General features: G+C 46.6%; 2 protein-coding genes across 2 annotated transcripts; one reads left to right on the top strand and one right to left on the bottom strand.

The window, feature by feature from the left end:
* The first annotated feature begins 6259 nt into the window (after positions 1-6259).
* On the top strand, positions 6260-52684 carry ARK2C (arkadia (RNF111) C-terminal like ring finger ubiquitin ligase 2C). The gene is made up of 8 exons (XM_059834262.1): positions 6260-6320; positions 42629-42938; positions 45026-45151; positions 48292-48421; positions 49394-49498; positions 49995-50090; positions 51289-51395; positions 52567-52684. The coding sequence occupies exons 1-8, from the start codon at positions 6260-6262 to the stop codon at positions 52682-52684; spliced, it is 1053 nt and encodes a 350-aa protein (XP_059690245.1).
* Positions 52685-62517: 9833 nt separating this feature from the next.
* On the bottom strand, positions 62518-141187 carry LOXHD1 (lipoxygenase homology PLAT domains 1). Its single transcript, XM_059834123.1, has 25 exons — positions 141173-141187; positions 140647-140839; positions 139661-139821; positions 136207-136507; positions 135517-135671; positions 133497-133630; positions 132443-132591; positions 131027-131131; positions 130171-130299; positions 125176-125357; positions 121115-121231; positions 116775-116937; positions 113831-113985; positions 112767-112976; positions 111221-111344; positions 106349-106557; positions 101246-101431; positions 98364-98491; positions 93821-93938; positions 86843-87020; positions 81160-81345; positions 68418-68588; positions 67161-67299; positions 65561-65722; positions 62518-62998 (listed from the first exon to the last, which is right to left on the bottom strand). Exons 1-25 carry the CDS (start codon positions 141185-141187, stop codon positions 62518-62520), a joined length of 4251 nt encoding a protein of 1416 aa, XP_059690106.1.
* Positions 141188-144179: the final 2992 nt, after the last annotated feature.

Here is a 144179-nt window from a genome sequence, read left to right as displayed (position 1 = left end):
TCTTGGAGCTGTGGAACCATGGGCTCCTTGCACAATCTCTCCTTCCTCCAGCTGCTTGTTAAGAGGAAGAATTAGGGTAATTTTTCAAGCAGTCCCACCTGAGCATGGCTCTAGGCAGGGAGCACACTTTCCAGGAGGCTCTGAGCTCCCTGCCCGCCAAAAAAGTGTTATTATAATGCTTTATACCCCGGTAACCAGCAGCACCCTGTGCTACGGCCAAGTTTTCAGAGGAGTGATGCTGAGCTGCCCCATCCTTCAATGGCCGATGTACGGTCTTGCCCTGGATGGGTGCTCCCAGCTTGCGCGAGGGTATAGCAAAACTCGAAAATGCTCAGAAAAGTTCTCAAAAATGCTTCAAAATTAGCTTTACACCTACTTTCCTCCCTTCCCCATGCACCAGGGAGGAATCCCCTCAATTTCTGGTACTACAGGCTCAGCCCGACTGGCTCCCAGCCCCATGGAAAGGCTGGGGGGACACATGTGGATGGAGGCGAGGGCTCTCAGCAGCACCCAGTCTGCAAAGGAGGTATTTTGGCAAGAAATAGTCAAGGTTTTTAATGCAATTTGGCCACCGACATTTTAGCTCAGAAAGTCTGGGCTGGAAGCAGCCGGTGGGAAGGCACTAGATGGCACCAAAGCCGGAGGATACGGGCTCCGGGCTGCCATCGCACCCTCCGCTGCATCCCCCGGGATGGGGGAAAGTGCCCCCAAACACAGGCAAAAAGGTTTGTGGATGTGAAAAGACCAAATTTTTTTTGTTTTCCTAACCACACTGGACTCAGTCGCCTTGGCTGGACCCTGCCTGGGCAGTCAGCATCCATCCCATGGCAGGGAAACGGGCCCCAAGAAGAGCAAAAGAAATCGAATAATCTGGACGTAATGCTGAAATTGAATTACCCAGCTGTGATTTCAAGGTAATTAATCATCGATGTGTCTGATGGAGGGTCATTTCTCAGGGTTTCCAGCCCGGGATCTGGGAATGCAGACAGGGGTCATTGCCCTTGCCTTATTTCTGGTTAGTGCAAAGCCACCTTGAGAGCCAGGACCAGATTTCACAGATAAAAATATTGCAACGTCCTCGGTTGGCGGCAGAAACCGCAGGGTTTTGCAGCAAGGCTGCTGCCGAGCGTGTTGCCAGGAGAGGGCTTTCCTTTCGCCCCGACTCTCGTACCGGCTGCGGTTGCATCCCAAAGCCACTGGTGGGGTGCTGGGATGGGGAGAGCGTCGGGGGGACCACCAAGGAAAACACACCAAAACCTCCACTCTCCAAAAATATGGGCAGGACGGAGAAGAAAGGATGAATTTGGGGCCATTCTTCTTGAAATAGGGTGATGCGAAATATCCTAAAGCTCAATCCCTGCCCACTCCATAGGGAGGCACAGGGTCAACGTCGAGGATGTCCCGTTAAAAGTAAAATTAGAAGGAAGCATTTAATCAGCCCCAATATCCCGCTCCGAACTCTCTGCAGTGAAAAGTTGCCAGCTTCCATTTTGCAACAACCATCACGTGTCAGAAAAATGACTTTATTTTGTAGGCTGCCATACCCACGCAAAGGGAGAATGAAATTCCTCGATGCAAAATGATTCAATTTTAGCAAAATGATGAGAGATAAATGGGGCCATCACAACCCCTTGTCCCCCTTTGCCACAATAAATTGCGATCCCTCTTAAACGAGCTCGGGAGGGCACTGGGTGGGCACTGGGTCCCTCCGAGCAGCTGTGAGCTCCTGAAAATCGCCGTTCTCAGGGGACGAGGAAAAACCACCTCCTGCTTTGCTCTGGAGTAAGTCCTGGGCTGCGTATTTGAAATCTGCTCTGGCAAAATAGGGGCACGGTGTTTTCTTTCTCATTCCCCAAATGGTTGCGCTTTGGATGTGAGGTTTTCATCAGTTTTCTTTTTTTCTCCCCATAAAACTGGAAAATTGAAATGCTGAAATATTTCATTTTAATTTTAAGCGAATGCATAATGATTTTCTCTACCTCGTCTCTTTTTTTGGAGAAAAGAAAAAAAAGAAAGGGAGTAAAAGGCAGAAGAGAGAAAATTACAGGGAGGCAGAAAATAAAGGAGGCAAATAAGCGTAGAATAAACTTCAGTGTAAATAAATCTCAAATAAAGGCCTTCCATGAACCAGGAGCCCCCCACTTTCTGGCTCCTCACCTGGGTTTGGGTTCCTGTCGCTCCCAGGCACAGTATGATGCTATGGTGTTTGCTGGAGAGATTTCTCCTCCCTTTTGACCCTTTCTCTATCCATTCTTCTTTTTGCCTTTAATTTTTCCACCGTCACTTTTCCCTGTACGTTGTCCTCTTCAGTGCTGGTCTCCCAAGCCCAAGAGGCTTTTTGTCTGCCCCATCTAAGTCTCGAGACCCTCAAAACCCCAGACCTGTTCTCATCAATGGGGTGGGTAAGACCCACCCTCCTTCCCACCACCCTTGCCCTAGAAGCACCATCAAAGATCCAGCCATTGGCACGCCATGGTTGTACCATCGTTGACATCAAGACGTGCTCCCAAGGAAATCATTACCTGAAATGTATCACAGAATCATTAAGGTTGGAAAAGACCTGTAAGGTCGTCAAGTCCAACCATCACCCCAACCCCACCATGCCCACTAAACCATGTCCCACAGTGCCACGTCCACACGTTCCTTGAACACCTCCAGTGATGGTGACTCTACCACCTCCCTGGGCAGTCTGTTCCAATGCTTCACCACTCTCTCAGTGAAGAAATTTTTCCTGATATCCAGCCTGAACCTCCCCTGGTGCAACTTAAGGCCATTTCCTCTCGTCCTATCACTGAAAATCAGAAAATAATCAAAGGCTCAGACCATCGTCTAGCAAAGAGATCACGCTGTCCGTATACTTCATCCCTACCAGGAGTGAGGCATCAGGTCTTTTCATGCCATCAATCCCATTGCTCCCCATCCTGACGTAAAATGGCCTCTGGGGGTGCGAGATGCCCGTCTTGAGCAAACCATGGCTTTGAAAATGCCGGAAAAAGTCCTTCACCGGGGTTTTTCTGCTGACCTGCCAGAGGTCGGCCAAAAAACCCCCAAGTTTGAAGGGTGCTGGCTCATCAATTTTTATAACGGTTGATCCCATCCCGGCTTCCCAAAGGATTTTACCCAGCTTGGTTTTGCAGAGAAGGTGAAAAATCCCGTATCGCATCGAAGTTACCAAGGGCTTTGAGGTGGGCGGAGGGGGAGCGCCAGGTCTGGAAATGAGCTGAGTGTTACGGTCACCCCCAGACCTGCCCGAGGATGGTGGCTGTTGTGCCATATGTGCCCCAGAACTTCTCAACTGCTCTGTGTCACGTTTATACTTCTTGAATATCCTCCGTGCGTGCCTGGCTAAGGGGAGAAACCTTCCCTGTGGGAGTGAGGGGTGAGACATCCCCGGAGCCCCGAACCAGCAGTATCTTCAAAACATCTACCCCATAGGTACGCCGGTGGCACGTGTGACATCCATGAGGCTGCAGAACATCGCATTGAAGAAGAATTTCATGGCGTTAATTTTTAAAGAGGGGCAAAAGTGGGGAAACGCCCCAAACTGGGGGTGCTGGGACCCCAAAAGCTGCATTGGGGGACACCAACAGGCACCGGCCCTGTGGGCGGGAGGAAGCCAAGGGCTAATTTTAACCTCAACCTGTGCCTGCGGCATCTGCGTGACATGCAAACCCCAGCGACGGATCCGGTGTCCCGGGGCGGGGGGGAAGTGTGCGCGGATGGAAAGGAACAGCAGCGAGGGCTCAGCCCCGCGAAATACTCGCGACAACTGCCGTGGCGGGGCCAGGGGCCGCGGGAGCAGCTGCCCAAGGCAACCGGAGCCAGCGGCGGGGCTGCAGCCCCCGGCCCGGGGCCGGCAGCAGTCTTGGGGTACCACGGAGGAGACATCGTGGTGCTTTGCAGGGTCCATGCGCGTCCTGGGAGCCCCTCGGGGCCCGTCCTGCAGCCGTCGTGGTGGGGACAGGCAAGAGGAGAGGAGGTGGAAATCTCTCCTTGGTTGATTCACGCGTGGGTTTGGCTGCGTTACCCCCTCCAGGCTTTTCAGAGCTTGGAGACGTGTCCCTTTGTAGGGTGTGCTCAACACAGCGCGATCAAGCACAGAATCACGGAATCACTAAGGTCAGAAAAGACCTGTAAGATCATCAAGTCCAACCATCACCCCAACCCCACCATGCCCACTAAACCATGTCCCGCAGTGCCACGTCCACACGTTCCTTAAGCAGATCGCACCTTGCTGCTGGAAGTGATTTCTTGCCACTGGCAGCAATGGGTGGAAAGCGGTAATTTTTCCATTTTTCCACAAACAGGAAGTGTTTTGTTATGGCATAAGCATGGAAAAACACCCCAAGTTTGCTCCTTCTTTGGAAATATTCGTGCTGGTGTGGACGACGCGTGGTACCTGCAAATACAGAGCGTTGCAGACCGGGGGCATCGCTCAGAGCAGCGTGGTGACAGCAGGGGACAAGATCCAGCCTTCCCACATGGAAAACCCTCCTGGGGTCGGTGCAGCCTCCCGGGAGACACCAAGGCGGGGCGAGGCAGGAGGGAAAATCCAAACTGGGACGTGATCGGGTGGGCACTGGGAGGCACTGGGCACCCGGGACTTTTCCTGCTCCCATTTGAGGGGAGCTCTGCACAGCAGCGGTGGGAAGCCTTCCCAAAAAGAGCCCTTTTGGGCGGACGTCGCAGCTCTGAAGAAGGCAGGGAGGGTGCGCGGGGGCCCGCCGGGGCTGGGAGGGAAAGGGTTAAACAGAGCCAGCTTGCCAAGTCCCGGTTTTAATTCCCATCGGGAAAAAAAATAAAAGAAAACCCATAAAATAAACCCAACGACCAACCCAACGCAATAATCCCGGCGAACAAATCCATCGCACATCCACGTGAGGTGGCTGCCGAGTGCTTAAACCTGCCAGACGCAGGGGGTGGATAACGCGGAGCGGGGATTAAGGGGGGTCCCCACCCGGTGACAACAACAACCCCCGGCCTGGCCAGGGTGCAAAGGGCGCCCAAAAATCGGTTTCCAGCACAGTAAAATGCTTCCCGGGACCCTGCGCCCCGACAGAAACTCGTCCTTCGCTACGGGGGTCTTACCCCGCTGCTTTAAAACGGTTTTAAATAACCAGGGATGAGCGTCTGGTGGGTTTTTTGGGGGGTTGCCCTCCTTTAAGCCATGGGGGGGGTCTTTGCCCCATGGAGAGGGCAGTCGGTGCCCTGTGGGGTTTCCGCACGCTCTCCGCATCCCTCTGGGCTCGGCCGGAGCCATTTTAGGTCAGCGCTGCCCCAACGAGCGAGTTCTGTCCGTAACTGCGGCGTCAGCACAATAGGCCACTGTGTCGCCTGCGGGGACGGGGACAGGGATGGGAATGGGGACGGGAACGGGGACGGGAACGGGGACGGGGACGATCCCCTCCGTGCTCCTGCAGCCGGTGAGATCCTCTGCTTCGGGCCCGACACGCCGCGTGTTTCCCATACGTGCATGTGCTGCGGCGCAGAGGGATGTACGGAGAGGAGAGCAGGGCTGCAGCCCGCGGTGCCACGCGTGCCGGCCGCCGGCCTCGAGGGGTGCGCGCCCACGTTTTGTGCGTCGACACGCGTGGCTGCACGCCCGTTCGCACGGAGGCACGCGTGCGTGCGTGCCTCCGCGCCTCTGCAGCTGCACGTGTGCATGGGACCGCGCCGCCGCAACGGCGCGTGCACGCGTCTGTGCCTGCGTGCGCCCGGGTACGCCTGTGCATGCGTTTGCGCGCCTGCGCCGCTGCCCGCGTACACCTGCGCCTGCATATGTACCTGCGCACATATATACATCTGCACGCGTGCACGTGCGTGTGTCCGCTTGTGCACGGGCGTGCATACGCACGCAGGCGAGCGCCCGGGCCCCTGCACGCGCGTGCACACACCTCTCCAGGCCCGTCTGCGCGTGTGCGGGCACACGGGTGCACACGCACGCGCCCGCGTGCGCGGCCGCGCGCCTGCGGCGGTGCGGGCCGCGGGCAGGCGTGCGCGTGCCCGCGGGCGCGGCCGCGCGCCCGCCGCGGGTTCGCGCCCGCCCCGCCCTCCGCCCTCCCGTCGTCTCCCGTTGGCCGCTGCGTCGGCCGGGGGGGCGTGGCGTGGCGGCGGGAGGGCGTGGCGGCCGGCGGTCGGCGCGCTGCCATTGGCGGCGGGCGCCTTTGTGTGCCGGCGGAGCGGGCGGCCGCCACTCGCCGCCGCGTCGGAGGGGCCGGCGGGACCGGGCCGGGCCGCGCCGCGCCACAAAGGCCGCAGCATGGTCCTGGTGCACGTCGGCTACCTGGTGCTGCCCGTCTTCGGCTCCGTGCGCAACAGAGGTACCGCGCCGTCCGCGGGGACCGCGGGTTCGCGTCCCGGGGCCGCTCCGCGCGCGGGGTTGGGCGGGGGGGGGGGTGTGGGCGGGCAGGGGCTGCAGCCGCGGCCGGGCGCGTATGGCTGCGCACCGTCCCGCCCGCCCGGCGGGCTCGGCCCGGGCTCCCCGGGCAGGAGGAGGGGTGCCGCTCCTCCCCCCCACCCCCCCCCACCCCCTCAAGCCGTCAGCTCGGCGGTTGGGGCGAGCCCGGTCGCTCCGCGGGCGCGCAGGGCTCCGCGCCCCCCTCAGCAGTGCCCGTTGTGGGGGTGCCCCCCCCCCACCCCTCCACCCCCGGGGCCGCCCCGGCGCCCGCCGCTTGCCCAGCTCCCGCCTGCACCTCCAGTCTGTGCTTGGGTAGATCCATTTTCCTTCTTTTTTTTTTTTTTATTTTTAAAATTTTATTTTCTTTTTTAATTTTAACCCCCCCACACTTCCCCCCCCCTCCCCGTCTCGCCGTGTAGCGTAGCCACCAGCCCATTTCAGCGTAGCTGTAGACGATAACAGCCATTTTTGTACCTTCATCCTGTTTAGCTGAGTACATTGCACTGTAAATTCCTGTTAAGTGGATTCATTTTGCTGCGGTCGTTGGGCGCAGAGTCTCCTGGGGGGGCTCTGGGGGGACCAAACACCCCCAAACTGCGCCCAGACCCCCCCCAAATTAAACTGGGGAGGGGAAATCTGGCACGGAAACGCAATTGGCCTTAATTCCGAAACATCAAATTGGAAAAGAGTTGGGGAGAGTAAGATCTGTGATTAAACGGGGGCTAAAATACCCCCCAAAAGCTGTTAGCTGGCCAGAGTCGCCCGCGAAGGGGTGCAGCGTCCCTGTCCCCGGCGGCGATGACACCGCAGCCGTCTCCCATGGGTGCCCACCCAGCCGCTCGCCCGGCCGGCCCCGCGCCCCATCCCGCCGGCCCCATCAGCCACAAGTGTCCCGTCCCATTCGTGCGCCTCCGACACGGCCAACGCGCTCCCCCCCCAAAAAAAAAATCTGGTTGTGAAAAGAGACGACTGGCAAAATGGTTTTCCATTAAACAGGGATAACATTTTTTTCTGCTGTGCTAAATTACTTCCTGTTCTTATTTTGTGGGTAATTTTCTGTATCGAATATCCTTTGGTTGTGTATCTTCACCTTTTTCTTGTACTAAAACTAAAGCATGGTCTGTATTTTTTTACATTACCTAGTTTCTGATGTAAATCTCTCTGTAGAGACATACCCTGCTGAAATGTAATGTGCTGTAGCCTATACATCTGCTCAGTGTACGCTGCTTTTGTTCTGTTGCCCTTCCATAGCATGGTGGGCCTTGCCTTTTTGTATTGTGTGCATGATGACATTGTTACACACGATTCCACTAATACTAATATACGATCTCTCAATAAAGAAACTAGTTTTCCTATATTAACCTAGTGTGCTTTTTCTATTGCTGTTTTCCCATTTATTGTCGTATCCTGCTGTTTAGATTTTTTCCTTGCTTTCCCCCATCGTCAGGTTTGAGTGAGTGGATTTTTTTTCCCCGTAGCGCAGATATGGGGGCTTCTTAATACATATATATTTTTTTTTTTCCTTCCTATCCCATATCTACCCTCAGCATTAGTCTGTGTGTACATACTCCCTAGACGCACAGTCCGTATTACCGTTGTGCCGATGCAGAATTCTGTTTTACCGCAGAATAGCCAAAAGAAAGGCGTATAAATCCAAGCCCTCATTATTAATCAAAAGACGATAGATATCTGATGAAGGGTCTGCCGCTTATTCCATTCTAGTTACAACATTACACCTTCCTTACCAGACTGGTACCCAAACGAGAGGGATGACCTCTGGATGGATGGGGGGAGTAATTTTTTTAACTCTGATTAACAAGAGGTAAAAGAACCTGGAAAAAAAAAAATAAATCCTTCTAATCTATTAGCTGTATATTTAAACATATATACATATAAGCGAGTGCCCTGCCCACCATCTGCTAGGCGAGAAGTTGCCGTGCCTCGGTCCCGCGGCGACTGGCACGCTATAAATATCTTCAGGAGCCCCCTGCAAGGCAGGGCTCGTAAAACCGTCCCAGCTGCTAATGTTGGAACTACATTTTCCTGCTCCAAGCCTCCAGGCCCCCCCCCATCTTCTGAATAACCCCATTTGGTCAAAAGAGCAAACTATGGGCTTGGGAGAAAGTCGCTGGGAAACCTTAAAATCTTGGAAGCAGGGAGGGATGGACAACCAAACTGCGGTCAGCGAGCAATTTTGCTGCAGCTGCAAAGCGATAATAAGAGTGGGTTTCCCCCTCCTTGTTCCTGCGCCAGACCTCCTTTCCCAGGTCTGCAAAATGGTCCTGTAAAACCTCCCAATTTTTGGCTTGGATGCCAGCAGAAACTGAGGGAAGGCAGGGCTCCTGACAGCAGGAGCCGGGGCTGGGGCTGGGGGGGCGGTGGGGGGGGAAGAATCTTGTCTTAAATGCGTTTCCACAGCAGCTGGGGAGACACAGGACTGGTTATTTGTCTTTAAGGAGAGGAAGACAAATTCAGCAGGTCAGTGGTGTCCCCACCGCTAAAATTCCAAGAGGAGCCGCTAGCAAAGGAAACAAAAGCAAGTGGCTCCCGCAGCCCGCCCTGCCTTACCCCGGCATCCCTCGAAGAGACGCATCATTTTGCAAGGCCGTGCCTTTCCACCTCCCCTCTAGCTTTACCCTGAGTTTGGTTGGCTTTTTTTTTTTAAAAAAAAAAATCCATTTATTTATTATTTCCTTCTCCATATTTCCTTTTCCGTCTATCTCGATGACTGTTTGGCCATCCTGTCCCCCCCTTTCCCTGTATGAGCACCAGCGGGTTGCCCCCCGCTCCCCCCCATCCCTGGATGTAGTGTATGCTGTGGCCCTTTGTTCTCGCTCCATCCTCGCCCCGGGCCAGCGCTGAGCTCCGTCCGTGCCTGACACACGTCCCCGTACGCATCCCGAGGAGGGAGGCTGTGCTTCTCGCTTGCATGAAGGGAGACATGCATGCCTGTTGGGGCTGATCATTTTCCAATGTGATTTTTTTTTTCCCCCCCTTCTTTTTTTTTTTTTTTGTTTTTCTTTCTTTTTAATTCAACCCCTACGTAAGACAATGAGATTTGGGTTATGGCGTGGAAAAAAATGAATCCCACCCCACCCCGAAACCCCGACACGGATAAACCCACTACCCTCCGAAACGCACCTCGCGCCACAGACACCTGCGGGCAGCTGCCCCTTTGTTAGGAGCGGCGGATTCACCGCAGCCGGCGTAATAACCCCCCCAGATCTTCTGCAAATTAGTGCTAATACAGAGCAAAACTGTTTGGTCAATGTACTCTGAGGATACCTTGGTAATCTAATCATACAGAAAGCTGCTGGGTTAATGGCAACTTGTACGAAGCAATTTATCATCCGCATCATATTTTGACCTGTCTTGTTAGAAACACGCTCTTACGAGAAGAAACATTCCCCCCCCTTCACCCCCCAGCCTTATTAGTCAGTAACCACCCAGCTTGCATAGCTCATAATCCATCAAATGCATCCACAATTTAATGACTTAATTCCTTTGACGCTCCCGAGTCTTGAAAAGCCACCTGGTACAAAGAAAATAATCTTTTTTGATTTTAGCATCGCGGGCTGAGGAAATCCAAGACGAGTCACGTGCTGGTGGTGCTGCTGTGGGTGTGGAGGCACATGCAGTGATTTCTGTACAGCCTGTGCATCTCTCCAGCACCAACCTGTGTTCCTGGGCTGCTTTAAATAACTTTTCAGTAACAGGGAGACGGATAATCCCGAACACGAACAAAACGGGCTCTGAGATTCATTTGTATATGGGTTGTGTAAAGGTCCTATACACATCTGTGTGCATTTAATGATGCCAAATGGGAGCTGGACCCATCGGTCTCTCACACGGGGTTTGGGGTGTTGTCACAATTTCCATCGTTTTTAAGAAAAAGGTAAACAAATAGTGGTCACATTTTGCTCATATTGGGAATTATCAGCAAAGTCTAATGAAAGCTGATCTGGATTTACCTTGCTGTGTGCGGATCCGGCCCCGTGGAAATGTGTTATTTAAGAACCGGTGAGTTGGTGCCCGAGCGAGAAAGCGAACGCAGCTGCGAAGCTGGGAGGGGGGGATTGGGTGGTCTTTGCCACAAAACCTGGGAGCTGCCGTGGCCGGGGGGGGACGAGGCGGGGGGGACACGGTGGGGACACTGTCCAGCATCGCTCGGTGTGACCTGGACAGAGTGTGGGGTGCGAAACCGGGGGGCAAGACCCGTAGGCGCCAGGATGCTGCCATAACCGCCTCCGGCCTCGGTCCTCGCCGCGTCGCCGGTCTCGCGCCGAGTCCTCCTCCGTGAACCTCCTGGAAGGACTGTCCTAGAGTAAGTCTGAGCTTCCTTTTTTTGTTGTTGTTTGTTTTAAACCCTGCTTGTAATTTGGGGAACAACCCGTGAGCTGAAAGGGGAGGATGGAGCGCTGCTGGGGCAAGCGCGGGAGCCCCGTCTTCCCAAACCTGTAAGAGAACCGCCCCCTCCAAGTGCCACGGGGAGCACATGTGACATCCAAAACCGGCTCATCCCTCTCCACCGACCAGACAGAGGATGGTCGCAACCGCTGGAGGTGGAAGGAGAGGGGAGGACGGCTCTTCCAGGGGCCCTGCGGGGCACGACGCTGGGTAGCGAGGGCATGGGCATCCCCTCCAGCCTGTTTACACGGTGGTTTAAACCCGAACCGTGCGCTGGGGCCGCCTCGTGTCAAAACTGGAAGGTCCTTGTCTCTAGAGGTGTTCAAAAAGGGAGACGTGCTGCAGCAGGTCAGCAGAGAAGAGCCTTTCCCCTCCCCTTAACCTGGGAACGCTCGTTTTGGGGAGCGTTACATAAACGTGCCAGAAACGCAAGGGGAGACTTTGCAGAAGGTCTTCTCCTACGTCTAGATCATCTTTGATACCCGTAACCTCCAAGGCCAGAGTTGGTTTTGCAATTGAGAGAGGTGTGATGGCACCTTGGGCATCTCACGGTATTTGGGTGTTTCTACATAAACCCCCAGCTCCTGGAATCAGGCGACAGCACACGGCTTTTCGATTACGGGGTAGTATATAAAGTACAGCTTCAAATTGCAGCTTACGGCAAACTTGGTGCTCAAAACCAGGAGTCAGCTACAACACTCGGGAGGTTTTTCAGCCGAGGCGGTGGTTTAGGAAGGAGAAGGGCAACATGTTGGTTTAGTGGGCATGGTGGTGTTGGGTTGATGGTTGGACTTGATCTTAAAGTTCTTTTCCAACCTTGATGATCTTAAAGGTCTTTTCCAACCTTAATGATTCTGTGATTCTACGTGGCTGCGGTGGCCCCAGGGCAGGGACCTGCAGGTGGGCAGCAAGAGTGGGGCGAAGACCCAGTGGAGAAAATGACAATTTTCTCCCTTTTTGGGTTCAATCTGGGGAGACGGAGTGGGTCAGTCGGCAGAGGGGTCGTGGTTTCCCAAGCCGTGCCGTGCCTGCGAGCAGCTCTGCACAGGATCTCATGGGACAACCCCCGACTTAATCCTTGCGTGGTCTTCTCTTACTCCTAATCCTTCTTAGAGAGAAACTCAGGTCTTTTGGGAGTGGCTAAATTCTCCCTCTAAAATGAAAAAAAAAACAACAAATAACTTTTCAGCCAGAGCAGCAGATCCTGGTTGTTGCAGGGACCAGGCTCCCGTGCTGGAGAGCTGAGCTTGGCGGGGCTTGACACAGCGAAAGCAAACTCATGTCTGCTCTGTGCCTCCCCACCACCTTTGCTTAACCCTTCCTGCTCCTCCTCTGCTCAGTTTCGCAGTCTCCCGGGACCTTTCCTCACCCGTTTTCCTGCCTGCTGGTCCTTTACATTTCCCAGCCCCAGCTGGGTTGGGCTGGTTGGCACGTGCTGTGGTGGATCCCCCTTGGTGAGTGTCCTTGACCACTCTTGTCTTCTCTCCCTCCCTTTAAAGGCTGTACAATACGCCTGCAGGAAAGTTGCACGTGTATGGTTTGTAGCTCTTTAATGAAGATTATTGCTTTGGTTTGAGTGAATAAGCCCAGTGGTGTCAGGAGGAAAGGAGATGCTGGAAGCAGTGAAGATGCAGGTTATGGGGAGAGGCAATAAGGGGCAGGTTGGTACCTGTGGGCTGGCACCCTTCGAAGTGAGGACATGTCTGTGGGGAGATGTTCGGATGAGGATTTCGGTAGCTCGGAGAAGGACTTGGATGTCTCCATCTCTTGCCCTGCATCCCTGTGCTCCTGGCCGCTCGCAGCAGCTGCCCTGTCTGGAGGTGACACCCCAAGGTGTGGGTGACCATCGGCTTAGACAGAGCCGCCGGCCGTTGTTGGTTTTTCCTGAGAGCTCAAGTAATGCTGTGGAGCTGTTACCGTGCATCGCTCCTCCACCTCGTTCCTCATATGTTACAAGGAGGAGCTGTTTCCCTAACGGGGAGAAAGCTGGGCCATGGGTATCTTCTGGGACTTCTTGACGGGACCTTGAGCAGGACTCTGATGGAGTTGGACAGCCTGCCAGGTTGGGTGCCCAGGCACCCAACGCCAGGGTTGGGTTAGGAGCTGCTCCAAAAACCTGCTCTCATCTTCTCCAGGCTCAGGGGATCTGTAAAAGACATTCAGAAACACAGTCCCTCGGGTACCCACCATGCTGCGGCCACTCCCCAAGTTGGGCTCCTCCAGTGGAGGGTGGGATTGGGAAACGTCCCCATAGCAAATGTGCCCTCCCCAGCGGTGCTTCGTGTTGTGTCTCTGGGCTTTCTCATTCTCCTGGTGGCAGCTGGCTCTTCCCTCAGTCACGCCGCTGGCTCAAGGTCCTGGTATATCCAAAGGAATCTTGGGTTTTTTGGACGCTGTGGGTGCATGAGGAGGCACCACTCATGAGCACTTGCCCAACCAAGCTGTTTCCATGATACATCTGCTTGAAAATGGGGCATCTACAGGTAAAAGGAAGCTTTCTCCTCTTTTTTTTTTTTTTTTTTGATAGCAGAGGAGGTGCCTGTTCTTACGCAGCCCTGCAGCATTGGGTAGCATCTCCTTTGTCTGCTCCTTGGGGCAGTGGAGGATGTTTGTCTGGTCCATTCAGGGCTGATCATCATCAGCTGGTGGGAGCTGAGGCTTAAATAGACTCTCCTGTGAGCCCCCAAAGCTCAGTGAGGAGCAGCTGGAGGCAGAAGCGAGCTGTGGGTTTGTGATGAAGCTGCCTGGATGTGGGCTCAAACACCAAGCTGGAAAGGTCTGATCTTGTTTATATGTGACTAAATCCAAAATAAGCCCTCAACTTTTAAAAGAGTTGCTTACTGGGATGAGTAAGATAAGAATCTAGTTTGAGGTGGGCTTTTTTTAATTAAAAAAAATAAAAATAATTGACAGCAAGCTGACCACCATCTAAAGGTATTGTCTTTACATGAGGGTTTGGTGACACTGTTATCTTTACAAGACTATCAGCCTGTTTTCAGCCCTGGCATGGTGTTTGCTGGCAAATTTGAGCAGGAGCTTTTTTTAAATCGCAGGCAGTGTCTGAAGGTAATGGGGGTGCTCATGCTTCAGGAGAGGTGTCCATCAAGCCTGGCAGTTTCCACATCCTTCAGGCAGAAAATACCACATCTCTAATTTGCCCGGCAGGAAAGGAGCTGTAAATCTCATGCAGATTACCGTGCTTTTTGTTGTGGTTTGCTAAATCCACATTTCTCTTTCTTGTAGCCTGGCCTTTAATATTAATATCTTTAATTTCATTTATAAATTCACTTATCAGCTTTCATTAGTCATCCCGTTAATGATCCCAGGCAAGAAATTTGTCATTTGACGTCAAAAGGCAGATTAAGGGACTTCTAGAGCCTTGGGAAACAGCTTCATGCTGCACTGGCATTATAGCGGTTGGCATATGAGGCTAATACTATGTATAATTTGCATCTGCTGCTCAGGGGATGAGTGATTATTTTATATATTTAGCAGAAAACAAGAGCATTTCTTAATCATGAATGGTGTTACATTTCCTGCAAACTCTGCAGTATTATGAATCATTGGGCTATAAACATCTTGTTGCCGGCGTGCCTGGCTTTGCATTACCATGATGGTAAGCCCTGGAGGGTCGGATCCTGACAGCTCGCCTCCTTCTCAGGGGGCTTTTACTGCACGAGTGGCTAATTGAAATTAAGATGTTCCCTCGATGCTAGGAGCTGGAAGGGACTGGGAATGGATTAAGCTTTGCTTGGCCAAAATTGAGCATCTTTCGTCTCCGCTCTTCCTGGTGGGAGGTGAGGGTGTTGGTAGGGTTTGGAGATGGGCATCTAAGGTGCGAGAACAGTATGGGGGGGGGAAACAACAACGTTTACTCAAAACATCTGGAAAAGAGCAGGGCTGGACTGAAAATGAATGAGGTGTAGCATCCCCAGGCACTGGTCCATTCAGGCCCGTCACAATGGGGCGTTATAGATGCTAGGAGCAACCAGTGTGTTGGAAGAAGCCTTATCTTGTCCAGCAGTTATTTGTGATATCCCACAAATCTCCAGGGGCTGAGATAAGGAACGAGGAAGCTTTCTGCACAGAGATAGCATGACGTGAGTGGGCTTGGGGTTACGAGGCTTTTTTTTTTTTTTCTTAATAGTGAATGTCGCAGTTGCATGCAACCCTATAAAAAAGGATCCTGTCCCATGCTGGCCACCTGCAAAGCCCGTCAGCAGCCCCAGACTCCCTCCTCTGGGCAGGGTTTCCTTTGAGACCGATGGGCTGCAGGCAGCTCTCCGTGAGGCTGAACGGAGAAAATTTTATCCATCGCATACCAAAAGCACTTACTGAGCTGGTTTTGCTCAACTCTCGTTGGCCTGAGTGGGGAATGTCTATATGAACCTGAGGTAGTGGTTGTATCGTGTGTCAAGTGCAGCTCTGGGAGAGTCTGGAGGTAAGCAACAAACCTGGCCGGGGGCTGCAGACTGACCTATGCTGTCTGGCGTTTTTATTACTGGTGCGTGAATCTGGTCTGGGTGGGAAATGATGGTGTGGGTGAATCTGGGTGGGCAGGAGGCAGCCAGAGGCTGTGGAGAAGTGGAGCCCCTCAACCCTCCCATGTGAAGGGTGACCCACAGCCCAGGGAGTGAAATACCATCTTGCTCTTACCAAACCAGCAGCAAAACCCATCGTCCATCCTTAATCTGTTGCTCAGCTCTCTGCCTGACTCCTTCCTGCGTTAAATTAACGAGTGGTGGCCGGACTCTTGTCTCCAAGGTCGCTCCTTGAAGCTGTCAGCTGAAAAAAATGGCAACTCATTTGCGACGTGGAGGAATATTGCACAGGATTTGGGCCCCAGAGCAAGGGATGTTGTGTCCCGGGAGATGCAAGGGTGAGCAACGGGTGGTGGACCAGCAGCTCAGCTGATGGCACTGCTATTGATCCAAGTTGCCGGCGACTAGAGCTACGTGAGAACAGAGATATCTGGTTTTGATGATGATGATTATTTTCCAGTTCACTGGCTGAAAATTTATTTTCCTAGTTTTATATTGTCTTTGAGTTTTTCAGCAAAATGAGGTGGTGGGGGGAGGCTTTTAAATGGCTCATTTGAAGTGAGATTAAATATGCCACAACCCCAGAGGTGAAATGCTCTCTTATGGCAGAAAATGAAAGAGCATCAACTGGATGCAGGGAATAAAACTAATTCATCATGATATTTCAGTTGGGTTTTTCGTACAGAAATGTTTCATCTAGATGTTTTCATATCTGAGAGACGGATTCAGTGTTTTGTACTCGCTTGGAAAGCATGCAATGGTCAGGAATAGACTGCCCCACTCCTCCACATTCTTATACTGTGAAACCGTGTTGTGACTTTAGCGTGTGCAGGAATCAGATTTATTTAATCAACGGAAAGTGCTTTAATGCCTGAAATGAGTCTTGGAGAAGCAAAAGCTGCATTCCCGGTGCAGGAGGTCTCAAAATGTAGTTGGCCCCTTACAAAACAAGGAATATCATGTCAGCCCCTGCCTCTCCTTCCTTCTCACCTCTATGGGCAACGAGGGTGGCTTTCCAGGCTTGTGAGGACTGGAGGTGGTTTCCAAAATGAAAATGAAAGCTGAGGTCTAGAAGGGGATGTGCAACCACTGCTTTGTTCCTCAGTGGGCTCATCCACCTGAGTTTCTTCAGCCTGCAGGGACAAATAATACCTTCTCCATGGCCTTGTTTGATTTGAGTAGGAAAATCTCTCTGGCACATGTCATTAAAAACTTGCCAGTGGAAATCCTGGTTGTTTTGCCAAAGGAGACCAAAGTACCCTGGAGATGAGGATGTATCATCTCGCCCTGGGTCATCTGCAAGGAGAGTCCTGTCTTGCCACATCCAGATGGCACGTGATGCCATCCAGGTGCTGCTTCTGTAGGGTGCAGGGGTGTCCTGGGGAAGGAAAATGTTACCAGGAGACAGTTACAAGCTTAGAAAAATAGGACCTGGACCAAGTGGAAGGGAGGCAAGGTAAATCCCCCCTCCATCCCTTGGACAGAAAGCAGTTCCTCCTGGGAGGAGTTGGGGTGCTGTTAGGGAAGCCAAAGTATGTTTGTTAGGTGTCCGGTGTGACTCTGTTCTTCCTGTAACAAGCAATTTTGAGCCTCATTAACAAAATCAAGGGCCAGACCTCAACAACATCCAGGAAGCTCATAGCAGTTTTGGGGATACGTTACACTGGCTCGTGCATTCGTCCAGACCATGTGGGACTGGCTGTGCTGAACCCCTGTCCTTGTCCTAGGATTCCTTATCCACAGACCAGCATCTCTCATCGGACCTTCTTCTATTAGAAACTAAGCAATGAGAGGAGGTCTTTTCAGCCTGGGCTGGCCTTGATGCTGGCAGACCCAGGCTTAGACCCATCCTCTGGCTCTCTACAGAGGCACAATGTTTGCTGGTCTTCAGCAAATACATTTTGAGGTTGGTTATATGCCAGATGAGAAGCTGGCTAGCACTGCTGTTAGTATTACCTTCACATGATTTCTTCACCCTTACCTCTCTCTTTTCCCACCATGCTTTTAAATATCTGCCATGTTTTCCCCCCTGGATGTGATGGGTTTTCTGAATTGCTCCTTCCTCACACTCATTCCCTGGGCACCAAAGTCTTCCTCAGGGCTGGTGCTGGCTCCAGGGCTCAAACCTGCTGGAAACACTTGAGATGCTCAAGCGTGCTGGTCCGGTGTGTGTTGGTGGAGGGGAGGGTAAGGCACTGCTGTCCATGGGGTAGTGTCTCCAGAAGATGGAGAACCTCCTTGGGAGCTCTCTATGGGCTGAAGGTATGAGGGGGCTGAAGAGCAAGTGCTGTCCTCTCTCCGCTGCATCAGGAGATGGCTGTGATTGATGCTGTAATAACTGGTGTTGGGAACGCAGTGTTGGGGAGGTCTATCTCATAACCGGAGTACTAGCTTTAAAGCGTGGTCACATTGGTCATTTGGCTGGGGGAAAGGAGCATCATGGTGTGGTGCCAAGTGGGCTCTAGGTACACATCCCTCATCCGGCTTCACTTCTACAAAATATTGCTTTTAGAGGCAGGGGGTGGTTTTGATGGATGCTTTGCAGAAAATACCTGTGCAAAAGTGCTGCTGCTTTTTCATCACATTGAGCAGGGAGCGCTGGTGCCTCTCCTCTCCCCCACCTCCTTTTTTTTTTTTTTGGTGCACCAGCACAACTGGTCACAGTTTTCTGGCCCCGTGATGGGAATGGGGAAGCAGCAAGGGCCCCTTCCCAATACACTGCAATTCAAATGGGAAACAGGGGGATGGACATGCTTTGCAGAAACCCAACTCACTGGCAGCATCCTTTGGGAGGAGGTGATATCCAGGCCAGCGTCACTGGCAGCATCCTTTGGGAGGAGGTGGCATCCAGGCCAGCGCAAGAGCATCAAAGAGGTGCTGGGACCCTCCTGCGAGCCAGGGCTGGGCAGGCAGATGGTGCAAGGGAAGAGGGATGTACCAGGGCACCTAACAACTAACCCCACTTGGAGCTGCCACCTCTGCAGAGGACTTTGGGGAGTCCTCTTTGAAAGCAGCTTGTTGGAGGTTAAGTGTAACATTGCAAGTGGGTGTGCAGAGTTGGCACCCTGCCCCCTGAGCCAAAACACTCCTCTCCAGCCCATGAATAGACCCAGCTCCTCATTGCTTTTCTTTTTTCAGCATAAAGAACAAGTCCGTTTCTAGTGATGCCGTGACGCACGCACTTCTGCATCACGCCAGGGAGCTGGAGCTTTGAGAAAGCTGACAAATATAATGAGACTTTGTGATTTAAAAAAAAAAAAATAGAAAAAAGGGATAAAAGCCCAGAATACAACAGTAACATGAAAATGCAAAGTGTTTGCCAAGGTTCAGACACCAAAACACCAGTGAAAATGTTCTTTGTTCTGATCGACGTCTGCCATGAGGGGGTCTGCTCCCCGTGTCTCCTGGGGTTTGGCATTGGCTGTGGTGCAGTCCTTAAGCTGTAGGAGTTGCTTTCTATGTGTGTCCACGTGCATACCACCTTCCATGGTGAGAAAGGTGCCTTCCACCTCTGGTGTCCTGCTCTCTCCAAAGAGCAGTGCTTAAAACTCCCGGCAAATTTGCATCTGTGGGAGAGGTTTTAGCTGAGCTCTGGTGTGGAAGTGCTGGGTGATGGTGGAGGAGGGAGGGCAACACACAGCGGGAAGCCTGGGAGGCTCTTGGGGCAGCGGGTGATGGACCAGAAAGTCAAGGAAAAGCAGTAACACACAGAGATCCCACACAGTGGGCTGGGGATGTTCGTCAGTGCGACTCGGTAATGGTGAGGGGAACTGTGGGTCTCCACCGCATCCAAGCTGGGCAGGGGTTGGGGGTGGCCATTGACTGGTTTCCACAACATTAAGAGAAAGGGAGACCTTTGTCAAGCAAGCTGAGCTGCTCTGAAGGGCTGGAAGGGTTGAATGATCCACCCCTTGTCATTGAGAAAATGGGGCATTTGGGAGTGTGGCAACTCTGTCCAAGCTGCTCCTGTAATACCAGGGCATCCCTGCATTTAAAACTACAAGCAGGATAATGCTAGTGCAGCTTTACGCTGCTGTGCTGCTACCCTGAAAAAACAGAGAGCAGAAATCCATATACTCCATTAGAGCAGAAGAGTAAATTACCTGAACGCAGGGGTTCCAGGAGGAAGTTTGCCATCCATACAGCTTTCCTTGTTTCTCTAAAAAATAAGAATGATCCAACTGTAAAATGTCAGAAATCAAGACTCACCCATCCAGCTTTCTGTGTGAGGGTATTCAGGGTTTGGGGTCTGCCTGCAGACATCTCTTTGGGGCCAGATGTTCGCAGATCTGCCAAATCTTGGACAACTTCTGAGCCAGCCCGCAGCTCCTAATGGGGCTCGGTTTGATTTGCTTGGTCAAAAATGCTTCTTCCGAATGGAGGAACAGGATTAGATGCGTTGTAGTCTATGCTTCTCAAAAACACGAGAGAAATTTTAGAAAAGCAGCGTGCAGCTCGGCTGGTGTTCTAGAGGCACCAGACCTTAATTAACATCACTGAGAATTTCAGATCCCAACTTTAATTCCTTTTTGTTTGTAACTGGGAGCTCTGAGGAGTCAACAGATTTTGTGGCTTGAACAGATGTTATTTTTTTTCCCCAGAGCTGGGTTCAATCTGAAATACACCTATATAATTGCTGCTTTTATCTCTTTTACTTGATATCTGCCAGAATCACTGACCAATGGACATTACATGGGTTAGTGTTATTCATGTTGTATTATTCCAGCTCAGGCAGAAGTCTTCTCCTGGATTCAGCAGTTAGCGCTGTAAAAATCCTGTAATCTTCTGCTTTCTCTAAAGGTTCAGTTATGCTGTGGAAATGAAAAATGCACGTCTAGGATCATTTTCATTCCAGTCTTTGTGCAAAGCCTGCGCTTCTCATGATGCAGAAGTGCTGTGCACTGCACCACTCTGTGCACGTGTGTGCTTATACAAGCACACCCCTTGCAAGCGTAGAGGAGACTTTTCCATGTTGTTGGTGCTTTCAGAGCTGTAATGTGGAGGTGCATACTCAGATGCCCCAGAAGATGCTCTTTTTCTTTTTTTAAGAGCATCTTCCACTGGCTGATAGTGTTACAGAATAATTCAGCTGGGGAGGGACATCTGGAGGTCTCCAGCCAAGCCCCCTGCTCAGGGCAGGGCTACCTTCAGAGTTATTGAGTGTCTCAGGGTCTTGCCCAGCCACTCTTGGTTATATTCAAGGATGAAGATGACCGCACTTTGGAGGTGCCTGTTCTCTGGTCAGCAGTCCCTCGGGAGTACACCTGCTCCCAGGGCTGGATGGGCAGTCAGATGGCGTGGGCAGGGGTGCAGATGTGCTCTCCCTTGCCATAAAATTCAATGTTGGACACTTTCTGTCCATTCTGCACTGGGGTCATCCCCTCCAAACAAGGGGACTTCCCATGGGCAGGGAGATCCACTTCCATGGCCACATCTGCATGGGGAAGACCCCAAACTGCCATGGGTCTGGTCCAAGGCCGAGCAGCTGGGCTACGTCCAATACCCGGAGCAGAAACTGGCTCTCCCCAAAGTGCTGGACATTTTGCAGGTTGCCCAAATTGCACATGTGGGTCCAGGTGGGCAGCAGGCACAACAGGCTGACCCCCAGCTCCACAGATCCCTTCTTGGACCCTCTGACCTTCCCTAAGGTTGAGTAAGTGCTTTTGGTCTCCCACCTTGATTTCTCCATCTGTACAATGCACCACAGAATCACAGAATCACTACGGTTGGAAAAGACCTGTAAGATCATCAAGTCCAACCTGGAAAAAAAAAAAAAAAAGAAAAAAAAAAAGAAAAAAAAAAAGCCAACCACCACACAACAACAACAAGCCACAACACACCAAAAACCAACCCACCCAACACCACAGAGCACCATGTCCATCAAGCTACATGCCACAATGCCACATCCACACGCACCAGTGCCCATCTTGCACGCCACTGGGTATAAAATCCAGGGAACAAGGAAAATGTAGATGATTCTGCTCCTTTGTAGGTAAAAATCCTGGGAAAATGTAAATGTGGGTGGGGAAAAATGGATTTCTGGTTTTCATCCTACTTTCTGTGGTCACTATTGAGGAAATGTGTTACAGGAGATGTCTGAAGAATTGTATTTAGCCATAAAAACTTGGTCAGATGTCTCTGCTTTCTTCAGGAAATAGATTTAGAAATTAAACAGAAAGCTGACGATGAAAAATAAAAACCTCAATTCTTTCTTAGTGTCATATATATATATTTAAGAATGGTTTTAACATTATTTTGTTTTAATCCAGGAGAGGCATTTTCCCAAGGTCACCCACTGCAGTAGTGGGAAGAGTGACTCAGGCCCCATCTCATCTATGAAATCTGCTTAAAAATAATGATCTGGGGGAAAACCTGGCTGCTGATACTAACCGTACGACTTCCTTATCTAGCTGCTCTGATCAATAGGTTTGCTTTCCACATGTAGCTAATAGATCTTGACTTTGAGTTCAACAGCAACTTCTGGCAATGCCGGCTGATACAGGGCCAGGGGGACCTGTGGCCACTTCTCAATAGCAGGGGGTTTATTGAAGTAAATCAGGTCTGGAGTCACTGAGAGGGAATTAATGTGAAATGCCTTGATGTTAGTTTTACAGTCGCTTTAATAGGCATAACTACACTATTAAACTGATCTGCCTGTATTTAACTCCTATTTGTGCTGGAGTGAAATAAATGTTTTCCTTTAGGAAGGATGAATTTTACAGAGTAAAAGAGCTATTCTAAAACTCCCAAATGCCTCAGCAATAACGATGTGACAGCTTGTAGCCTGAAACCCAGACTCCTTATACTGTGGTAGTGCCCTTCCCCACCTCCTCTTCTCCCTCACCCCAATTACACTTCCAAAATGTCTCTGAAACGATGGTGTTGGGCACACAGCTGGTCAGACCTCGGGTAGTCACACACAACTAAAATTGTCATCTTGCTTCAGCAGAGCAACTCCTGACTTCAACCCAAGTCAGCTTCTTCTCCACGTTGTTGTGTTACGTGGTGGGGAACATCCTCACCTTGATGCCCAAATGGGACTTTGACAAAATAAGGCTCTATAAGAAGTTGGAGATTGTACTGATCTGGTATAGACATGAGCTGGCTGCACCCTTGGATTTGGGTTAATTGTGCTAAAGAGTAGGAAAAGTGTTTTCTGATGTTTTTTAGTGGTAGGTCCTCCTTTACCCATGAGTAGCTATACCGCTTTGTTGTAGAAGCAGGGAGAGAAGCCGCAGGTGAAGTGGGCCACCAGCCGTGGAGCCTCGCCAGGAGGGTATGGGCAGATGATGGGGTGGGCACATGCGTTGCTCATTTCCCTGCTGTGTTGACCACCAGCTCCTCAAAGCTGCTTCCCAGCTGGACACAGAGACCAAGGGGGGGGGCCAGCGTTGGTGGCTGTTGGGCTGTGAAAAGCTGAAGGAGGGATAGACCCAACAGGCTGGGCTGAGCTTATCCAGCTCCAACGTCCATGAGGCCAGCGACAAGGAGGCTCTTGTAACATCTTTAAACCCTCCGTACCCTCTTTGTGGCAGGCAGCGGGGTGAAAAACCTTTAATCTTGCTCATAAAGTGAGGGGGACAAATTCATGGCTGGGGGTGAGGGCTGGAAGCTGAGACAGAACAACCCTGCTGAAATCTGTTTCTTGCTTTTGGGGTTTTTGTGGATTTTTTTCTTCCCCCCCGCCCCCTTCTTGGCTCTATCTTTCAACTGAAGCTCGTGCAGATTTGTCACAGGTCAGAAAAACTTAAGCCATGATTTGTAGAAGATGAATGGACTTTTAAAATCAATTTTGTGGTCCCCGGTGTCAGGGGGGTGCCAATCACTCTGTGCTGGTTCTGCCCGGTTCCTCTGCAGGTATCATTAGGAGGCGCAGGCAGTATTCATTACAGGGAGGTTGAGTCTTGCTGCCTGTTAATGGAATTGAGCTGCCTGACCTTAATGCGTGACTGATATTTAATTTGAATTTTCTCTGGACACCAGCAGGCTGTAACGGAAACAATACAGGCCCAGCGATGCAAAGTCTTAGCCCTGAGAAGAGAGCAAAATAAATTAAATTTAGTAATTAGTAAAAATCCTTGGGGCTTAGAGGTCACATGTGGAACTAAAAAAAATGTATTTTTTTTTTCCACTTTGCAACTCCACGGGTTCCTGGTAGTGTCTTGTGTGCCGTGGGGAGGAGCGTGGTACTTGCCCTGGACTGGTGGGAAATTCTGAGATGCTCCTGACCCCGCTCCCATGGGTTCATCTCCAGCCCCATAGCCATCACCATCACCCTCCTGGTCTCCTTTGCTTCGCTGAGATGCACAGGTCCTGTACCCCTGAGACCCTCATCTGTGGGGTGTCTCCTGATGCACCCATTGCCCCATGGGGTCCCTCCTTGCAGGTGTGTTACCTGCAGCAATTGGGGTCCCTACGGTCCCCATCTGGCCTCGGGGATGTTCACCTGCTAAAAATCTGGCTGGGTGCCCGGAGTGGACGTGGTCACCCCCCATCCCTGGTGCTGGGTTGCAGTCCTTGCTCTGGTGGGAAGTGCAGGCAGCTGGGTCACAAGCTGGATTGGGGGGGGGGGGGGGGCTGTTTTCCTCCCATCCCACAGGAATTTCGGGACTGTGGGAAGAAGTACAAACCTCTTCCTGCGGCTCAGGGCTTTGGGCTCTGCCGGGGACCCAGCACTGGCCAGTTTCTGCCCTGCAAGTACCAAAAATAAAAGGTACAAGTAGGTGTCTGGGCTGGGACCATCAACCAGTTTATTGTCCGTTCCCTTCTCCCCGCGAGCCGCCCGCCCCTTGGTGCAGCAGGGCAGGCAGGCGAGGTGCAGGCAAGGGGTTCCCAGCATGGGGCTCTTGCAGGAAAAAGTAAAATTGGAGAATGGGCCCACTATCCCAGCTGTTTGGCAGGGAAAAGCGTGATCCCGCCTCAGTCTGGAGCAGATGAAGCCATCTCTCCGGAGCCAGGAGGAAGCTCTGGGCCGTCATGGTGCCAGATAAAAGATGGAATTACAATTTTCCTAAATGCCTCCTGAAGGTCTAGGGCCATGACGTTGTAAACAGCGCTCTGTCATCCTCTGAGGAGGAAAGGTCTCCACTCCCTAAGATTCAGGAGTGATATACGTAGACAAAGCTGAGCTATCTTACGGTCTGTAAATCTGCTGCCCACCTCCCTGGGGCTGACCCAGTGCCCTCCAGGATGAGTCTGCCTGCTCCTGGTTGTGTGTGTCCATGGCTTGCAGGGCAGAAAACTTCCTGCTGCTGGGAAAAATGGTTTGTGTAAGGCAAAAAAGGGGTATCTAGGCTGCTACCGATGGAAAGTCAACCCTGTTGTTCTTTGGTTTATCTTACTAGCAATGGTAACGTAGTGACCGGCGTGGGAGCCCGAGGTGGGGTGGTACCTGTAAATGCCCTGCAAGCGTGGGGTGATGTAGGAGACCATGGCTGGTCATAGGGGAAAAGGTGGCTTCAGTCCCTGAAGCATCACCAAGAGGCAGTGGGGAAGGGAACGGCATGGCAGTGACCTGCGGTTGTACAAACACCTTTGCATGGGAGATTACGCAGAGGAGAGGGTCTGGTCCTGGGTCCAGCATCCACCACTTCTGCTGCCCAGGACAGCTTTTTCTTCTGCCCAGCTCCCATCTCCTCCGCTGTAAAACAGGGTGCGTTAACCAGCCTGGTGTCCTTCCGTGCCATTTAAGTACAGAAAGAGCTAATTTGTGTATGCCATGATTCACCACAGCACGAAAAATCTGCTTGAAGGCCCTGCAGAAAAACCGAATCAAACAAATTTCAGATGGTCTTACAAACGAAGCTGAAAGTTCATAACAATATCAAGCAGGAGGTCGTGTGCAGCACTGCAAGCCTCTGCTAAATATCAGCCAAAGATTAGTCCACCCTCTCCGAAAGGCCAAGGGCTATAAAGGCTCCGAGTTCCTTCTGCCGCACGTTCAAACTCCCAGTGTCTAAAAATGGCACAAGCCCCCTGTGAAAGAGAGATGTAACTTCAGGAACAGCAAATTCAAGGGAAAATGTCAGGCCGGTGAGGTACGCGAAAATGAATTTGGAAAATTCTTAGATTTTTTTTTTTTTAAAGCCAAAAGGGACTTGTAGATCGTGTGGCTAGCGCTAATTAATCTGGCGTTTTGACAAGCATCATCATCCCAGTTTAATCAGCAGCTGTGAAACAGAGCGTTGTCCGTCTGCCAGCCTCCTGTCCTGGCTTCTGGGGCTGGCCTCAATGGATGGACCACTGCTTTGAAAGATGAGTTTCTGGGGGTGGAGGAAAGCTTGAGCCAGTCTGAGATTGATTAACTGCTTGTTTAGGCCCCCAACAAGGTGGGAACGGTCAGTCCTGTCAGGCTATGGTCTGCTGTGTGGTTGCGTCTGCTTGGCCATTTCTGGATGTCCATTAGGCACATCCCCACGTCCTGTATTTATTTGAAAATCTGGCCTTTTAAAGCCTTCATCTGACATAAAATTTGCCCGTGCAGGAACTGTACTGGAGATTAATTTCATCTGGAAAAAGCAGAGTCAAAGCATCAGTTTAACCAAGGGGTTAGACTCTTGTGGACAGAGCTCAATAAGGCTGCAGGCTTCTCCCCAAGGCCACCAACCTTCTAATAGTATTGTGCTAATTAACTGGCAAATTCCTCAGCTCTTGTGCTGGCGGGGATGGCTGGTCTAACTGGGTTCAGTAATTCTCCCTAGACCAATTTCTGATGTCTGACACTGGGTCTCCCAGAACCTCCAGAGGTCCAAGAGCAGGAGTTTGAGGAGCAGGTGAACCTCACACCCATTAAAACCACTAAAAGATATCCTGAGAACATGAAATAACCCATCTGCATGAGAGAAATCTCACCTTATATGTGGCGGGCAGCGACTGAACCTGAAAACCTCTGGGTGGATGCATCAGTTACATTAAAAAGTGCCCGGTATGCAGAAAGCCCTGGGGCCACATGCTTTCCCTGCCACAGCATCCCCCTTTCCTCCCTGCAGCTGACAGCTTACCTGACTCCAGTCATTGCCACTATTTGTATTTATGGGGCACTTAACCAGCCCTATAAACAACAATTTATAGGTTATTCTGCAACCTGTAACTGAAAACCTCTTTATTTTGTTGTCTCTGTTAAGAGCAGCACCCACAGAATCATTAAGGTTGGAAAAGACCTGTAAGATCATCAAGTCCAACCACCACCCCAACCCCACCATGCCCACTAAACCATGTCCCACAATGCCACGTCCACATGTTCCTTGAACACCTCCAGTGATGGTGACTCCACCACCTCCCTGGGCAGTCTCTGCCAGTGCTTCACCACTCTCTCAGTGAAGACATTTTTCCTAATATCCAGCCTGAACCTCCCCTGGCACAACTTGAGGCCCTTTTCTCTTGTCCTATCACTAGTCACTTGGGAGAAGAGACCAACACCCACCTCCCCACAACCCCCTTTCAGGGAGTTGTAGAGAGCGATGAGGTCTCCCCTCAGCCTCCTCTTCTCCAGACTGAACAACCCCAGCTCCCTCAGCCGCTCCTCATCAGACTTGTGCTCCAGACCCCTCACCAGCTTCGTCGCCCTTCTCTGGACACGCTCCAGCACCTCAATGTCTTTCTTGTAGTGAGAGCCCACAGCACTGGGAGCTGAATTCCCTCTGAATGCCAGTTTTGTTTCTCAGCAGCAGGGCTGGCTTTGGAAAGTAAGATAACGGTGGCAACCTGGTTCTGCTAATGGGCTTCTCCAAGGAGGTTTGCTGGTCCAGCGGGGCTGAGGGCTGCGTAGCCTCCCTGTACCTCCTGTGCTTGCTGGTTGTGCTGAATGGCAGCATGTAGGTTTCCAAGGTAGATGTAATAAAAACAACATCCGCGTGAGAGAGGAGAAATATTTCTATTTGAGCGGGCTAGGCAAAACTGCTGTCAGGAATGGTAAAAATCATGATGGGAGGTCAGCTCAGGTCCCAGCCGGGCGGTTTGCTCCTGCGTGTGATGGGAGGAGGCAAGTCTTTGAAAGAAAATGGTGAAGGGAGATAAACCCGACTGCCACTGCCTTGGTAACACTCCCTTCAGGTGTCTTAAGGCCGCCTGGATTGGCTTGTCCCCTGCACTTTCTTCTCCCAGCGGCTCCCCCAGGTCCCTGATGCTCTCCATCCCACGAGGTCCCCATCATATCCAACCAAGAGGTCCATGCGATGTGAGGACTCTGGACCTAGCCCAGTTTCCCACCCTGCAATGCTCAGTTTAGCTCTGTCTGAACTGATTTGATGGGGAGCAGACTGCTGGAGGTTGCGTTTTGCTCGAAGGCGAGAGCAGATTTTGCTGCTGGGGTCCCTCTCCCCTTCCCCTGCATCCTCCTCACCTGCTCGAGCCCCTCGTTCCTCCCGCGGCAGTAGGAGAAGACATGAAAGCAAGGGTTGCAGGTTTGCATATGGGCCTCTCTCATCACCTGGCTTGGTTAATTTTGGGATTTGTTGGTAGTTTCTGGGTCTTTAATATTCACATGGATTGGCTCTGCAACAGCTTTTCTGTTTAGGTAGCTGGGTTTGCTTCTTTAAACTAGTTTAATTACTGGCACCCTATTGCCTTTAAACCTAAAGGGAAAAAAAAAAAAGCCATTCATTGATGGCAAACACAGGGAGCGCAGACCCACCACTGCCATCTTTCCTGCAGACAGACTGAAACCAGCGTGCGTGGGTTTGCAGCAGACACAGCTGGCACCGGCCTGATGTTAAGCAAATGCTTCCCGACCGTGGACCATGCCTGGTGTTTTCTCCAGAAGCCCAGCTGCAGGAGCTGGGTTACGGCTTATGTGAATGAGAGGTGGGAAGACCTTGCTGTAGTTGGAGGTAGCTCTGGACTCAGTGTTGCAATTTATCCACTGAAAAATTCCTGCAATGGCCTCATTGCAGCAGGAGGATGCTTCATCCTTGGATGCAATTGCTATGCCACGTCAGAGTGGTTTCACATGAGTGACTTCTTGCTGTGACGTCTCCTACGTGCTTTATAATGCGGCTTGTCTTGCTCAAGGACAGATGGCCCAAAGTGTACCTATATATTTGGGCGTTTTTCTTCCGATTCACCACTCCCTCATTCAGTGAGTCACCTGGATCCTGTGCAAATCCATACCATATGTGGGCTATCCCATTCTTCCTGGAGAATACATGTACACAGGGCTGTCGGCAGGCTGGGACCTTCTGGGACAAGGGGTGAGCTGTGCAGCACGAGCCGCCTGCCTTGCTTCCAGCCAGCAAATTCCCCATACCTCTCTTGCAAGTAATTCTTCACTGGGTCTGCTGGGATCTGGGGAGGCTGAGATGTGGGACAAGCGCGCAGAGAGGCTCTGTGCATGCTGTTGGGTTGCAAGCCCGACGTTGAGATGGAGAACTTGGTGGGAGGCTGTTTTGGGGGAAAATTTCCAAACTTGTAGGTTCGCCTTCCATCCTCTGTCCCAGTGAATGGGGATATGCCTCAGATGGGATGACAGATGGATCCCCACCCCAAGAAAAGGACGTTTTCCTAAAGTAACATCTGCATAGTTGTCCTCAGGCCACATTGCACGACCTTGACCCAACATCAGCCCATCTCCCCACACCAGTGCAACCTTCCCATGCCTGGCAGCCCCCTCCCAACTGCCTCCTGCAAAAACTCCCAGCCCTGCAGATAATGAAGCATTCAGATAACAGCACCAGCTGGACAGTAGCCCAGCGTCCCACTGGGGACCCTCCGATGTCTGGAGCTGACCGCATGAGCAAAATCACTGCTATTTCTCTCTGCTCCAGCTGAGGTGGACTTTTGAAGGGCAGCCAAGCCCTCAGGCTCGAGGCTTGGGGCATCTCCTTGGCTTTTGGCCACTGAAAAGCAGCTGGCCTCGATAGAGCAAACTCTGTGTTTGGGGTAAATCAGAAAGTGCTAAATCCCAAGGGATAGCTGACAAAAACCAATGCTCACCCAGGGGCTGGTCAGATAGTGCTGGGCTGCAATAACTGCCTGAACTCTAGAGAAGTGGGATGTCACAGGGATGCAATTAAAACAGCAATCCATCCTCAAAACATTACCGACATTGATTAAAGGGCTTGGGGAATTTTGCTGTGTTTTAGCTCTTCCTGAACATCAGGCTTAATGTGCCAAAGATCAAATAATCCAGGGTTGCAAGTCACCCCCGGAAATCTTGGGCTGCAATGCTGGTGCTGCGCTGGGTAAAGGACATTGATCCTGTTAAAGAACGGATATTAAAAAGGCAAGATATTTGACAAACAGCATTATGGACTGTGCGTATCTGAAAAAAAACCCTGCCATTACTCAGTATAAACTGCTTTTCCAAAATTATCGGAAGGTAGGAAAAAAAATCCCACAAATTTTTCTTTTCCCTTTTTACATGTTTAAGCCAAAAAAAAAAAAGGCTTATGAGATTTAAGCTATTTATTACCAAATAAAACTGCATCTGGGCCGTGTGCTTCTGTGCCAAGTTTTGGCCTCACGAGAGCACAAACGTTGAGAGTTACGAGCCCCTTGAAAGTGAGGTTGATGACGGAAACATTGACTTAGTCTTAACTCTCTCAGGGATGCCAGATGCTTGTTGAGCTATTTCAGAAGCTGGTTGCAGGGAAATGAGATGCTGCCTGTGATGTGGAGCAGTACCTGCAGCATCCTACCTGGTTGCTGCCGGGCCACCTGCAGCCCTGCGGGATATTCTTGCTGGAATAAGCAGGAACCTGATTTCCTATTCCTATTGCAGTGGAAAAGCACGTCCCTGCAATCAGCCTCCTTTGACTTCAGCGGGAGGGGAGGATACCAGTGAGCGGGTGGATTTTCATGCCGGAAGGGACAGCTGTTGTCACCTTCTCCATCCCACATCCCAAAATTATTTCTTGCCCAAGTGAGGGCACATCCTTTAGGAAACCATCCAGCCTGGGCTTTATCAGCCCTGGCGCTGAGGACGGCATTTTGGCTGTGGGTACACTGTGCCCGGTGTTTCAGCCTGTGTTGGCTGCAGGTCAGTCTCGGCCGATGGGTTTTGTCAGGCTCATCTCCAGGCTGATGAGCCTCATCCTGCCCAACCAGTGCGAGGTACCATTTTAGGCTGTGCTCAAGCACTGTTTCATCTTTGCTCTTTCTGACGTGGAGGCACAGGTCTCCTGCAGTGCCTCCCTCCAGGGTGCATGCATGGCACCCTCAGGCTCCTCTCCAAGCCTCTTTCCTGGCTTTGGCATCAATATAAGGAGCTTATTGCTCCCAAGTGACCCCACCCCCTGCTTTTTATATAGCAAACACTTGTGCCTTCAGATGCTGCTGGGGCTCTGGAAGCTCATGATTTGCTGATTACCAAAAATCACTTTCTCTCGGATAGCCTGCCACCTGCAAATAGGACCTGTACGGTTTTTCTTAGCTGGATGACTTTACATTTAGTCCTATAATATACCTATTTCTTGCTGTCTGAGGAGAGTTTTCCCTTATATGTTATTACAGCAGGGCTTAGCAGCACTAACTCATGCCAGGACCTCATGCAGAAATGTAACGTAAGAGCTATTTCCGCATCGAGAAAGTGATGTTTTACTTGTACTTTAAACACAGCTCTCTCTCTCCTGGAGTGACACATACCTATAAAGTTCGGGATATTAAGTTTAATAGGAAACAGGCTTCCAGGATCTTTGATGTTTAGCTGCAGATTTCTTATTCATGGAGCATAAAATAGGAATTGCCAGGCAGCGGCACATCAGGACTCGCGGTAGCTGGGGTTTTCCCAGACCTGAGTTCAAGTCGGTTCAGCGTGAAGCGCCGCTGAGCTGCCCTAACCCGTGCCAGCTCACTGCTGGCACCCACCACATCTCACGCGGCTTCTCTTCAGCCTTGGTCCTTGGGATGGACCATGGCCCCGGCTGCTGCCGCGGTGCCGGGAGTGCAAACGGGTCCCTGCAAGGCACCTCCAACCAGTGCATGGCACCTCCAACCAGTGCACAGCGATGGTCTAACCTCCGAAGTCCTTTAGGTTAATTAAATAAAGAGGTCCAGCGGGGACTGGGAACTTGCAGGAGCTCCACAGGTGCAAGCCCCCATGCTGAGGGCTGCTCCTGGACCAGGTGGTGAGCTCGTGGGTTTAGGATAGGACCTTGTAGTGCTGCACGGGGGACTTGCTAACCTTGTTGCATTCACTGCGTCCCATGGACCCATCTACCAGGAGTGTTTCTTCTCTCTCTTAAGAGATAATCTTCTTTTTTTGTACCCTCGCATTTGTAAGATGTTCCTGTCTTCTGCGTATTGTCACTTGGAAGAAGTGCGAGCTGCTGAACAGCTCCTGCCTTCTGCCTTGTGTGGTGAGGAGGGACGTTTTTTGGTATGGTTTTTGAGAAGTCTCTAAAAAAATCGAGAGGGACTGTACAGTATATTGGCTTTCCGGGGTGGCAGGTACTGCACATGCTGCAATGTTGCCCTCCTGGCCTCGCTGAGGGTTTCATGCAGCCTGGTAAATGTTATGCACAGCGCCTGGTGTGTCTTTGCAAGGTTTAGGATGAAATCCAGAAGGTGACCTGCAACATGGGATCAACCGATCCCTTTGCAAACGGATGTCCCATGTCCTGACTCTCATCCTGACTCTCATCCTTGCCTCTCACCGCTACAAACTCTATTAGCCCTCAGCATTAATAGTGGCACTAACGACACACCCAGCACTTGCCACCTCCCTTTCTTTAATAGCCGGCCTGACTTCTTGCGGCTCCCCAGGGCTGCACACTCTCTGGGAGGTTTTTGGTGGCACGTCTCTGCAGATGCTAGCAGAAACAAAACTTGGAGCTGTGCTTCGCCGTCAAAAAGTTCTGGTTTTTGGGCCGATTTGCCAGAAAGCCAGCAAGGAAGAAAGGCTGGACTGTTTATTGTTGGTCTTGATGATCTTAAAGGTCTTTTCCAACCCAAATGGTTCTATGATTCTACGACTGCAAAAACGTCCCCCATCTAACCTGGTGTGCTGTTCCCAGAAACAGCGAAACACTCCACCTATTTCCCAAGCCTGCTCCCCAAATCACTGCCACTTGCTCTGGAGCTGTGCAGACGTGTTGGGTGGGATCTCCCACCTCCGGGCTTAAGCTGCGGGTAAATAAATCAAGCAGGAAAAGCCAGCTGGTGATTACAGCCCCATTTGAAATGGGTTGGGGAGAAAATCAATACACGCAAAATGGAGACGGATGGGATTCATGCAAGTAACTCCCTGCAAAACAGCCTTCTCCATGTTTTTAGGACAGGTTTCAAATGCTGCTCTGATGTCTCCCTAGCAGGGAGGTTTAAAGCAGGTCGGGCAAACCGTGCCCCAAAAAGCACCTCTCCTCTCTTTAATGATAAGGGGAGAGCAGGATGGGAATCTTTGCTGGAAATACCTGGGGAGGGGAGACAAGGTATGCGGAGAGGAGAGGGCTGGCACCAACGCCGCTGGTCTTCATCCAGAAGCTGCTGAGGAGGGAGGGGATATTGGGGCCGGCACAGGACTGGGGTGCTGTTGCTGTGTCCCCACAGCCTTGCGGGACAGAGCAGTCCCATCCCCTGGGCTGCACCAGGACTGTGGGAAAGCCCTGGTCCCTGTGTGCCCACGGTGTTCGGGCGTGCTGAAGGACTTGGCTCCTGTCTGAGCTGCTTTGGCGTTGCGTGGGTTGATGTTGAGCAGATCCAGGTTTGACACCAGATGGGATCACGAAGCCTTTTGCTCAAACATGGACAAGAGACAGCTGAGAACGTAGGATCTTCCCATTAATGCCTTCTCCAGAGAAGGGTTAAAGTTGCATTTGGATTTCAGACCCACCAGGTCTGGCAGCATTTGGGTGGAGGGTTTTACTTTAGGCTGTCACAGAATTAAAAGGCTCTGTGAGCGATGCAGCGCCACACTCAATATCCTTCCAGGTCCTTGCAACATCTAGCTGGGGTTTTTCCCCCATGGTTTTGGCTTTTTGCCTGTTTCTGGATGTTCTGCATATCATTACTGCTAGGAGGGAGCTGCCGCAAACCCCCCGGCCGGTCATTAGGAGCAGTTAAGAGTGTTTTAAGGCAGGTGTTGAGCATTTCCAAATGTCTGGGGAGGGTTTTGGACACTGTGAAAGCAAGGAAACATTGGAAACCCAAGTATTGAATTTCCCTTTCCAAACAACTGGCTGCAGCGTATCGCTGCCCATCAAAGTCAAAGGCTCCTGCGTGCACAAGTCAGCACGTTTTTACATTCCCAAGAGCAGGGATAGGGCTTGCTCCAAGTGCTTCCCTATTGCTCTCTGCAGGCAGAGCCAAGTAATAGACTGCTGTCACGTCAGGATTTTTAATTTTTTATTTTTAAATTGAGGATGAATTCCTTTCCCTGGTTAGTTTTCCCATTTCAAGATTGGGGACTAATTCACGTGGATATAACACCCTGCTAGTAATGTAGAACCACAAAAAGATGAGCTCTCTTGCCTCCTTTGACCAAAGGGGCCCCTGGCCCCCCTCAACTTCCGTGTCAACTTTTTTTTTGAGTTGGGCTAACAGTCCAAACCCTGGAGAAGAGCCACTGAGCCCAGGTGCCTGCCATTAAACTGGGAAAATCTTCAACGCTGTTTGTCTTCCCCACCGCACGGCACGTAAAATGGGCTTGGGTTACACACAGGAGCTGGGATGGTGGTGGGGCAGAAGGGAGGGATGAGCACATCGGGGTTGCATGGCTGATGGGCAAAGCCCCAAGAGTGCCATGAAGCTCAGGTACCAGCCAAACCCTCTCTGCCCTTGGCAGAGCCAGGGTTTCACTTGAGCATAAGTCCTGCAAACAGCCAAGCAGCCCAAAAATATCACTGAGACCTGAGATGTGACCCCTGCTTTTAGCATGGGTGTTGAGGGTGAGTGATTCCTGTCAGCCGTTCATCGCCATCCTTTCCGATGCCTTCAGACAAAACAGAAATGAGAAGCATTATTAAAAAGTCGCAGAGGTGTTTTGCAACATCTCCAAAGCCGCATTTCCTCCAGTGCCCTTTCCTGGCAGACGTGTGGAGCTGGGCCCAAAATGGTGAGAAACAGGGCAGTTTGGGGAGGAAGAGCCGGGCTGGGTGGGAAACATCATGCCAGGCTGCCGGGTCCACCCGTCCCTCCAGGCATGCGAGAGCTTGGGAGGGGAGGAGTGAAACTGGGACCATTAAATCCCAGAAAACATTTTCTTTCAGCCCGATTTGGCTTTTTTTTTTTTTGGTGTGACGATCCAAAAATCATAAATACACCCCCGAATGCCGTACATGAGAATAAAGCTATAATTAAAACATAGTGCGAAGTATAAAAGCAAAAAAGACGGATTTAAGCGTAGCAACGCTGCTGAAGTGTTTCTCCTTCCTCCTTGGAAAATATTGCTGAATTCAACACGTTCCTGTGAAACATCATCTTCAACAAAACTCTTTTTTCCCCTGAAGCTAGTGGAAGAGGGTTGCAGGAAAAAACCCTTATCCAGTGCTGTATAAACAGCCATCTCTCTCCTGTTATGGGTCCAGGCTGCCTCGCCGTATCCCACTACTATCTCTTGCTGCTCCCCAACCCCACCACTCAGCATCGCTTCAGCCCTGATGTAAATATGCTGGTAAACGCTAGTCATTGCCAGTTGCAAGTGGGGTTTTTTTTGTTGACTGCTGAGTCTAGCCTCTGGACGAGTCCCACCTTGGCTTTTTTTGGGTGCATCAGGGTTGCTCGTGGCTTCACCCCATGGTGTGAAGGAGAGGAGATGCTCTGCTCAGTGTTAGGGATCACGGGTGTGCGTAGGAGCCTGTGCTCCAGCCACGCCAGCTCATGTCACTCAGCAATTAATGAGAAGATTCGTTAGGGCGAGAGGATGTTGAATGGGGATCGTACAAGCAGGCAGGGGCAATCTGCAGCCTCTAAAGTCTGTGTTTATGTCTTTTTTGGGACGAGTTTTGTGTTTTGTGGTGCCTGCGGAGAGGTCCATAGAGGCGGGACGTGATAAGGGCTGTTGGGTGGCAGAGACCATCAAACCATTAAACAGCAGTGGGGGACCCCATCTCAGCCCCATTCTCCTAAACTCCTTTGCAGCCCTTTTCCATCAAGTGTGCAAGACTCTGAGCGGGAGAATGATAAGCCTCCAAAACCTCATGTTTCCACCCAGAACCCAGCCATGCTCCGCCAACCACCATGGACCAGCCCTTTGCCCACTGCAAGGGCTCCATTCTGACTTGGTCCCTGGTGCTGCACAGCCTGGACAAGCAAATAAGGCAAATGGAAATGCTCCTTATCCATCGCTAACATGTGCCAGGGCTGCTCCTTGCCCAGCCACGGGCTGGTACTGGGCTCTGCTACCCATTGCATGGCACTAGATGTGTGGGACAGCAAGCTGCACCCTGGCCTGGATTTGAGCTGGCTGCCTATTATTTTTGGCACTGTTCTTGCCATTTGCGAAATGAAATGAGAAAGCTGTTGGCGAAGGTGCTGAAAGTGAGACAGATTCCTTCCTGTCTGATAAATTTTTCTCAAATTCTTTCCTCCTCCTCTTCCATCCTCCCTGCCCCAATCTTCTTGCCCTGCAGTTTGGTATCCTATAACGGGAGTGAGACGGCATGATATCTCCCTCTGTGCGATACCTCTAAATTTTTATGCAGCTGAATGTACCGTGGATTTGGTCTGGGGGGTTATTTTTTAAATTTTTTATTTTCCAGGGACATTGTCACCCCTCATTTCCTATTAGTAAGTCAATATAACTCCTTTAATAAAGGTATATTCACAACTAATTTTGCAAAGGGTTAACATGTGGCTGACGGCGCCAGGCAATTAGTAGCTTGTTTGTAAACGCAGTCCTTCTCAGGGTGCCACGTGAAGCTGGAGTTGCTCCCACAATTTTAGCCTTTACTCGCTGTATACCGTTGGGACGGATGCTAACTTCCCACCGTGTTGCTGTCTCCAAGGGGAATTGTAATGCACGTCCAGGGAAACAAGCTGCAAGCGCCTGGGCTATTAAAAGCCTGGTGGGCTCTCTGCAGAGCCCAGCGCTCGGAGAGGGACCGCGGATGGCGCTGGTTTAGGGGTTTATCTGCCTTCCCAGGGCAGGAGGAGGGGTTGTGGTGGCTCTAATCAGGGTGAAATGGCTGAGACGGTCCGGCTCCAGCCCCCAGCTCAGCCGATTGCAACAGGCAGATCTTCCGTGGCTGCAAAATCTGTCAGTGAGTGAAGCCAGGGCTCTCCAGGAGCTGCCATCTCCCTCTCTGCCGCGATGGGATCGAGATGTATAAATAGCCCCAGCCTCCCTTCCCACCCCCTCAGCCCCCACACGCTCGCACGCAGACCGTGAATGCCTCGACAAGCTGGCCAGGTTGCCTTACCCAGGGGAAAAATTCACATGCATCGCAGGCAGCTTAACAGCATAAGACAGATTTTGTTTTCCTTTCGAAGGCGGCTGCGCTCCCTGGGCTGCAGCTGTCTGCTCAAGATACCTATCTCCAGCGCCAGCTCCGGGCCTGATCCTGCGTCCCTTACCAGTAACCCGACTGCATCAAAAATATTGCTGCCACGAGAAAAAGAGGTGGAAATAAAACGTTCTGCTTTCTGGGTTTTTCTTTTCGTAAAGCCTGTAGCATCCCCTGTCTCTCTGCAGGGATTAACCAGGGGCTTTGCATCTCCGAGATGGGTCAGTGTTTAATGAGCACACAGATCCTTTCAGCCTTTCTGGGTGAAATATTGGTGGATGGGTAAATTTGCATGTGCATATGCATAGTCAAATCCTGACTGATGCTAAAGGAGAATCCCCAGTGACAGAAATACCCAGTATCAGACCAGTAAATGTCTGTGACCTGATGTCACGTACCAACCTGCAAAAATATATGAACTTGTCACTTACGGGGTTCACCTGGGGGCACAAAGGAATTGGAAGCATTTCTTTTAATGAAAAAAAGGTCCAGGCTGCTTCAGATCATGTGTAGAAACAATAAATATAACTGTAGAACTGAGAAAAAAAAAAAAAAGCCGTGGAAGTGAGAAAGTGGCGGCAAGGAGGACGTGATGAGTTTCCCCGTGGGTCTCCGCTGTGTTGGGAGCCTGTGTGAGCGAAGGGTGGAAACGGCGTGGCAGCGAGCAGCCGAACAGGTTCAGCTATCCACACGCCTGCATCATCTGTTGGCTTTCTAAAAACGAGTTTATACCTCCTCGGTTTGAGACTGCAGCCTGTAACGCCGCCTTCCAGCTAAGTGTTTTGGGAGCTTTGTAAATAGCTGTCAAGCGATCTTCCCCGTGGGTTTTTTAGTTGAAGATCACCTTCACGGTGCAGGTAGGTAGATGGGGCCGTGGCATCGCCGAGGTGCGTAGCTGTGGGGAATGCAGCAGACCCAGCTCCATGGGGGTCCTCGGCATCAGGGTGCGAAGCCGCAGCGTCCGTCGCAGTAGCGGGGGTGAGCCAGACCGGTTGGGGCAGCTACTGATCTGCACTCATGTTCTGGCAGCAGTAGGAATTAATGAAGTGCCGATTCCCTCACCCCTTGATCCCTAGTGCTGACCTTGGCCTTGGGACATGATGGAAGAAGCCGAGAGGGAGTGGATGCAGTGGCTATCAGAGCATCACACGAGGCAGGGAGGTGTTGCTGGTGCTCACCCAAAGGCACAAGGAGGATGGGGCATCCATGACCACATGGTCCTACACCATCGTGCCATGCCGTAGCCTCTTTTGGGCCAGGCTTGGCCCTGGGCATGTCAGAGGACCACTTATCTCCTCTTTCCCACCCCGCAGGGAGCTTGCTCAAGACCTGTTTCACATCTCCACCGGATTCCATCTTTGTATCCATGTGTTAGGCTTTAGACTTTTGCAGGGCAATTTTTAGAGCTGGATTAGCCAGGCTCAGGCATTAGCTGCTTTTGTGGCTTAGCTGAGGCCAGGGCAGGGTATAAGACAGCAAGGGTTGTCCAAGCTGGGAGCTTGGGTGGGTGGGCAGGCTGAGAAAGACAGAAGACCTTGCAAACACGTATGGTCAACAGAAGAGCTTGAGGAACTAATATGGAGAGGAGAGGAAAGGCAAAGAAGGGGGAAAATACCTCCCCCCCCCGGCTCTGCGCAGAAATAACTCTGTTTGGATGCTTGCATTGAGACAGAGGTCTCTGATCTCAGTGACATCTGGCCTCAACCAGTTATGGGAGACTGCACAAAACTGGAATAAGTTGTCTGCTTTGCTGACACAGATGTGACGCATTGCTCATCTCGCAGCTGCTGATTTGATGTTGTTCTGATGTGTCATCATCTGCCACAGCAACAGTGTTTAAATGAAAGGAAGAAGCAACAGGATAAGGAAAGAAGGATTTATGGCTGGTGGGCAGCCTGACAGTGAGTCCAGAGAAATCAGTCCTCCGCGGCTCCAGGTATGATGGGGGCTCAGATTGGACAGGACTCTGAGCAGCCTGATCTGGTTGAAGATGTCCCTGCTCATTGCGGGGGTGTTAGACTAGATGACCTTTAAAGGTCCCTTCCTACCCAAACCATTCTATGATTCCATGAGCAGCTGGAGCTACTCGTACCACCAAGAGGAGCACGTCAATGAGTTTCACACAGCAGGATGGACCCTCTCCTCCTGACGAGCAGGTTGGACATGGGGACACATGCTGCATTTCCAGGTTGGTCTCGGGTCAAAAGCCGCTCAGAGTTGGTGAGGACTGCATTGCTCCTGCAGCAAGGACACGGGGCTTCCTTTGCCTCTTCAGATGGAGAAGATAAGTGTTTGCAGCAAAGGCCACAGAAGCTGATGAACCTGTTAGGTGCCTTTGGGATAGGCCATAAAAAACCATCCAAGATCTGGCTGACCCCCCGCTTCCTGCAAAATCAAAGTATCCCAATGGAGATGGATAATCCTGCTGTAGGATGAGAACCAAAACTTGAGCTCATTGAGCTGGGAGAAGGTCTCTGCCTCACAGATCCTAGAGCAACATTGCCTTCTCACAGCAACCGCTGGGGCAGGTTGTGGGGAACATGGCTTATGGAGGATGCAATTAGCAGCTCTGGAGCTTTATAGGCACACTTTCCAACCTCATCGTCCTTGCTGGGGAAATGTCCTCAAAGCTTAGCTAATGAAAATGTCAGCCCTGCTCTTTTTCTAGGGAGTAAAACCAAAAGCTAGAGTAGAGTATCTGGACTGGCTTTTAGTCATGGATTGCTCTCTGCTGTGGCAGACATTACTGTCCAGGCAAAAAGCTGATTAAATCCATGAATCAAATTTTCTCAAAGCATTTTACGGGCAATGCTTGTAGGTTCCAATGCAAATGTGATCTAGGACCAAACTGCAGCTTGGGAAGGAGAAGGAAGATGTGCTAGTCGAGTAGTCATTAATAGACACTGCTAACATGAGATCCTCCATTGCGTCGAATAGGGGTGAGCACCTGCGAGCCAGATTCTGGTGCTGGTCATGGTGAGTTACCTGGAGTAAGGCTGCTTAGCTGGTGTCAGCAGGGTGACACTGGATTTACCTTGTTTATGCGAGATCAACATGTGGGCTCGGAAAGCAGTCTCCACCAAGGCCCCTTGCGGCTAGATATGATGAACAGAAGAGGGTAAACTTGAAAATAGGTAACTCAGAGATGAAACGTTCCATTTTGCACTGTTGTTTGTTTGCCAAGGCTTTCTAAGGCCCACCAGTAACATGCTTGGCAAGGACTGGCTCTTTGTTGTGCAGGCTGGTTTGGTTATGCCAGCTATATGATTTGATGACTGCTAATAAGCATAGATTTGCTGAAGTATTCCCCAAAGTCTTTGCTTTGCTGTCAAAATCCTCATCAGCAATTGGATTAGTTGTAGGGAACGAAGAATTACAACACAAGATAGTGAATTATGTTAAGATAAATTGATGGGGTTTATTTAATCATATGGTCTCGGTCACATCTTGATAGTATTTTTCCTACGGACGGAAATTCATCGTTGCACCAGTAGGTACCAGAAAAAATACTAAAAATTGCTTGTTTTAATTAACTAGTGCCCCAAAATAAGGCAAATCAACTCTCAGTACCTAAATAAAATAGGTTAGGCTTTTAGTTTAGGTTAAGTTGGCTTTGCACGGGCCCTGCATGCCTTCCTGCCCAGATATCAGCCAGTTTTGTCTGAAATACAGCTAAACAGCTGCCTGGTGGCACAGTCTGGTGTGTTTGGGTGTGCAGAGGGATTAGCACTTCAACCTGCTCTAGCACCTTGTCTTCGGGTGCCGTGAAGACCTGGAGGTGTAAAATGGCTCACCCATGACCTGCCGTAGCTGTTTTCCATTGGGAGGACCCATGGCCATCAGAGGTTGAGCAATTCACCATGAGTCGCTCTGCAAGTACCCAGCAAACAGAACAGTTAGGAGGCATCTCTCCGCGATTGTGGTGTTGCTCAGCTTGAGCAATGGGCCAGGGCAGCACAGGAACCCCATTTCATTACTCAGCCTTTACCTGTCAGTGGAGTAGGGCGAATTGGGGCCAAGCTGATGGCAGAAAATATAACTTGCAGTACCAGGGGACAGGGTACACCGATGGCTCATGGGTCTGTGTTTGCGGCTCCATTGTTGGAGAACAGTGGGGCTGATCCCTCCTCCTCTGGTTATAATTAATATTGTAGCCGAATCATGCCGTTATCTGACAATATGAGAAATTATCACCTTAAGAAGTTCTGCTGCTGGTGGCACACGCATTTGTTACCCGCTGCCTCTCTCAGAGGAGCGCTACGGAGGGTTAGTTTGTATTTAAGAGATGCTGTGTGTAATTACTTATGCACAGTTTTGCAAACCATTCGTTTCTGTTAGGTCCTCTCTGTTGTTTCTCTTGCTGGCATCTGGCTTTCTTTGTGTATCTCCCATTTCCATACAGACCTGAACAGAAAGAGCTTGGGGCTCCCTGAGCTGCTGTGATGGACTGACCCTGCCTGCCAGCAGAAGGGAGATGCCAGCAGAAGGGAGATGCCAGCAGAAGGGGTCTGGGTGAAGAAGGCATCATGGGCACATCTGGCCTCTGCCTTGGGATGACACTCAGTGTCTCTTAGTGCTGTTGTTCCTGGATAAAAAAAAAAAAAAAAAAAAAAAAAAAAAGATGAGTTTTTAGGAAGATGAGGTGTTCAAAAGACTGCATAAAAGGGTAGGTGTCCTACCCTGGGGCTGATCCTCAGCAAAGAGGCATCTCTAATAGCCTCACTTGTAGTCCCATCCTTCACCTCTCAGCTGCCTCTCTCCTTAGTTTAAGAACCAAAAGTTTTGCCATGTTGCCTGTAAATGCTCCGGGAATGTAGGAATTAACGTGTCGGACTGGGCCAAGGACCCATCCAAGCAAGGATCTTGAGGGAGGTGCAAGCCAGTGCCAGATGTTTTGCAAAAAGCCTCCGCTACGGATATCTTTCACACCTCATTTCTTACTCATTCCCATCAGTTTCATGGCTGATCTCATAGCAGTCCGTGCTGTGTTTACCGCAGCCGCTCTCTCCCTGCATGCAGCTCACGGGCTATTGAAGAGTCTCAGCAAAGATGCACGGTCTTAATCCTGGCTCTCAGAGGTGGAAGGTGTCTCATTCACGTCCTGCAAGAGACAGTTTCTTAGAGCAGAGATTATTTCCTTGCCTATGAGACATTTTTAGACAGGCAAAGAAATACCTTGAATTGCATGGGAAGTCAGCAAGCTTTGAAAACTTCTGTGAGCTCATAACGCATGAAAGTATGTTTTGGAAAACAGATATCTTCTTTTTCCTTTCTTAAAATGTTGAGGCTTTTTCATAGAATCATGAAATGGTTTGGGTGGGAAGGGACCTTTGAAGGCCATCTAGTCCAGCCCCCCCGCAGTGAACAGGGACATCTTCAACCAGATCAGGTTGCTCAGAGCCCCGTCCAACCTGACCTGGAAGGTTTCCAGGGATGGGGCATCTCCCACCTCTCTGGGCAACCTGTGCCAGTGTCTCACCACCCTCGTCGTAAAATATTTCTTCCTTCTATCTAGTCTGAATCTCCCCTCTTTTAGTTTAAAACCATTACCCCTTGTCCTGTTGCTACAGGGCCTGTTAAAAACTTTGTTTTTTTTCTCTTTAAGACAGGCAAACCAAAACAAGCTGAAGCAGTTTTCATCAGTATACACTTCAATCTGGAGCCAAAAAGTCACTTTGAACCCAAACCCATGTTTTGGTTCCAGTCTTTTTTGGAGGAGAAAAACCATTAGTCAAAATCAACATTTTTCCATGTAATCAACGTTAACTGACCTATTCTCTCTTTTTTAACCCTTTTGGCAGACAGGAGACACAGCTGTTTGCCCAATTCTTGCCCTGGATGGGCAACCACCAAGCTGGGGTGCCCCGGCCGCCGCTGGCCCCCATGACAGCCGTGCTCTTCTCTTCCAGGTGCTCCTTTTCAAAGGTCTCAGCATCCCCATGCTACCTCCTGCCGGCACTTCCACCTGGGTCCCCAGCCTCAGCTCTCCACCGACTTCACCCTGCCTCACACGGTGCAGCCCCAGCCGGGGCTGACGCCCCACATGGCCCCCGCGCACCAGCACAGCGGCCCCCTGCACCAGCCCCTGGCACCGGTGCCAGCCCTGCCCTTCCAGGACGTGGCCGGACCCTCCTTCCTACCTCAGGCGCTTCACCAGCAATACCTCCTCCAGCAGCAGCTCCTCGAGGCACAGCACCGCCGGCTCATGCCCCATCCCAGGTAAGGGGATCTTACTCTTCCTGAAGGATGCTGAGAAACTACAGCAGCCTCACTTCAGCAAAGTGGCTTCTGCAAAACCCCAGCGGTACATGCTGGTAACATTTGGTTTTCTTCACAAGTTCATCTGTGTACCCCTAAAATGCATCTACTAGAAGGGAACCTGCAGGACAGGTTGCACCTGCAGGTGTACCTTTCCCATGGGGATCCATACCGTGCTCATCTAATGTGTCCCAAGGTCACCTATTATCATCACTCATAGGAGAATCATGGTGGTAACACCTTGGTGTTGCAGTGAACATGTTCTGCATGGCAGAGAGAGCAACAGGCTGCGTGCACAAGCTACCTACTGGTAGCTGCTGTTTCAAAATCATGTAAGAGATTGTATCGATACCTGTCCCATCAGGTTTAGCACATGAAGAGCTTGCTCCTCTGGGTCTAGGTAGGCTTCCCAGATCTATGAGGGAATGATGCTGTTGACCTGCAGCATATTCAATCACGGAAAGCAGCCTAAATTCAGACTGGGCAGAGGACTGCAGAGAGATTTACTGTAACTCAGCAGAGGTGGAAATGGATGCCTGGCCTTGTCCTGATTGTGTTTCTTGAGAGAGGGGTTTAGATAGCACGTAGGAGAGGAGTGCTTTTTTTGGAAACATATGGAAGCTATTTGTGGGATGTACCCATGGATCAAGAATCAGAGGATGAGTCTTCGTGATAATGCTTCATTTGGAAAGAATGCTACAGACGGAAAACACTTGCTTTCCATACCCTTTCTGTCTGAAAATTGTGTTCTCCTCATCCTTGTTTTGTTTTGCATAAGCTGGATTTTAGGTGGATTTAATGATTAGTTAATAATTGGGTAGCAAATATGTGTGAGGCTGAGGCACTGATGATACAAGCGTTTATCTCTTAGTCATAAGCTGAATCCAAATAAAAGCACAGAGCACAATTCCACCCAGAAGCAGCTTTGGTAAATGCTATCAGTGTTCCATCTGCAAGTGGGTTGTGGCGTGGAAAAGGGCAGGAACCCCTTGCCCGGTCCCACAGCCTGTTTCTGAAAGCACAGCTGCATCAGAGGAGGGTGTCAGAAACCTTACAGATGTGGGGCATGAGGTCCCAGTAATGGGATTCTGGGTTGTGCCTTTAAAAGTGAAGCCTCTGAGCTGTGGCTGCATGAAAAATTCTTTATCTAGCAGTTTATTGCTCCATTTACTCTAGTGTTTTCCCGTAGATTTACTTTGTGATGGCTGCACTGGTCAGCAGGGACTCGTCAGGGAGCAAGAGGTGTGAGGCTGTTTGTAGTGCAAATCCCACTTGTGCATCCACCTTGTCTCTCTCCAAATGTGGACACTCATCAAGCAGCACACACTCTTCCCCTGAGTAGTTCAAATGGGAAATAATCATGAGAAGAGACTCAAGTCTTTAGAAAAACCTTGCTATATTTTCTACTAGTTTCCTTTCCCTGCCTGCAAAGGCAGCAGAGCTGGGGGAGAAGGAGCTGGATCCCAGCCTGGCCTGTCCATCATCCAGAGAAATGTTGGCAAAGGCCAGCGAGAGTAAATTCTGCTTTCAGTTACTCCTGAGTAACCCTGTTATGAATGAGGTTCCCCAGGAGTTTATGGACTGCATGGGGAGACAAGACAACCTGCAGCCTCTTTATGATGATGGATAACGGCTGAACCAGGGACACGTTTTATCTTGTGTGTTGTTTATGGGGCTGACAGTGGAGAAAAAGAAAATAGTGCAAATGGCACAAAACTTCCAAGGAAGAAGTTGTTTGGTTTCCTCTTTTTCTCTCCATGTTGCCACCAAATAGCATCTTTTGTAAACTGAGTGTATGTGGATGCCACAGGGGGTGAGAGAAGAGGTCTGTGCTATGTCCGTGGTGACCACAAGTAAATGACATAGCTCTGGGTTCCTCTTCCCATCATCCTTGACACCTGCCTGGACTCTGTTCTTTTGGGCACATATTCACGAGCCTAACCACTTGGGTTTTCCCCTGGTTTATTGACACGGGCTCAGAGCAGGAGCCATACGTACCAGTGCCTCCTGCATGGCTAACTCGCTTGCTGGTCTCCTCCTCCCCGCAGGCGGGCTCAAGAGCGCATGTCCGTTCAGCCTCACCGGCTACACCCCAGCTTTGACTTCAGCCACCAACTGCAAACTCCACAACCCATGGGGCCCCAGCCCAGGTATTTAGCTGAAGGCACGGACTGGTAAGTCTTCCACATTTCACTTGTGTGTTGAATGAGGTATTTAAAAAGTCCTGGGGAGGCAGCAAGGGTTGGTGAATATCATCACGGATCAATGCTTTCATGAAAGCTGATGGTGCAGCTCAACAGATACAATGTGGGGAGTGTGCAATGTGAAAACTCATCTCTGGGACGGCCATGAGTGCATGCTAAAGCCTTTATGCAAGTATATGATAACATCGAGGCATCAATATTGCCCATAACTCTCCATCCATGAATGTAGAGTGCAGCCAAACATTAATCTTCTTCCAGGGGCTTTTCCTGCTGCAGGACACAGCCAGCATCTTTTTCCTGTGGACCAACATCTCTGCCCTTACTACACCTTCTGCTGTCCACCAGGCACTCAAAAAGCAGCGGCCACAACTTTTTCTGTGGTCTAAATTAGGGAGCATGGTGATCCCCACCCCGTAGCGTGGGGTGAATGAATTAATAGTTGTTAATCTTTCTCCCACTGCAGTGTTCGATACCCTGGAAGAGCCGAGCAGGGACTTGATAATTTTGTTTTCAGAGCAGGTTTTGAGCTCTTGCACAGTTAATAAGGTATGGGGCCCTACTTGGAAGAATAAAAAAATAAAAATGTACTTCTGGGTAGTTGCTTGTTAGCTGAGCAAAGTCCATTCTGTGCACTGAATGGAAAAAATAGCATGTGAGCATGTAATTAGAAACAATCGCTATGTATATGCACAAGGGGACTGAAATAAAATGTCACAAGAAATCTTAATTATGGAATTTCCTAACATCTGAGTGCTTTGTTCTGCAAAAGGAGAGTCCTTTTAACACAGGGAGGTTTTTTTTCCCCTTCTGGGGTAATAACATACAACCTAAAATATGGCCAGATCCTTCTGCCATTTTCTTCTCAGGTGTTCGCATTACTGGCACCCCTGTGAGCTGAATTTGGCCGGGATGACATTGTTCAGATCAGTTTGCAAAGCTCTTCGTGTACCATCTGGATAGAGCCATTCTTTCTGCCTCTCTTTTGGTGCAGAGTGTTTAATTATAATCATTAGAAGGATCTGATAAAGCATCGCTTTGTGTTCCCCTCCTCCTCCCTCCTTTTCCCCCCTCTGTTGCTCCATAGCCTTATAAAACCTAAGGAGTGGGGATGACAGAAATCATACACTGTGTATATATATTTGGGTGACTCACTTCCCCTTGGGGCACATGTACAGCTTCGCCCAGTGACAGATATAAAAACTTCCCTCTAATGTGTTACCACCGCATGAGCAGCAGCGGCACTCGCTCAGAGGCGGTAGGTGGTAGGCACTGTCGCGGGAAACGGGGATAGAAGGAAGATCTGAAGGTGATCAGTCATCTCGGACAGCCCAACCTTGATTAAAATCTTCTGGTGAAGAAGAAGTAAACTCCCATTTGGTTCCTTAAGTCATCTTCTGCACCCGCATTTAGTGATGACCATCCAACTTGTTACCTGGGTCCTTATCTTTCACTTTTTGGTGTTGGCAGCCTGTGTACCATAGGCATCACAGCTCTTGAACCTCGCATCCGAGCACCAAGACGCTGTGCAGTTGTCCGTGTAGCACAGGCTAGAAGGTGGTGGTTGGTTTTGGTTTTCTTCAGCTAATGTGCTCTGCTTAACTCACCTGCAGACCCTGAGAAAACACTGTTCCATGCAGTATTCTGCTTTGGGCCCTTCTGTAGACCCACAGCATTACTTCAGGAGCCTGATTTTAAGGATCTAGATGCGCCGGTGCACAAATAGTTCTGCAGTGCTGTTATTGCAATTGCTTGTGCAAGTTAATAACGGCCGTTCATCTTTGAGAGATCTCTTCAGTCCTTGATCTCAAAGCACTCTGTGGATTATCACATCTCTTTTGTAGACAGGGAATATGGGAAGGCAGAGAGGAAGTGCTCAAGGTCATGCATCGGGCCAGTGACAGGACGCAAAGCCTCCTGATTGCCAGTTGAGCCTTCTCCATCCACCTGGGAACAGTCTTCAGAAATTGGATAAATCTCCAAAATTGTGACACGGGAACTGGAAATGCTCAGTCCTGCGGATTCTCACCCTGGTTGTGTTCCTGCCAGTCACTTGCTGTGTTTTATCCTCTGCCAGTTTTTTCTGTCTAGGACGTGGCCAGCACATGGCCAGCAAAGATAGTCCCTCTCTTTGCTTCACCTTGCTGCGGGGAGACTTACTGGGGAGTACTAAAGCCCCGGAGCTGCTGCCTGGTATACAGGCTGTTCTGGGTAAAGGATTTCTGCATTTACTGTCCCCTCACGTCCATTATCTGCTCTTGGGCGAACGCAGTTTCACAGCTGCTGGAGGACACGTCTGGGTTGCTCCTAACAAGCCGTGGCACTCGCTGCCGCTGTCCTCCGTGGAGGGGAAGAGAAGTTCGAGGATGAAATGGGAAGCCACCCCTGTGCTCTAATTAGCTTAGCTTTGGCAAATGTGAAGACAATGGTTATTAGAGCGCCGGCTTTTGTAATTATGATAAAGTGAATGATGTTCAAAGCACTTGTTTGCTGAGAGAGTCTTTGGCTGGAGAGAGGAGGAATCAGCTAAGTGGATTATAGATGGCGATGCTGCGTTAGGTCTCCTCCCGTCCCCTCCACGCGGCGTGGGGATGGGGCTTGCAGTTTGTCTCTGCATGCTTTGATTGGGCAGAGCTGCGGCATTTGCCGGGAACGTGGTCGTGTCAAGTCCCGGGACTGAGCTGGGTTGTTTTTCTTGGGGGACAAAGAGCCCAAACTCACCAAGCTGAGCCCCAGCCTGGGTGAAGATCCCGCTTTGCGTGCCCAGACCAGGCTGCGTGCAGGCGGGTGAGACCATCGGAGATGTCCTGCTTCACTGGCGTTGGCCTGCTGGTCGTGTGACACCGTTTCCTACAGCAGTCTCATCCAGAAATTTCTTAAAACCTTTATATTTTCTGCACAAACAGCAGTTCTGGGGTTCCCTGAAGCCAGGTTTGGGTGAGGTACAGTCTCCCCTGTCTCCATAGGTCCTTCCATCATCATCCCAGGTTGAGGGACCCACAGCAGCCCAGAGCCCACCAGTGGAAGTTGCCCCGTTAGCACGATCTGACTTGCTGTAGGCCATGCAATAAAACCGTGCAGTCAAAGCTGTATCCTCATCCTCGTGCCCACAGGGACCTCAGTGTCGATGCGGGACTGACTCACGCCCAGTTCCAGGTCCGGCCGGTCCCTCAGCCCTATCAGCATTACTTAGCTACACCTCGGATGCACCACTTCCCCAGAAGCACATCCTCGACACAGATGGTAAGTGAAATGCTTTTACCAAGAAATGTTTTATGCATTGTCTGCCAGAAGGCAGTGAAAATAAAGGCTGCTATCTTTCTATCACCTGTCTTCTGCGAATCCCACTTATCTCCGGCCGTGGGAGGGAATGTCTGAAAGGATAATGCTGCATCATTGCACTCTGGATTAGAGAACGGAAAGAAAAGCTCAGCTGCTCTGGAAAGATTTGGTCCATCGCGTCCAGCACCGCACTCACAAGCTGGTCTGCAAAACCTGGGCAGGATGTGAGAGACTCAGCAGTTATTACTGATACTATTATTAATACTGGAACAAATTATGGGCTCCCAGGGTTTGCTGCATTGGCAGTAGATGACTCCCTTCCCTGGGCTCAGCCCCGAGGACCATCCCTCCTCACATCATTGCTCTCTATGTCTATAAAGGTTTTGCATGACCTGTTGCACAGGTGGAGATGGAGTTTGACAAGAAGATGGGCTGACTGGGGTCATTTGCTGGCCCTTCTCCTAGCAGGGTGCTGCATTTGGAGCTGAGCCATGTCGAGCACCGCTAATCCTTAAAGCATCTTCAGAAATCCCATGAGAGTGTTTTTACCTTTTGCCGGTAGTCAGACCCTGACACCTGCGTACTACAGCGAGGCTTAAAAAAATCAAAGCTTGGATGAAGGAAAATCCACCCATTTAAAAAGAAATAAAATAAAATCTCTTTTTAAGCTAATCCATGTTGAGAGTTATAGATGCAACAGGAACTATTAGTACAGATAGTTTATCCAGAAGAAATGCATGTTCTTAGTTACCATTTATAGGAGACCTATTTAATCAAACCTCATTTTTTGGTTATCAAAAGGCTTCCATTGAGGAAGGTGTCAGTCTGCTCTTTCATTTTGAATTTTTAAAATGCTAAATTTAAATCAGGGTACCCGAGGGATTTCTATGCACAAGTACAGGTTGCTTTATTTTTCTCCCTCACTTCTCACAGGTTGTTCACGAAATCAGAAATTACCCTTATCCGCAGCTTCAGTTACTTGCTCTTCAGGGACTGAACCCCAGCAGGCACACGTCCGCTGTGCGGGAGAGCTATGAAGTACGTATCTTGAGGACTGGAATGATTATTAAATTTTTACGTGCTGGGAGTCTGTGCAAGCTCTGGCATAAACTTGTAAGACTGTTGTGTGGCACGGCAGTTACATTGAGTCTTGCAGAAATTTTAGTAATAACTGGGAGGCGAAGGGGTTGAGTGGGTTTAGTAAAAGACAGTTTACTCCGCGGTGCCTGGCTCTGGCTTGGGTTGACTCTGGCTCACTTCATGTCTGTGAACAAAGTGCTCCAGTTCTGCAGGGCTTTGTTTCCCAGCTTGTCAAACAGACCTCAAATTTCTGAAAATTGGCTATTGAGCCCTTAGTTACTAGCCCAAGAGCTCAGATCCATCATTAAAGCATGGCTGATTTGGATTTAATGGACATTTCCACCAAGGAAAGGGCAGGAGGGAGCCTTGGTCCCCAGCAGGTGGGGTGGCATGGTGGGACCTCGTGCCCCGGGATCAATGCTGATGGTGCTTTGCTGCTGTTCCTGCGCTGCAGGAGCTGCTGCAGCTGGAGGACAGGCTGGGCAGCGTGAGCCGAGGTGCCGTCCAGAACACCATCGAGAGGTTCACCTTCCCCCACAAGTACAAGAAGGTGAGCGCCCCAAAACCGCGTCACGGCTGCCCGCCCCTCTCAGTTGGCCAAGGGTTGTGGGCACGGAGAGGACAGAAGGAAGGACTTTGGCGGGTTGCAATCCTCAGGGTTGGCAAACCAGTGTCATCAATATTCCCCAAAGTGGGGGAGGAATGTAAAATCCAGACTTGGTGCTTTAATATCTTGTGGGGCTCCTGGGCTGAAGCGGTGGTGTAGCTCAGCTGGCTGTTTCTCACTTCTAGGCTAGGAAGCTGCGGGCCAAATTTTCAAAAGGGTCTCAACCTTCTCCCACCCAGCGGGTGCAATTTCCCCCCTGTCCGCACCTGGTAAGAAAGTGCACACACCAAGGGGGCTTCGTGCATGCAAACCCACCCCATTCTGCATGCAAGCAGTGCTGCCCTCGCGCCCTGCCATGAGGGCGCTGGCTCCATGGCGCAGGGGAGCTTGTCCTCCCCTCGTTTTGCAAGAGGTGTCTCCTCTGTTGGAACAGATCTCCTGCCCGTAAGGAAATGGGAGACGTGTTTTTGGGTCGTGCTAAATAGAAAATGGGAAAAGTGCTTGTTTGCACAGTGATTTCACATGTTGGTCTTTCCCGGCTGGGCAGTAACAAGTAGGGACATAGCATTGCCCAAGTTGGAAGTGAGTCAACTCCTGCTGCGCTTATCTCTGACTGCATCTCCAGTGGATCCAGAAAAATGATATTAATAGGAATGGATGTGTGGGGGGAAGAGAAAAGGGGAGAGCTGACAGGCTAAGCACTGCCCCATGGCGCAGTGTGGGGCTGGGCCAGTGGCCAAGCTGGCATGGGGCACAGTGGTTGCCCTTCCTGGCAGTGGTGGCCCCACATGCTTTGGGGTCTCCAGGAAAAGCCTCCAGCAAAGGAGACTATGGGGCCATCCCCACCGCAAGGAGGATGGAGGAGGTGGGGGGGCTGTGTTAGGGCAGCAGAGGACAGGCTGCTCCTTGGGGTGCTACCACCAGCCCCACTGCCACCAGCCCCAGGAGGAGACGTGCCAACCAGCAGCATGCTGGTGGCATCCTCCCCTCACTGGCTGTTTTGGCTGGGCTGGCTTCCCCAAGCTGGAGGATCTGACTGATAGACGAAGCTCTTATTATTTGCCTTCCTGCAACTACTCAGGCTTGGGAGAGCATTAGAAAGTCAAGTCCTAATCAAATTATGTCTTTAACCTTGCTGCAGAGAAGACCGCAGGAGGGCAAAGCTGAGCAAGAGGATGGAGAGGAGTCGGACACCGACGAGAAATGCACAATCTGTCTGTCCATGCTTGAAGACGGAGAAGACGTCAGGTATGATTCTTCCATCTGCTCCTCTGCTTCTCGATGCCATCTGAGTTGTGTTTATTGGGATTAATGCCGCTGTAAGGTGGTGGGGTTGTCCCTGTTCTTGTCCTGACAAACTCACTTGGGCTGTTGCAGGGTCTGGGAAACCAAATGCCAGTTAGAGGGACATTGGTATGGGCTGTAGGTAGGAAGAGCTCTGCAGCAGCAGGAGGGCCAAGTTTTTACAGTATCTCCTGGGTTTGGATCACCTGCTTCAAGGCTGTGCCCATGGGCCAGGTGGCAAGTGTCGGAGAAGGATGGGTCCCAGGTCTCAGACAGCCATCTGGAGCTCAGGGACGTCAACGTCTGAGCTTGACAGATGACCAAAGTACGATAAAAGGGAGTGTGGGTGTGAAGTCCAGGAGAGTTTGGCTTGTGGCCAGGACGGAGCTGCTTTGTTGTAGAATAAGTGAGATTACTCTGCCTGCAGAGTCACAGGGAGCCGTCCTGTGAAAGTCCCAGTTATCCCTCACAGCCGTCCCCAGGCTCTTAGCTGGGTCATATCTCTTCTTGTGATAGAAGAAGGGGACAAGCAGTTGCAAGGGGCTGAGCTACCGTGGCTGAAGGACCTGCAGGTGAGCAGTGCAGCTGCACTACCTGGTCCTGCTCCTCACCCTTTAATTGCCTTAAAACATCAAGAAAAACTCTGATCCTCTTGCTGTGGGTCCTTGTGGTTCAGGATCTCTCTGGCTCGAGAGGGTGGGCGAAGAGATGACAAGGGTGATGTAGGTGAAAGCACCCACATTCCCTCGGGCACGCCAGACACCCACATAGGAGCGGTGGGGACCCACAGGACTGCTAATGAGCCACAACGATGAAGAACCAAGAGGCTTTGGAGTATAACCTAATACTCCTGAAAGATGAAAAAACAGCAGCCAGGGTAATTAATAACTGAAACAACTCAGTTCAGGAGGGTGTGGGGTTTTCTAAAAGGCTTTTAGCCAAGAAGGCCACCATCTCTGACCCGCTGCCCTATGTGAGCTGGCGTGGCTGGGGAAGGCTGTAGGACCTAGGCAGCACTGGTGTCACCCCATCGGTGCTTCCCCATGTTTGAAGCAGCCCTGGCTGCTGCTTTCTGGCTCTTCTTGGTCCCCTGGACCTCCTCCATCCTAACGGGGCGGTACTTCTCTCTCTGCAGGCGGTTGCCCTGTATGCATCTCTTCCACCAAGTGTGCGTGGACCAGTGGCTGGCCACCAGCAAGAAGTGCCCGATCTGCAGGGTGGACATTGAAACACAGCTCGGCTCGGACAGCTGAAAGGACTGGCTGGACACACCATTTTCCTTACCAGGTCATATGGCCATAAACCCTTGCAGCAAAATTTTTGCCTTCTGAGCCATTGGATTGAGAGGAAAAGTCTGCAGGCACGTTAGTGAGGAGGAGGAGGAGGAGCAGGTGGCGGTACAATATCTAGCGGTAGGAGATATTGCACATACGCAGGATACGGGCCCGGTGAAAGGGAGCTGGCATTCCCGGAGCTCAGAGACCCCGTGCTGCAGAAGATTTAGTGTTGAACATGAAGGAACTAGTTGTGGTAGTCTGGCCTGTCAATCCTGCATTTCATGAGGATTGTATATATACCTCTCGAATACGTAGAAACATGTTAGGGGTCCTTTAGCTATTTCTATGGATGGCAGCTGGAGCATGTTAGCTTAAGAAATGTTGTGTTTGATGCCCTACTCATCTTGTGGTGGACATGTTGCTGTTACCTAATTTGCACCAAATATTTTTTCATAGATTCCTTATTTTGGTGCCTGACTAATACATTGCAGAGGGGGAATAAAGAGGTCAAGCTTTCCCACCCTTGGGGGGGAAGAGGCGAAAAAGCAAAATCCTGTTTACAGTCAGAAGGGTTGCGCTCTTTGCCTCAGCCGCGTGTGCTTCCTTTCCTTGCATTTACAGTGTGTTGCAAATTTAGAGAAGCTTAAAAAATAAATATTGGGAATGAAATGAATGAAGCAATAGGGAGAAGCTTCGTTCCTGCTTATCTGCTGGTCCTGGATGCTTTCTGTAGGGGCAAAATATTGGAGTAGATGCTGTTTCTTTGCTTTCCGTATCTTAACGAAGTAGCTTGGCATATCGAAATCCAAGGAAGGGCTGTCTTCATGATTGCCATTGTCCATGATGCTTTCTTCCGTGAGCTGTGAGGCTGGTTGGCTTCAGCAGCCGCTGCTGGCACTGGTCCAAAAAGATGGTTACCGGAGTTGGCACCTACAGCTGTGCTTTGGGGTATAATAATGCCGGAGAGGTGCTGAGAGATGCAGGCTGCTGACTCCTCTCCCATGCAAAAGCATCTCTGATAACAGGATGGGAGAAAACTCGATGCTCACAAGGCACTGCTGAGGCCATGAGCTTTTTGACATGGGAGGGGAAGGCAGGTTGGAAGGGGGGTTTGCTGCTTTCCGGAGGGGCTGGGTTGTAATCCCACCTCAAAGCATGTGCACCTGCACCTGCGTGCGTTTGCATACAGGTTTCAGGCCGTATCCATACGGAGAATGGAGTGGTTGTTCAAATGAAACCTAATTGCGTTAACACTCAAAACAGAATGAGGAAGTAGTCCCCGAAGGAGTGAGCTGTTGCGATCCAAGCTCCCCCTGAAATAAAGACCTCAGCACACCAATTGTAGGGATGGAGCTGAAAACCCTCCAGAGAACTGGCATTCACAAGCAAAACCCTTTTTTTTCTTTTTGTTTTTTAAATACTTTTTTTTTTGTTGTTTTTTTGCATACTAGGGTATGAGAAAAGGAAAGAAAGGTGCCAAGGAGCAAGGGGAATTAGTCAGGAACATTATATATTGAAAATGCTGATGTGGCGGGCATGATTTCTGGCTCCCCTGAGCATCTGTTTCGCTGGAGCCAAGAGATGCTCTCCAAGAAGAAACAATCATAAATTACTGTCAGAGAGATTGTGGGATTCCCATGAGCTGTAATTGGAAACCACCAACCTCAGAGACACCCCAGAGAATTTTTTTTCCCAACTGGAGAGGGGAGGGAAAGAGGGGAGCCCCGCAGGGTGAAAGGATGCAGGAGCCCCTCTCTTGCTGTGCCCATGCAGGCAGGAGGGAGTGGAGGGGGATACATGGTGGCATATAAGGAAGATAGAAGGAAGAAATTATTTATGACAAGGGTGGTGAGAGACCGGGACAGGTTGCCCAGAGAGGTGGTAGATGCCCCATCCCTGGCAATATTCCAGGTCAGGTTGGACGGGGCTCTGAGCAACCTGATCTGGTTGAAGATGCTCATTGCAGGGGGACTAGGTGACCTTTAAAGGTCCCTTCCCACCCAAACCATTCTATGGTTCTATGATATAGTTGCCACCCAGCACAAGCGATGGCTTCTTAGGGGATGCAGTGATCCCAGCCCCGACGGGAGAGCTGAGGACTCCTTGGGTCAAGGAGTGGTCCATCAATACCTATGGAGCTTCCTCCAGCAGCAGCAGATTGAAGCAGCATTAAAAATAATACTAATGTTACTAATAATATGGACAAGCAAAGCAAGGCTTTGCTGGTGAAATACACTGTAAGCCAGTCTGGTCTGTCCAGGCGTGAGCTGGGGGCGAAGCAGGGGGAGGAACGGGGCGATTGGGACCCTGGCCGGGCGGGGAGGGAAGGAGGAGCGCTTCCAAACCGCGCATTTTCTTAAAGCCTATGCGAAAGTATTACTATTTGCCTAATGAACAAGCACAGTTTTTAAAAAAAAAAACAAAAAAAAAACACCTTGGTGAAGAAAAGCACCAAACTCCCATGGTCTCGTGTGAGTGACTGATCCCGAGGTGCGTGCGAATTTACAGCGTCTGGAGTTGCATCGGTGTGTCAGGTTCCTTTGCGTTTAAATAATTTGTACGAGTAGGTTGCGATAATAGGGTGAGTCTAAAAACAAAATGAAACAAACAACAAAAAATCTCTAGGAACAAAACATTGATAGTTTACAGGGTTTTGTGAGTTTAAATGCCTTATATTTAACAATCATAATTTATGACTAACTTGTAGATATTGTGGGTTCTTATTTAATTATTTTTATAGTTGTTTTTTGCATTTTTAATTATAATTTATTTATTTAGAAATTAATACTAATTTTTTTTATTACTCCTATTACCTCATTTTTGCATTGTTTCTGGGAATGGAATGCTTTGCATGCATCGGTACTTTAAAAAAAAAAAATTAAACATGGGATGTGGGGGGTAATGCTTATCTTGTCAAAAAAAAAAGAGAAAAAAATCAGGGTGTGTGATTACAAACTGTATTACTGTGGTGCTGTTACCTTGGATACATTCCATAAAAATGCAAACCTTTGATTCTGTATGCTGTGACATAGTGGAAAACTGCAATATAGTGACTGTGTTTAGCACATATATATGAATATTATTTGCACTCATAATCAAACTCTGGTGATCCTTTCACTTGTGTCCTTGCGCATTGAAGGTGATTAACGGCGCTCTGCAAAACCAAAATGTTTCGGTCGGTTCCTGCTACCGCCCTGTCCCCGATGCCGCTGCCGATGCTACTGCTCTTGCTGCATGTGTTACCCTGCAATAACACCCGACGGCCCCCCGCTACAAGGCTGTGCTTGGGTCAATGCATGCATTTAGTGCAAGAGTCTGCAAATTGCTTTGAAAGCTGAGGAAGGAAGCCCAGGCGTGGTGGCTCTATTCGATTTTTGGTGCCTATCAATGCTTGGTCTGGCTCTTTTCACCCTCCGTGCATGCACCCAGCTGGGCGCTGCAGGGAGGATGAAGGAGGCAATCGATTGAGCCTGAGCTTGGAGGCAACAAAACCAAGGGATTCATTGCAATTTTAAAGGGTTGACCCCTGGTCTAGCTGAGAGGGACTGGGATGAACGTGGGAGCAATTCGGTGACGCCTGGCCACGAGCATCTGCTATCACCCAGCTGTAAAACACGCACGGAGCAGAATCCCTCTTCTTGAAAACCTTCCAGTTGGTTTCGTCCCCCTTGTTGAGGGGGAAACCTTGACTTGAAGGTTTTTAATCCACTGTAGAGCTGGGACCTGCATCAGAGCCCTCCTGTCCCCAAGGAGGGGGTCAGTCCTAAGCTGACATCACGCCAAACATCCCATCCCCATCCCCATCCCCGTCCCCATCCCCATCCCCATCCCTGGCCGCGCTGCTCTCTCAATGCACCGTCCTTTCCCAAAAGGCTCCTGGACATCAAGTGCTCGAGCCTCACAAGAGGGTTAGAGCACCCTTGCTAATATTTTAAGCTTTAAGCCATAACCGCTCTTGGTCAGCGCAGGTGCTTGGCCACGGATGGACAGAAGTGGGGTTCGATGCGTGTGCTCAGCCAGCAGCCGTCCGCCCCAAAAGGTCTTGGATGCAATTCTCATTTGGGTTAGAAAGGCACAAAACGGCTGTATCTTAATATTTTTCTCTCTGTCCCTTCAGGGTGCTGCTCTGCTTTGTTGACTTTGCCTTACCCTGGGTTTAAAACCTGTCTGTGTTTTTTTCCTTGCTGCTCTGTAACACTCCTCCCCTGTAGCCTGGAGCCGCGGTTTTGAGCCGTGCGGGGACAGGGGTCGGTTGTTCCCCCTGCTCCCAAAGACACTGCAAAAGGGATCGGTAAAACAAGGGGTGAGCGAACAAAAATCCTCTCCTTTAATGACCTGGGCTGTTGAAAGGATCACCCACATTTTTGTACTCCTACTGCTGTTCTGTTGTGCTGTGCAACATTTTGCTACATAGACTATTTTATAGAAGAAAGCTAGAAAAATATTTATTATTAATATTAAAGCAATAGTGCATTGAAGAAATGAAAAGACATTAGAAATTGTGTAAATGCTTAGATTCACTTTTGGTGGATTTTTTGTACTTTATTTATAACTAATAAAACAAACTGCATTGCTAACTATAAACCTGTGCCGCGCAGAAGTCACCTGGCAGGGCAATCGCCTGGTCTTTATTTACCGCTCATTTCTTCTTTCTTTGGGTCAGAGTCAATTCTCTTTTCACTGCTTATGCATTTGGACTTTGATGTGCAAAAGAGATGCTGCTGGGGTACGAAATGCTCTGCCCAGCTGGTTTGCAGAGGCTGTTGGTGCTCGAGCTCCATGGCGGAGATGAGGTGAGGCTCTGCACGCCCGGCACACCACCGTGCGTGATGTCCTGTAGCACCGGTTTTATGGTTAGGTATCAAAATCACTTTCTAGTGAAAATTGCCTGTTAAAGAGAGATTTCTTCTCTAAACACGGGCCACGGTGCCTGTAGGATATCTCTAGCGAGTCCTGCAGAGGTACTGACAGGTCCTCCCTCTTCCCAGTGGAGAAGCGTCTCCCTCCTTGTTAATCTTTTGTTTAAAAACTAAGGAAAGAGAAACTTATTAGAAAAAACCAAAAATCCTCCAAACTAATGCAGCTGTAACTGGGAGTGTTTTCAATCCTTTTGTCACCCATTGGAGAATCTAATGGGCCATACACCAACCTGTGCATCCTGCACAGCTCATTTCATAGGTCCTCTTGCACTTTTATTTTTTCCCACGACGAATGGTGCCAGTCTCTCCTCCTACCCACTCTCGATTCAGCTGTTCCTCCTCATGCACTTCATGTAGAATGGCTGAGACCAGTCCCCAGCTTTGACTATGTGATTAGACTAAATTAGCCTTGGAGATAGGCGGCTGCTGATCATGGAGATTTGGTTCCCGTAGCCAAGGGGAATTGCCAGCTCCTCCAGCATCCAGCAAAGGCTGCGTAAGGGATGCACCATATTCAGGCAATACGAAGCTCCCATTATAGGAAGCTTTTACAAATTCAGAAAACAGAAAACAGGTTAAAAATGACCTACGGGTCCAGCTGGAGAAAATCTCAGCTGCTCACTGAGACCTTGCTGATGTCCTTTGAAAGGGTAACGGCACTGAGAGAGTTGCTTGAGATGGCAATCAGTTTTGCTTCAAAGCTGCCGCAGCAAACACGCCGCCGCGATCTGATAACAGCCCCACCGAGCGCTGCGAGCAGTAACCGGTGGCTGTGTTGGGGGGGAGCGAGGGTTGTGCCCATTAAGGTATAATGCAAGGGGCAAGATGCAACATCTTTATTCACTGCGAGCATCCGCTCTCACAGCAGCTGCCCGGGGTCGGGAAGCTTAGCCCTTATTTGTGTTGTGTAGTATCTAAATCCTCAGCTGGCCCACAGGTAGCAGCTCAGAGCTGTACAACCTCAACAGCAAATACCAATTTTTTGTTTTGTTTTGTTTTGTTTTGTTTTTAATGAGGCTTTTTTGTATGTCAAAATGGGCCTCTACACATAACAATGGGGCCTAGGAGATTATAAGACGGATACTTCACAGCCCTCAGTTATTCTGCCTTCATGCACGTAAGGTTGTTGGAGGTATATGATGCTATTAAAAATGTTTCACAACAATTTCCTAGAGATTTTCAAATAATTCTCTGTGTCCTGCAGCAAGAGACAACCAGTCCCTTGTAGCATCCAACACTGCGAAGGACTCCTTGGTGATACTTGTTTTCACTGGCAGCACCCAAGTGCTTTCATAAATGCAGCACTCCATTGGGCTCCTAAGATGATGGGGACCACAGAGATGATGGGACAGTCTGGTTTTGAAGACTTCTGCTGGGTGTTGCCATTCTTGTCCTTTGCTCTTGCTTCTCACCTACATTAACGGTCTTAGCTGAAGGCATGTGCATTAAAACCACGCCAATTAAGAAATGAAGAACAAAAAAAAAAAAAGGTAGAGAGTGGCAGGGTCTGCAAGAGCTGCGCATCTGCCCAAGAGCTTTGGGGAGCTCTGCCCCAGCAGGCAGAGATCGCCTGAGCCCTGCAAAAGGCACAGCCATAGGACAATTTTAGCTTTCCTCCTCTTCAGTTCTCCATTTGGCCAAGAACGTGTTGGTTTTAGCAGCTCAATGCAAATCCAGCCCTTGGAAAAAGTCCACTCTTGCCTTATTGCTTTGGTAGCATTAGTTGTTGTAGCAACAGACCGACTCCCCAGAGCCAGGGTGGAGCTGAGTTTTGCACAAACAAGGAGGATTTCTGAAGTCTTCAGAAGAAAAAAGCAGAATTTTTTTTCATGCTTTGCCAAGGTTGCCTTCCTGGAAGGCAGTGAGGTTGCTGACCTTGTATCAGCAAACTCCCCCTTGGCCCGTTTTAGGGCAACATTGCCTGGAGGTCAGCACAGCTTTTGTCTTGAGCATGCCCGTCCAGGGCTGGCAGCTGGTTTTGATGGCAACTCTGGTATCTGCAATCCCATCTCCCACCTATGCAGTGATTTGGTGACCCCTGAGATGTTCACTCCTGCTTCAGCAGGACCTCAATCCACGGCTGTAGCTACTTGCTACGTGTGATTACCCCTGGATGTGAGCACATCTCATATGCAAGATAAGGATTTCTCTTTCCTCCTTGCCCCATGCAGGGATGGTGTATGGACCAGGAACTGCCTCACTGCTCCCAAGGGCTGGAAGCATAGAGCAGTACAGGTCCCGCGTGCGTCACAGTGAATTTGCTCAGGGGCTGGCAGGGGTTAAACTGCTGCGATACTGTAAAACCAGCATCTCTGGCATCTCCGCATCAAGTGGGTGCTGGCTGGAGCCAACTGGAAATGCTGGGACTACAGCATTTTACTGGGAAAAGCTCCTATTTCACTGCAGCAGACATTTGTCTAAAAATGGGACAAATCTACTGACAGGGAGGGTTTTTCATAGCCCTGGTAGACTGGGATGGGAGGGAAAGCAGAGAGATCAAAAGCCGGATCCTTTTTTTGTTTCGAAACACCCGCTGGGGAACCGCTGCTTTGCAACGACGCTGCACAAGCACAGCAAAAGCAAACGCTCCAGACTCTGCTCGTGGGCCCCCCTGGCTGTCTGGGGAGCACCAGCCCCATCCCAGCAGGGTCCCAGGGATGCAACGGGGCTGCTGACCCCAGCACCCACCTTCAGCCCTCCTGAGGTCTGTCCTGCTCCTCCTGTGAGCTCCCAGCCCCCGGCTCAGTCCTTGCTCAGAGCTTGGTCACACCAGTCTGCAGCGAGGAGGAGGGAGAATACAGCCAGTAAATGCTGCTGTTATTATTACCATCAGTAAGTAGTTGATCATTGATGAAGTTGATTACTGGGCTCATTTAAGCAACTTGCTCTGCTCCAAAACCATCAGTTACCATAAAGGTTTCTAAAATGAATTAGTCTGAACTATTATTTGCGAGCTGGCATAGACAGCCCTGAAAAAGCTCAAGACTCTTTTTGCTGGTGCCTGCTGCAGAAAATAAAGATGCAGTACTTCCCCGGCGGGGCTTTGGTGGGATGCAGCAGCTTTCAAATGTCCAGGAGCAATTGACAGCACCTGCAATATGCCCCTAACTCCTGTCTCAGCATCACCAGCCTTTGCTGGGGTCTCCTTTGCCCATGACCAGGCAGGGATTCAGCAGTGGGACAGTCCTGCCTTGTGGCCAGGCACATCCAGGTCATCTCCCAGTCAAAGCATCTTCCCCAACCCAGAGACTGATGGGGTGGGTGGGCTCAGTGGGCTTAACCCACTCTTGACCCATTTGATCCCTGTTCCCACAAAGTGCTTGTTTAAAACCAGCTTCTGGGAGGGGGAACAACCTCTCCTAGGACACGGCTGGACCAGAAAGAAGGTCTTCTTCTCATGGTGGCTCAGACACCCCCCTTTCTCCTCCAAAAGATGTGTCCTGACGCTTTGCTCCCTGGGGAGGGAGGTGGGCCTCCAGAAGTAATGATTTGTAAACAGCTTTTCTTGTTGGTACCTGTAGAGATGCGAGGAGCTGGGAAGAGCTCATCTACAGGAGCACTGGCCCTTATTGGGGTTGGGAAATCCCTTCTTCACAACAAAAAAAATCAAACCAGCAATCCTTATGAAAAGAAAAAACTTAAAATGAATGGCAGCTGCTCTGAAACAGAGTTGGTATTCAGGCCATATAGGGTAAGATTATCCTGAGACAGCTTTGAATATAGTTAGCACAGCTTCCTTGCAGTGGAATTGATTATCTGGTAGGTCTTTCGCTCTGGCTGCCATAGCCGTAGATCTCAGCTCTGGGCAGACTCGGATGAATCCAGCCCAGGAACTGGGTCTGGCATGGGAGAAAAGCCCATGGGTGGAAAATACACCCAGATAGCACCACTTGAGACCTGGCTGGGTGGATACCAGGTCCTTCCCAACCCTCCCTGCAGAAAGCCCGGCTGTGCCCACTGCTTTCGATGTGGTCCTTTCTGGAGGTGTGCATGTGTGTGTACGGCCACGCAGTGTTCACAGTTGCCAGAAGTGGGGGAAACTGGGATCTCCAAGCTCAATTTTCTTAAATATATTGTCTCAATTCTCTTATTCTCTTTACTCATCTAAAAGGTGACCCCATCAGTGGTGGAGGCCAGTGGACTTTCCCAGACCTGGCAGGGCAAAGCACTGAAAGCAGAAGATGGCACCGCAGCTGTTATAGGATAGTTTATGGCTCTGCTAGTTGTGGGTTTTAGTCATAAATAAGCGAGAAACATATTTATTTCATTCACAATTTTATATGCACTTTAAAAAAAGCAGTATTACCTTTACAAAATGTTAACCCAGGAAGAACATCTTGCTACTAAAAATCTCTCAATATAAAAGGCAGCATTTTAAAAAGTAAAATGCAATATAAAACAGTATAAGCACCTCTCCTATGAAGACAGGCTGAGAGAGTTGGGGTTGTTCAGCCTGGAGAAGAGAAGGCTCCGGGGAGACCTTATAGCAGCCTTCCAGTAACTGAAGAGGGGGGGCTACAAGAAAGCTGGAGAGAGACTTTTTACAAGGGCATGTAGTGATAGGCCAAGGGGTAATGGCTTTAAGCTGGAAGAAGGTAGATTTAGATTAGATATAAGGAAGAAATTTTTCACTATAAGGGTGGTGAGGGACTGGAACAGATTGCCCCAAGAAGTTGTGGATGCCCCAACCCTGGAAGTGTTCAAGGCCAGGCTGGAAGGGGTTTTGAGCAACCTGGTCTAGTGGAAGGTGTCCCTGCCCATGGCAGGGGGTTGGACTAGATGATCTTTAAGGTCCCTTCCAACCCAAACCATTCTAAGATTCTAAAATGATGATAATGAGATAAATGCACGTGCAGAAGGGACTGAAACCCTCCTGCAGCCCTGCCCTCCTCAGTACCTAGGAAAAAGCTCCCTCCAGATTAACCCATCACCCCGGGTTTCATCCAGCCACTTCCCGCAGGGAAATATGGTAGTTACACCAGTCGCCGAGTTGGTGATCTCCACACGCTCCACCAGCCAGCCCGGGGCCAGACCGCTGTTGTCGTGCTCAATCCGGACTTTTTTTAGCTCCCCCATGTCCAGCGTTTCCAAGTAAAACCTGTTGGTTTTGCCCCGCTCAAAAAGGTTCCTGAACTTCTGCTTCAGCGCCCGTTTTCCCGAGTCCCCATTCAACCCGAAGATGGTGATGAACACATTGGCGTCAGTCCCTGCGCCCTTTTCAAAGCCTGTGACCACAATGGTCTCGTATTTGACTGGCACCAAGCTCCGGGCTTTGCTGGCAAAGCTCTCGGTGACCTTGGCACACTCAAAGACTTTGTAGTCCCGTCTCTTGTAACGCAGAGGGATTTTCACATTGCACCTGAAAAAGTATCTGCCAAAGGAAAATTAGCAGCACGTTACGGATGGTACGGATGGCCACTTTATTGGGCAAATGTTATGAACTGGGCATGCTATTAAATTGCATAGTATTAATGCTCTTTCAGTACTTTCCCATATATGTGCTAGCACTAGAGTTTCTCTCTAGAAAGACAGCCGTGATTGAACGTTGCAACTGCAACTGGAAAACCCAACATCTCCCTAAGCAGCCACAGCCACCCCACACATGGGAGGGTTGGTGTGGGGCACTTGTCACCTCTTTTGCCTGTGCAATGGCATGTCCATTTACAGACCCACCGAGGCAGGACGAGCAATCAGCCCCGCAGCTAATGCAGCCCAGCGCTGCCGAGTATAACGGGTCTGAGAGCAGGGAGACCGGCAATTATCCTCACTGATGGTATGGTTAAGGTTGGGCTAGGAACTAGGAAAAAGGGAATGGGAAAGATGGGAGGAGGAGGTTTAAATCCCTCGCTTTCCTCATCTAGATCGCCCAGCCCATCCTTAGCAGGTAAAAAAAGCATCGAGCACAGAAATGATAGGTACCAGATGCCGAAAGCCCTTGGCTCTGCAGTGCTGCCTCTGGTGATGTGCAGGGAGCACATAGCACATCCATAAATTACCGCATACCTGGCACCCGGCCAGAGGCTGGAGCACTCTGCTTTTAATGATGTATTTCATTTCCAATGATGCAGATCATTTCCAAATGAGATTTTCCCTCCTCCCCCGCCTTCACCAAACTGCAGCAGGTCCTCCTGGAGGGACTGTAGCTGGATTGCAGTGCGTGCGCGTAAAATAAACACCTGGAGGAAGGGTTACTGCGGTTCCAGCAGTACTGTGCTTCTTAAGCACTTCCAACCCTTTTGACATTTTCCACAGCCAAAAAGTAAAGCACTCCTTTCTCTGGAAAGAAGCTTTCTAAATGAGAAATTCTGGTGGGAGCAAAATTTTAGGCTCAGGGACAGAAAAACTGCATGAGAGTAGGGTGGAAGGGTTGCCTGATGCTGCAGTTTTATTTCCTGGGCTACATCATATCTCATGGTCTGGAGTTATAATGGAGCATGCCAATCTTCACGAGGGGCAAGAATAAAAAAGATGAGCTTTCCAGCCCTGGGATTTGCAAGAAAAATCTTCTAAATACAGCCCTTTCACATACTAAGATCTACTACTAAAAGGCAAAAATCCCAGTATAATTCAAAACTATTACTGCAGCAATCTCATCACTCTTTTAATTTGGTCTTTGGCTTGACTGGGTGGGTTTTTTTGGATGTTTGTGATTGGGAATACCTGAAGCGAGAGCTTGCTCTCACAGTGCAATCTGCTCCAGTTGAGCGTTTGCAAAGCAAACGCCGCTGTGAAGTGCTGCAGAGCTGGAGCCCTGCTTCAGTGCAATGACAGGCTGCAGGCTTTACCGGTATTTCCTGGCTGCCCTCTTTAATTTAAAACAACCTTAAAAAAACTGCCGCTTTATGAGAAGATCTTTGGCCCCTTCAAAACACAGTGTTTCAGCAGTTTCAGCACGCTCCTGATGAGTTTAGTGCACGGATTTGATTGCACAGCTGGACTTTAAGGGTTCCAGGTTTTTCCCCACCAGGAGAAAAGAACATGTTTTAGTATGTAATTGACTGAGTTTTCATTCAGCAAATATTATTGTGGCTCTTCTGCTGGTTGATTAATTTGCTAGGAGAGACTCTTAGCTCCTTAAAAAAACAACCACTTCAAGGATTTCTTCTTAAACACTCAATTGTCTCAGTTGGAACAAACTCCTTATAGTTAAATTCTTTAGCAGCAATGGATATATCATGGAGAAGAAAAGAAATCCACGATTAACATTGTGGATATTTTCTCTGAAGAGCAGTTTGTTCTGCAAATGGACGATCTTCTCTGGTTCCTGCATAGTCCCTGTGCTATCTGCTCCCTGAGTCGTGAACGTCACTCCTGCCAGAGACAGGGTTCAGACCGAAGGGTATAGGACCTGACGGGCTCAGGGCTCTTCAGACATGCTCATTTTTTTGTCCATGGATGATTTCAGTCATATTCAAATCAGAGTAGCTGAGCTGCATGACTGCAACATCTCCAGTGGGCCTTTTGGACCCTACCAGAAGGATCTCTCATCCAAACTGGTCTGAATCAGAGGTTCAGATTTTGTCTTACTCTCAAGTTTTTTCTAGAAGTTATTTTTACAAGACTCACCTAAAGGCCAGTCTGTGCAGAGCATCCTACAAACCCCTCAAATTTCAGTCAGTCTAAGTATTTCCCTCAAGCTGAGACATTAATTTGTTACAGCTGTGAGATTCACCCAAGCCACCTTGTTTATAAACTTATCCGCACATGCAAATGCCCTCTTTAACAACTCAGAAATTGCACAGGCAAGTCAGGCAGGGATGTTCTGTACCCCACACACCAAACAGCTTGTCTTCAGCTTTCAGAAAGGGATTAAGATTTGGTAACACTTTCCACTATTGCTTAAGTCTGAAATGCTTCAGGAGGATGCATGCAGAGCTGCTCAGCTTCCCCATGCCCTCCTGGAGCGGCTCCTTGCAGATGGGAAGGCACTTACTTGTTGCAAAGCTCCATCTCCGTTATGATAATCTCTTGGACATGCCAGAAGACATCAGCTTTTGCAGATGACTTCTTCCCATCTTTTGGGCAGTGACCAACGCAGATGGCCGCAATATCACCAACGTTCTTTGAGGAAAACTGAAATGTGTCTGTTGCTCCCCTACAGGAAAGAGGGAGCAGCTTCAGTTAGTATCTTGAAGGCTGGCAGTGACTTGTCTCATATGGACATTAAGTAATTTGCATGTGGCTACAGAAGATAGAAGATAAGCCTTCATTTAAAGTCATTTGATTTAACCTACAATCATTCAACACAAAGTATAATTTCCATATTTAAATTTAGTATTATCTCGATTAGGAGTGACACTTCAAATTGTTGCCACTAGGACTTTCCAGGATAAACTTGAGCTGTTCAACATACAAAATCAGTTTGCCTCATTATATATAAAGCTAAAGAATGACTAATTTCCCCTCCGGCACTTACTCATTCATCCTTGACAGATACTGTATCTGTTACACATCTACCCACCATAGCTGTTTTAAATTTGCTAGTTCAGCCACCCTTCCTGAAGCTCAGCTTGAAAACAGTTCAGAGAAACAATAGGTCTCTGTCAAACCCTTGGCTGGCTCCCTGTCATGTCCCCTGCGTGTCTGTTAGATTTCTCTCCTTGGACTGGTCCTTATTCCAACCTGCCTCCAAGGATGGACTGTGACTAATGCTTTGGAGAGTGGTGTCTTTAGCTTCACTGTAGACACCATCAGCTGAAGATCAGGAGGAAGCTCCTCCCGATCTTCCATGTTTCACATGAAATCTCAGCCATTCATACTAGAGTCCACATCATCTGTAATTTCACCTTCCTTTACAGAGCCGCAAGAAAAACCTTTCCTCCCTGCAAAGCAAAAGAACATCAGGAGTGTCCATCACTTCGAAGAGGTTCCCATCTCCTAAGGGCGTGCTCTGTCCTTAAACAACATAGAAAACCCATCTTACATCTGGAGCACTTTGGTTGCACATGGGAGAAGGAATCTGCCCCATGTAACATAGATGTGCCTCCAGCATATCTGCGCACGGAGCCGATATTCAGCTTTCCTCACGCGACAGTGATCTTTCAGCCTTACCCCTCCAGATTCGTCTGGAAAGTCAAATCTGAGCAGCTCTGATGACATGTAGCCTCCAACTATTTTTACTTTCTCTCTGATTCTCACTGCCAGTGAGATGCTGTAAAAGGAACTAAAACCACCTCCAGCGTCCTTCTGCTCCTCCCAGCTCAGAAATGCACAGCCTCCCCGGAGGCTCACCAGAAGCCTGTTTGTATGTACTAATACAAAAGGACACACACACACACGCGCATCATCTACGTTTCCTTTTACCAAACGCCTTTTTCTTATCGTTTTCAAACCTGCTCTGTGTCTGCCCATCAGAAACTGATTTTACATCTTCCTTTTACTCCAGGTGAGAAGCCATTAGGCTTTTTGGAAGGGTGACTCAAAAGAGCATGGCACAAAAGCAACTCTGTAAACCATCCTGGAGAAGAGGTGGCATTTGTGGAAGACGCACTGCTGGTGGGGAGTTCCTCTAGCCCACCACCCTGTCCCACTACCTTTCAAATCTCCTTTTCTTGGAGGAATTTTCCATAAGGAATTCTTTTGAGCGGCCCAGCTTTCCTTCCAAGATGATCCAGATGTTTTCCTTTGTTTCTGCATCCTCTCTGTCGCTTGTTACTGTGACAATCTCATAGGCTTTAAAGCATAATTAACACACACGTTAAACAGAAAAGGAAGAGCAGATGGCCCGAAAGATCTCTTCATTTGGCTGTCACTTTGCTCAAAAACTCTCTTCCTAATATTTAACGCAGCACACAAGAAAGCATTTGCAAAATAAGGATGGAACCACACGGAAATCTGTGGGACTTTTGACTTCTACGTGCTTTCGATTTCATACAGGAATAGGGTACATGAAAAATATGACTACTGCTTGATCAGATAGCAAGAGTAGATGGAGCTGCTCTTGAACAAGCTCTGTCCAGCTCCCTGCTGTGCTAAGCACTCCCTTTTTAACACAGCCCAAACCCTACAGTTTTTGTGCCACCGTTCCTAACAGGGACAGTGGGGGTATCCACGTACCCAACAGGATGTGCTCAGATGCAGTGGTGGCATGTAAGTACCCAAAATGGCGATCACAAGGCTGATTTTTTGCAGGGGCAGAGTGAAATCACACTGAAGTAATGTGATTATTGACTCTCCAGGACTCTCCTGAAGAAGAGCACTGCAGTGCAGGAGTTCTTGAGATGCACTTTGCATATCATCAGCGCAGTTAAATAACTCTTGCTTGCTCGCTCGCTCACCACATTAGACACCAGTGTAATTACCTCAGACTCAGTGGAATTACCCAGAGCAGACCTTGGGCTATGGGGTGTTAAGCTCAGCCATCATGTTCAGCTGGGATACTTGATCTGGCAGCCCAGAACATGTTAAGGAGGAAGCTGGAGCAATGTCACTTACAAAGCTTTAAGGATTGAACTTATTTTCCACCTCAAAGACTCAAGCCCATTATTTCTAATGAGACCATAACCATGTGTCCTCATGGCTTACTGCTGGATTGAATCACTGCAGATGGGCTCTTCTTAGGTTTCAACCCAGAATGAGATCTTTTTCTTCCTCATAAACCTTGATTTGTCTCTTTCTTATCACAGCATTGCACTTTTGAACTAAAGAGTACCTTAAATAATACGACCCTTTCAGCCTGCAAATACAAATGCCAATTGCATAGGAACCCTCAGTGGAGCAGCTTGCAGGAGATGTGGTCCTATGGCCTCTGAGGTCCCTCAGCAAATGCCACAGGTCAACTCTAATCTTACCGGTCCGTTCCTTCAGTTCCAGGATGTCATTATTGGCACAAGCCAGTTCCCTTATGAGCTGCCCATCGTCTTCACCTTTAGCCAGCCAGCGATCACACTGGAAGCGAAATGTCTTGTCCATGGCAGAGTCCTTCACGTCAATATATTCCAAGTGCCAACCTGGTGCGATTCCTAATAAAACAACAAAATAAAAAAAGATTTGGATATTTTCACATAGCTGGGGTAAGGAGGTCAGATACCTCTCCTCAAGAGCACACTGCTGGTACTAGAAATTATCTATATTTGCTTCAAATAATGTCACCAGTGAACATGATGTTGTTCTGATACCAAAAGCAATGACAACCTCCTCGAGACCATAATGTGATCCCCCTTCTAGAGTCAGGCCATGCTTTTGCGAGAGTCGCTGGCTTTTGATCAGATATAAGGGTGTTGGAGCATGGTCCTGGACAAGCTAGGTTTCAAGCTCTCTGGGCAAGGGGCCATATCTTGTCCTTGTCCACGACTTTGCAAGAGATGGGGCTTCTGCAGTACCAGTAGCAGCAGCAGTGAACAGGGAGAGCCAGGGCCGGCGTGCCGCCGTCAACACACCAACACAGGAATCGTCCCAGAAAGAAGAACTACTGTGGCTTAGGGACAACAAACCCTTACAAAGACCCAGGGAAATCAGGGCCCTGCAGAACTCTTTGCCAGAGCCAGAAGCATGAAATCTCCTGGAAAGCAGAGGGTTTGGGGGCAAAAGTTAATGGAGCAGCTTCTGTCACAGAAACTGCTGCTGATTCTTCCTTCCATTTTAAGGAGAATGTGAAGCCTTAAAGCCAAAAGAAAGATATGAGTTCATGTTCCACCTAACCCCCACCCCTCCACCACACGTCTGTAGTTACTAAAAAAGACATAGCAGTGTGTGCATGGTTTGTGGTGGTTCCTTCATGTTTTGGGAGTGCTAGTTGGCCACAAGCTGTAGGGTTTAGTGTCTTTCTCTACAGCCTGCATTACCCCAAACCCTTCATATTTGGATTTGAAGGTCAGAAGGTAAATTACAACTCGCTCCTTTAACCCTGCCAGCTAGCCCATGCAAGGAAATTACCCATGCTATCCTGACTTTGCCAAGCAACCTGGGTGAATTCACTAATGCTGTTACTGGACATGAACACAGGACAGGCTAAAGTGATGGATGCTCCAGCAGGGACCACCAAATCACACCTAACTTTTGCCTTGGGGCCTTCTGAGGAGTCATAGCTCCATTTTAGTTTTCTAATTCCTTTTTTTTCTTTTTCCCCCAGTGGAAAAGCAACTTGAAAATGAAGAAAAGGGCATTTGGGAACATTTTTCTGATTTCTTTGTTGAAATAGAAGAAGCCCTTGTTGAGCTTGGGGGCATGGGAGGTTCTGACAGTTCTACTTACAAGTCCTGTTATTAGTCAGACAAAGAAAGGTTATATTCATGATAAGAGATCTCTGCTGACTTATTATTTACATCCCAGAGACATTAAACAGCTCTTGCTCTTCCAAGAACTCACTGCCATGTGTCTACTTCCTTAGTCTGCAAATATTAATCTTCTTTAGCCCTGGAAAGAAAATGACGGCACCTTTTTGACTTGTTTGTCAACAAGTCACCCTGCTCCTGTGGACGCCGATCTCTCCACACCACGTGTTGGCAGTTCCCTACCAGCCTCACAGCCATTCCTGTTTTGTATTTTGGCTTCCTGAACCGTCTTCAAGCTAGGAAATTGCCCGCTACAAAGCACAGACCTCAACCAAAGCCACCACTTGCCCCTTAAATTTCGGGGGCACAGAACTGCAGAATCATTGTGGCTGGAAGGGACCTCTGGAGAATGTCTAGTCCAACCCCCTGCTTAGAGCAAGCTCAGCTAAAGCAGGGTGCTCAGGGCTGTGTCTGGTCAGGTTTTGAATATCTCCAAGGATAGAGATTCCACAACCTCTCTGGGCAACCCATGCCAGTGGTTGATTACCCATGCAGAGAAAAAAGCTTTTTTCTTATGTTTAAATGGAATTTCCTGTATTTCAATTTGTGCCCGTTGCCTCTTGTCCAGTCAGCGGGCACTGCTGAGAGAAGTCTGGCTCTATCTTCTTTACTCTCCCCATCAGCTACTTGTACACATCAATAAAATCCCTCTGAGCCTTGTCTTCTCCAAGTTGAACATTCCCAGCTCTCTCAGCCTCTCCTCATACAACAGATGCTCCAATTCCTTGTGAGCGGAATTCCAGTGAATGTCACCTCCAGTGAATGGCCACATAGACTCTCTCCAGTACGTCCTTGTCTCTCCTGAACTGGGAGGACAGTGCTATGTGCCAATGACAAGACCCGTGCAAATACCACGGGTGAGGCACCCAGGCAGGGGAATTGGATGCACCACCCAAACATGCAAGACCTCCTCCAGGCTCCAGCAGCAGGACAAAGCTACAACAGGAAAGGAAACAGGTACAACAGGAAAGGAAACGATATTCCATACGGATGTTAGCCCAGAGGCATCAAATCCTCAGCACAAGGTTTTGGGGGTGGGCTGGCACAGTACCTTCACATATCCTCACCAGTTTACTGCCTCCTGGGCAGATCTTACCAAGCTCCCCAGGGCTCTAACTGGAGCAACTTGCCTTTTGGGGCTGTTTTGAAATGTATTCTAAACATGTTAGCAGTGTCAGCCGTTAATCTTTTTGGCAGGCTCATTTCCATTTAAGTTCAATGAACATCGCTGCAGCATATTCAGGAGGCTGCCCTGCTTCTACCAAAACTTTAGTTAAAACAGTCCAGGATGAAAGAAAGAAAACATCCCATCCTTCTCCAGCGAGAGAGATCAATGACTGCAGACTGGGATAGAATAAATTGGTGATCTTAGTCCTGTCGCCAGCAGTGAAGAGCATGATTGGGACAGGATCAGTGCTAAGCAGTGGTATCAGAAAAGAGAATGGATGAGATGCACATACCCCCCTCCCTCTTCTCTAGCGTGGTCCCAGCAGCCGCTCACCAGGAAAGCTGCAAAAAACCCCAGCTCTTTTATCACAGGGAGACATGGGCCAGAGCTCACTTTCCAGCACGTGTTGGAGTTGAGGGCAAAGCATGCACAAAGTGCAGCTTTTACCCATATTTCCCTGCAAAAGATGCATTTATCAGCTCTGGGCTATTTAAAGAGCAAGCTCTGGGCTCTGTCAGGGGGTCGACACTGAAAAGCAAATACCAACAGGGTGTCCCTTACAGCACAAGCATACCTCGAATCAAGGAGCTGGCGGGTCGCTCTTAGAAAAATGGTGCTACTGCCCCAAAGCATCCTCCTGTCTGCTTTAAAGGAAAAATATTTCTCTTCCCTCTCACTAGAATTGGTGTTTCCTTTTTCCTGTTTTCCTTCCTGATGGTTAGCAACTTAAATTAGATTAGGAGACCTGGAAGCTGTAGAAGTATCCTATATTGCTTTTCATTTCTCAAGAGAAATAATTGACCCCAGGTGAATGCTGTACTGGCTATGGCCAGAGCAGCACATCTTCCCACCCTGTCCATGTGCCCTGGTGCCAGGAGCGGTGTCACATCAAGGGTTTCACTGCCACAGCATTAAACCCCGTTTAAAATGGAAGGATTGGTTCAGGGCTGAAGAAACTATTCTGCTTTACCAGACAAGGTATTGTTCTTCTCTCGTTTCAGAGTGAGAAAAGATACATTTAATTTCTTTTTGCATTGATCTGGAAAAAAATGCAAAGTCCAATAATGCACAGAGTCTAAATATGAGACTTTCCCCCTGCTGAGCTGGCTCTGTGCACTGGGAAGCACATCAGTGGAAGGGGAAGAAACCGTGTTTCCAATCCACTTTTCAGGTCATGAAATCCTGGTTTCAGGATATTACCCTGTTTACACCTTCTGTTCCTGTGTGGCTTTTCAGAGCAATGGGCTCAGAGACATTACAGCCCCTAAGAAACAACAGGAAAGGAAACGATATTCCATACGGATGTTAGCCCAGAGGCATCAAATCCTCAGCACAAGGTGGTTTATGGAGTGGGCATCAGTGAAGGAGTGAGGAAGAGGAGCCAGAAAAGTGGTGTGGACGTAGCAGGGTGGAAAGACTTTCCAAGGTCCTGTCCACTGCTCACACAGCCCGGCTGCGCGGGAGAAACTGGAGGATCTCTGCAGCGATGGCTCATCAGCCTTTTCCCTGGATACTGTTGGATGGTGGATCCTGATCCGCCGTGAAAACCACAGCTGCTCCATCACTCAACCTCCGATGCTTGCAGGAGAGGCAGCGCAGATCTGTTTGTATCCCATTGGCACCTCGATCAACAGTACAAGGAGAACAAAGGCTCGGGAACAAATCAGCCACACAAATGCCTTGGAGAGCATCGTGGGCTTTTCTGCAGTGACACCAGCACAAACCAGCACCACTACATTTGTCACCATTACTGCTTTGGCGCAGAAGGGAAGAAATAGCACATATCTGAGCAGTTCCTGCTTGATTATGCAGGTCTCAGCCTTTAAAATAGTTCAGCCACCACTGTGCCTTTGTGGAAGATCCCCCATCACCATAACAAGTGTTCAATGTTTGTAACAAAAGGTACTTCACTCCAGGCCTGTTTTGCTGCCATCGAAATCCCCAGCAGCAAACCTGCCCTAATAAAACCCATGGCTGTGCCATGTAGGCTCCTTAATGGTCCGCAGCTGGAAGTGACATTTTCAATAGCATGCAAAACATTTCAAATGTAATTAGAGGAGAAGAGCTTTGGGGAAAACAGAATCACTTTGCTCGCTTGACTCCGGCAGTTGTATAATTTAATGTCATGTAGGGAAATGTATTCTCTTCCCCTAGTGTCCTTATTCAAAAGAGCAGTTATTTGTCCCTTTTATCCTCCTTTCCAAAAGGGCCCAAGATGACAACTGCGTGATGTTGGGCAAGGATCTTCTGTGAACATCTGCAAGGTCTTCAGAGGACCATCTTGCCTTTTTTCCAGCCGATGCTAAAAGTCTCTGATTTCCTGACGTTGGACAGACAGGTTGGATCGTAAGCTCCTTGTCATGCATTTCTGCAGTGATTAGCGCAATGGGGTTTGACTTTAGAAGGAGTAGATGTAACACAGATAATGAACTTACCGCTTCATTTAACTAAAAACCCAACTTGCAGCACCAGAAATTTCCTTTGCCCCTCTTGGGAACAGCCACCACTTGCCCAGCCTACATTCACCCCTAAAATATTAATCTATTCTGACACATGCAGAAACATGGGAGGATGGGAGAAAAAGAGTGAGAATGAACCAAGTCTGGGTGGGTTCACCACTCACCAGGCACCTGGTCCCTGACCTTGCTTTAATGAAGATTACTATTTCTTGCAAAGAGAGAGCTGGTGGGATTAAATCTGTGATGGCAGAACTACATCCAGGCTCGGGTACACACGTGTCCATGATGTTAAACTGTCTCCACTCTTTGCAGCCATATTCATCAACTTTCCTCTCTACCCCTTGTCTATCTGTAGCAGATCTTCTTTGGTTTGGTTTTGAAGGCAGTTGATGCCCGATCAAGGATAATATTTGTCATTATTGGTGCTTATGTTCCCGTAAGTGTAAAGTAAAAATCCTGCTTGGGACATTGACCGCTCAGGCACCAGTGAAGAATTGCTGTTGCCCAGCCATTCACAACCATCAACCAGCACTGCTCAGCCCCCTAATTGCGTTTTTTTTTTAATTTTCACATTTTCTGAAACATAAAGTCATGACCATTGCAAAGACAGTTCATCAGCCTTGTGTCCTCTGACATTATTTATCCCCTGCCTGGTTAGATGACCATCCATTCCTAAACCCCACCACATAAGACAACACCCAGAAAGTGGTGGAAATTTTGATAGCAGCGTCGGATCGCTAGAAATGGAGCATTAATTGTGAGGTGTTAAAATCATAGCATCTAGCTTTGCATCAGTACATCTCAAAACACTTTAAGAAGGTGAATAATTTTTATCCCTAATTTACATAATTGAAAATGAGGTACAGGGATGTGATTTACGCAAGGTCATTCAGCAAGCCAGTGGCAGAATAAAAATAGATCCCTTTTGTATATCTCTACTTTAGGATCATGTTGGTTCACACCACAACATTTCTCATCAGGGCAGACAGGCAATGTAAAACCTCTCACAACCTTTAACAAAGCAAAAGATTAAGACTTGGGACAGCTTTAGAAAATAGGTCCCCTGCCCCCCTTCTCTGTTGTCTATGCAACTTGTTCAGTCCAGGATCCGACCCCAGTCAAAACCACCCATAAATTACTCTCAGACACTGCCTCCCCCCAATCGTACAGATAAACGACTCCTGTGCAAAAACACTTAACAACTCAGAGTGAAGATATAACAGTTTCTCAGATGATATTCCTGCAATTGAAGTGTGTTTTGTGTTTTATTGAGGGGTACTTGATGCAAAAGCATTTAAGAAGGGTGCAGGATAATTTGTCCCTAAGAGGAGCAAAGGAGGCTTGTAGAAAAGAGAAGCTTTTACAGACTTGATAATTTTACAGCTATATCTGGGCTTTTGGGCTCTTTCCACTCTGTAGTGAAGGGTTCTGCAGTTAGAGGAGATTGGGAAGAAATGAATGACTGTGCAAGGTCAACACTGAAGTCTTCGCCTTCTCTCCAAGTCTGCTGTTTTATTTGCTTACATATTTTTTTTTCTACTTTATGTCAACTCTGGACTGTGAGATCTTTGCAGTGTCTTCTGCTTGCACTGTAATGCCTGTAGCACATCTTTGTGATAGGACTGTTGAGTGTAAGGAAAAAACCTGTCATTGAAGAGAGACAAAGTTGCATGGCATGTGAGGAGGGCTGTGCGGGTCAGTGCTGGGGTCTCCCAAGGGGTTGAAGCCAGGTTTGGGCAATCTGAAGGACTAAGCAGCCACAGCATGGTTGCTGGCAAGCTACACAGGTCTACAGCTTGCATGGCCATTTGTGCCTTGTCTAAGGTGTTGACTTCATCCAGAAAGATGCAGGAGTTGACATTGTCTTCCTCTGTACTGAGCCATCAACAAAACAGGGGGGATGATGGACTCTCCTTTCCCTGGGAAGTTTTACGCATCTATTTCTCTTCTTCTCACTTTTTATTTAAAGCAGAAACTATTCAACAAATCTGCCCCATAGATCAACAGATTTTATGAGGCACCAGTCAAGCACTGAGAAGAGGGCTTAGAAAAGCCCTTCTCAAGTCTGATAGCTGAGCAAATCCTTACAAAGGCCTAAAAAGGCAGATCTTTAGCTTTCTTTTAATAAGTTATGGCCTACAAGTGCCCAAAAGGCTTGGAATCATGTCCATGAATTGCAGAACCATATCCCTGGAAAAACTGTGTGCTGTGAATTGCCTGAGCAATTTAAGATCTGATCCAAGAAACTGCTCCTTAAAAAGGTAGTTCCTTCAGAGAAAGAAAAGGAAAAACAAGGGTATACTAACGTTTTTGACTTGGGTCCAGATCAAGAAAGGGGAATAAGATACTTTCTCGACTGGAAGAGCCACCCAAAAGGAGTCACAGGGGCAGTTAGGCTATTTAAAACTCAATTAGACAATGTTCATAGCAGTTGGTGTAATTGATAAAAGGTCCCTGTTGAAGCAAAAAAGAAGTTGGGCTGCATAACCTTGTTATTTACTTCTGCCTTTGCTCCTATAACAACACAGAGAAGTCTGGTTTATCCATAATTAGACTCTTCCTGGCTCCCCTTGGCTGATGGCAACTGAGATAATCAAGAATCTGAAATTAATGACTTTAGAAAGACTGCTTATCATCTGGGTTCAAATTTACTCAGGCAGATGAGGAAGCTAAATCCAGATTTCATGTATCTCCTTGTTGCAAGGAGAAAAAGGCAACAAAAAAAAAGGGGGAAAAAAGCTTTTTCTAGGTAAATAATTCCATTACTGAAATACTGAGAAACTTTAAGCCATTCTTCCAGAATGGTGATTTAGTCCTTAAACCAGAGGAAAAATTGAGGCCTATATTTAGAAAGCCAGCATTTCTACAGACCTACAGATACTGATCTTGCATAAATGTAGAAGTAAATGAACTGAGATATGAGAAAATACATAGTGCCTATCTGAGATCAGGAGATAGGGAGTCTGGAAATGATTAAATTTGTTCAGGGAGTCTAAATATATTAGGTCGAACATCAATATCTCAAAGTAAACAGGGGCAAGATAAAAAGACATGGAGCAAAACGTAAAACTAAATTTCATTCACAGCAATTCATTGTTACCAGACTTTCGCTGGTGAGCTCTAAACATCTAAAAAATCAGGAACAAGTTCCTTGAAGATGCAGTTGCAAAGTCTCTAAACTGCCTGTTTTGAAATGAGCATCAACTTCCTAATCGATTTTACTGAAGTCATAGGAATTAGACGGGGGTTTCACTCCTCCTTTATATGTCATACAGAGATGCCACTCAGCACTTTTTGTGGAGAAAACAACATTTAAAAACATTAAAGTGAGACCATAAAACTGACGTGCTTTTCCAGAGGAGGCAAACGCAGTGTTTGCAATTTAAAGACCTTCTGACAGTCTTCGCCATTGCAATTACTGTCTCTTCAACTCTGAACACCCCACTGCAGTCAAATTCCAGTGAAAGGATAAACAAAAGCGGGATGTGAACTGGGAGCAAAGCCACTGCAGCAAAACTTTGCTGATGGGGATGGACGCTGAGCTGAACTTCATGGCAAAGTAGCCACCTTAGGCAAGCCATTTAAATGTATTTTATCCTGAAATGGGGGCAGTTTGGTTGACTTCTTGCTGGGACCAGGTGACGTCTGAAAGAAAAAGAAGCCTCGTGATGGTTAGTAGTTCCCTTAACTAGCCTATAGGTGTTAAAGGCACCTACTGTGAGTCAAAACAGGCTGATGCTTTCATTAAGGCTGATTATTAAGAAAATTAGGAAAAGAACATCATCCATGTTCCAAGTATTCAGCATGTAAATCACAGAATCACTAAGGTTGGAAAAGACCTGTAAGATCATCAAGTCCAACCACCAACCCAACCCCACCATGCCCACTAAACCATGTCCCACAATGCCTCGTCCACATGTTCCTTGAACACCTCCAGGGATGGTGACTCCACCACCTCCCTGGGCAGCCTGTTCCAGTGCTTCACCACTCTCTCAGTAAAGAAATTTTTCCTAATATCCAGCCTGAACCTCCCCTGGAGCAACTTGAGGCCATTTCCTCTTGTTCTGTCGCTAGTCACTTGGGAGAAGAGACCAACACCCACCTCTCTGCAACCCCCTTTCAGGTAGCTGTAGAGAGCGATGAGGTCTCCCCTCAGCCTCCTCTTCTCCAGACTGAACAACCCCAGCTCCCTCAGCCGCTGTGAGGAGCAATGAGGTAGGCCAGTGTGAGGCTGAGTCTTTCACAGACCATTGGCAGAGAACCATTTAGTCCAAAAATGAAAAAAAGCTAACGAAAGAATGATCAACATCTGACAGCTCAAAGTGCTGGTAAATACAAGCACATTTTTATTTAATACCCAAAGTCCCCCAAGCATCTGACAAAAAACATACATGACCCTCGACCCCCTGACCCCATTACTCCTTTGCAAAAAACAGAGCCAGGAATTTCTAACCAGTGGCACAGCCAATTTATATAAATTATATAGAGAGATCAGGCATATATGCAAAGGATAGCTACAGCCTGGGATCCCAGCAGTAATAAATACTCTACCTACCCAACAAACTGTCGTGCTGCATTGTGTGCAGTTTTAGATAGGATATGCCTTTCACATGACTAATGCAAGAACAATGAAGACAACATATGTTATGATTTAAACTATAGTTGTCCTTCTTTCTGGAGGAAAAACAAGTACATTTTTGTTGAACAAAACCTAAGCATGTTGTTTGTCCAAGGCTTAGCCCTGCAGTCAGCTAAGACTGGTAAAAGCCCTGTTAACTATTATTTAGAAATGGAAACCAGTGATATGAGGGAAATAAGGAAAGAGAATATGAGGTTGCAATGTGTATTTATATTCATAAATGTGAAGCATTTTTTCAGGTTCTGGACACATGGTATACTATTTTAGCTGACTTGTAGTGACTATCTGGGTACGTGCTCTTAGCCCACAGCAAATTTAAGCTAATTGAGCCTATTTACTGCTTAGCCTAAGGCTAAACTCTGTTACTTCCCTTTGCCACCAACCAAGAGCATGCAAATAGCAATTACCATAGCTCAGCTGCCACGTGGTAACTCCCCAACCTGTATCAACATCATCAGTGGCAGGGAGAAGGGGAACCGTGATCACTTCTGCAAGAAGGAAAAGGCAGCAAAACTGCCTAGATTAACAGCATTTGCTTGTCACGCAAGGGAGAGCAGAGCTGTGGGCCTCATTGCCACGGGATGCCGTGGGTGCTAAATGTCTCCTGGAGAGTCTGGACAAGCACTTGAATGAGAAAATTCACTGAAAGTTACTTAACGGACAAAAATGATATCCAGTTCAGATGTTCTGAGCTACGCATAGTAAGATGCAGAGGATTGGGAAAGGATTACACACGCTTGCTCAGTTCCTCCTCTTCCTCAGGCACCCGGTGATGCTGCTGTTGCAAACAGCTGCTGGGCTCCACAGACCCTCCGTCTGACCCAGTTCTTATCTCCCTACATGCCAGCCTGTTCGCGTGCCTGAGCCCTAAGGATCAGCTCTGACCTGGTGGGTGTATTTCATCCTGTTAACATGACCGATCACTGGGGAGCCACAATGCCTCTTGAGGAAAACGTTCTCTTTGTAGACATTTTAGCTGGTAATATATTTGAAAACGAATTTGCAAGTCCATGTTGCTTTCTTGCTGCTCTCCGAAGGACATCCAAACCACCCTTGCAACTGCAGAGACGCCTGTTTGCTGAGCTAAAACTCCAGTGGGTGTTTTGATAGCCCTTTCCATTTCAGCATCTAAACCGCAGATTCAAGGAATAAGTGTTTTGGCAACTAAAATCAGGTAAAATGGTCTCCCTTACTGCATTCAGCACCAGCTATTGTAATGGTTTCGGCTGGGATGGAGTTAATTTTCTTCCTAGTAGCTGGTGTAGCACTGTGTTTTGGGTTTAGGGATGAGAATAGTGTTGATAACACACTGATGTTCTAGTTGGTGCTGAGCAGTGCTTACACTAAGTCTAGGATTTTTCAGCTTCTCACACTGCCTGCCGGGTGCACAAGAAGCTGGGAGGGGACAGCTGACCCAAACTGGCCAAAGAGATATTCCATACCATACGAAGTCATGCTGAACAAAAATGAGGAGCAGGACCGCTGTTCAGGCACTGGCTGGGCATCGGTCAGCGGGTGGTGAGCAATTGCATTATGCATCACTTGTTCTGTATATTCCTTTATCATTATTATTATTATTATTATTATTATTATTATTATTTTCTTCCTTTTCTGTCCTATTAAACTGTTTTTATCTCAACCCACGAGCTTTACTTTTTCTCCGATTCTTTCCCCCATCCAACTGCGGGGGGAGTGAGTGAGCGGCTGTGTGGTGCTTAATTGCCAGTTGGGTTAAACCACGCCAGCTATATAACATGATGTTATAGAGCTTAAACAACTAAATTGTCCTGTGTTTTGTGAGTGACAAATATGAGCCTGAAGCTTGCAGTGGCTGGGACTAAACAATCATGAAGCCAGATGAGGTGGGTGGTCATATTTCCCATATTTTCCTAACTGATTTATCCTTTTTTTTTTTTTTTTTTTTTGAATAACAGTATGGAGGCAAACTTCCAGTGGGAGACTCTGACCCAGAGGTAGCATCTTTTATTAATATTGCATGACATGCAGCCTTCTCCAGCTGCCACAACTTGGAGAAGTCAAGGAGATGATGGCCAGAACATGTCCATACTGACATATAACCACAGCCCAGCCATAAACCAGCTGCCTCAGTACAACCAGGTAACGACTGGGTAGTCCTGCTGCCATTCCTCCCAAGACTTCAAGAAATACTCCTGCCCAAACAGCCTTGTTAATACTGACCCAGGTGGGTCTATGGGAACCATCAAGCTTCACATTTGGGCTGCAACAAGGGCCTGCCATTAGCGAGTAAGTCATTGTTAATGCAAGATCGTCTCTTTCAGATGAAGATGGGATGGGATGAGACGTCATCACAGCAGTGTGAGTGATGCATTTGTTACAAGATGCTGCTTGGTGCCTGAATAATACAAATGACTACGACAGTGCTGCTCTGCTTTTTTATGAAACCAGTTTGGATGTCCAGCAGCAGGGAAATGTCAGAATCTCTCTCAGCAGGGTACTGCACACTCACCATCTGATGTAGTGATTTTAATAAAGACAGACACAGATCTTTATTTCTGTCTTTTAAAGCTCACTGTGTTATGCCAGGCTGCATTACCCCGTGTGCCGGTGTCAGGCTGATAGCATTAAATGGCTAGGAAAGTGCCATACTGGCCTGTGAAAAAGGTGTTGCATTAATAGAGTCGGTGTGTTGGGATAACAGGCTGGATGGCTTTGCCTTGGAGGAGCTGTCGTTATCGTTGCTGCAGTGGTGGCTGTAAGCTCTGACTGAAGCTGGGGACCTATTAGAGCAGATATTACACCAGCGCCTGGGGAGACGGTCTCCTGCATGAAGGGGGTATGTCTAGACAGGCAAGCTGGGACACAGGATCCAGGTAAAATCCTTGAGATTACCCAGCCTGCAGCAGAGCTGGGGACAGTGCCCTCAGCCTGCCCCATGTCCACGGGAGGGGATGTGCTTCCTCGAGTGAAAATGTTGTCCCGACCTCTCCCACCCCCCCAAGTCACTGCCCTCACCTTTGTTGTCGTGCCAAATCCGCACTTTGCAGAGATCTCCCAGGCTCAGCATGTCCAAGAAGTTGAATTCATCCATCTGGTTCCTCTCAAACTTGTTAGACTTGTTGGACTCCTTCAGAGCCAGGGTCCCGCTGTCCCCGTTCTCCCCAAACAGGATCAAGGACACGTTGGCGTCGGTGCCTGCCCCTGGAAGGAGAGAGCAAGGCACATCGTCACGAGCTAGCCTGCCGCGTAGGGCTGACACTCAGCCTCCGATTGCACCGAAATGGAAGCAGCAAAGGCAGGCTGGAAGAGGCTGCAGTGATGATGAGGTTTCTCTGCGCACAGCCAACAAATTTCAGTGAATCTGTGCAGGATCCTGCAAGGAGGACACCCCACGGTACCTAACAAGCCAGCCCTTCCTGCCTGTCCCCCAAATACAGCTGGAACGCTTCGCCCTTGCATTCAAGCTATGGTGACTGTGATGACAGCGGTACTAAGAGGAAGCAGGAGTATCTGCTCCGGATGGAGCACTGTGCATTGCATCGCTTTGCAGAGGATGTCAGCGTCGTGACTCCCATTTTTCCAAGGTGGCTTGGGAAGCAACATGACTTACCCAGCAACATCCAGCAATCTATGGATGAGCATTAAAGAACATATTTTAACTTTTCTAGCTACAGTCCAAGTATTAGTACACATTGTCCTGGGCTTCCCACTGGGCCACAGTCCCTTTTCCACACCGTGGTTGCCTTCTGCAGAGCCACAGCCTCCTCCAAGCTGTCCTGTGGCACCCAGGACACTTCATCTGGGGTCTGCCTCGTGCTGCTCTCCCTGTGTTGTATGGCACAGGGATTGGAAAGAAAAGTGCAGATCATCAACCAAACCGCTATGGCATCCTGTGGCCCGCTTTCCCCTCCCGTAACTCTTCTTTCTATATTCCTGTTTCTCAAAATGTTGTCCACGCTGCATTAATGGAAAAAGTCCCGATTTCTTATGCAACAGTTTGCCCCACCAGCTCCCACCTCTTCTTATGCATTTGTTAGGAAAAGAATAATTTCTAAGACGACCATCATTACCTGATATTGAATTTCATATGCCCATGACTGCCCATATTTTGCTGCAGAAATTTTCCTGACTTTTGGAGAGTTCAAGGCCAAACCATCACCTGCAGTGACCTTACGAACATTTTAGCTGAAGGTGTTACAACAATTTTACCTGGCATTATTTATAAATTGACCAAAATTATTGCTTTTTATTTTTGATGCCATAACAAAAAAGCAGATTCATAGAAAGAAGTTTGATTCCGTGTGGGCAGACATTCATTGCTGTGTCAGAACCAAAGCCCTTGAATTTTGGAAAATGAAAATGAGATCATCAAACCCAAATCTGTCTTACAAAGAAACTCAGTATCTGCTGCCCTTGGTTAGATAGCCCAGCTTTGAAAATTCTAACCGCCTGCCAAGCCATTTCTGACACAAGAGGATCGTAAATCCACTTTGGACCACACGGACAGTATTTCCCACAGCTCCATTCACAACACAATGCAGAGACAAAGTCAAGGGGACTGAAAACTCTGAAAAAGCTACCACTTCTTCGGGGTAATTATTTGAATACAGAAATTAGGAAGAAATCACAGCTCTTCTTATAGAAGGACTGAAGAAAATATTAAAAGAAGGAAAAAAAGAGGAGAAAGAGAGTCATACAGAGAAAAGGCAAAGCAACGTTTGGTGTCCAAGTGAAAAATTGCCTATGTTAAATTCAGGCTAATTTTCAGCAGTTCCCTGGGAAGGACTTAAGAAGGAAGAGAAAGCATCAGGGATTCAGGCAGTTTATCTGGCAGCACCTTTTATGACCCTAAAGCTTGCTGAGGTGAGGAACAAAGCAAACTAAAGTCCATTTCCTTACAAGGAGCAGGCTCCCAATTAATGCGAGGTCTCAAAAAGCACAGAACCAACAGTTTCTCAGCAAAACCTTCCCTGCAGGAAGAAGCCTCATGCCGTGACATTTCCCTCACAAGCAATTAGCAGGAGACGGGAAAGAAAAGAACAGAAATTGCTGAATCAATGTACATTTCACTTATTTGGGTCTCTCTTTGATTTTTTTGTTGTTGTTGTTAATTCCAGGAAACTGTCAGGCACATTTAGGAACTGTAACAGATTTGATAAATGAAGAGATGAAGGTACTGTGGTTGCACAAGCCTTAACTGGCAATGAGTGCAATAGCTCATGGGTCGATACTGGGACTGCAGCACTGAACTTTGTCTTCAACACCCTAAACAATGACAGAGTGCATCCTCAGCAGATTTCCGGATAACATTAAATTTGGGGGAGTGACTGACATGTTGAATGGCAGAGTTCCAACCCAGATGGATCTTGAGAAACTTGAGGACTGGGCAAGCAGAGATCCTGGGAAGTTCAGCAGGGAGAAATGCAAAGTTCTGCGTCTGGGGCGGAATAAACCCTGCACATGTACTTGCTGCGGAGTTGGAGAAGGCCCAGAGGTTATAGCAATAACATTCATATTCAGGTTGAATCTGAGCTAAAAGCAAGTTCTCAGTGTTCAATGCAAACCACATATCTGGCTACCTCAGCAGCTGAAGGGAAGCTCTTATGCCCTTTGCTCAGCACTGAGGAGCCCATACTTAGACCGCAGCGCCAGTTTGGGTCCCTGGGTCACGTCGAGACACTGAGGAGGGCTCAGCAGATGGTTGCCAAGATGGACAGGAACTGGGGCACACAACTGTGAGGAGAGGCCAAGGGAGATGAGCTGGGGCAGGTGAACAAGGGCCCCTTGACCACATGGAGGGACAGTGATAACCATGACAGGGTCATATGCTGTGGAGATGTCAGACCATACCCCAAGGAGCCACAGCCACAAATTGCTGGCGAGGTTCAGACTAGGCACAAGGAAAAAAAATATTTCTTAGGAAAATGGTACAGGTCTGGATCAGGTGCCTGGGGAGGTGGTGGCATCCCCATCCCTGGAGGTGTCCAAGACAGAGCTGGGCAGAGTCTTAGCTGATTTGACCTAGTGCTGGCAATAGTCCTTTGAGCAGGAAGGAGGATGAAATGACCTTCAGAGGCTCCTTCCAATAAAAGTGTCTGTGATTTTATGATTCTTATTGAGCAGCTGCATAATTTTCAACCAAACTGTAGGCTTGAGTCACAGCTATCTGAGGCCAAAGGATCTCCTTCTTTTGACTTAACAGAGACTTGGATAAAGCACTAGGAACTGACACCAACTGTCCTAAATTATGTAATTTGTAGGCTGTAGCTGAGCTGACAACATACTAATTAATCTTATAACAGCAGAGATAAAAACCTCCTGCTTCGTTAATGCTTGGAAAACGAGAAAGCAGTCTTTATTCTTTCTCCATATTTATTGCATTACCATGTATATGATGCCTGCATGTAGAATACAGAAAGCATGCGTAAATCAAAATTAAGAGGTGAGGACATTTTTGTGCCACAGAAAGAGCCATCAGGTGGTCCAGCTCTGTTGCTGGGTCTGTGGGTCATACCTTGAAGAAAATGAGATTGTGAGTTACTTGTCTTATAAGATCAAAAGTAAATTGAGATCTGGATTTTAACCAAAGATTCCCCATCTGACCTGGGATGCGTCTGCCCTAACAACCTCGTCTCCTCTTATCTGTGTGTACTCTGAGAGCTGCCATCTGAGGTACTTCTGGTGACCTTTGAAAGAGAGGAGATTTGACCTTTGCAAGAGAGGAGTCTTTCCCTGATGCAACCTCTGTATGTTACATGATCATCCAAGCTGAATGACTTCTGGAAAGCCAAACTGTAACTCAAAGGTTTCTTTGAGGAAAAAGTAAAACAGGACTGTTTTTAAATATGTGTGTATGGTGGGGAGGAAATTCTAGTTAGCTGCAGGACATTTTTTGTGGGATTAGTTTTCCCTGACTTTAGCCATCTAGCCTAACTTAATTGTGCTGGCTCTTTCTGAATCTGATGAAGAGAGAGTGACAGAGACCCTCCAGAGGATGAGCCAGACCTCTGATAAAGACTCCTCTCTCAGATGAATTGACCAGGGACACTCTAGACTAGAAGGAACTAAGACCAGAAGCACAATTTGTTGGACAGTGACAAATAGGTGAGATGAATTTTCCTTTTTTTTCATTTTCTTTTTTTTTCTCAGTGCCTCTGATGCACTGGCAAGTTGAAAGCTATTGCAGAGAAAAACTTTATACCTAGAAATAAACACGTCAGATTCTATTCATTGTGGAGCATTGCTGTCCCTAGACAATGCCAGTGTGGCAGGAAAGGATATAACATGTTTAAACTAACCGTCAAGGATAAAATGTCTTTCTTCCCGAATTGGTCTAACCAGGAGTAATTGTGGAATACATAACGATCAAAGAGAGGAGATGGTTCATGACTTGTACCCTCTTTAGATAAGCTGGATAAAGTTCAGCATTATGTCAGTGCGCTGTGTGATCTAATCATAAACAGACTCTCTGAAGCCTCTCTGTAATCTGCTCTTTCCTACTGGTTGTCGCTGTTCATAATGAAATAAAATGTTTCATCATTAATACCCGTCATCCTTCATTCAATGGGAAGGGCAGATCTGTCTGCTGTTGCTGTCATCTTCTATTCTCCTCTCGTTTCTATTTCCATCGCCTTTGTGAGTTAGGGCTGGATTTCACAAAAAGGTCACAGAAAGATCTACCATTATACTAGATGGATTGCCAGATACATAAACAAATCTTCCTCTCTCTCCTTTGTTTTTCGTATTTCACTACATGTTTTTCAGACAAGCAGCAGGCGGAGCAGATAGATGATAGATAAAAAATGGTGAGGTGGCATGAAGACACTCTGCCAGGGGAATTTTGATATTCTCAGATCAAAGCTCACAAGCTGCATAAATTACCACTGGCAAATCCAGAAAAAAGAAAAGAAAAAAAAAAAAAGAAAGAGAGGTAGAGATCAGGAGGTGATTATGTGCACTGGTGTGGCAGAATCCCCTTTGAGGGTCAACCTTTCAAACAAGATGTCTGCAAGATGATATCTAACTTGCCCCATTTTGGCACGAGGCAGCTTGTATGTGGTTGCAGCTTTCATTCAGCAGCCTGACAGAAGTTCTCAAGAAAATGAAAAGAGGCAGTGATCCCAGGAAATGACATAGAAATCCTATTTCTTGGCTCTTGAAGCTCTGCAGCTTTCTTCATATTCTGTTCCACCCCTTCTATCTGGTGTGCATTTAGGGGTGGTTTTTCATGGTCTGAGATAAATAGTCTCAAAACACTTTGAAAAGGAGGGTGAATTACTGCTGTCTTCTTTGGGCAAAGTAGATAGTGCTGACCAAAAACCTGGAGCCCACCAGCTTTGACCATAACCTGTTTTTCTATCCTACGTGGATGGACCCGACCTGATCAAAAAGAAAAAGGGGGCTCCTGACCATTGCAACATTGTCTGGCAATAGCTTCTGTTAAAGTTTCTTCAGAGGAAGCAGCGAGCAGTCAAATCTAGGCCTTGTGTCTAAATATTTTATGCCCAGTGGTCAGATGAGGATAACTCCCACAGCATAACAGTCATGATGAACAGCCAGCCCAAATGGCGGTGTTCCAGCATAGCAGAGGTAATTATGCTTTTTTAAACATAATTTCAAATTAAGCAGGAGATGTTTTCCATAGCTAAAATTCAAACTTCATACTAGAAAAGTCATAAAATATCCACCATGGACGTACCTCCAACATCACTGGTTTTAACCTGAAGAGTGTATGTTGTGTCCTCCATCATCTGCTCATCATTTATCACAGCTGGCATCTCACACACAAGACTTCCCTTGGCATTTTTCAGCTTTGACAGCCATTCACCATAGGTAAACGTGGCCACTTCTTGATTGGTCAGGTTCTTCAGGATGATCTGTGAGGAGCCAAAATGAGGGAAGAAACTTCAGCTAAATTTCAACTACCATTCGAATGAGGGCAAAGATCAAATCTGTAAAGTGCACAGTGTGGTAGGACACGGGTAGAGCTTGGTCATAGCTTCAAAACCTGTACTGAGCTCTTCTGGGTTAAACAGAGCTCTCTGCTACAGACAATATTTGCTGTGGTGACTTGTCCTGAGAAATGGTCTTCATAATATTGGACATTTTCACGCAGGGGGTAAAGCATAGTAAGAAATTGGTCCTCTGATATAAGTTAAGGACAAAGTTCATCTCTAAAAGAGTCAGACCTCTCCTGGAAGCCAGTATGGAATAAAGTCTAAAGAAGAAGTAACAGAGAGTTATTGAAAACCTCACTACCTCTCCTGGAAGTACACAATATCTTTCTTTTTCCTGCCTTCTCTGTGCAAGCACACAGCAATCATTGTAGAGATACGCAAACCAACCCCAAACAAGTTAAAGCAATGCACAAGATAAAATTAGGCCAGCAAAATTTAATGCTTCACACTCTTCTCCCTCTGGGAAAAGGTGACAGAACAAACAGTATGCAACAGGTATTAGTCACACTGCCTAATGTGTCATGGGAAGGAGCTCAGATGCTGTGGTGATAAGAACAGAATAGGACAACAGAATAGAACAAGTCAGTGAGTTACTCCAACAAACACCTAATAAAATACTCACCTTTATGTGTCCTGTTCAGTGTGGGCTCAGTGGAGCATCAGTCTACCGGGAGAAAGGCGTTACACTTGCCTACAGCAAAAACCTAGCAGTAAATTCTCACTAGATTGGAGGAGTTGGAGGGAAGGGAGGAGGCAGGGCTGCAAATTACCATTTTCGTTACAATCTAATAGAAACAGAGACCATACCTGAGTGAAGCATTGGATCGAGAAACAGTGTCTTGCAAGGCACATCTCTGTAAAGGCCATTGAGCCCAGACGCATCAGAGAAGCGTGACATGATATTAGGAAAAAACAAATCATGGAGTCGTGGAAAATGTTAAGTTAAAAGGGACACCTGGAGGTGTCTAGTCCCACCTCCTGCTCCAAGCAGGGCTAACTGCAAGGCCACGTCTAGCTGAGTTTTGGAAATCTTCAAGGCTGGAGATTCCCCCAGCACTGTGGTCCTCCATCCTAGGGCTGCATCACTCTCATTGGGAAGTTTTTTTTCCTTCTATCTGATCAGGATTTTCCTTGTTGCAACTTGTGTCCATTGCCTCAAGCCCTTTCACTGTTCACCTCTGAGAAGACACTGAATAGATGGTCTCTATAACCTCCCTTTAAGCATCAGAAGATTGCAACTAGATTCCCCCTTACCCTTTTCCTCTCAAGGCTTAAAAACTCCATTTACCTTAGCCTTTCCTAGTACACGATGTGCTTCAGCCCCTTGACTATCTTAGTGACCTTTTGCTGCACTCTCATATATCAGCCTAAGAAACTTTAAAAACTTGAGATAAAATGTGCTCAAATTCCATCCTCAAACTGCATGTGTCCCAGTCCATGCACTTCTGTCGACCCCAACCAATCTTCACCTGAGCCTTTAGCCGTTCAAAAGAAGGATATTGCTCCAGGATTTTAAAGAGGGTAGTAGGTAGACCGAAGCTGAAGCAGTAGCCATGCTATTTGTGCATTGTACTGTTCCTTGGGTAGGACACTCATCTGGGGTTTTCTCTCTGCCTGAGGCTAAATAGGGATCTGTAACACAGCACCTTCATCCCAGCGGTACAGGACATTTTGGGCTGTTGAAGCTGTCCCACTTTTCTAAAAAGCTGCTTATTCACAGCTGGTGACACTATTACTTTGTGGTCAGAAGACTGCTTTGTGAGTCAAGCGACGTTGAATCAAAGCCTTGCTTTGAACCAAGCAGAAATCAGGTCTCCACCACCCCAGCTGGTGCCCTCTCCGCTGGGGCACAGACCAGAAGGAAGTTTCCCCTCTCAAGGATGCGTAAGCTATGTCTACATCCCCTTAGGAGTCCAACCTAGAAACTTTTCTTTGGCTAAAATTTGCAAATTTGAATCATGAAAAATCTCAGGGTGACTGAAAACACCTTTTTTTCCCCCTCGGTGCATGAACTCTTTGCTGGAAAAGGTTCAGCCAGCTCTCCCTCTGCTCTGCTCGGGAATGACAGGGACACTTTTAGTAGCAAAATGTCCTGAGCAAAGCTTGCAGGGAAATGTCAGGAAAGCAGCGGGGGGTAGAAGCAGATTAGAGTTGCCAGCTGGAGTGCACTCACAGACAGAGAGATCAGACCTCTCACAAATAACCAGCCCATGCCCAACGCTCCAGATGCTGTCTGGAAAAAACTGTCTGGCTACTAAAACCACCGGAACAAAATACCCTCTCTTTCCATCCCCAGCCCCTCACCCAGGATGAGCGATTTCATCCATACGCAGCTTCATGTACGCAGTTAGCACAGACAGAGCAAGCAGCCTCCACTATCTCGTTCTGGGATGGTGCTCCAGAGAGGAGCAGACAGGGGCAAGAGATTAATTTTACAAGCTTCATTTGCTCACGGGAGATCACAGCAAGGGACACGGAGGCAGCAGGAGACCTCGGGCAGGCTGATTGCTCCGTCACAACGTGGGTACGTTGCCTACCTTACCTAGCATGGACCGCCTAAACGCCGGGCATCCAGCCCAAGCACATCGTGTCGGCCAGAGCCGGGTACCACCAGGGGAGCAATGCGCCCCACACAAGCTGGGGGCAGGTAAATGGCCACTCAAGACATCTCTCCCTCTCTCAGATCTATGTCTCTGCTGACAGCAGAGCCGGCCTAAATAGTTTGGTAGAAGAGGTGAAAGCTGAACGTAGCTTTTTCAATGACTAAAATAGCACAAAATGAATCCCATGCTACAAGGAGACGTTTGTGGGTGTTGCACACACACAGGATGCTGCAGGATTCTGATTTGGATCGTGACGGTCAAGAAAGTCATCTCAGGGAGCAGAGCTGAGGCTATTTTTATTTTCTCTCTGTTCCTCTCAGAAAAATTAGCTACCGCTTGGCAATGAGACTGCTGCTTTACATTGCATCTAAACTATTTTTTAGGATACCTAGAACTTGCTGTAGACATCCTGCGTGCTTTTAAGCTCAAACATTGTCACTAATCATGCATAAGTTTTAACTGGGCTGTAGAACACCTATAGAAATGAAAGGGAAGCGGGAGAGGTACGTATGAATAAAATGTTGATAATTTGTTTTGTAGCTGAGCAAGTATCGTAGTTGACAGGAACTTTAAACCAGCAACTTGAAATTAATTGTGCGCTGTGTGCTGTAACAGAAAGATTTGACATGTCCGATCATTTGATTTACCTCAAGCCAGCCTTCTCCCAGCTGCAGTGTAAAACACACTCCACAGGAGCTCACACCCCACTAACACCAAAATACATAGGTCCTGGATTTCATCTTTAAAGAATCAACCACAGGTTTTTACGGTTCTGTGGCATGTCATTAGTCTTCGCTTAGAAACAGGGTCCTCTGATGGTAAAACAAAAAGACTGTTCTGTTGCAAAGAACAACAGTCAGCTTCAGCTATAATGAATAGTCTCAAATTCTCTTAATCTCCTTTATATAAAGGAAAAAGAACTGAATAAAGACCAAGTCCCACATTCAGGATTATTTGTGACGTTTGAATGCAATGCAATTAGTGCTTCATTAGACAGCTTCTTATCTGCCTGGCTTTGACAGCACAAAGTAACATTAAAATTCTGAGGGAAGCAACTCTGTAGAATTCAACAGTCTTACAATTCCTGTTGTTTCGCTCAGAGAGCTCTCATCCCTTCTTATTTCTAGCTTTTCAACTTCGTATCTAAGACACTGGGCAGCAGGTGAAATCATCATGTGGACTGAGGAAGTGGCTATCCCAGGAGGAGGTTTCCAAAGCATGCGTTTAGATAAGTTGCCTAATTAGAAGTCACAAATCCTTTACGATGAGGGTGGTGAGACACTGGCACAGGTTGCCCAGAGAGGTGGGAGATGCCCCAACCCTGGAAACATTCCAGGTCAGGTTGGACGGGGCTCTGAGCAACCTGATGTGGTTGAAGATGTCCCTGCTCACTGCAGGGGGGGGTTGGACTAGATGGCCTTTAAAGGTCCCTTCCAGCCCAAACCATTCTGTCATTCTATGATTCTGTTCTCTGACTTTTCAGAAACACGGAGCAGTCTCGTGGTAGCTTGATGCGGAAGAACATGAGATTCAGCATTAGGTCAGAGGAAAATATCCACACTCTGTGTCTCTCCCAGCAGTGGCGAGATCAGAAAGCGTTGCTCAGCTTTCCAGAGTTGTCGGTATGTCTTTCTGCGCACAGCAATAATCAATAATACTCATTCTGGCCCAACACATCACTAATCAAATTTTGTTTCCTCTAGAGGATTAAGTATCAGTGTTTAAATCTTATTGCCACTTTTGGTGCAGTTTGAATCTTTGGCACCAAGTTCATTACTTTGCTGAGATTCTGAATGAAAATTCAATGTATTTTATCTAGACAGAAAGAAAAAAAAAAGACTACTTCCCTGCTTGTAAATTGAATCTTTTGGCTGTGTACAACATCATTGATAATTCATGCATTTTAATTGGTATTTATGTACTTCTATTTCTGGTAAACTAAAAGCAGTATAAATTATGACCAGCAACATTTTACAAAAAGACCAAAGAGAATTAAAAAGATCATTTATTGTTATTTTAACAGAAGAAGAAAACTGAGAATATCCTGTAGATAAATGGAGCAACAAATGGTTAATTATGGGGTTGATGGCTTAATCTAGCTTCTCATTTCACTGTGCTAGTTAGCACTAACTGTGAACCATCTGTCTGAGAGTTTAGCACTACCCCCACAAGTATTTCATTATGCAGTTTTAATATGCACTTTTGACAGAAATGGAAATGGGCTCAGATCAGTTTTCATGTCACACCAGGCTACATAAGTTTTCAAGGCTGGAATACAAATCAGAGAACACAAATCCTTCCTCCCTTCTTCCAGAGCACTCCTGTCCTCACCCTCTGCCTGGGAATGCAAATGCTATGTTTACCTTTGCAGGGAAGGTGGGAAAGAAAACTAATAAATAAAGTTCTCTACGTATCACTGGAGCTAGAAGATCCTCCATGCTCTGTTTCTCTAAGAAAATTGGAAAATACGGGTAAAGTTTTCCAAAGCTTCTAAAATCCTGGTCTCAAAGAGTTGGGTGCACGGTCTGCCTGTTGCTTCCGTAGAGCTATAGGAGGGCCAGAAGCCCACCAGATGGGTCCACATGATAGTCCTTTTTGTCTGCTGCTCTGGGAAAGCCTGGCTTTGGGTGGGCCAGTCCAGCATGCTGGACAAGTGGACAGAGCTGGCAACAGCAACATGCGAAGGTGCTACCTGCCACTAAAGGTGCCGCTGTCCCTTGCCTTTGAGCTATTGCTAATTCACGACTGCAAGATCTGGAATGTCTCTGGATGAATAAGCTTTATTTGATTTCATTTTATAAGAATATGATTTATAAAACTCGGGAAGGTATCGGGGAACTGGCAAAGGGAATTTGACCAAGATAACTGAATCAAATCAGAGAACAGATTGAGTTATTCCTTAGGCACAGAGAGAAAAATTGTGTGTCTCTGGCATATATTTGGAAGATATACGCTGGAGGTCTAATGCTTTGGAAAGCTGCACAAGAGCTGCTGAGAAAAAACTTAGAAGTGACAATGCTCAAGTAGAAAAAGGTACTGCACCACAGAAATGCTTTTTAGGCCATGCTAATGGAGGTGAAGAGCAGTTCATCACTTCACTGGAAACTAGTGGCCACCTAGGACCAGTGTTTCAAAACACATTGTTTAGGGGAAAATGAAGGACGGCTTCAGACTAGTCAAAAGGATAAAAGACCCAATAAAAAAATCCTGCACTATTCTTTCTGACTATGGGTTAAGCTATTGGGTCTTAACCTATTCTTATAAAAAAGTCAAGTCACAGAAATCCAGCAGGATATCTACTCTGGAAAAAGCATGCTAAATAAACATGGCAGAGATGTGTTCCTCCCTTAATGACATCTGATAGCGTGGAATCAGCACATCACTCCATCTCTATCTTAGAAATAGAATTATAGGGACCCGTAACAAGCAAACTACGTTTTACTGCCCAAATATAGGTGATGTTTACATGCGGCTGGTGGTTCGGTAGAAAAGATAAAGGCAAGCACTGTGCTTTTTTGCAAGATAGGACACCAGGGTAAAATGCAGTCAACAGAAGCGGTGGGAGCCGTTTTGCATGCCTTATTCAAAATGCAGAAAGAAAACACCACCTTATGTATATGAAGAAGAAAAGAAAGAAATCTGCCTGTGTGCTAGAGGGAGAAGGGAAGGGGAGAGATGTGATGCTTCACCTGAAAGGATGGATTATTTGGAAATGTCCCACCCAGCCCGGGCCCATGCTAGCTGTCCCTGCCTGGCAGAGAGGGATCCACTCTCCCACGGGGTCAGAGCATGGCAGGGGTCTGCAGGAGCTGAAGGCACATCCCTGGGACCAGAAAATATTGCAGGGGCCCTGGGTGGCAAGCTAAGGCTCTTTTGGAGGGAGGGAGAGTGATATCTAACAGCAGAGACTGTGGTAAAGCTTTACAGCACAGGTTTTGCCCTTGCTCTCTTCTTTTTTGACTCAATTCCTGCAGGAAAAAAACATAAGAAACCAAAGGGAAAGAGGCAGGAAATTAATAAAAGCGAGTCACTCGCTGCCTTTCTCCTCTTTCTTAAGGGCTGAGAGGCTTCAGGAGAAGCAGGTTGCAAAGAGACGCGCGATGTGAAGTGCATTACCCTTTCCAGGAACCAGTGCGGGCGAGTCCCCTTCCCATCCGTCCGGATCCTCATCTTCCTGAGGGGTGCGATATCAGCGATCTCCATAATGAAACTGTCCTCTTGGCCTCGCTCAAACCTGGAGGGATTGAAAGACCGAGGAGGTTTCCCGCTGCTTTACAGCATCATTGTGTCTCGATCCCCTGTCCTTGCTGCAACTCGCAACTTGCCAACAGCCTCAAATTAAAAGTTTATGAGTGCACTTTATTGGACTTGAACTTTTCTGTCCTGCAATCACTAGCTACTGTGTTTTTGGCAAGACACCTCAGTGCAGATTTGACAGGGATTCCTCCTCCCCTGGAAAATCAAGCCCATACGAGGCACCGGGAATCGTTCCAGGCAGCCTGTAGCATACATTATCACTCTGTTTGTAACCAGAACAATAGAGACTCACAGTCAGGTTTCTGCACATCGCCTTCCTCCTGGCATCTGCCCACGTGCCTGTCCTTAGCCTATCCCAACGAGAAGGCAAAGCAATTTTGCCTAATCTTCTTTCGCTAAGACGCAGCACATAATTTTGCATTTGCTGCAGTGATAGACAGTTGCTGCAGCTCAGCTAAACACGGCAACCTGATTGCAAGTCGGAGCCCAATGCCTAAGTTTAGTAAGTGCAGGCAAATTGGGTTAGAGAGGAGCCAAAACTCACCGTCCTGCACTCCCCTCCTGAATCTGGGGAATTTGGATTTGCAAACTAGCTCTGTCTTTGGTAAGAACCAGGATAGGTTTGTGTAACATTGCGTGAAAGATCTTACCTTACAGCTTGGCTGCTGTATGTAGGCACAAGGATGAGTAGGAATCCATAGCAATCAGCAGAAAGCAGGAAAAAGGAAAAACAGCTAACATATGCTTCTTGAAGAAGATATTACCCTGGCTAGGACCGCAGCCACCTTACCTCCCTCTTAGCATCAATGGTGCTAGGAAGAAACCCTTGCTCCAGTGAAAGTGCTGCCTCCGGCTGAACATTGCTCTGTTTAGAGCAAGTGTATCTTCTAGGTTTGCCCCTGAAATACTCTGGCAGACCTGCTGTGGGCTTAGAGATGGAAATCTGACCCTTGCTAAGTAGAAGGGCAACCAAGTCTAGGGGTTCTACCAAGCACGACCAGGACCACTCTGCTGTTGAGGTTCCTCCTTCGTGCAAACTTCTCCTTGTGAGTGTGTTATCCGAGTCTGCTGCGAGGTTTGGAGAGAGCTCTGCAAACTGTGGGCACTACCATAATATAGAAATCCATAATGATGACATCTCATTCCTGGCAATGTACTTAGCCTCCTACAGCTGTGCAGTGCTAGGATATGGAGAAAAAAACATTTCTTTACCAACCTCTGCTCAGATTACGCCCTGCAGCATGAATGTGATTATCTTCGCACCATTATCTGAGCCTGCATAGCTGCAGATGTTAGCAATAGGGATTGGCTCGAGCCTCTCAGTTTTCATCCAGGCATTGCTTTCCCTGCGCTCCCAGAGGCATTTGGATAGGGCGTTTTGGTCCCAGTCCATTTCTAGTTATTAAGGGTTATGTTTACTCTTTGAAAAACTTCCCCCTCTTGTTATTTGTCTTTCTGTGGTACCGGATACCGAGACAGCCTGTCTCACTGTGAGAAAGAGAATGTGCTTTTGTGCCTGGACTGGATTGATTTCCACTTCTATTTAAGAAAAAGGTGTGACCCTTCCAGCTTGAATTATCCCATGATCCTGTGATCAGTTTTCATTACAATCACTATTACTTACAAAGCTTCATAGAAGTCTCTCACTCTGCTCCTTTTCAGACTGAGCAACTCTACACTACACAGTCAGTCAGCAAAACAAACCATTATTTACCTTCAGTAAATGCTCTGTTTACAGTTTGCAAGCCTGATACTCACCTGCTACTTCCAAGAAGTCATTTTACTAGAGGGAAGCAATTGCTAAAGCGGTAACCTGGGTGACCCAAAAGCTGTTTTCTATCCCTAATTGATATGAACATGACCGTAAGCCTGAAAAAAATTAAGAAGGGAAGAAGCACCCAGACAAGCTGACTGCTGCTATTCCTTTTCCAGGACACTGAAGCATTTATCTAAGGGATTTCATTAAGCCTTCCTACCCATGCCTGCACTTACAAATATTTCTGTTGCCCAGAGGTCTTGGCAATAACGGCAATGTAGCTAAAATTGCCTTAAATCTGCAGCAGGTTAGACAGACGGTTCTTCATAATGCATGAAGCTGCTGTGAGTGAATTGGCACTGGGTGGCCCCAATAAAGATGAAGTGTCTTTTACCATTTGGTTGCAGCGGCTCTCACCCATCCCTCGCTGCTGGCACAAAGGCTGGCGAGATTTCCACCCGAAACAAGAGCCAGGGAAGCCTGTGTTGTTAACAGCTGGATGAAGACTGGTGGGAGTGGTGTGGAAACAGGCAGTATGTGTATTTGGGGACATGCATGTCCTCTGCAGAGGGTGCTAATGAGATGACGAGAACTCTGTACAGTTGGAGGTGTGACACAGAGCGCCTCCAGCTAGCAGAGATGTGCCAGTACCTCCCCAAAGAATAGCACAGCATCCTGGGGATATTAACATATTAACAGCTGTGTTTTACATGCCCTTCTTCTTTATACAACCCCAGTGAGTTTTCAACACCTTTTGCAGATCTTCTACTGGCAGAAGGCAACCCAAGCAACTAATAACATACAAACTGTGTGGCCCTCCTTCATGGCATTTTCATACCCTTATAGCAGAGATTATCCATCCCACCCGTGTAGACAAACGCGATGGGTTTTTTATAGGCCACATAGTTTAGGGATATCACGAGCAAAACCGCAATCCCTCTCTTGAGGGGTTGGAGATGCCTTGTCCCTTTTAAGGATTTTTGGTTGACGTACGCCGATGTGAAGTCTGCTTTACTTTTAAATACAACCAGTCGTGGTCCATTTTCCCACTTACTAGAATTGAATGTTGGGCTGAAAATAGTGGAAGACAGATCTGTTTGGGATTGCCTGGAGTCTTGAAAGGGGGATGTCACAGACAGCCAGACATGGGGGTAACCCAGGTGCATTGCCCCGCACGTTGGATGTCTCTCTGTGATGGGGAGCAGGGCCAAGAGCTACGTCTTTTTGCATGACTCAGCCATGTTTCTCATGGAGACTTTAGTCAGCAGCACCTCTGCTGCACTTTTTTTCAAAGCCAACAAGGCTCGTGCTTGTTACTAACTAAACACATGAAGGTTTCAAGCTTAGCTGAACACGCTTGCCCAGACACCCACTCTGCTATGACAGCTGCAAGTAAAACATCCCCTGAGCAAACACCTCCATGCAGGGAGCCTTATCTTCAATTATCCAGCCCACATGTGATATGCAAAGCTGCAGTGGAGGAACTGCATTGCCAGGAGGCTGGGGGAAGAGTCCAGCATCACCTTGGCAAGCCGAGCTCGAACCCTGTGGCCAAATGCTCCAACCCTCCCGACGCTCTGTAGATGCTTTACTGAATAAGATCAGAGGTAGTCAATTAAATTTAAGCCTGGTGAAGCCTGTCTTTAAAAGACGGTTAGTGCCATGTTCGTTGTCGAGCATGCCAAAACTTTCTGTACTGAGGGAGGTGCTCGAAAGGAACAGGAAAGCGTTACGAAATGGATCGGTGGCATGTGGCTTTTTTTGGCTTACAGAAGTGCTGGCGTCAGACTAGGGTTACAGTGTTTGTTAGCTGTTTATGCAGAAGAAAACATGAGATGTCACCTCTTTAGCAAAATCAGAGCATGCAGTGCAGTGGCCTACGCAGCTCACAGCCCATTTCTCTCTCTCTGCACCTAAGGCCACATCTGGGCAGACAGATGTTATCGCATGTCCCTTTCATGCCAGCTGCAGACAAGCCAGCTCTGGTTCCAAAACCGCATGGCACAGAGCCCAAGCTAAGAAGCCGGTATCTCATCAGGGCCCTCAGCTTACCAGCTCAGGCCCTGGCATACCTCACGCGGCTTCTGGACCGAGCTGGCTCACATCTGGCCAGCAAAGCAAATGGGAGGAGCAGACGGAGGAGAGTCAGCACCTTCCCATCACAGGCACTTCCCAAGGCAGGTATATGCATGTTGGTTTGTCTGTCTTTCATTATGCAGTTACTCATGCATTTCCATTAAATAATGTTCAAATTAAATTACTTATTTTTCCACAAAAGATGCGTTTTGCAGAAATTACACCTGTGTTTTCATGCAATGTCCACAGTTCCTCTTGGAGCTGATGCAAGACTTCAAAATTCGTATTTTTGTTCTCAAAGCTCGTCTCTAAAGCCATGAGGAACAGGTCAAACAAAACTTCTGCAAATGACAAAGGATGATTCCTCGAGCTACACAGTGCTCTCCTTTCCTCCACTCTGTTAAATACATTATAATAAGACTTACAAGGGGCCCAGTTCTGAATCTATAATGGGAGTTTATCTTTGTGTCTCAGCAGGAGCATGATCAAAGCCCCAAGCGCTTCTTGACTTGACACCAGAATCTCTTATCACTCCATTTCTAACAAACAAAAATGACAAAGCTACTGTACCTGTCTCCATTTTTTTCCAGCTGCATCTCCTCAGTGTTCCCATTGGATCCAAAGACAGTCATGAAAATAGTGGCATCGGTACCACCGCTTTCAATGTCTCCAGTCACAACCGTGACTTCGTAGAGGATCTGGTGAGGATTTGAAACAATCAGAAAGTCTCATTCAAACAGCTGTCCTTAACCCACGCAAAAGCCTGGGCAAAATGCTAGACAGGCTCTGCAGGAAATCTGCTTCTTTGCCAGAAATCATTACAACATGGCTTCTTGGTTTCTCGCCACACCATGGATCCCAAAGGCAAAGTTAGAGATTGAAACTTGCTACAGGACCTTACCCTTTGCTTCATCTATGACTTTTTCTGCACATCTTCTCAGCCTAGAGAGACTCGGAGAGAGACAGATTCGTTGTGACGACCACATGCTTGCGGAGTGATGAAGACCTGGTAAACTGCTTCTCCATGGGAGTCACAACCCTCACGTCAGTGTGTGGGTCTCCAGCCCTCTGCTACTGCCATCTCCTCCTGGCCACCTCCCAGCACTCCAGACCTCCGTAGTGCACCAAACTTTTCGCCATTTTAAAAAAAAAGCTCCCAAAGACACAACTTTTTCTTTCCCTTTACTGCAAAGTGTTTCCCCAAAGTGTTTGGTGTCCATCTGGGCAACATTTAGTCCAGCATCACTAATAGTTTTAAAGTCTATGCATCCAAACGCTCTGTACAGCAGAAAAATGCAGCTATCCCATTTCCCAGTGGGACGCACACTGCTGCATGGAACACAGTGTTCCCAGATCTCTTACATTAAAGGTATGCCAATTTGTGGAAAGATGTTTTGCATAATTTTCACCTTATTAGCCTAACTTTGTTCTTGTCTCCTGACATGTGAATAATAAGATTCAGAAGAAAATATTTCAAAAGCGTGCAAGTCCCAGTGGCTGTCGGTGGCATTAAGACTTTGGGGCCACTTAGATGCTTTCAAGATGGTACCTATGGTAACAAGACCTCTGGATTTAAGAGGTGGGAGAATATCAAGAAACAAAACATATTTCAAATAGTCCACTCCTAGGCAACTTTTATTGGCCAGAATTGTGATTGCCACATAAATAAACAGTGCAAAGGAATAATGTCAGAGAAAAATTATTTTTCATGTTCATTCAATCCTGAGTCACCTGTCCATCACATATTCATCCACACCCATTTTAAATCATAGAAAAGCATCATATTTGCTAGACGTAGGAGAAGATAAACCATTTTACCAATGCATCAAAGGTTTTTAATGACTGTAGTGGACGTTGACTAGTTTCTCTATGTATGGGAAGGCAAATACGCAATTTAAAGTACAAAGAGGGAATATCAAGCCAAGAAGAAAATTAAATTGAAATGGGTATGTATGGCTGTGCAAGAGTCAAGCAAAAGCAAAACAAAAAGCATTAACTTTCCCAAAGACATTAAATGTATTAGTAGTCTTTGAACCCTAAAAAAAAAAAAAAAAAAAAAAAAAAAATTAATCTCAGTTTCTAACTACATCTGTTTACAAGGGAACAGTCCCAAATTCCCTCAACTAGGAGACTGATCAGAAAGTCAAATGCGCACTTCTGATTTCATGTCTCAAGCATCTCCCCTGATTTCCTTCAAACATTTCAGCAAGTTTCTGGCCCAACATCACAGAAAAAAATTTAGTTAGATGTGTCTATTTTTGGCATGCTTATGAAAATAAATATTCAGGATTGGGCTTTTAAAGGAAGACTGAACATAAGTCGTGATTAATATCCACTTCAATCTATGGGCTAGCCATCGGCTCACCAATAGGAGTTTGGAAACCTTATCGAGGAGGTTAAACAACTGATGGGAAGTTTTTAAGAGATTAGGTTTTAACCTTGGTATTCAGTCTGAGGGAGGGTTTTTTTCCCTCTTAGGTCAGTTCTACCACTGAAAACTGTGTTGAGTTGTTGAATCCTTCACAGATGCTAAAAATTTTATCACGTTTTCATGTGTCTGGGGAACAAGAAAGATTTCGGGAGAATATCTTTAGCTTGGGAATCAAGAGCAGCATAAAGCAAAAATAATGTACTATGAAAGTGTAACCTCACTGTAAATAAAAACACATCTATAGAGATTTTAAATTGCCATACAGGTATTAAACACAGTATTATTGTCCTATTCATCCAGACTGTTATTTCTGTTATAAATCTTACATCCAAAATCAGCATAGCTCAGCTTTCCAACTGTACTGGGTTGAAATATGGCATAGCACATATTACTTCAAATTTCATGTATAGGGATGAAAAGACTATATAGTTTTTTTCATTGCTTATTTGACTTTAATCAGTTATTCATTTCAAAGATCAAAATGTCTCCATGTTTCAACAACTTCCAACTATTATTAGTTTCTCACTGAATTCAGCTTCCCTATCCCGTATTGGAAAAGCGGACATGTAGCCACACTATGCAGAGATTAAAATATCTCCACTACTCCTATTCGATGAGTTAGAAGTATCTCATCAAACAAAACACGATGGAGTTAGATTGCACCAAGTTGTTCACCTTGCAGCTGCCCCCACTCTATGGGTACCAGGTGATGTAGCGGGTGCTCCAGGTGTGGTGACAAAATAAGGACATGGTGCTGAACTGTGTCCTATTGGCTCTGCCCTACCCTGTCCTTCTGCCTATGCCATGGCTGCATCCAGCCAGCATTACTGAACAGTGCTTTTAGTGGTAATGATGCTAAACCATTCCTAAAGATTTTGCTAAAGAAATAACAAAGAAACCCTCTGCAAACAAAAGGCTCAAACCACATGCAGAAGTCCAAGTAGGAGAATTGCTGACACACATCCTGTATCAGCACAGGTCCATGCAACAGCTGAAGATACAGGATGAGCCTAGAGCCTACCTTGAGGCCAACGTTAACGCAGTCTGCATCCAGGATGTTGAGGATTCGTGAGGTGAGTCCATCACCTTTGTCTCTGGCCAGCCAGCACTTACAGACAAAGTTATACATGACGCCTTTGGTGGGCACGACGATGGTGAGCTCTTCCACCAGCCAGCAGCTCTCAGGGGTAGCGCCATCGTGCCCCACCTGTGAGAGTCAGTGAGAAAGCACCTGCTTGTTAAAAGGGGATTTCTTCAGAGGAGACACCCTGACTGGGTGTTTTAAACAGTGGTGAAGGACTAAGAGTGTGACTATATACACCATCACTCAAACCACTTCCACAGTGGAATGGAGCGAGCTGCGAATAGTTTGTGCCATTGCTGCCCAACAGGCAAGACATTGGTGTACATGGTAGCTGATGTGGACAAGCAAGCTCAGGTCACCTGCTGCCGAGCATGAGGGAAGGCAGGACACTGCCAGTCCTAAAAGCAAGCAAGGGGAACATGAAATAGGACAAGAGGAAATGGCCGCAAGTTGCACCAGGGGAGGTTTAGACTGGACATTAGGAAAAACTTCTTCACTGAAAGGGTTGTCAGACACTGGAAGAGGCTGCCCAGGGAGGTGGTTGAGTCACCATCCCTGGAGGTGTTTAAAAGATGTGTGGATGAGGCACTTAGGGACATGGTTTAGTGGTAGACTTAGCAGGGTTAGGTTTACCATTGGACTTGATGATCTTAAAGGTCTTTTGCAACCTAAATGATTCTATGATTCTATTCTATGAAATAGGTAGACTGCGCTGACCTACATGAAAACATGTCCACTCTCTTGCTACTCTGCCTCTGCTCCATTGACTTCTACCTGTTAGTCTGCTGATCTCTGCAGACCCGTTTCTCCATCTTTCCAACCCCTTCCTCAGCTGTTGCAACACTTAGAAGTGGCTATCCAAAGCTTCATAGCCAAGATGAAAGACGCAGCTAGGCAAACAACCTGCATTATTCAAGCACTCTTTCCCTCACAAAACCACATCTAAGTCAGCTCTATGTATCAGGCTGTTTCTCTGCTTCCCATCACCTTCAACTGCAAAAGGTCCATGTTTGTATAGGAGCCAACAGATGGAGCTTACACCTGTAGCCGGTTGATTTTCAAGGACCACCGCCTCCAAGCTCAAGAGTGGTGCATCCTGAAGATCAGGAAGTCACACAAGAGTGGCAGGAAGCCTGCATGGATGAACAAGGGGCTCCTGAGAAGAGGAAGAATACTAGAGGTGGCAGCAGGGATAGGGGACCTGGAAAAATACAGCGACACTGCCCAGGTGTGCAGGGATGAAGTTAGAAAAGCCAAAGCCCACCTGGAGCTGAGTCTGGCCATAAAGAGCAGCAAGCAATGTTCCTACAGGTATATCAGCAGCAAAAGTATGCTGATGGTGCAAACTTCTCAAGAAACTGCATGTGTACCTCTTAAAGAATGCGGGCAATTCATCCCAGGACAGACTTACAAGCATAATTATGTATCCCATCTGATGTACAAAACTCAGTCAGCCACTCATTCCAGTGAGCTATTTGTACATAAAAGGTTGAATAAAAGAGCTACCTACAGTTCATTATTTTCAGAGCAAGTGTTGTTTGTGCCATTACTAGGAAAATAAGGTCATTAGCTCTCTCTGGTTTTGTTTTTAAATTATTAGGGTATTTAGGGTTGCTCAGAAAATAATTTTTAATAACATGTTCATCTAGGGTGATATATCTGTGGTATCTTTTTTTTGCCCCAAAACAAGCAATCTTTTTTATCTGTCTCAGCCATCACTGCTATTAGGAGTATTATTACTATACTAATGTCTGTGCAGCTGCAGAAAATTAGAGTTAACCACTAGGGAAATTCAAGTCTACAATGGATGCATTAATTCTCAGATTCCTGGGGTGTGAGGTGAATGGGAAAGTAACACTTGCCTTCCCATTCCCTCTGCCAGCTTGGCTGCCCTTCTCCAAACCCAAAGCCCCTCTGAGAGTCTGCACACAGCCTCTCGAGACCTGTTGCAGGATGGTGCAAATGAGGCAGCGGGGAAAGTTCAGGGCAATGGCTCTGCAGTGAAGCAGGGACAGAGCAGCTGGAGGGAAAATCCCGATGAGCCCATTAAAGTCTGCTGCTCTTTTGGGTTTGTTTATAGCCACCTCCTAAAGCATCATTCCAAGACATTGTTAGGTACCAAATTTTCACAGCAACCTTTAACTCCTTTGGTGACTGGCCAGAAGAAAGCATCCTGCACATCCAGCTGCCGTGGAGAACCTGTGGACAAGGGCTCCCAGAACAATGTTGTAAAGTCTGGGATAAACTCATCCAATGCTGAGTCTTCCTTATGGCTGGTATTTTAGAGCAGAGCACTGGGATTTGCCTTTCAGTTCCAAGCAAATCTTTAGACAGACCATGCCAATACAGTGAATGATCCAAAGCCGTGGCCCCACCAGCAGCATAGCCTGGATGTGCATACCAATATCACAAGAAGCTGTTTGGGCTGAGGTGTTTGAACCAAGTTAGAATGACAGAATTTCAAAGGCGGCTAGATCCTTGGGCTGTTTGAAAATCTTTGTAACTCATTCCCACTGTCCTTGAGAGACTGTGGAGTACTTTGCATCACCAAGACGAAGATGCACAATTTGCACTGGGCAGCTCACAATCGCATTGAAACCGAACGCAACAACAGGGGAAAACGGCAGAGTATTTGAGTGGTAGATAGAAGGAAAAGATGCCAAAAAATGGGATTTCTTGCTTAGCGAGCCATGAGGGTCTTCCAGGATCAGGTCCCTAGTCAGTGAGGGACTGGACTTGCAACACTTTACACTCCACCACACTTTAGTCTGTGCTTGTGATGGAGAAAGGCTCTGAACCAGAAGTGGTTTAGAAATGCAGACCAATGCAGGACTCTTCTGATCATACCTGTCTCTCTCTGCAGCAACAGCAGTCTAGGAACAGAGTTACTTTCATTCATTAGAAGAAGAAATATTAAAATGGGTTTTAAGAACACAGTATAAAGTGCCTCTACCCAATAACTTGTATTACTTGTTTTCATGTCAGCATGTCTATTAAAGTACACCAGTAGTAACTATTATGTCTGTAGGCTTACAAGACAGGTATAAATGGGCCCCTTTCAAATTACTTCATGTTCCACTGTTTCTGCTTTCACTACAGTATATTTGCAGCAGGAGAATAATACCAATGTAAAAGTGGCATCGTGCTGCAAATCTTACGATCCCACTAAATCCTGCAGTCTGCTGCCTGAGTTATGCAGAGGGCTTCTGGAAACTTAATCCCCATGCTATGCTATTTTCACATGGTAACTCATATTCAGAACTTCTTGCCTTCTTCCAGAAGAAGCCAAATGCCAAATCTGAGAACGAACTGTTCCTCACTCTTCCCAAGTAGATAACTAGCAATTTTCTGCAGTGTCCCTGAACACTGCAATTTTCTGCAAGGAAAATATGGACTGATTCCACGGCAACCACAGCAGTCTGGCACATCAATGTCATCGCTGGGACGTGGATCAACAAGGAGAGAGAGACCTTCCAAGCAGAGGGCTCTGCATGAAGGAAGGCAGAAAGCCAGGAGCAGGTGGCTCCTCCAGCCACGAGCTGGGGGGTTACAAACCAAAAGGGAAAAATGAGCAAGAGGTGAGGCAGCTGACTGGTGAGATCACTGAGAATAGGGGTGAAAGAGTGCAGAAGAACATCACCCAGCTTGAAAGCTATACGTTATTTCTTTTTCTAACTCTCTGCATTTCATTTGCAACCTTTTCTCTTCTTTCCCATTTGTACTCCTTTTCAAATTATTTCTTTTCCTTGCTTTCCTCTATTTCCAAGTATCTGCTCCTACTTTCTCCCATTTTCTGCCTGTTCCTCACCCTACTCACTGTCTTTTTTCCAGCATCCCTTACTATTTCTTTCTTCACCCAGCTTTTTCTGTCTCTCTGACACCGAGGAGTTATACTGGCTTTTTCCTGCCTCTCTGTCCCAGCCCATGGCTGTTTCCATGTGCACACAGTCTGGAAGAGAAGGGTTTAGGTACTTGTTTCACTTTCAAAGTTTGACCTAGAGAGAGCTAGATAGAAAGTGCCACTAATACTCATAATAACCAGGCACTTGCAGTGCATTAAGAAAATGGCTTGATAATAAACTCCAATCTAGTATGGAGACTTCTCAAGGTGTCAGAATCCTTTGCTTGAATGAATGCTAATGGGAGTGCTTCAGTCTATCAGCTGCTACAACAGGACGTACAACTGCAAAGATTTTTTCATTAGTTAGGATTTCTCTCTTTATATTTTTTTCACTCTTCTCCCTCCAAATGCACAAACATGCACATCAACATGTAGGCTTACTGCAACACAGGGCATGGGGTAAAAATAAAATTAAATAGGCTCTTGAAGTCCTCAGATGCTGGGGGTTTCAGCGCTCAGCGGGCTGGAGCAGGCTTTCAGGAGATGGAACTGCCATATGAAACAAGAATGATGTACACAAACACTCTGGAAGATTCATGTGAAGTTTAAGCTCAGTGATGGAAAGTCTATGCAAATTCTGTCTCCCTGAGCCACAGCAGAAAAAATGGCTCCTCTACCAAAATATATTTGTGCACGTTACTTATGAACGATGATTAATTTTCTTCTCTAAGCCTGGGTCCTCCAAGCTGTGAAAACAATTTTCATGTTTAGCTAGAAAATTGTACAAGATGTGTTTCTCACTGCAGGCACAAATTATGAAACCCAACAGGAAGCAGCGTAAAAAGCAACTAGGAAAAAGACTGATGGAGGACTGCATCCTGGGAACCTTCACTGCAGCCGTCAATAACAGGGCTTGACGAAGGAAAAACAATGCCAGAGATGGGACAAAACTGGGACATGTTACAACTTCCTTATAATTCAAAATTATCTTCTGCCTCCCAAGGATCTTGGTTTTGCCAGACTTAAAGCATACTTATTTTCATGTTTGGACACATGTGAAATCTCGTTAATACATCCCTGTTCACATTCCTCTTAGGCCCAAGTGCCTTTCCTTCACTGCTAAGAATAACAGGAACATGGGCTTTCTTTGGCCACGTATTTCATACGCCTCCAGTGCCCGCGCTGCATTCACAAAGTACCTCCACTTTTTTGATCTCCCCAACATCTAGGCCCCAAACAGAGAATTTCTCTACAGAGCCATCTGCAAATTCATCTTTTCCTTCCGGGAGATCCAGCCACAGCCTCTCCGTCTGCACTTTCTGAGGACCCATGATGATGACGTACACTCGGCTGTCAGTGCTGGAGTCATATTCTGTGCCTGTCGTGACGGTGATGTGGTACGGGATCACTGCAACGAACAGAGGTTTAGACATCAGAAAACCCCCACACAGATGCATTTACATGAGACTTCAGAAAACCAGGGACTCATTCCATCAGAGGGAGCAGTTGTGCGTGCTAAATAGGTTCACATCCCATTGAACTCATTTGGAGAAGGGATAACACCGTGCTGCATTGGGCTACAAATGTGCCCGGGAGACGGCTTTCCCATACACACTTGAATTCTGCAAGGGTTAATTTCCCCAGACAGCGCTACTGGCTGCAAGGAGTTTATAGGGGTATAACACAGTCCAGATTTCTCCCTAATAGATGGCAGAACAGCAAAGGGCTCGAATCCTTATATACACCAAGAGACCTTCCTGAAGATGTGACTGAGCACCTAAATCTTAAATAGGCTATTAGACCAAAGAGATCTTACACTCACCGTTCAATAAAGGCAAATAAATCTACGCTGACTCCAAGGTAAACCATCACTGACTGAACATCCCAGTACAACTGCAAATGTTCTCCTTTGTGCTTCATTCAAGGATTGCTGTGATCTATGGGGCAGCTCAGGGTTTCAGCATCCCTTGGCAAATCCAGGCAAACTATGAATAAATACTCTTTGTATTAAAAGTAGGTCACACAATAATTTTATATATTGAATAGTAATATTGATTAGGAGAAAAACCTTCAGGACAAGGCTTGGGACTTAGCAGGTTTTTCTGTGGTGCTCAGAGATTTCAGTTCAGCTGTTAAAAGGGAGGAAGTGCCAGACTGCTTTTCAAGTGCTTTCCAAAAGCTCATTTGGGTAAGCCGAGCAGGCGGTGCAGAATTAGATGCTGAATACTCGTTTGATTTCTCAGAACATTTGTGCAGGGCTGTTCAAACCATTCTGACAAGACTCGGAGCTCTGAAACTTGCCTCATCACAAACTCGAAACTCAGCCTGGCTTCATCATCACTTTTTCAATTTTAAAAAAAGGTTTATAAACCTTGAAAAAAACTTGGTTAGTTTTCAAATCATCCGGGATTGACATCTAATTTTGCTTTATGATGACTAACAACATTTTTGAGGTGGGGGTTGTACTATAAACCTACATCAAGCTCAGAATATGTGTACAGTATCAGGAAAGGCATGAATTCATGGTGACCAAATCTGTCCTTACCTCTGGACAGAGCAGAACCCACAGAGATTCATTCAGCCCCACTTTGAGGATTTTGTGTACCAACACAAAATGAACTGATGATTAGGCAAGACTTATTCTCCCCTTTATGGTATCATTTACATTTCAGTGTTCACATCAGCATAACGATATGCAATGCATTCTTCACAAAATAACCATTGGAGCTGCTGGTATTAGCAGGAGAAAGGGTTTAGCTGTAGGCAAGACAGATTTTACAAGAATATGTTGAGGGGTCGCGTTTAGAACCGCTCCAGACTCCTCTTTTAAATCAAGTATATTTTGAATAGGGACAAAATTTTCTTTTCTACAGTTTTTACCCTGTTCTCCTGTGACAGACTAAGTTCACAGAACTACCAGCATCCTCAAGCCAAAGTACCTGAAACACCTATATAAAAAATGAGAACTATGAGAAATTGTTATCATTTCCCACTTCAAATAATGGATATAGAGACACACAGTAACTTGCTACCAGACAGCAGGAAACACTGTTTGCTGTTCTTTCCTTTAAAAACTAGAAAAGCGATCCTTTAATTTGTTTATCTCTCTCTCCATTGCCTCCCTCTTTCTCTGGGACTCCGTAGCTCTACTTCTTCAAACACTGGAGAATGCAAAACCTGAGGTACATGGCCACAGCAGGACACCACAGGTCCTCCAGCCCATCTCCTTTTGCTCCGTTTCCTTGGGTCCCTGTGCAGAGTTCAGGCTGTTCGAGAGCACGTGTACCCCTCACATGGGGTTGGGATGTAGACCACACCATCTCCAGCGCTGCCTTCCAGCATGGAGCAGGGTTCCCGGTTCAGACGCAAGCAGGTTCCTAGTCAACAGGACCTTCATCTGTGCTCCATCCTCACATCACCTCCTGCCTCTCATAGGTATTCACCATCTTGAGCATGAAAGAGTCAGAACTGGGCTGCTCAAATTGTCACTCCCTTTCCCAGGCAACTCCCAATACCACTTCCCCTAATCAACTAATTAACAGCTGGCTTTTTATCCAGCTCGGGAGGTGGCTGTCTGGCTCACACAGTCCATCTTATCTGACATTCCTTCAAGATGCAGTTTCCTTAATGAGGCCATGTCACTGCAACAGAGATAGTGGTGATGACAAGCTCCAGGACTCAGAGAAGAAAGACCACCCTGGCACAATGGGGATGATGGGAACTATCCTAGCTCTGCTGGAGAGCAGTTCTCATGGGAGATGCTGATGTTTTACTCATTATTTGTGAAACTACAGGGAACGCCAACATGGCAGATGTTATCCATTGTCTCACCACAGAAGTAATATCAGAAGGAACATGGGAATCGCTTATTTTTCGTTTGAGCACAATATGGGATTACAAAAGAAGGGTTGCCCCAAGACACATGGGTTGCAGACCAGGTTAAGGAGTGTGTAGCCTTATGTCTGCTTCACAACTTAAAGGCGTGGGACATGCAACCCAGGTATCACATCACAACAAGCTACTGGGCATCAGCTGAGCTGCAGTAACCATTTGTGCAAGTTCCCTTGGACCATGTCGGTGAAAGCTATCTTAAACTCCTAAGCCAAATTACATCATTTTACACTTGGCTTACCATGGAAGTTTAAGATAAGTTTAATTATTTTGCACTTGCTGTGGACTGAGAGCCCATATACAGACAGTAGCTGTGACTCAGCTGCTGCCCAGTTACTTGTTACAACATGGTATCTTAACCATACATCTAAAATCTTAATCTAAAGCTAGAAGACCCCATGTAGGATGACAACAAACAGTAGGTGCAATTTAGATGATAAGCCTTTGTCCTGGAACCCAGAGGTGGTTAATCAAAAGGTAAATAAATACAGAGAAAAAAGCCTGTGTGGTAATGAAGTTATAAGGAAATATCAATGGACTGGGAAGTTTTCCACAAACATAAACTTCAGCTGATGGACACTGATCTTCCAGGCTTCCTTCACAGCCAGGACAGAAACAAAATTTGTGCAAATTCCCCATTTCGTATCGGAGACAGCCAAGCAAGATTAGCCTCTCTGCATGAAAGCTGACCTTTGCAGACACAATCCAGCATATTTCACTTTTTATAAGTTGCAATCCAGAAACAGATTTTTCTTTTATATTCAACTTTGTTTTGTCTCAGGAACCAGAGCCTAAAGATGAAAATCTACACTAGAGCCATCAACTGTATTGATCATGTATTTGAGCAGGAACCTCACACCAGAGTTCACGGACTCCTTGTCTTTCAGCGGCAGCGTTTGTAGACCCTCATCCTCTTCCCAACTGTAAGACAATCCACCCTCTAGAAAAGAACAAACTTGCCTGAGAACTCCCAGTTGAAGCTTGTTTTCTGAGAGCCAAGAGACTTATCTGTGCTCTTGCCCAGCTCCTCATATCCCGCTCCCCTCCCAACCCAACAGCTGCTGGGATGCAGCTATGTATTGTAAGGAAAAAACCTGAAGGGTTCTAAAATAAGTCACATTTAAATTAATATTGAACAAACATCCTTGGTGATGAAGCACTACTAGCCTGATCATGAAAAGGGGAGATGGCTTAAATGTGGCAAATAAGGTCTCAAGAAATTCAAAGCCTCCTTTGGCAGTTCAGCTCTAATATGCTATATGAAACATTATCTTGAGTAGGTCAAAAAGATATAGGAGGAAAAAAACCAGCTGCTTTCAGCAACAAGAGCTACTTTAAGGAATCATGTGGAAAAGAAACTCTGATAGTCCAAGGCAGGCTCCTCTGGTGAGAACATGTCTGACTTCCCTACTGTCCCTCTCACTGAAAAGAGCTTTGGATCCTTTGAAGGAGACTTCAGACAAAATTATGTAAAACTTGCATAAATTCTTCCCTTAACTCCACCAGACCCCACTGTTCAGAGGGCAGCATCACTTCCCTCCACCTCTGAAGTGCTGTCTGCAATGAAGTTGATGGTGGAGGAGGAGGGAGAGGGAGTATGATTCTTCAGGTCAGTGGGTTTCTTTCTGAAGAGGCCCAGTGGATGTTGTTGGCTAGCCCCCTTTCCACATTTGGTCGTGTGGATGGTCTCATCTAACTTAAGGCATCTAAGGGACATGATTTTTTATTGCAGTTGCCCGTAGCTGTCCCCTGTGCCTTTTGCCTCACTGCGACAGAAAACAGCGTACCCTTAAATAACCACCTACCTAACAATATTGTCACACTGTCCAAAGCACCACAGGTTTGGAGAACTTACGTCTGTTGACAACGGAGAAGTTAATTCTGACAAGCTACATCATCACAAATTTCCACGGGAGAGAAAGAAAAGGGTTGGAAACACTGACGTTGCTGTGAAGTTCATGGCTCATTCCACTCTTAGGGTTGAAGAGCTATAGGAAAAGCAACAAACACAGCAACGCAAGCACTGATCCAGTCTTTCTCAAAGCAGTCACAACACAAGGTGAAGAGAAGCACTTTGCTGTTCTGCCTCTCCTTGCTCTTCACCGGGACAAACACAACCTCTCAAGCACTGAAAGCCAAGAACGGATGCATGCATGCAATCAAACACAGTGCTCGCTCACATGATCCTTCTTCTGCTGCCTTAACCAAGCTGGATTTTTTAGTCTCCTTCAGGTTTGCATTGCTATCTTGACTCGATACGCTGAGAGATGAGCCATCCAGGCTGTTTCGCTCGCCGTCATAGCTCTAGTTGGAAGGCATGTACAGGAGGGTAATGAGGTTGAGTGCTCAAGTGTTGTCAGCTGTTCCCATGTGCCTCCAACAACAACATGAGAAGAAATCCCTGTAGTTCCCCAGGTAGCTTTTTGCTCAGTGTAGCTCAAATGAATGTGACTGTAATTTACTGCAGGTCATTCATCTACTTCATTGGTAAACTTGACAGGTCATTTTTGATGTGTGTTATAATAAAAGAAAACATAATGGACCTAACAGACTTTAATGGTGTGTTGTGACTTTTTCTCTGCTACCTGTGTGAGCAATAGCCACATAAAATTCAGATGGATGGAACGGTGCCAGATTTGCTTATCACGGCACGCCCTGTGGTGTCAGAGTAATGTACCTGGCACAGGTCAAAGAGCATACGAGGGAGAGTACTGCAAAGCTGAATGATACGAAACATCTACTGTATTTGAAGAGTTACTGCAGATGCATTCAGTGTCATTGTCCAATAAATGTGAGGCTCTTACCACACAGTCACATAATTAAAAAAAAAAGTGATTAGCTTTTCCTCATTATGAATTAATATGGGCAATGGGGTAAGTGTGACCACAAGCATTCGTAGCATTGTCTGCTGCAATTTTATGAGGGAGCATATGGCAATACTCATCCATGGTGTAACTCTTCTTACATCCATTCTGTTGTATTCAGGATGAGTTCATCAATTTCATTGATGATAATTTTAGTCGTAACTGTCAATTAAAACCTCACTGTATTTTGCAAAGTGGACTCCTTAAATGCAATGGATTTATAATCAGCTGCTTTATTATGCCTCACTATATAGAAGGAAGAGAGGTCTATTAATCTTGTTTGCTAATTTTAATTAGTGCATGTACCTTGAATTCCAATTAGCTATATTAGCCTGATAAAACACTAGAGAATGTGCAAGTAGAAAGAGCATTTCACTAAAAAACATTTGGTTCTTTGAGCGGTAGCAAACAGACCAGACTTTTTGTGTTTGGCAGTGGTGGAAGAAGGAGCTGAAAAGATAAACCCATCCAGTCCAGTGAGGGTGAAGTCAAAGGACTCAATATTTTGGCCTGAGGACTTTGAATAGTGGGACCCATAACTAAACTACTTTGTGGGCACAGCAAGCAAAGCAGCACGGAAATACACTCTACCGTGCATCAGCAAGGTACTTTGACACTCAGCTGAAGAGTTTCACTTAGACTCCTTGATTTTTCTGTTGAAATTGCAAATTACAGAGCTAGTGATACTGGGCTGAGAGGGGCCATACTTTCAACACTTACCTGAAAACCACAAGTTCATTTTGGACAAGCCAAAAAACCCTAAGTCCATAATGAGCTGTCTTGGACTTCAACCAGCTATTCAATCATTTTATTTTTATTAGTAGGAGTGGGTTGGGATCACAGATTTGAGCCGTAACCGTACCTGTTCATAAAGCGTCCGCTCTATCTTTTTGTCCTCTTTCTTTTTGGAGAGCCAGCGCTCACACAGGAAAACGAATGACTCCTCTGTGGTCTCATCCAGGATCTCTACTTTTTCCAGGAACCAGTCAGGACTGAACATGCTATTGTCGTGCCGAATCTTGATCTTGTACAAAATGCCAAGGTCCACAGCCTGTATAGCAAACGTATCCTCCTGCAGAGTGTTCAATACCAGTTGCTTCTGTTAACGAGCTCTCAACAGATCATCTACCGGACAAAAGCAAACGGAGACTACAGAGCAGAATACGTCTTTAAATTCCATCTCACATGACAGTGTTTGGTTAAAAGCTTTGCAGCAGTCTGTAGAGGCATGTCTGTATGCTAAAACTGTTCTGCAGGGAAGCGTTTTGAAGCCTGCTTCTGCTATGAGGGGAGCTGCACAAAACGTCACTTTTATAACCAATGACAATATTGAATTCCTGGAATTTTACATCCTAATTTTTAAGTCTTACTTAGACTTCTCTTTCTAATCCAGTTAGATTTGTATGAACGATCCAGATAAGACAGTCTTTGCCATCATTATATATGAGTATCTCCATATGAGGCTGTGAATATGACTCATGGACTGACCACAGAGTACCACTTTTGGAGTTATTTTGCCAAACACAGCCTCAGTTTAGGTCCCATCAATTTATCATGCTCTGTGGTGAATATACAATATATAATATGTACTTGCAAATCAGCTCCACAGAGGCTATGGGAGTAAGAGATCTCAGGTTTTGTGTGCTCCTAAATCTGCAGCTAACAATTCAGGCCAGTTTGTATGGACCAAGCTCATAACTTGTCTATCAGTGACTTCACAGAAACATCTACCCATTTGCTGCAGTGCCTGTCAGTCGTAATACCCAGCTGACAATCCATACAAAGCATTTTAAGAGGTAATAAACATGGTAAATAGAATCAATCAATTCATCCCTCATAGGAAAATTCATCCTATAAAGACAGTCATGGACTTGTTAGGTTAAAGACTGTGAAATTGAAAGTGTTATTAACCCGTTGCATTTGTACCTGTCCTCTTTCAAACTTGTTGAAGTTCGTTTCAGATTTGCTGAGTTTTCTCTCTCCTGTGTCCCCCAGATCTCCGTAGATATTTAGGAAAACATTAGCATCTGTCCCAGCACCATAAATATCTCCAGTGAACACGCTGATCTTGTACGTGTGAACTGCAGAAAGAAATGGAGATGTGACTTCTGGCCAGGTGAATTATCAAGGTCTATCTTAAATACTGAATTTACCTAAGAAAATGGTCCCAAAACTTTCTGCTCATCACTCAGTTCTTGGAGGTTTAAAATCTTATATGCGTTATCCTTCCAGGCTTCTGATAATGATCCAAAGGTTGGATCCCCAAAGGTTGGGGAATCACTGGGCTGAAATTTGCTGACTTTCCTTTTCCCCATCTAACCAATGCCTGTGTACTGCTTTGATCGCATAAAAATGCAAAGAATCATTATGGTTATTACTGGATGCGAAGAAGATAAAGGTGAGAGAACTCGGCACCTTTTCATACCGAGGCTCAAGGGACCTACACGTGAGAACAAGCGATTCAGTGTTGTGAATTCTTAATACTCCATCTTCCATAAACAAACTCCAGGGATTCAGATGTGCAATTACTACCGGAGTTAATGGCATGTATCTCTATAAATTCCCCAAGCAGAAAGAGAACAGGTTTCTGGGTCCTTTTGCTGAGACAGTATTTAATTAAGGAAGTGTTGGAGCTATACTGTTTAAGTACCCTTTCTCTTTAGCTTGCTCAATGATGAGCCAATAAAACCTCATCAAATCTTTAGTAATGTGCTTTACTAAACCTGTTAAATACTCCTGTTTTTATTTTGCTACTCTTTTCCCAATTACACAGGGAAAACAAACAGTTACCGAAAGCATCCTCGCCAGGAAAACAATTAGGAACTGTACAAGTCTCTGATTACCCTGGTGGCATACGAGCCTTGGAGAATGCCTCATTGCAAATCCCAGGGCAATACAAATCAAGAAGAGGCACAAAGTCTTAGTTAGGTTTCGTCTTTGTACATTAACAGCATCAAAGAAAATATCTGTATTGTCTTTTTGCTGTACCTAGCTTTCCCAGTAAAACAGAGCCTATTCTGCTTCATAGTCCATGAAAGTTTTCCATTGATTTCTCTAAGAAATGGATCACAACTATTCATCAGGCCAGGTGCAATGCCAGGTTTTCTGGTTTGCCTCTTCACATTATGTCCTACAGAATTACAGCTTCATATTTCACAGAATCACTACGGTTGGAAAAGACCTGTAAGAACATCAAGTCCAACCATCAACCCAACACCACAATGCCCACTAAACCATGTCCCGCAATGCCACTTTCACACCTTCCTTGAACACCTCCAGTGATGGTGATTCCATCACCTCCCCGGGCAGCCTGTTCCAGTGCTTCACCACTCTCTCAGTAAAGAAATTTTTACTAATATCCAGCCTGAACCTCCCCTGAGGTGCTGCTACATTAGTAATGAAGGAAGCAATGCATATAGTCTAAGTAGTCAATTCATCCCTCTTCAGTTTTTGCTTGCCAGTTCTGGAGACCTTCAGGACTGAAATGCAGTCTACTATATAAAAGGTGATCCTCAGAATACCACAAGCTGATTTTCCATCATTGTCATTTACACTGCATCAGTTCCCAAGATGTATGAGGACTCATAGATATGCAGAAGATGTAATTCCCATCCCAGATACTTTATATCTAAAGCAGAAGTTCCCAAACTTATCCCTAACTCCCAGCCAAAAGAAATCTTCAGCCATCCAAAAATCCTATTCCATAGATTGTAAAATTTGTTTTAAGGCTTTGCCTTTAGAAGGAAAAAACGAGTTGCCTATGTTAGTTAAGGCATGGTAACTAACACAAGGTAAAGCAACAGGAGTTAGTAAGTTAAAGAAAATGCTCTGTAGGCATCTAGCAGTCATGCCGCTTACTAATTGATATTAAAACTGACTTTGCCTCTGCAGGAAAAAAATCTCCCATGAGCTATCACGTAGTTCCTAACAGGGGAAAAAGTACCCCTGTGTCTTCTAAAGGCACAGTGCAAAGGCTCCAGCCTTTCTTACAGCAAGACGCCTCTTCCCTTGGCAATGGAAAACACTCACAATCCATATAAATTCCACCCTGACACTGGTGCACTGTAAATGCAAATCACTCTGAGAGAAACCAAACAGGGAGAGGAATAATTTTCTCTGTTGAATCATCTTGTTGCCAGATGCAAGAACCAAGAATGAAGATGGCAGCTGAATTCAGTTTGCTCTGCTCAGGGTGTAGGAAGGGTTGCAACTTCTCTCAAGGGCAGAAGGAGCTCAGGGTGGGAAAAGGAGGTCCTAGAGGAAAAAGAGTTAGGAACAGCTGGGCAGACAGACAAGCAAAGAATTTAGGATGAAACTTCAGTCCTTGTTCAGTTGCTTCAGCTACCAGGAGGACCAAACACTGAATGTGAACAATTTATTCTCCTCCCCAGAGGCACTTTAATGAAGTGAGGGTGGCTGCCTAGAGCCAAATTTTTAGAGGGTGTCCATATGTACCCAAAAAGCAGCAGGAAAAACAACTTTGGGAGGAAAGAAGAGCATAAATCAGACTGGTAGGGTAGGAAAGGAAGGGGCAGAGTGCACAGGACAGGTGAAGCTGGACAAACAAGTAAAGGTGTTTGCGGAGCCTGGAAGACAAGGACAAGATGGAGGAAATTTGTTAGGCATCAGAGGAGATGTGCAAACTATGTCTGTGTGAAAGGGTGTCTGTGACGGGTTTATAAATGCCCTACAGCAAAATAATGTTTTTATTGCATAGAAGTGCTTCAGGTATAAGAGAGGCCAGAGAACAGGAAGAGAAAGAAATGTGAACAGTTGTACCAGCATTGCATTTGCTTGAACCACACATTCAGATGTTTTGTTCCAAAAAATCAGATGAACAGGTCCCCACCTACTCCTAGGGTTATATTACCTTCTAATGGGTCTTCAACTTCTTCCTCTATCTGCTTGAGGGTCCCGTCCTTCATGAGTTTTTCAGTAAAAATATCAGATGGTACCAGTTCTCTGACAATCTCCCCATCGTCTTCAGACTTTACAAGCCATCTTTCACATGGAAATGTGACAGTTTCTGAGCCCTGAAGTAAACATGACACAGATAATCTCTTCAAAACAAAGTGAACACATGTTAGCATTTCCCATTTGAAAATACTCTGACATGCAAGCAAGGATTTTCAACTCGTGTATGTATGCGTGTGTATGTAGATGCAGACCTGAAATAGTATATAGAAATATACTTCCTCCAGAAAAAGGACATCTGAGGGCTCTGAGAAGAAGCACTGAACATGTAGCAGAGAACAGTATTCCCAATGGCTGCGTGAGACTGGCTGTATGGTCCAGTAGCTCTCCGCCCTTCCCAGTTTTTGATCTTGCAAATTCCTCATCGGGACTGCACCATTCCCACTGAAGCCATGTTTTACTGAGACTCTGCAATCCCTCTTCGATCCTTATTCTGGCAGCATTCTCTTTGAAGTCAGTAGGGTATTTTTTCTGAGTCAATACTTCAGATTTTGCCCTATAATTCTGTGAGTCAAGCTGGTTTCCAGGCAATTCCCATACACGCATTAAGAGGAGAAAAATAGTGATTTAATTTTTGATCTTTTGTTTTGACTTCACTTTGGTGGAAACAAATAGGATTTCTATCATCAAACAAACAAAAACAATAGAACATGTGTTTTCCACTTGGTAAACAAAATTAATCCCAGACCACTCATTAAGAACAGACTCCCGTAAGGTCTCCAAGATGGTAAGGGGCAGGCAGCTTTCTGTGTGCTGGGCACCCCAGGCTACGTCTCCATAAAGAAAGGGGCATGAGCCATCATGCAACTCGCAGAGCCCACAAGTCTGAACGGGAAAAAAAAAGTTACTTTTAATCTCACAGTAATTAAATAAAGGAAGAAAAAATGGCCCTTTCCTTACTGACAACTTTCGCTCCTAAGTAGCACAGGGGCTTTCTGCTGTTTGCAGCGCTCTGTGTGCCACCACTGTCATGTACAACATACATACGTACGAATACTCTCCACCTTAATTACTCTCACGTAATTATTTATCAGACCAACACAGGTTCCTTTCTTCACTCTTTTTACTATTTAAACAATAAAAAAAATAATATATAGTAAAAGAAGGGAATAGCTTTCACTGTAGCAATACTGATTATTGGTATCACTGTGTACTACTGCACTGTACTGCCTTGAGCTGCCGGATCCTGCCCTCCCTGACACGGTCACTGGGGAGGAATAGGTTGTGCATCTAAGATCAGAGACCCCCTCCGGTCACTGCTAACCTGGTACGAACAGGTCATCATACCACTGCGCACAGATCCCAGACAAGTTGGTCTGCAGGAGCTGAACCCCTCCAAGGGGCCTGTGCGATTGAGTGTCTTGCGTCTGCAGCAGAGCCATCCTTTGAAGCCACACAGCCCGAACCTTCTGCTGTCAATAAAACACCATTTCTCCTCCTCTCTGCCACTCCCTGCAGTGCTGCTGTTTAATCCCAGGCTTGCAATGTTTAACTCCATAAGGCAGTTTGGACCATGGCTTGTACAAAATGGTGTCAAACAAAACTGGCAGCACTTTAGATGATTTCAAATATTTTACTTTCAAGTGTTATTTGTGCTGTATAAGCAAAATACAGCACCTAAGACTGTTCTGCCTACCATTACTTCTGCCTCTTCATTTCTGCACCGGCTGCCTGACCGCATAACCTGTATTATCTCATGGTATGCTGAGCCGATGAACGGTGCTTATCTCCCCACCCACAGCCTGGGAAGAGAGGGCTTTCCAGAACGATGCTTCAGTGCTGAAACCCTCTCCTCCCAGTAGAGATCCCACTTCAGTCATGTCTCTCGCAGAAGCTTTTAACTGCTCCTAAACATTCATAATGTTGGCTGTATGTGCCATTGATATGAACACTGTTTATTTGGTAATGGGATATCTAAGGACTTGAGTGCCTGCACAGTGGGGCATAATGTGCAGTTACTGCAAGAGTTAATTGTATCATTATTGTTAATCACTGTGTCATTGCCACAGTTTTTGCTGGAGTTTCCTTGTTAGTGATTGCATTAATATTTAAGTGACACAAAGTGCACTGTTTTATGTTACCCACGGTAAAATCCTCTTGCAGCTCCAAACAGAATTTGTTTCATTAGAGTCTGAGTCTGGCCCTAAGCTAGAAGCAGGGTATGATAGTGTGCTAAAAGTCAGCGCTTTGCCCTTCTCCAAGTTGCAACAAATGAAATGCAATTATCAGATATAATTGGCATGCCAAGACAGAGCTTTATTGGCATGCAACAATCCTAGTTTCCTACCCAAGTGCTTTCAATTTAATCTGAAAAGTTACTGACCTCATTTTTCTTTTGCAGCATTACAGATACATCTAGACACATCTCAGCAGTCTAATCAGGTAGCACAGCTTTTAGAAGCGTTGGCAGCATATTGCTATCCTGTGGCAGGTCATAATATCCTGCAGCTGATCAGCGGCATTGTGCAGTGCTCTGCTTTCTTCTTTTTTCCCATGCCATAATCAAAAGATGAGCAGAATTGGAAATCTCCATTTTTCAGCTGTTCATGGTTTTCCTCCCTTCCTCCACCTTCCCAGGTTTCTCAACGTCTGTCCTTCAAAGCTGGTGTAATGACTGCAGAGCTGTGCAGCCTCGAGACCCTTTCTGGGCTAATGGAAGATCATGGAGCTCTCAGGAGCTTCCCAAAGTGCTCAGTTAACAGTAGGTGTAGAAAGAGGCAGCCCAGGAATCTCTTTTCCCTTGGTTTCCATACCTTTGCGCATCCCCCTCTTCATCTTCCCTAGCCTATGACCAATAACATCTCCAAAAACAACATCACCTTGTTCATTAATCTAATGAAGCTGTACAAGGCAAGGGTTAGTCAATACACAGATAGAGGGTCTGAGAGTAACAGATGGGCAAAAAGGTGATCACGAGAAATAATCAAGGGTCTTGGCTTGTGAAGAAGCTTGTACAGGAGGATACAGGCTTGAGCATGATGAAGAAGGTTCAAGGCAGACCTTTGAGCAGATTGTGAGGCAAAGAGAGTAAAACATACCCTGGAAATTTTGAAGGAGGAAGCAAGGTGGAAAGTAGGTCCACCATGACTGAGCAAGCCGTGTTTACACCAACACGATATTAGAAGTCACTTCACGAGGGGGCAGACCTGAGCATTGAGGTGGAGATGAAAGCTGACATCCCTTCAGAATAAGGGGAGAAAGGACAAGGCAGAGGAGAGAGCCCAGGTGTTCCCAAACACAGCTACTGCTCCAATTCTGAACTGGTCTGGAAGAGGTGATTTTCTTCTGAACTTCCCTGCAGCCAGACTCATTCCTGTTCCTACAGCCAGCATCTAAAAGCAGGGCTGAGGTACAGTTTCTTATGTGGACAGGATCAAGATGACCAATCTGGCTGCACTCCCTTAATCCTGTTGACATGAGCAATCAAAAAGCCTAGGACTTAACTTGATGTTTTTCATATGAGTGATTCAGCAACTTGCACTGACAGGCATTTTCCTTGTCTTAATTGTACTGGCTCCCTGCATTTATTCTTCCAGAATTAAGGGACTGATGAAATTATTTCTTGTCCATGTTTAGCAACAATGCTTTTTATTTTAAGATGGTACACCCACTTCCTTCCCTGCGATAGTTCAAAACAAAACTACACATGAAAATACGAAGCTTTGGCATCTCACGTCACCCAAACCCACTATTATCTAAGTTAGCCTTGGGCACTCTGGGATGTCCAGAAACAGTGGTGCAGTGCAGCACAGGGACATCTGCTCAGCCCTGTAATTCCTTCGCTGTATTTGCACAGCAACGGGTACAAACTCAGGAACCTCCCCTCCAGCAAGCAAGTCATGATAACATTGCCTCCAAACCCAGCAGGCAGGTTGCTCCTTCACACAAAAGATAAAGAGTAGCGAAGACCTCCAAAAGTTTGAGGAGCAACATCACTTCTTTCCTCCCATCCACTGCCAGGAGGAAATTGTTCTAGTCAAAAGGTACAATGAGAACAGCATTTTTTAAAAAGCAATGATTGCAGAGTCTTATAATCAACATTTGAAGAATAAAACATGGTAATACATGTTTGTTGTCCCCAGATCCCCAAGCTCTAGCAAGTTCATTAGTGTGCATTGTTCTTTAGAGAGTCATTTTTCACTGTTAATCACGCTTTGTATAGAGAAGATCCACTTTGGGAAATGGAAGCGTCTGCTAATGGAAACATATTGCAGAGTGCTGGGATTTGCAGCCTACCTTTCCGTTTGGCAACAGTCTCCGAATCGCCACACGGTCCAAATGCCATCCAGAGTTCAGTCCTCCACCCTTGTGTCCTATGCGAATCTTTTCAATAATGTCACCAACATCCTCCAGCTATAGAAAAAAGAAGAAAAAAAAAAAAAAGAGAAAGATTATGGTGTGAACAACAGGTTACTTTTGAGACACTACTTCTTTAGCTTATTTCCTATTTTTCCAGTCTGTATGAAGTTCCAGAGGAGCAAATATTAGTGTTGATGCCAGTTATGCCCTAACTTGCATTTTAGCTGAAGGGTTTCCCTAAACTTCTGTTCCAAAAATGGAGAGAATCTTGCTCTGCACAAATCACCTACTCTATGGGTTTGGTTGCACAGCAGCAGTCCTGCATCTCAGGCTTCTCTGTATGAGTGGGAATGAAGGCAATTTTTTAGAAATTGCAATGCTGCTGCATCTTAAATCGGTCTTTTCATATCCCTTTCCTTTTTAAACACTTATGCGCACTCTTACAACACTGGAAGAATAGCTTTGAGGTCAAAGTACAATATTAACGGCCTGGCATTTTATATTATCTCTCTCCTGTTCCTCCACAGAATCCCAATGCCATTCCGAGCAAATCAACAGAATCACTATCTTATGAAGTGGCTACTGGTTTTTTATGCCTCACCTTATTACTTGAGCAATTTGCTACTAGTTCATTACTTTTAAGTCACCTCCCTTCCAAAGGCTTGAACAGGAGAAATGATATTTGCTCCTAAGTAATAGCTTTTGGTTATTTCAGTGCAAGCTTTTTTATAGTTGGCCTTTAAAAAACAAGGCTGGCTGCAAACCTCCTTTGCACGTAGAAGCAGCACACTGAGCTGTTTTTCTATCCATAGGGACTTGGAGTCTTTTTTTCTTGGAAACATGAGAAAACTGAACATGTCAATTTGCGCCATTGGAGACTACTCCCTTCTTCTCTTCCCAGCTGACAGAATTGCCTCATACTGAAGAAAAGACATCAGTAATTTTAGGAGACTCCTTGACTCAGTAAGACCGACTGCATTACTCAAGGAGTTCACACTCTGAACAAACTGGCTTTGATTTCACCAGCTCTGCCCTGACTTTAGACAGCATAAGCATCAATCGCAAAATGATTAAATGATCCAAACTAATTTCTAAAACTTGTGCACGCACACAAGTATACACTAGAGGAAAATTATTTCCTTCCTCCTTTGTCCTGTCCAAATACTCAACTTCCAATGAGGCTTTTAATCACACACACAGAATCACTAAGGTTAGAAAAGACCTGTAAGATCAAGTCCAACCATCAACCCAACCCCACCATGCCCATTAAACCATGTCCCGCAATGCCACGTCCACACGTTCCTTGAACACCTCCAGTGAAGGTGTCTCCACCACCTCCCTCGGCAGCCTGTTCCAGTGCTTCACCACTCTCTTAGTAAAGAAATTTTTCCTAATATCCAGCCTGAACCTCCCCTGGTGCAACTTGAGGCCATTTCCTCTTGTCCTGTCACTAGTCACTTGGGAGAAGAGACCAACACCCACCTCTCTGCAACCCCCTTTCAGGGAGTTGTAGAGAGCGATGAGGTCTCCCCTCAGCCTCCTCTTCTCCAGACTGAACAACCCCAGATCCCTCAGCCGCTCCTCATCAGACTTGTGCTCCAGACCCCTCACCAGCTCCGTCGCCCTTCTCTGGACACGCTCCAGCACCTCAATGTCCTTCTTGGAGTGAGGGGCCCAAAACTGAACACAGCATTCGAGGTGCGGCCTCACCAGAGCTGAGTACAGGGGCACGATCACCTCCCTGCTCCTGCTGCCACACTGTTTCTGATACAGGCCAGGATGCCGTTGGCCTTCTTGGCCACCTGGGCACACTGCTGGCTCATCTTCAGGCGGCTGTCGACCAACACCCCCAGGTCCTTTTCCGCTGGGCAGCTTTCCAGCCACTCGTCCCCAAGCCTGTAGCATTGCATGGGGTTGTTGCAGCCAAAGTGCAGGACCGGCACTTGGCCTTGTTGAACCTCACACAACTGGCCTGGGCCCATCAATCCAGCCTGTCCAGATCCCTCTGCAGAGCCTTTCTTCACTCGAGCAGATCAACACTCCCGCTCAACTTGGTGTTGTCTGCAAACTTGCTGAGGGAGCACTCTATCCCCTCATCCAGATCATCGATAAATATATTAAACAAGACCGGTCCCAAAACTGAGCCCTGGGGGACACCACTTGTGACCGGCCACCAACTGGATTTCACTCCGTTCACCACAACTCTCTGTGCTCGGCCATCCAGCCAGTTTTTTACCCAGTGAAGAGTGCACCTGTCTGAGCCACGAGCCAGCAGCTTCTCCAGGAGAATACTGTGGGAAACAGCAATAAAGTGATGCTTGACCAGTAAAGATTCATGTTAAAGAAGAAGTGGTCTTTACTCTGCTTGCATGCATCTCCAAGAAATCATCACTTGGGAGCATAGCTGAGACCAGTCTCTAATCATTTTTCCCTCTTTTGCAAAATACAAAATGGTAAGGGCAGTTAAAAACACTAAAACAAATGGGCAATTCTCAGTTTGTGTTTCCTCAGATCCCCAAATTTTTTTTTAAGGTCTGTTGAACTCCAAACTATGGCTCTACACAAGCAGGTGAAAGAAGAATATATTTTGCTTCATCCCCGTCTCCTGCAGCAAGAGGAAGTGAAGAGAGAATGAAGTTCGGGGACAGGTTAATATGATGTTATAAATCTGGAGAACAAACTGCATTTTCACTCACTTCATCTAAGAAAAGTACTGATGTTTCAGATTCTACCAAACCTAAAATAAATCTTACAGAATAAAGAAATAACAGTAACACTCAGTTTAAGATTTATACTATGGTTTAATGCAACCTCTATTATGAAAAACCGTGTGGAAACTCCACCGAAATAAGTCTTACTCTTTGTTTTTAACAAATCGCACTGGGGATTTATTTTATGATTCATGCCATATAACAACAATGTGGGCTGGAAGCATTTTAACTTGTTAAAAAGTTTAGTTTAAGATTTGCCTTCAATTATTTTACAAAAACAAACCAAACTCAAAACACAGAGAGGTTGTGCAGTCCTCTACAAAGTCAGTGTTGGTGTTGCATCCAGGGAGGGAAGGTGAGGACATGAAGCAGTACCAAAAGGGTAGGCTAGAGCAGGGCTGCCTATATTTTTGCCTCTCACAAATTCTCCGCAATAACAATATATTATGAATAGGAATTGCTGAATACTGTAGATGTAAATGAGCTCATTCATTTACGTGCACTGGTTTAGTATTTGCATACACTTCAGGAAATATTTGATAAGACCTTTCAAAAAGTTAGCGTCGCGTATTCAAAAATCACAGTATCTGCAGCAAAGTAATAATCTCTCTGTTCGAGGATACAGAGAAACAGAGCATGATGTTTAGGTTGTCACGTAAGCAGTGAGCACCATGGACCAGATCCTTCAACATAATCTGCTGAAACAAGAACATGAAAGGATGCATGGGGACCTTAAACACAAGGCAGCCAATTTCAGCGATACTGCAAGCATTTGTTTCCTGTTACCTTTCAAAGTGTTGCAAACTGCAAGAGAAAGCAAATATGCAAGCAAATAAGCGTGATAAGGAGAGGTACACATATTAGATCCAGCATGCACAGAGACTGATACCCTCTCTTTACCAAGTATGGTCTAGGAAATGGGAAGATGTAAAGACCTTCCAAAGTGGCTCTCAACTTCACCTGGAAGAGGAAGCCTCCATATCCATGTATTGGTACATCTCATCTCCATGACAAAATTGCACCAGCCTTTACAAGGCTTAACATAACATGAGGCCCCAGGGGCACTGCATGTTGATACCTTTGAGTTGCTACTAACCAGAGGTCGGTGAGAAAAGATTTGATCCAGTACACAGCAAGTCCGTTGCAGAACAGAGTTTTGAACCCACATTCTTTGAGTAAAAGAGCTGAGTAGCTTTCCCTAAAAGAGGAAAAGTTCCCTTCACTCCATTTTCTCTTCTTAATCCCCTCAGGGCAACCTAAGATGAGAGTGAGCATCTTTGATCTTACCTCCACAATAAACTGATTCACTGAGTTCCTTTCAAAATACATCCTTTGCTCTCTCTTGTTGAGGCACAGGGATTTCTGCTGAGTACAGATCCCATCTGTTCCATAGAGAACAATGAAGACATCTGCGTCTGTGCCAGCTCCAAAGATGTCACTGGTGTAGACTGTGATCTCGTAAGGAACAACTGATTTAGGAAATGGCAGAAAATTAAACAAACCAACAGAAGTTAGTAAGCAGCTTACCAACACTCCTAAGAACATTTTAATGAGATGGGAAAACTCAGCAGTTAAAGGGAAGAGGGTAGGAACCACACACTTGTGGTCATTTAGTTATCAAGCTGGTCAGCACTATGAGAAACCACAGGAATTTCCTTTAACCCTATAAGGCCGATTGACCTTGATGGATTGTTCATTTACTGAGATTTTGGGGTTAATCACATGATCAGAAAGCGCTCAGTATATTTATACCTGCCATCTAAAGTTATTGAAACAGGATTTACTTCAACAGCTCAAGTCTTAAAGCAAAAGATGAATTCACAATTTTTGAGCAACTAGGCAGATGGATGAAGTTAAGCCAACTGGAGGCAGTATATAAATATTGATTGATAAAATATCTCCTATTATTTTCATTACTAAACAAGTGACAAAACTCAATCATAAGGAAAAAAATAAAACCCTTTGCTGTCCACTCTGATCCAGTTTTCTCTTAGTACCGCCTTCTCCATAACACCAAGGCAAACAGGTCAAATTACTACCAGATCAATGGTGAATGCAGTACAGTAAGGATCAAGCCCCTAAATACTTCCTTATTCTGTTCCCTTGGTTTCTCCAGAATGTCCCATGACCCCAGAATCTATCTTCACAGCTTCTCAGTCCTGGGTTCTGCTGGAGCATGACTCGGACTTGCTCGGGAATAAGACTGACCCAGGAATAAGACTGGGGCTCTGTTCCTGGCTCTGCTACACATCTGTTGACTATCCTCAGTTGCCAAGGTGAGATGGTGTTTAGCTCACAGAGTAAGAAGCCTGTGTTCAGATGTCTGCATGCCAAATAGGTGTGTACGTCTCCAGATGTAATCACTAAAGTCAGTGGAGTTTGGAGAAACAGTCAGACAAGCAAATGCAGGCATCTTCCTCGGGGTTAGCTGAATCATTCTCCAGATCCACCCTCTGTGAATGACCAAACATTTATTGATGATAACGGGAATTCAGACACTCCACTGTCATGAGGACCAGTAAATTCAGGGGTGCCATTTGGCAAACTGAATCCTGTCCCCATCTCTTTTGAATCCTTTCTGAAATCTATAGATGAAAAATCCCAGGTAAGGCTTGGGCACCACCGAGTAGCTGCAGGGACTTCTCCTGCTGCAAGCAGACACAATCCCTGTAGTCCACGTCGCTACCCATAAGCACAGCCTTCGACACCCAGCGCTATCACCAGGATCTGCTCGAGGCCATCCCTCTCCCATACACCACCTACCCAGCTTCCACCGTTTCCCATCCCTCACTACGATCTTCTCAGCTGCTTGTCATCTGCAGCCTCCCACACTGCATCGACTTCAGTCATCTTTGCTATTTACACTACAGTACTCGGTGCTATATTTCAGATTCAGCATCTCTGTTAGGGTAGAAAGAAGGTTTCTGGCACCGTATCTGTTACTGTTGGAGTAACTCTGATCATGCGTATCAGAGACTAATCATTCATTAACAGCCCAGGCTCTCTAAATATGGCTCTCGGGAGAAGAGAGATGAAGAAGTTTTCTTCTACAGAGAGTCAGCCTGGAGGTACTTAATATTCTTTCTGCCCAACCCAATGAAATCTGCTCTGCTGTGCTGCAGGTAAACTGGAATAGTTTCTCCAGTACGTAAGAGTGGGAAAAAAAAAATCCTGGAGGCCAAAAATCGCATGCTACACATTATGAATTAAAAATTATCTTCTCTGCTGAAGTCCGTGGCGCTTGCTCTTGTTGCTTGAATATTAACGTCAGCTTAGAACTGAATCAGCAAAGTGGCACCGTAACAAGGTCACTAGCAGCACAACTTTTAGCTGTCAGACACCCATTTCATTTACATGGCACTTTTAAAGTTGTATCCCCACAGGGGTGATTTTAATTGGACTGCCGATGACATGTTTTCATCGTTTGTTCGGCGTGAAACAATTCTGGCACGAGTCATCATAAAACAAATCAAACCCTTTCGTTACCTCTGGCAAACTGAAACCCCCAGTTTAATAGTTAGGAAACCAGGATGCAGCAAATAGCACATTGGGAATGGTTTAAATGTCGAAACAGCCTAAGCTGACACACAGCCTGGTGCAACCTTTTTGCCAGAGAGGCCTGACTATTTTCAAAGGCTGAATGTGGACTGCTGACAAAAATCAGGTTTACACGAACTATGTACTCAAAGGCATGGTATGCCAGAAACTTTTACCTCATTGTAATATACAGGGACATTAATAAATTATATAGTCAACATCTGCATCAAAATACATATCGAATGGGACAACATGGAAAAACTTGATGAGAAGCACGTAGAAGGTCTCTGGGTGATATTCACTCTTATGGACGTATTCACTGTATCTATCTACCAATTTATTTTTTCAGACACAAAGACTATTATGTCTTCCAGCTGACGGACAAAAGTGAGGAAGGGAGCAAAGAGTATCCGTTCTTCTGCTCCAGACAGTTTAGGTAAAGTAAGAAAGACATGAGAAATAAAAAACAGCTTGGTCAAAGCATGGGGGAGGCACAAACAGATGATGTTGGCAGATCCTCAGAGAAGAAAGATGATTTTAGCTTACAGACTGCAGGATATGAGGATCTGGATGTTGGAGGGTCGGCTAGCCAGTGTGAAGACCTTCAACACGAACTACAGTGTTGACAGTAAAAAAGGAGCCAAAGCAGCTGGTAGTCTTCTGTGTGGTTATTCTCACAGCTGTTTATGAAGGAAACTGAGGCAGTAAAAGAGAGATTGGGCAGCTCTAACTTTTGATATCTAAATAAGGAACTGCAGGAGGTGAGGCTTTTGATACCATCAATGCACACAATGAGGGATGCAAGGAGATAGGAGACAGCTTTGGTGAGAACAGGTTATCACTTGTCCAGAGTGACCTAGGAAGCACCTGGCAGGGCATGGGGTGGAAATCAACTCTCAGGTTCCAGACCTCATCCCTCATCATCGTGGCATCCAACCTAACGAAGGGAAAAGGTAATTTTGGTAGTGCCCTGAAGGTGGGCCAGGAAATATTGTCGACAACTTGAAATGGGGCAGATCAGGGAGGGACAAGTCAAATACAGTTTCAGGGCTGCGAGTTCCCTGCACGCAGTCAAGGATGCACAGGTGAAAAGGGAAGGAGAGGGCTACAAAAAACCCAACATAATGTTTCCAGTCATTTATTTCAAGAAAGCCATGTTATCTGATTCTCAGTGTTCTGGAGGCAGGAAAAGTTACCCCACTAGAAGAGTTTGAGGTGCCACAGCAGACTTGAAAATTATAAGTTTAGTACTCAGAAGGAGCTCCCAAAAGACACTGGATTTACCCCAAGCATTAATTTAGAGGGGAGTGAAGAGTAAGGAAAAATTGGAGAACATTAAAAGAGGCAGATTGGTGCAACACTATCAGAAAAGTACCACACCGAAGAAATTCTGGAAGAGGGTCTTTCAGCAAGAGAGGTGTGTGCAATGCCAAAGGCACTGGGGGAACCAAGGCTTGGAAGCAAGACCAAAGTGTCTGCTTTGACAATAGAAACAGCAATATTAGAATGGAACAAGATCAAAGGGAAACTGGAGACAAGGATGACAGCTTGGAATGGGCTGAGGACTTGCAGATGAAAGGGCAAGAGGGAGCAAAAAGACAATCGTACACAGTCACATGGCTTCTAATGACTCTCTGATTTGGGAAATACAGGAAATGTTAGTCTAGAGCACCCAGAGGAACCTTCTGGTAGTAACTGGAATAGTTGGCATGTGATGTATTTATAAATTTTTTAAAGCCAATTCAAGGGAGAGGCCAGGCCTATAAAACTGCATGAGCTAGTGAGATTTTATCTTCTGTAATGATGGGTGTATCCTGGGGAAATGGCGTTCTGCTCACATGGGATATATTCTGTTGTCTGCAGTTCTGCAGGGAAGATAATTCTCTCAATGGCTCCATCATCCTCCGATTTATCCAGCCAACGGCCACAAGGGAACTTGAGGCACTGTCCCAGTGATGGGGCATCAATCTCCACCCATTCCAGAAACCAGCCAGTTGAATTACCTGTGTTTGGAGAGATAACAGTGAATAACCCACAAAGCCTTTACAGACAACAGTAAATGAAACATTGCATTCCATACCTCTGAGAAATAAAACTTCCTCTCTTTTGCCAATGGAAAAATAGAATAGATACCATAAAGATCATTGCATGCTATTGTCCAGGTTTGAGCTAATGTGCTTTACATTTCTTTATGTGTCGGGTTAAAGATGTGCACGTGGAAGTGCTAATTACTCCATCACTTGGATTAATTTGCCTTTGTAATAAGACAGAGGAGTTATCAACAAACATGTCCCTTGGTGCCCCACAGGGAAGGAACACATGTGTCCTTCCACTCCTTCCCTTGTTTGTAGTAGAGACACGGACATGTCTAAAAAGCAGCCAAGACTTGATGATCAAAACAACTAAAATATTGATAAAGAAATGAGACAAGTCTATAGGTCCCATGCGTGACAAGAAAAAATACGAGGTTTGGTGATGTATGAGGAATCTCTCTAAAGATGGGGCTGCAAAACTAATGACCCTCTTACACAGAGACAGAGGTTGCAAAGCTACCTGAAAGTTGCCACCACTGTGCGCTTATTGCCACAACCATGGAAATGGTATTAGCAGCAAAGATAGTAGCAACAACAGCAAGGATCTGTCACCAAAAGGTAAATTACGTTTGGGGTCTTGGAGGCAGGTTATTTTATATAGCAAACTGCCTCATGCACTAGAAATACTACGTTACAAAGCAGATTGTCTTACCTTTATTGTCATGGCCTATCTTGATTTTTTTCAGGTCTCCAATGTCCACAGATTCCACTGTAAACTCATCTACCTTCCCACGCTCAAATTTGTTCTTGTTAATCTTTGAGGCCTTTAGGCTGACTATTCCTGTTGTGGCGATGCAAAAGGACATTGTTCAGCATGTGAAACAAATCCTCTGGGAATGTCAACAGTGGAACATGGGAAGTGGCTAAAACGTAAAAAACGGCTTTTCATCTCAAGATCTGAGCTTTGTCCCTCCCTCCTTCTGAACCCAAATCTGTATCAACACCCAAAATATACATAATTCCTTTCTTGAGTGATTGTCTGGCAGTGCCGCAGGGACAATGCTGTTGCGCTGTGTTCACAGCTGAAGAAATTGGTCCTACCCATCAGTTCCCCGTCACTCTCACAGGCATCCGAGTCTCTGCACACACAGCTCAGCTGCTTCCAAGAGGATTTGCTCATCAGCTGATTAAATACTTCTGGGCCACTCAAAGAGGCAGAGGAGAGCTGGATTTCAGGAGCATGCTGATTCATTGCTGAGGAAAGCAAATCATTCACTGCATTCACTACTCAGTAATGTAGTCCCAGTCAACTGTGCTGTTTCTATAATTGAAATTAAAGCCTTTAGATCGGCAGCTGGTGCAAATCAGCGTCGCAAAGTTCGACAGTGATTTACAGCAGCTGGTGGCATGCTCCCAGCTATCACAATGTATGCAGAGACAGCGAGAACATGAAGTTGTGCTAAAAAGGAGTGAGGAATGGGTATTGAGGAAACAAAAGGAAACCGTGACCTGTCTTTTCAGGTGTCCAGCAGTGAGGTGCTATCCTTTTCCAACACATGAAGCCATACCTGTATCATCTTTACTTCCATAGAGAGTGATGAAGACATTGGCATCTGTCCCAGCATTCTTCTTGTCCCCGGTTTTCACTTTCACAGTGTATGTTGTTGACTTAGCTGTCAAATAAAATATCGTAATTTAAGAATGTGAAGTCTGAGCAGGAATTAACTCTACTTTTCATTGCATAATGTGTGTTTGGTTTGGGTTTTATTTTGACTGATCACAGCCATGTTGTAATCTCTAATTCCTGTCATATGTTGTGGTAGCTCCTGGGGTGAGCTGGGCTATCTGGTTGCAGAGCCTTCTACTGCTCCAGTCTTTCAGTACGTTGTCTGCATATCTACAGATAAGAAATGGGCTCAAGCCTTCCCATTTGCTTCCTGGCATCTCTAAGGCTTCTCAAAGCTGCCTTTGCCTATACTATTTCATTAACCGCCCCCCCCCCCCTTTATTCTATTAGCAACAAATAATATATATGCATATAACACATACAAGAAAGTATGTGCACTTTGACATATATATTCATTATATATGCCATTTATATTCACGAACACACCCTTCACAATAGCATCATTAGGGAGGTTTCTATTGCACCATCCTCTAGCAAGCGCAATAAACTCATTAAAAATGTGGAAAAGTCTAATATGTTCTTCACTGTGCTGCAAAAATAGTTGAGATTTCCAAAACAGCACCTTTCTTCCATAATTAGACACGTTTCCAAGATGCTGCTCAGCCAGCGGGTCCTCCCGAACCAAAAGGCTAAACAAGTTGTGGAAATTTGTCGGCTACACAATTGTGGAAATTACTGATGTATTCAAAAGCATCTGAGGTGCAATTAGGGGAGAGTTTAAGACCTTTCACTGGCAGTGAAGCCAGCAGAAGCGCTGGGCACTCAGCACCTTTCAGTATCAGACCCAGGACTGTGTCATTGCTCTGTGGTTACCATGCAAAATTATGTACAAGAGAGAGAAAGTTATTTTGGAGTACAACGGACACAAGCAGCAAGGTGGGAAGTGAGACAAATTTAGGTCCCTTCCCTTTCTCTGGTCATGTTTGCTCTCTACTTGGTTTCACGTTGAAACATTTAACCATTCCAGTCCATGATGTGAAATGGGTGGGATTTTTGCCTTAGATATTTGTAACTGATGTGCATTTCGGTTGAGAGATGATGACTGAACATGGTCTTCATCTTCCTAGCTTTCTCACTTTGGGTCCAATCTTGCAAGATGATTAAATCCCTTAAAAATGAGGAGTGTCCACTCCACTGGCTGACACACACTTCACACCTCATTCACACCTGAAAACTTCATGGTTGGGGCAGAATTACTCACAGCCTAGTGAACACTAACCGTTAATGCCCTTAGCACTGCTAATAACTTGGTTTCTTGTCAACCCCATACTGGAAGAAATACAAGGCTAACATAAACCTTTCTGTTCCAGGCCCAGCGTTGCAAGAGACTGGCCATCATTTTCCGAATCTTTCTTTACAAATGCTTCATCCACTGGGACCAGCTCCCTGACAATCTGACCGTCATCTTCCTCAACTGCTAACCATCGCTGGCATGGAAAATAATACCTACAAAAATGACAGCAGCACCCAGCACTTACACAGGTCTTCACAGGTTTTAATAACATAAATAAGCACACATCAGAGGCTACTTAAAGAAAACACGATTACTCAAAGCTGAACAATAACTCTGTTTTCATCCTTGAGCTTTGGTATTGTTTGTGGGAACTAAATCCATAAATAGGCTAGTGAGCACTTACTGAAAAGTGCTGTTTCCGAGCTGTCAGCCCCATATGACTGATTCCTTTTAGTTTTTACTCCCAGAAGAACCCAAATAACTCAAGGGAACCTCTGGTCTCCCAGGCATTTTCTGTTTATGAAGAGTGGACCCATCCTGAGGTCCTTATGAGCAGTCCCACCCACCAGAGCATTGTGCAACTTTTAAGCATGTGACTTTAAGCACGTTCCAGCTCAAAGGCAAGCCTGTATTTCAGGTTTTTAACAGCCTAGGCTTTGCTCACCCAGCTGACCTGTGAAAATCATGGCAGTTTGCTTAGATCAGGACTTGCTTTTGGCCCGGATCTTTGCATTAGGTGCAAAAGAGAAAGGAAATGGGAGGTCAGGGACTTCCAGAGTGGACCCTTGAAAGGAAACTATGAGTGCAGGCTCTGCAAGGGGACCTCTTCGGGAGGAAGAGTCCCTCCCAGGAGAAACAGGTTTCCTTCCAAACACTGCTGGTTCCCAAACTGCAGAGATACTGGGACATCAAAACCCCACACAGAGGTACCCCAGAATGGCCCCACAATCATCACACAATCATCACAAGGCTCCCAAAGGGTGCCTGCTCCCTGTGAGTTGGTGAGGAGCCATGACGATGCCCTTCTGCATCGCCTCTGCCTTCCCGCGGTTCTGCAGACTCCTGAGAACGTGCCCCCTTTTCTGACCATATGAAAAGGGTGCGACAGGCTGCTCACGTGGTGCTCTCCTTGAGGTCAACAATCTCTACCCTCTCCAGGAACCAGCTTGGGCTAGCACCAGAGTTATCGTGGCGGATCCGCAGCTTCTTCAGCTCACCCAAGTCAATGGCTTTGATGGTGAACACATCCACCTGCACAGAAGGCAAGAGGCAAATTACTCTGTTTCCCAGAAAGGGGGAGAGAAAGGCAGTAAATTAGAAAGTCATAGAATTATAGAATGGTTTAGGTTGGAAGGGACCTTAAAGATCATCTAGTCCAACCCCTCTGCCATGGGCAGGGACACCTTCCACTACACCAGGTTGGCTGAAGGCCCCATTGAACCTGGTCTTGAACACTTCCAGTGTTGGGGCATCCACAACTTCTCTGGTTCTAGTCCCTCACCACCCTCATAGTGCAGAATTTCTTCCTTGTATCTAATCCAATTCTACCCTCTTTCAGTTTAAAGCCATTACCCCTTCTGCTATCACTACATGCCCTTGTAAAAAGTCCCTCTCCAGCTTTCTTCTAGGCCCCTTCAGGTACTGGAAGGCTGCTCAAAGGTGTCCCCAGAGCCTTCTCTTCTCCAGGCTGAACAACCCCAACTCTCTCAGCCTGTCCTCACAGGAGAGGTGTTCCAGCCCTCTGATCGTTTTTGTGGCTTCCTCTGGACCCGTTCCAACAGGTCCATGTCTTTCCTGTGCTGAGGACCCCAGAGCTGGACGCAGTACTGCAGGTGGGGTCTCACCAGAGCCAAGCAGAGGGGCAGAATCACCTCCCTCGACCTGCTGGCCACACTCCTTTTGATGCAGCCTAGGACAGAGTAATCTTTTTTCCCATTAAAAGAAAAGGTGTTTCTAAGTCCCCCTTGTATTCTTTGGGTGGATGTACTAAAATAACTACAGAGCTGTGCACTCAACCACTAACACTCATGCTTGGCTCCTACAAGGCAGTAATGGGCACAGAGCTGCACAACCCTTCACTCCTTTCTTTACCTCATCCCCATTTCAGCTTCCGCTAGGTTTAACTCATCTCTCCTAAATCTCATTCCTTTCAGGCTTAGTATTTTCCCCCAGATTGAAACTGGAACTGGACACAAACATATTGACTCCATGGAAACTCTCGTGTGCACCTCCATGTGCTTTATTTCAAACCACAGAATTTCTTCCTTTTGTCATTTACTACAACCAAGAGGTTCATTTATTAGCTGTATTAGTGTGACAGGATGGTCCTTGTTATCATAATAATTTAAACATCTTAATGTGATTAACTTGTTGGTAGACTTTGGGTTTCTACTCCCAAGAGCAGAGAACATTACATTTGCAGCTTGGAGCTCTTCCCACTGAATGAAGAACCATGTGCAGGTTGCAGTTTCACTGGTGCCAAGCTCATAAATCACAGCTAACAGCTTATTTAACAACCTTAGGCTCTTTTTTGTGATTGCAAGTTTTCCACAGCTGCTTATTGTTTCTGTAATTTTTTTTATTCAAAATTATTCCTTGAACAATTCCTGGCTATAATAGTAGCTTGTTTATTGTTCATAAACATTTTTATGGCAAATATTCAATCTACAAGAGATGTTGTTTAATTGGATTGGATTATAATGTAATTATAGCACACTGTGTAATATTGCTTTTATTCCCTGACTGGTTGAGTAGAACATTTAGAATCATATTTGCAATCTAACTACTGACATACTTGAGCTGCCTCACAAATGCTCTCCAGTATTAATCTAAAGTTTGTGGTTTTCAAGTATTCCTGGCAGGAAACATTACCAGAATGCTTACAGGAAGCAGACGCAAAAGGTGGCTCCAAAGAAGAATTGTTGTTCAGCTTATTATTGAAATTAATTTCCCCTGGAAAATGTTTTCAGGCATTTTGCTTTAAATAATATATTTAAGAAATAAAACACATCCGAGCTTTAAGCTGAAAGAAAAAGCCAAGCCTTGCAGAGAAGAGGCTGTAATGAATGGCCAGCGTGATAACTGAGAGAGCTCTGCCATCCTTCTGCTCGCTTGACTGAGTTGAGTTCATGCATTACCTGGCCCTTTTCAAACTTGTTGAGGTTATTTGACCTTTTCAGCTGGCGCTCACCGGTGTCTCCTCTTCCTACGCCATAGATGCTCAAGAAGACATTAGCATCCGTCCCAGCTCCCCACACATTCCCAGTGAGAACATGGACTTCGTACGTATTCTCTGCAGGTAAAATTGCAAAGGCAGGTCAGGAGGAACCCAGAGATAACCATATTTCATCAGATCCGTGGCTCACCATGAAAGCACGTAGCCCAAAAATGCTGGCACAGTCAGCTTTAAGAAAGATTTTGTCTAGAGTTTGCTTGCATCTATCTTAAAACATGAGCAGCTCCACCTTTCTCCAGCCCTTGTCATTAACTATATAAATAGTTACAGCTTGCTAAACTCCCAGCCACAGTGGTAACTTGTGGGACTTGCAACCCAAGTGCCCCAGACAAGCCTTGGAGAATCCTATAGAAGTCCTTTAGGATACTCCCATTTCAGGCTGTTTCCTCCATCCTCTGCCTTAGTTTAACCACTGTCCTCTTCCTCCCCAGAGCTGATCAACCAAACCACAGTGTAAGCTACACTGCAGGCCTGGGGCAATGGGATGGCTGGGGGGGCCATAAATGGTCCTGGCAAAGCACCACAGCATGGTTATCGTCCTTCATGCAACCGCTGTATCCACACACACATGCACATTCCCTCTGATATTTACCCTCCAGGGCAGATTCTCCATCAGGCACCAGCTCCACCACAAGCTCCTTATCTCCTTCGTCTTTAGCCAACCAACGGTGTGCCACAAACGTATAGACATCCATTACTTCTTCCACCTTGGTCTCCTCTTCTTCCTCCTCCTCAGACTTCTTCTTCTTCTTCTTCTTCTTTTTATCAGACTCCTTCATCTTCGTGGCAAGCCGCTTCAGCGTGATGCTTTCCAGGAACCAGCCATCCCCAATGCCTTTCCCATCATGGCCTATCCGAATCTTATATATCTTGCCAACATCTGCAGCCTCTCTCTGCGACCAAAGGAAAGTCAGCACCCAGGAGGATATAAGACATCTTAACTTCATAAAGTGCATTCTTAAAAATGAGGAACATCACCTCTATCACCCAAAACATCTAAGCAAGGATAAGATCAATTTTTTATCCAAGTTTACATTTACTTTTTCCTCCTGCTTTATTCCTTCATACTTCCCATCACCAAATCTTGTCTGAACAGACTGAGCTGAAGACATTCAGAGCAAGTAGGGCAAGGATAGGAGCTGAATTCATATTTACTGGGCTCCCTACTTCTCCGTTCCTCTCCTCACCAGTATTGTCTCCATGGTGGCATTAAAGGTGAATATGCCAAAATATCATACTAGTTTATCAGATTCTCAGTGCCTGAGTTCTTTTTTAAACTAATAATAAGATACATTTAATACTCAGCATGAGACACGAACCAAGCAAGAAGCAATAACGGTATAGTGAAAAGGCAGTAAACTTGGACTCAGACAACCTGATCTCTGACACGGACCATGGGCTTGGACTGCCCTTCTCCTTACTTCTCATGTGGAAAATTAGAAGAATATCTTCTCACTTGGCTAGAGTGTAGAGAGGATGCAATTATTAGTGATTACAATGCATCAGTGGCAGAAGGCTGTATCAATCAGAAGATTTCCATCTCTCTAGTCAACACAGGAGTTACAAAACCTTGTTGGTTTAGATTATTTGTCTGGATTACTACCTAATGTCGTTGGATAGAAGGTTTTACTCCACACAATCCTTTAACAACCAATGACTTGTTTCTGATGATTGCTTATGCTGTTAGGCAGTGTTTATGTTATAAAACTTGCAAACATTTGCTTCAGGCTGAAATCTGGCTATTGGCAAATAAGGTTTCAGTCTAGAAACATTTTTTTCTATAGTAGATTAAAACAAAATCAATTGCACACAAGATGCTTATCAGAAAACTAAAATTGATCCAGCTGTCTTGGCGTAAAGAATGTGTCTTTCCTTACACTGGTTTACCCTTAGATTTGCTATAATCATCCTACATGGCCTGTCTATAACTGATGGCATTTCCTATAAGCATGTAGCTCACAAATTCTTATTCTTGCCCATATCTTTCTGTAAATATTCATATCATGAAAGAGATAGATCTGTCTATTAATGCTTCAGAGCTTCTGCCTTGCATGCTTATAAAAAAAATTACAGAAAATGGGCAGAACTTTAAAGTCTGGCAATAAACATCTGAGAGAGAATATAAACATGGCTATGTATACAGAACACTGTACATGTGGCTTTATTATAAATCTGATAAGTTAATAGCTTTTACTCATAAATTTTGGAAAGCTTATTTCCTTTAAAATCAGGGAAACCTAATCTTAAAATTATAGAGAGTCTTTAAAAAGAGTCTTTAAAAAGACTCTCACCATTTATAAGGTGCTAGTCATCTTAAAACCCAAAGAACTCATTAAAAATGGATAAACATTACTAACTCCATTCTATAAAGCAAGAAACTGAGGCAGAAGGAGGTGAACTGATCTCATAAATACACTCTACAAAACTGTGGTAAAGCTCTGGATAAAGGCACCTCCATTTGGCCAGTGGCAATGGGAAGGATACCTGAGTCTTGATGACTCAGGGGACCTTCCACAACTAGCTCCAAGTAGGTGCTTAACTGTGTGATGAGATGGATCTCACCTCTGTGGGACTGCAAATTCACAAAGAGACCTAGGCACCACAGTGCTGAGCCTTATGCCTTGAGCACATACGACAGATGTGCCTTAAATCCTGCTTCCCTCTGGGCTCTGTGTTTCACTGTCCAGATGTTGGTGTCTCTTGAGGTTACTTCAGTACAGAAGGATGTGGCTCTGACATGCCCTGACAGCACATCCTGTCCTTTCTCTAACCCCGTATCAGGGCAAGAACTAAGACCATTCCTTTCCCCCCAGACCTTGGTTTCTCTGGACAGAAAACCCAAGCAAGCAAGCCAGAAAAGGATGGTGGTCCAACATAGCCAGGGCCCACTCAGGAGAGGATGCCTGACCGCACTGCGGTGAACACCCGCTGCTCAGCCTTGTCCACCCAGCACCTCTTGCTGGATTAACCAGATCCTGGTTCACACACCTGAATTATGTCTGAGGCTTTTCATGCCTGCAAATACTCTAATTACTGTTGTGTTGCTCAGAAAGAGGAGTGGACTCTGCTTTATCAACCTAAATCAGACCTCGTTATGAGGTTTATCAACCTGAAAGGAGGTTGCAGAGAGGTGGGTGTTGGTCTCTTCTCCCAAGTGACTAGCGACAGGACAAGAGGAAACGGCCTCAAGTTGTGCCAGGGGAGGTTCAGGCTGGATATTAGGAAAAATTTCTTTAGAGAGAGAGTGGTGAGACACTGGAAGAGGCTGCCCAGGGAGGTGGTGGAGTCACCATCACTGGAGGTGTTCAAAGAACTTGTAGACATGGCACTTTGGGACATGGTTTAGTGGGCATGGTGGGGTTGGGTTGATGGTTGGACTTGATGATCTTACAGGTCTCTTCCAACCTTAGTGATTCTGTCATTCTGTAAATGCTGGACAGACCGATAGCTGGAGGAGTGTGCTGTACACCTCGAGCGCCGTGACTGTGCACTGCTCGCTGGACTAGTGCTACAGGCAGTAAAATCCATGGGGCAGTCACCCATTCACAGAAATTACAGCAGCAAACCTCTGTAGGCTTGGGCTGACAACATGTACCTGTGGTTAACGACGTGTCTGACCACAGGCAAAGCCAGGATTCCTTATATTCTGTATGGGGTTTCTTTTTCCCCAACTCCATAAAGAAAAGGGACAATGACATGTGGTCAGACCCAAAATCTAAGTTTAAGGTCTTTCGAGATCTAACATGAGCACCTCCTTTTGAAAGTAAAGGTAAACAAATGCTGCTATTAGACCATATTCTTCCATGACACCTTTGCTACCAGTCCCTCAGAAGATGAAAGTCACTCCATGAAGCACAAAACTTCCAAAAAGAAATACAAAGCCTCCCAAAAATATGGATAGAGGACAGCAGATACCAACAGATCTGGCAGTTTTGTTAAGAAGTCTATTGTTTTGTACGATTGGGCCAATTATTCTGTCGATGTCTCAGTTTTGGCTGGTCATTTCTTTCCCCTCATAGAAGCGGCAACGACTGCCTTCGTCATACCTTGAATATATCTGTGGCTCCCCGTTCAAAGTTGTTCGATCTGTTTTCTAAGGTGATCAATTCAGTTTTGCCAGTCTCGCCATAAATCTGCATGAAGACTTTGGCATTGGTGCCTGCGGCCCGCATGTCTCCGGTAACTACAGACACCTCGTAGTTTATCACTAGTCCAAAAATAAAGCAATTACATCAGCAGAGAAGCTCAGATAACAACATTCTTAAGGGCTCAGGTTCAAAATTAAATTATGTTGTCTTAACAAATGACCACGTAGCCAACCATTTGCTCTTATCCAAACCAAATGTGAGATAACGCAACTCTTCACTGAGGACTAACCTAAAAGTTTTCCTTTTACAAGTATTAAACCAGTGTCAGAGTGGTGCAAGATAGAGCCTTAAAAGGGAATTTCATTTCAGTATTAACTATAGAGGGGTTAAATGGTCTCCTTAATATAAAACAAGGGAGGGAGTTACACAGAGCAGAGGAAAAACATATCTTTTCTCAGGATCCCAAGGCAAATTTTAACCATAGCCTTAAAAGAAAACGAATGTACTGATGAAAGTCAAATAGGCAGTAGGGATTTGGTCCTTATTTATCAAACAGCCTCTCTTTTCTAGACAATGGGGTAATACAGGCAGGACGGGACATGTGCTTGTGCAGGACTGGGGCAATGGGGCAGGTAAATGTGAAAAAAGCAGAATCCACTGATACTGTAATGAAGAAGCACAGCATCTTGTGCTGTGTTACACTGTCCAGGACGTAAATTTTTCTTACAATCTCAGGAAAAGGAGATGGAAAACTCTGTAATGTTTTTCCAACTGTTTTAGAAAACAAAACAAGACCAGAATAATTTACTTTCCTCAGCAACATAAGCTCTTTGGGACAGGGACTTTTTGGTTTTGGTATCTAACCTGGTCCTTAAAAATGCTAGCAATACAAATTTATTGCTAGCTATAAAAAAGCACATATTTCTCAATGTGTTTTATCTCACATTTCTCAATAGGCACAATCTCACTTGGGTAGACCTCCACCTCCACCCTGCCATCAGCCTCATCTTTGTCGAGCCATCGGTTGCAGGGGAACATGTACTGCCTTCCCTGGACTGGAACCGTGATTTGGACACTGGCCAGGAACCAGCCAGACCGGAGACCCACGTTGTCATGTCCAATCAGTATTCGATTGATCTTTAAAAAAAAGCACACAAAAACGAAGAGGGCAGAAAAAAACCCAACACCACAGAATTTACTTAATATATAAAGACTCCTTCCCCTGGCACCCTGTTCTTCCAGCGTGTTCATGTAAATAATTTATATATGTATTTAACTATAAACTTAAAACACTCTTCACATGCCAGCATGTACGCTAGACTGCTGATGTAATAGTCTATACAAAATGTATTTCTTAATATCCAATGTAAAGGTCAGAGATTCTTACACCATATTCAGTCCTGAGCATTATATTGATTCTGAATTCAGACACTTGCACGAAGTACAGAACCACTTGTAATTAATTCTTACCTTCCCAATATCCATTGTATCTAGAGTAAACTCATCCACTCGACCACGTTCAAAATAATTGCCTAGATCATTATCAGAGACTAAGAGAGGCTCTTTGCTGGAGTCTGCTTTTTCGCCATAGAGTTTGATAAAAACTTTGGAGTCTGAGCTGGCACCGGGGATATCTCCTGTCTTCACGCTGATGTGATAACTGACATCTAAAGTGAGATCAATGTACAAAACACAGACACGTGAGTGGCATTTCCAGTGCTCAGCCAGGCAATCGGCTTTGAACAGATATAGGGCAGGAGGGCTCCAACTACAGACACAGAAAGGACTTTGCTCCATCCAGCATCTTAAGGCCACACTGGATAAGCTGTCACGCCATGGAGTTATTCACCAAAACATAAGAGATGCAACAGTTACACTAATAAGCAGAAAATATTCTGTACTCCACCTTCTCACTGTTAGATGATTACCAAGCCATAAAAATGAGCTTAGGCAAGTGAGGTGATTTCATTTTTTTTTTTTTTACTTACAATTTAATTCTACAGCTTTGACATTTTTTTCTAAAACAAAACAAAAAGCATCTCAACCTGAGCTCTGTAAGTGTTGTTTTCTAAAGAAAATTGTAGTATTGGAGCCCTCGTTCTCCAGAAAAGGACAATGTAATCTTTTTGGTGATTTTCTTCTGGGAACACAGTGTTATTCAATGGAATTTACTCTACTAAAGCAGTGGCAATTCAAGATCCTTCAGAGAAAACTATACAGGAAAGCAATTCTTATACAAATCATGACATTAAAAATCAAAGTTTCTTTCTACACATATAATGTTGCAATTATTCTCTTTTATGCAAATTAATCCCATTCATAAACTAGGATTTGAGGGTCAGAGGCATTTCCCCCCAAGTGACCTACTGCAGCTTCTTGCATAAGAATGGGAAAAAAAGCCCAGTAGATTTACTGTGAACTGCCATGAATCATTAAGTAGAATAAAGCAAGTAAATAGGTGCATACACAGCTCAAACCCAGACCGTATTTTTTCCAAGCTAAACTCACTTTTTAGCATTGGTGACTCCCCAGCGGGCACTAATTCTCGGACAATCTGACCATCATCCTCATTTTTGTCAAGCCATCTGGTTTACAAAGAGAAGTAAGTTATCTTTGAATAATTAGGACCTATTAGATCTTTCAAAATCTAGGCTGGCTCCACACATCATAGTAAAAATCCACACCACAGTCAAAAAGATATTTTTACAGGGCTCTGTATCTCTGTTAGCTTTGCAGGAGCTTGACCGAACCCTACAGCAGTCACATTTTAAACCTCTATTTTTCCAAGAAGAGAGATCATGAAAGCCCTGCTCGCAGTAGATAAGCATCTGCTGTGATGTTGATCTGTCTGGAAAGTACAAACTCCATAGCCACACGTTATTCCTGTAAATGGGCAGTCTCAGTCTCTTGAAAGCATTGACCTGCATTGACGAGAAATACTTGCAGCCTTTATTACTAGCTGCCTTGATTACAACCTTTATAGCGTCTAAGTTACTAAAACCCACTTTTTTCTTCGTGTTTGCTTACTCTAGTTTATCATCACTTTTCTCTTCTTTACAGATAAGTATATAAACCTTTTTTCTCCACCAGGAAGGGGATGAATTATGTTGTTCCCATTTTCAGGGCTGTGTATGTGGAGGCAGCTGGCACCAGCAAAAAGAAGGATTTCCTTTGTTTCTCAACATCAATCTAATGATCCAACTAGACTAATTAAGAAGAAAAGCTGGGCACAAAGCAAAACGTAGCATGATCTCAAGGGAAAAAAATCTGAAAGGAAAATGGAGGGGAACCAATGGGTAATCTGGTAACCTTCACAGCTGCTCCTTCAGCCTCAGGGATGAAGGAATTACAGCCCCAGCCCCATCATACACCACAAAGCAACCGTTGTACAACAACAGCAAGGGCTCTGGCAGAGGTTTCTCACTTTCCGCTTCAAACCCAGACTGCTGCAGCACTCAGGATATTCCTGGAAGCACCTGCTTAAGGTCAGGTTTCCCACAGCGGTGCACTGGGGTCATTTCAGTCCCCGAACATCGCAATGTGACAGCAGGCGCATTTCCCAGAAAGCCCGTTGTTCCCAGGTACACGGCTATCCGCGGCAGCATCTTTTGCAGTTAAAAATACTGCTTAAAACCAATGGGGTGAACAGAGGACAAGTGAGCAAGCTCTGGCAGGTCACGCAGGGTATTTAAATTGCTATAATAGTTCCCAGAACTAGAAAGAGGAAAACAAACCCCCAGAAACTGTTTCTTTTTAAAGGCAGCCACACAGTTATGTGAATGAAACCAGACCACAGAAGACCTGCTTCTGCACAAACACATGCGGCGCAGATGTACTGCACGCTTCCTGCAATGTTGCCGTGCCATGCGCGTTCGCTGACCCTCACACCAAAAAGGAGTGGAGCTCACTTCCCATTTGAGTATCCACCTTAGATTTTGCTGATGAACCAGCACACATGGAAACCAGCAAACGACCCTCGTGACAGGGATGTGGGGACATGAACAAATGCCCACTAAGACCTGGATCAAACCCATAGTATCTCGCTGGTAATAAGCCAGCACAGCTTACTGTCATGACCAGTTGGAATTGCCACGGTGACCAAGAAGTAAACAAATATTTTGGAAGACCAAGGACGATAGGTCACCATTTCGTCCATCTGAAGGAAGGTTATCTTTTTAGCCTCCTCTCTCTTCCCACGCACAAGAAAACCGTAAGCACAAAGAAACCATGCAGAAAACCAGCACTGGGAGAGAAATCCAAACATGAGCTAGAGCCGGCCAGTCCCAGAAACACCAGCAGCAAAGTCCCCATGCAAAAGAGGTGCATAAAGCTCCACCACAAAGACACACATCATCTCTCCCAGCTCCCCTCTAAGCTTTGGTGGGTTGTTGGGTATGCAGTCTACCCCGTAATTCTTCCCTTTCACTCTGTAAAGCAGGTGGCCATGTGCAGGTGGCTTGAAAAGGGCTAAAAGCTA

Source organism: Gavia stellata, chromosome Z, assembly GCF_030936135.1.
Source record: "Gavia stellata isolate bGavSte3 chromosome Z, bGavSte3.hap2, whole genome shotgun sequence".
Classification (NCBI taxonomy): Eukaryota; Metazoa; Chordata; class Aves; order Gaviiformes; family Gaviidae; genus Gavia; species Gavia stellata.
This window is presented reverse-complemented; position numbering and strand designations above follow the sequence as displayed.

What these genes read in the sequence shown, in the direction of transcription:
- ARK2C (XM_059834262.1), top strand. Translation starts at nt 6,260, where the DNA reads ATGGTCCTGGTGCACGTCGGCTACCTGGTGCTGCCCGTCTTCGGCTCC. An exon ending in CGGCTCCGTGCGCAACAGAG is followed by an intron (nt 6,321 to 42,628) that starts GTACCGCGCCGT and finishes CTTCTCTTCCAG; the next exon opens with GTGCTCCTTTTCAAAGGTCT. An exon ending in GCACATCCTCGACACAGATG is followed by an intron (nt 48,422 to 49,393) that starts GTAAGTGAAATG and finishes CACTTCTCACAG; the next exon opens with GTTGTTCACGAAATCAGAAA.
- LOXHD1 (XM_059834123.1), bottom strand. An exon ending in GACCTCAAGGAGAGCACCAC is followed by an intron (nt 132,592 to 133,496) that starts GTGAGCAGCCTG and finishes TCATTTTTGTAG; the next exon opens with GTATTATTTTCCATGCCAGC. An exon ending in GGAACTGAAGGAACGGACCG is followed by an intron (nt 67,300 to 68,417) that starts GTAAGATTAGAG and finishes TATGCTTTAAAG; the next exon opens with CCTATGAGATTGTCACAGTA.